The sequence below is a fragment of the Convolutriloba macropyga genome, chromosome 11 (genome assembly GCF_964194025.1).
Source record: "Convolutriloba macropyga chromosome 11, txConMacr16.3, whole genome shotgun sequence".
In the NCBI taxonomy this organism is placed as follows: Eukaryota; Metazoa; Xenacoelomorpha; order Acoela; family Convolutidae; genus Convolutriloba; species Convolutriloba macropyga.
Window position 1 is genome coordinate 11,924,255 of NC_134478.1, and position 144,179 is coordinate 12,068,433.

A 144,179-nucleotide genomic window follows, 5' to 3' on the forward strand; every position below is an offset into this window, starting at 1 on the left:
GGCCATGCTGGACCCATAAGAGCTGTTGAAAGAAATATGCTAGACGTTTTTATTCACCTCCAATTTTTTCGACCGAAAATTTAAGCTGAAGCTTTTGCTCGATCAGAATTGGGCGCTCAATTTTTCCATGGCCAATAAAATCAAGGCGTAAAAATTGCACCGATCAAAAGTCAAATCATAAGTCAAGAATACATTTTTTCATTGCACTTTTCTCCTCAAATGATTAATTGCAAAAGTTGGGTCGAACAAAAATTCTTCTCATGCGTCTTTCTGCATTTCTACCTCACAAAATTTACATGCAAAAATGTTCCTCGCCATTGCTTATAAGATAGTCAGCGCCTATGATCCTTCATCTCTTGCGATTCTGAAGAACATTAATCAATCAATTTTTGTAATTTTTTAAATCATAACTTACAGTAACTTACAACTTTGGAAGGGGAAAAATTGAATAACGCCACATTTTAAGCATATCTAATTTAAAAAGATCATTACTATCAAGGTACCTAATTTCAATCAATTAAGTAATGCGGCAATATAGTCTTACAGCTGTAGCTGCTTCACCATAAAATTTTTATTTTTGCTCGGACCTTTTTTATATTGCACTTCGATGATATAAGAGTAAGAGGAAAAACCTCAGTTATCTTCGAAATAGTTCACATTGCGGAAGATTCTGTTATAATAACTAACAATAAGGATTCAAATGATCTGAATGACAATCAAACCCAAATTATTGTGGTTAATTTGACAACAAATTCTTCCATAATATGAAGCTTAACATTTACAAAACAGAGTTACTGCAAATCAAAAAACTAAAGAATTTGTTGCTGAAATGAGCATCGATTCAAAAGTTGTAAATATATAGGTGAGTGCATCGATGATAAACTGAATGATAGTCCAAAGTTTTTTCAGTCACCACAGTTCAAAAAACCTTATTATAATTATGCTAAATTGAAGTTAGTGGCTAAAATTACTAAATTGTTGGTATATTTGATTAATAGCAGTAAAACAATTATTATTGGGTGAAATCTAGTTGCAAGTGTTCATATTTTTATTAGTTTTCTTTAAAATTAGAACATACAATTTCATTAAAGTTATCAATGAAGTTTGATTTGCTAAGTATAATGTCTTCGTTCACTGCTTTCGAAATTTTGCGTAGAGAAAACCTGCCAACTTTTTATTGGCCTAAACCACAGAAAAAGATCTGAATTAAAAGAACCACTTAAATAAATCATCAACTAAATATAGCTTGTTAAAACAAGATTTAAAATTTGACTATTCTGTACGGCCATTTCCAGAGGCCTATGGGATTTAATATAAAACTTCAAACCTAACAAAATGTAACAACCGAAGTTGTCTTAGACGTGCGTTTGTCGCTTATGAGTTTATTGCGTTTGTCAATCCAGTGAGGATTGAATTTTTTCTTGACCAACTAGTTGCCAAAATGTCTAATTGCAATTATTGGGCACTGTTTAATTCACAGAGTCCTTTTAAAAAAAAGCTTGTATTAGGTTGTTTGTTTGATGGACCTTATGGCTATGGATATTTGGAAAACACAAGATGTTGAATTTTCTGAAAGCATTTCGGTAGTTAAATACAACTAATAGAATTTCATGTTGTAGATGAGGAGGAAACACATTATTAAAAAATTTGCCTGCTTTTACTTTCCACCAAATCTTTTTAATTGGGAGCGTTGGTAGCATGTTTTAATAGCTTAACTAAATTGCTGTCCAGAGAAACTTCAAGATTTTCTTCTAAATTCTTCAACAACTTATGCATATTGGAATTCACTGATTACTCAGGAGTGGATCAGGAGATGATCAGAATTTTTCGGGAACACAATCCTACAAGTTAAACCAGCATTTGATAAATTGGTCTGATTCTGAAAAGATATGCCTCACTTCAGTTTGTAAGCATGACACAATATATAAAACTACAGCCACCTATTTCGCTGTGTTATTTGCTTGGATTCGTGTTTGACCATGTTTTTTTCAAGGTTTTTTATATACTCAATTTGTCAGCACTTAAATTGTGAGAATGTAGTGTAAAATATCTAATCTTTTTTTATTTTAAGATTGAAGATGTGCTAAATTAAAAGGGGCAGAGTGCGATGGATAATTTTTTTCAGCGCTTTACAACGCCTTTCTTCGAAAATCTGTGCACTTTTTTCAGTATACTTATATAATTTCAGAACTTGCCAAAACCCAAATTTAGCACTTTCACTACATTTTTTACATCAATTCGGCACATTTCTTTTTTAAAATGTGACACGTCTTTCAACAAATTCCTTGCATAACTTCAAGGCTTCAAAATTTCAGAAAAAATCTTACATAATTTAAACATTTCAGAAAAAGAGAGATTTTCACAACTTTCAACACATTTCTTACTTAAAAATTTTACGAGCAATTTATTGCCCACAATTAACGTAATCAGTATGTACGCTCCTTCATATTTTTAGCTCTGAAGAGCCATTTATCAATCAAAAATCTGCGTCGTTTTCTTTTATATGATAATTCATATTTTTGAAAAAGAGAACCACTGAAATGCGTCAGATTTCTGTCAGGGCTAACGGAAGGAAGACAATTGCACTTAAGCTAACTGGACTCATTTAATTAGGTTTTGTTGCAGTACACTCCAGCTGCGATACTTAATCCGATACAAGCAAAATTGTATTAAGAGTTGATAAAGTTCTGAAGTCTTTTGGAATTGTTTCAACTGTTTTTTTAAGTTGGACTACTCCAGTGCAATTCCCTCCAGTCTTGCTCCGGCGCTGCCGATGTACAGAAGCAGAAAAAAATTCAAAATTGTCCGAAATTGCCATTTTCCAAATTGTGTAAGCAGAGCGCTAAAAATGCCTAAGATAAGTATTAAAATTGTGTAAGAAAAGTGGTGAAAGTATTGGGAGCATTTGTAAGAAATTCGCTGACAACCGCTGAAAAGAATATTTTTCAGCGGACAATTCTTACAATTATCCGCTTGATGTGCGGACAAGTGCTTAAATTATGTAAGAAATGTGTTTAATTTTGAACTCATTTAGCGTGTGATTTTGCAAGAACTATCCGCCGCAAAATATTTTTTTTCAGCGGTTGACAGCGCATTTCTTACATACTTTTCAGCGAAAACCTCGGCCTGGGTAGCACGTTGCAAAGTTTTGATTATGTTTGCTAAGATAAAAGTATCAATAGCTTACCTAATAGTTTCGCATTTTTGAACAACAATGTCAACTACGTACAGATTGCAGATAATGAACCAAGAACAGTAGCCCGTGGAACAACTTGACACAAATCAATCAAATCAGATGTTTAATCATTAAAAATTGTTATTTGTACTCAATCCCTAATCATTACATATCTTTAAGACATTGTAATAAAGGCATAATGACATGAGCAACAAAGGCGCCTTATATACTGGCTAGAGTCCTAGACAATATCACGGTTTCGTACACAGAAACTTATCAAGATTTTTTTTCATTTGGTTTCAATGGTCACAATCTAGTTTCTTTTAATTTTTTTCAGAAATGCTCCGATCTCTCAACTTCCATATTTGGTCACTCCGAGACCTGTTTTGGCTCAGCTAAGAATGCAGATGACGTCACGAAATTGAACGACTATTTTTACTGGTCGTGGGTGTGTGCCTCGGCAGCCACAGTGGGTGCAGTGTCTCTAATTGGGCTAATCACCCTCAGGGTTTGTCTGGGTACAAAGTGGGTTTTCGTCCTCATCAGCGTTGCACACCTGTTGTCGGGTAAGTTAATGTTGATGATGCTTATTCATGTGCTACGAATGTGCTCAAAAAATTACCAATTTATGTGATCAGAGAGCTGAATGTGCTGAATTCCAAATTTTCAGAAGCGCCAAAATTATATAAAGAATGTGTTGAACTTTTATTCGAAAAATGAGTTGAGAAAAATAAATGAGCTGAGAAGTGGTCAAAATATTTATAACTCGCCACTAAACATACAGCAGGTCGTTTTAGGCTTCAACTTAAGTTATGGCCTTTCACGATCCAAATAGTCCATACTGGACTATGGCTGGACCCACTTTTTAATTCTGGACTTTTCCTTGACCTGGATGTCATGCTCGACTTTTTTCACTTCAAATTTCCCACGCTGGAATTTTGATTGACCCTATTCCGCAAATCAAAATCCTGAATAGGAATTGGGTCGAGCTATTGTCACACAATTATTTGAGCAATATTTTTCAGCTAGACTTTAGCAGGACCCAAGTTAAGCAAGCTCGCTGTTTGCTTGTCGGAAACCGCAACACTCAGATTTTCCTGACTCAAGTTCTTCACGCTGGACTAGTGCTCCACCTGTTTTTTTTACACCGGACTTTTGCCTGACCTTTGCTCTCGACTTCTACTAAGCAAGAAAAAATTGAATTAGAATCAATTCGAGCTGTTGTCAAAATTCTTTTCATGAGCCTGTTTTTACCCGCAAAAATTTTACGGGCTCTTGTTTTCCTCTTTAATGATTAAAATGCTGTAACCAATTATGTTCCTTAATCCGTCGCAGCTCTGATGCAAAATTTTTGTATGAAAAAATGTATGTCGTAGTTTTTTTAAGGGAAAAAGACTAAAAATATACAAGGAGGCGCGGTGATGTGCGATCGCATATAAGGTTCCAACCCCGCTCATCATTTTTCGGCATAATTGTCTACCAAATGATGAACTGATAGAAAAACCCAAAAAATATTTTCGGGAATCCCAAAAAACCCAAAAAAAACCCACAAAAAAACAAGTACTTTTCAAAAAAATGGTTTAAGAACGAAAAGATAGCCTCCAAAGCAAATAACTCAGTGGAGTAAAAAAAATGATGCACTAGATTGATGGGATATGCCAATATTAAGAAAGCGAATTAAGACGAACAGCAAAATCAAACAACAACAACAACAACAACAACAAACAATAATTTCATCAAAAGCTTTATGTCGGTTTTAAAAAGAAAACTTAATAACAAAGTCAACATACCGTCAGATAAAAATAAACTAAACAAAATAACTTATAAATTACCAGAAGATGATATGGGACCAGTCCATAAAAAGGATTGGTAACAATTAGACAAAAAGAACAAAAACAGTAAAGTTAAAAAGATCGCTAATTTTTTCTTAAAACAATCAACATCAAAGTAATGAAAACCATTAGAAATCAAGTGAAATATCCTCAAGTTTACAATTACCAATGTTTCAATAGAAGGGCATTAGGACTTGTCCTTATTCAATTTATTTGGCTAAAAAGAACAACAAAACGACAACGAACAAAAAATTCAATAAAAACTCAATTAAAACTTTCAAGAAAAGGCTGTCAAAGCTGTAAAGCCATATTTTGGCCCTCAAATCGCGTTAGATTGCGCTTTCTTCAACAACTCGAAATGCAGTAAGTGGCCTATTTTTTTCCAAAACAAAATTACCTCAAAAAAAGCCGTTAATTACAAAATGAAATCTTTAAATAGGTTCATTTATTCTTCCATAAGAAGCCCTTGAGACCTGCAGTTAGCCAGAGTTTATGATACGTCTACAAAATGAACGTAAAATGTGTCAAAAATCGCAAACTAAATTGATTTTTTTGTTGAACACCTTGTCGAAGCCAGACATAATGAACGTAAAAATATTGGATTTTGTGACAGCGCTCTCTTTTGAAATCTACCATTGAAATCAATAATGTCACATTTGACCTGCAATTAACGAGACTAGATAACGAAAAGACATTAAAAAGAACAAAATTGCGAAGTTAAATAGTTTTTTTTTGTTTCGGTAAACAATTGATTTCAAAGTAATGAAAGCCATGAGCTATAGTCTAATATCAGAATATCAGCTCATCTATTTTCCATAAACGCCAATAAAACATGCCGTTATACAGGAAATTTCTTACGACTAAAACGACAATTCTCAACGACAAAACCGAATTCTTTTTGGATTGTGGCAGTCAAAGATTGGCCCGAAATTAGACCTGCTAATTTGTTCATTAGGAACACCTAATTTTTCGAATGTTATAGACATAGATAAATTGTTAGCTATAAACTCAAAAATAATCAACGAAATAATCAACGTTTTTGATAATCAACGAAAAGTTAGCAAAGCGGCAAAGTTTTAATTACAGAGCACTCTCAGCAGAAGTTGAAGTAGGAATAGCCCCCTTTTTGAGTCTACAAAGGTTGTATTTGTATTGTTGGAGGGTGTACTTCCTGAAAATTGAACTAAAGTGGACTGAAGTAGCTTATTTCGTTCTGTTTTTGATGAAAAAGGCTGAATTTTGAAACATTTTCCCAAAACTTTGGACAAAAAAACTAAATCAAAATAATCAACAATACCTTTTTGTCTTTATAAAAAAAACAACACTATTTTTATGAACTTTGACAAATTTTAGCAAAATTGACGAAAATTTAGGCAAAAATTCCGGAAAATGGGAATAAAAACAACGGAATTCACTCTACTTTTCTCAAAAATTTAAACCTCGATAACTCCCTGTTAGAAACGAAAATTAAAAAAAAAAATTAATTCCATATTCTCTGCTGGACGAGCTTTCTAATGATACCAGTCTCAACTCTCTACGATGATTATATCGATCGACGAAAATTGAGTTTATAGTCCCCCCCCCCCCTCAAGAGGGGTCGGAACAACAAAAACGACATAATAATTTAGGCTCCATAACTTTTCCAATCAGGTAAAATCAGATAATATAAATACCTAGAATATTATACCTAGAAAAATTATTTATAATCAGTCCAAGTGCGGCAGGTTCGATCCAAAATTCCTATAGACCATCATGCAAAATTCTCAGTTCCAAAGTGATATTGTAAACAGTCTTGGCAAAAGGAAGTCGCATTGAAATCCTAGACCATTGATCATGTACATCTTTGATTATAGATGGAAAAAAGTCTTTGCTCGAAAATTGAAGATCCCCGGAGTATGATGGCAGAGCAAATCAGCGCTTAGTCACTCCAGAGACCTTCCGTTTCTTAGGATGCTCTCTACTCTGTTCATGTCACAATTTACACCGGCCAGTCTTGGTTTTTGAATGTTTTGCGCTGTGTTTATAGATTATATCAACTTGCGATATATATATAGTAAACTTCAATTTTTTCGACTTTCTAATAGCAGATGGCTCAAACTTTTGCAATAACAGATTCTCATCACTGTCTTATGACGATAGTTCTCACTCTAATAATAATTTTTCAACGAAAGTAGTTTCAGTTATAAGTTCGGTTTACAAAATGGATATACCTGCAAGTTCTTACTTTTGTTCTAATGTACTGTTTGAAAATGCAGAAGAGTAAAATTTCAGAGAGAAAATCATCTCAGAATCAGAATGTTTGTCATAGGCTAATCTACTGACTCAGTGTCTGTTCATAACTTAATTTACTTTGATATGCTCTGATTCCGGGAACAAATCAGGAAAAATCACGATCTAATCGAAATCATAATCATTATCTGAATTGTTCTGAAACCTGCTCTGAAGTAAACTGAATTTGATCGAATTATCATACAACTGTCCGAAAATACTCAAGTCGAGTTAAAAACTGATTTTTGATGCCCTTCCACTGAGAAAAGAATGCGTAAATTAATGAACAATTGCAGCAAAAATTTCAATAATGCGCTTAAAACTAACTGCTACAATACAAACAGTTTCAACTGAGCTCAGTTTAATATTTACAAATGCCTATATATTCTTGTCGTCTTCTGAATTTCTTCTAGGCTCAACAGTGAGGGGACTCTGTCGCCCATAAGATCGATCAAAAAAATAAACCAAAGGTTTGGAATTGGTGAAGCAAGGGTTACTTTGTTATTCTGCAATTTCACCTCTTCCACTCATGTATGCTGTTGCAAATTAGATTGCCTTGAAATAAGTAAATTCACAATAGGGCTCATAATATCAATTCTATTTATATTGATAACAAAGGTATGAGAATTGCACATCAATGGAAAAGACAAACTCAAGACAATTTATATAAGTAATTAAATTAACAATACCAAAATCTGTGGTTCACTTCCCAAATGAACTAAATCAAAAACGCTCACAGTAGCCCAACTGGTCTTGCGATTACAAACTTCCAGAGTTCAGTCTCAATCCCAATCTCTTCCTTGCTTTTCACACCATCTTTTAAAGTTTAGTCTCACTAAACCAACTGCTTTTTCTCACTTGTGCGAATCCAAACTTCTGAATTTCTCCCAAAATCTCCAACGTCTCTCTCTCTCTCTCTAAATGTCTGTTTCACTTCAATTTATACTAAACCAATACGCTCTTATCTTATAAAAAAACAAACATTAATCTCTTAAGTAAACATTGCAACTTTAATTTAAATCTACTACATTTTGTAGGAGATTTAAATTAAAGTTGCAATGTTGCTGCAATCAATCCCTGTCAAAAAAATTGCGTTGAATAAATAACTAAATTCAACCCTAAACCAAAGATCAATTGTAATTTTTCAATTTTGAAACTATTTCATGCAATTCACAAGTTAAAAACCGCCAAAAAGTGTAATATTCCTGAAAGCCCAAAATTTCACCTCCAGGGGTCAATCAGGGGTCATTCCTCCAAAATGAGGGGTCAAGTTGATAAAACTATTTAGTGTCCCGGAAAATCCTCTCATAGTTGCACCTACTCACAACATTTCATGGCCTAACTCCCACTAGAACACCAGCAATGACTGCGCACTCTTTTCGTTGACCTACTGGATGACCCCAAATTTCACAACTTAATAACTCGGGAAGTAGTGGTCAAAACGTCTTCGGTTAAAAACTTCTAGTAAATATAGGGTGCCACCAATTTGACTGTCAAGTTTCATGACCAACGGATCAGCCATTTCGAGTCGTTCGCAGTTTGAAAATTTTTAACGAGTCGTGGGTGCCGAAAACTGAAAAATCCGAGTTCGTCAAAATTGACCGGGGTGGTTATTTTTTGTCACTAACTGTCTCAGGTTATCATATTAATACCATTTCAAAGTCATTCGGCCGCTCAAACAGGCCAATTTTTGGTTTTCGGGACTCGGGTCGCCCCGAAGCACCGACTTCCGGTCTGAATCTGCGGTTAAAAATATCACCAATCGAAAACGCTTAAAAAGTTACACTAACACTCCAAAAATCATAAGGCTACTACCAATACTCCACCAGCAACTCAAATTTTACGTTCCGCAGCACCGGCGTGCGCTAGTTCCGTGAAGGTTGGTGTGGATCTAATCCGACCTCAAAATTGGATTCCTCGTACCCAAATTAGTCTATCCCCCAAATTTCAGGTCAATCCGACTTCAACTTTTCGAGAAACCGCTATTTCAATTTAAGTGCTAACTGTCTTCCGGTAAAAACGGCCTAATTACCGCAAAAGACACCAAAGTTTTCCTAACCCTTTTCCATGATAATCTCATACATAACTTTAAACATAAAACACATTGCAACCTTTAGTCAGCCGTATATCGCACTCAAACCGTCAGTTTTCCATTCAAAATATCGAAAACCTTCAAACCGCACCATTTCCGGTGCTAATAACTCGGAGTTGGGTTGTTGGATCGGACCAAAATGTATACCAGCCTGAGCAGACCATTGGGTGTACATGCCATTAATATTTGTTAAACGTCCACTTAATATAACCTCCATGGGGGAGGGCGGCCAAGCTCTGCTTGGTGGTGTTTCGAAAAACTGATAAATTGCCTTTTTATTTCCTCTAAATCAACAGAACTCTACTTAAACAACTCAGATCAAAAAGGTGTGACCTGCCACGCATCCCTATTATATATGGACAATAATCAGGGGAACATCCTCACCAATTTTCAGATTCCAATGATGAACATATTTTAAAAACCGAGGGTAACAGGTTTGCGAATGCCCATTATTTATTTCAAATTCTTACTTCAAATTGAAATTCCAATTCTGTTCAAAGTGTCTAGTTCACTTCAAATCTTAGCTCTAGTTTTCTTTTAAATTTAAATCACTCATTTGGACTTTGGCCTGATGCACAAATACAACTTTGCTAATTAATCGAAACATATCGACATTTCAATATCATTTTGTTCATCAATTTGTCTGTTTAAGATATATCACTCAACTCTCCTACCTGGCGCCTTCGAAATAATAAGCCTTTAATAACAAAAAAGCTAAACTCAAATACCTAACTTAACTTAACTTAACCAACTTGACCTAAATTATCTAATTTACTCTCTCTCACCCATGTCATTTTAATACATTCTACACTCCTCCCTCCTAGATTATTGTTCTCCCGAATAATTGCAAGCCGTTATCCTGTGACCTATCCGATTGACCTACTCCTAGGTAGTTTAACAATAGTCATTCTAGTGAAGTGAACAACTTAGCTTTAGCTCCGGTTTAATGTAAACTAATTGCACAAAATTTTGAATAGCGGTTTATTAAATCAGATTTGAGAACACTGTCGCATTTTCACATTTTAACATCTTCTACCTAATTCATAAACATTGATTTCTGATCAAACTCTATTGCCTCTGACATACATCTACCCAGGGAACCCAAAAATCAATAAAGTAAAAAAAATCTAAGAATAGATCTACCAGAACTATACATTTCCCTAAATCATCTTATTTCTTGAAAAAAAAATTGTAAGGCTATAGTGCTTGATCAACTTGTCCTAACAAGTCAATTTAAAACAATATAGGTAAAAATTGGTTAAAAAGGCTTGAATAACTTAGCTGTCAACGTCCCTCTCATCATACGTCGTGCACTTGTACACGAAAATCTTCTTCCTCTGATGCCTGAATGGATGTCCACCTCTTATTCCACTCTAGCTACCATTTCTCCTGTAATCCTACCATAACTGCTGTCTTGATGCTTCCAAACGGCTCCACCTCTCCTTGCGGCTGGACGATCGGTTCTTCAGCAACAGCTTCGCAATCTCCGGAAATCTCGAAGCAATCCCTTTATCCACTTTCTGCTCAACTGCCAGCGAAAACCCGCTAGAGTACTCCCTCCTAGGCTGCTGGTCGTCATGAACCCAACTGTGCAACACGGTAGTCATTTAATTGTGATCGGATTTTCCTGTTCTGTCAACTCCAGCACTGTCCTCTTGATGCTCATCCGTTGGTTCGACCGAAACACTACCATTAAGCTGACTTTCAATCAATTGCGATTGCACCCATTCCTCCAACTCCATTCCCAACTGTGCAAAATTAGTTCGGTCAATAGCTGCAATATTGCTTAGACCCTTCTGTGTTTCAGATACCAGCTGAAGATTAATTCCTCTCTGACTTGTCCAATTCTCCAAAGTGTCCACAGTTCACTCACTTCTACGCATTTGTGTCTCGTCAGCCTCCTGTGTTGCATTGCAGAACTTCTGGTCTAGACCTCCGGTCTTCAACTGCATCATGGCCCAGGCTCCCAAAATATCGTTTCTGTTAGCTTTGACACCACCACCAAAATCGCTCGCTATTGCAGTTATGTTGTCGCACGCTACTGAGTTCAAACTCGCGGCAAAACCTTTCTCGCTTCTCGCATCGTTGACACCAAATTCCTCTACATCCGAAAAATCTGTATCCAAAATGTCTTCAAACAAATTGTCATCATCCAACTGTTCATCGCTTAGCTCCCCAGACTCTGCTGACAGTACACAATCCTTCTTCATGGCATGAAGCTCATCTGGTCTACAAGACTCAACACTGCGCTCAATGACCTTTTCTTCTGCCGGATTTTTTCTGAAGCCACAGTTTTCATATTCGCTTAGCGCTGCTCCATAAATTTTCTGATTTATTTGACCACAAATTTCCTCCGTAATTTCTACCTCAGTTCCAGTTTGCACTTCATCGCTGTAGCCTGGAATTCTTGTTCTACTACCACTCTCAGCAATTCTCGTATCTTCCACTTCTCCAGACAGATCTTTACCGAAAGCTCCTCTTCTTGGCAAACCACAGCTGGACCCGATGCCAAACCCTTCAGAACTTCTGCCAGGTTGCCGAAATTGATCAATTAAAGAAATGCAAACGCTACTTCTTGTATCAATCACCTGCCTTTGAGAACACTGCTGTCGCGTTCTCTGATCTGAAGTATTACTGGTTTCACTGAATTCCACCCTACTTGCCGCTTTTCCTCTAACAAACAAATTGTAGCTTCGCTCGTAAAAATTTGGATTGTCAGACAATCGTATGTCAAACTGATACAGCGTCTCGGTCAGTGTCCATGCTTGCTTCCCTAGAGTCGACCGCCAATAACCTCTTGGCAAATCACTTACTGCATTCAAGGCCCACCCACACAACTTTGTAGGCAACCACTTCATCATCTCTTCTTCCGTCCATCCCAGTTTCATGCCAGTGCTCAAATAATGTTCACGCCAATCTTCCCAAACTTCGTACCCTGGCGAAGGAAAACAATTCACCAACTGATAACCAAACATAATCAAACTATTGGTAACCAAATCACAAATGTAAGTAAACTTCCGATGTGCTCTCAGCAGTTTCTCTGACGAGAAATAATGCACGCTCTCCAACTTATTGGAAGTTAAATCACAGCAAAAGGTAACAAAGAAACGAAGCCCACCCAGGAGCGCCAAAGTCGTCTTCTGAATTTCTGCTAGGCTCAACAGTGAGGGGACTCTGTCACTCAGAAGATCGCTCAAATAAAATAAACCAAAGGTTTGGAATTAGTGGAGCAAGCGTTACTTTGTTTTTCTGCAATTTCCCCTCTTCCGTTCTTGAACGCTGTTGCAAATTAGATTGCCTTGAAATAAGTAAATTCACAATAGGGCTCGTAATATCAATTCTATTTATATTGATAACAAAGGTAAGAGAATTGCACATCAATGGAAAAGACAAACTCAAGACAATTTATAATAGTAATTGAATTAATAATACCAATAACTGTGCTTCACTTCCCAAATGAACCAATCAAAAACGCTCATAGTATCACAACTGGTCTTGCGATTACAAACTTCCAGTGTTCAGTCTCAATCTCAATCTCTTCCTTGCTTTTCACACAATCTTTTAAAGTTTAGTCCTACTAAACCAACTGCTTTTTCTCACTTGTGTGAATCCAAACTTCTGAATTTCTCCCAAAATCTCCAAAGTCTCTCTCTCTCTCTCTCCCTCTAATTTTTTTTTCTGTTTACTTTCAATTTACACTCAACCCATACGCTCTTATCTTAAGCAAACAAAACTTAATCTCTTTAGTAAACATTGCAAATTTAATTTTAAATCTATTACATTCATTAGGAGGGCATTGTTTGCTATGCAAACAAACCAAAATCAAATTATGCTCTGTCATTCAACTGATACCAACCATTGTTCAACCTTCTCCTTTTCTTGAGTAACCGACCTTTGGACTCTTATGTAAACAAATCCACTCCACTTTATCTCATATTTGCACTTGACATGTCAATCAGTGTTTGCTTAGTAAACATTGAAAGTCGCTCTGAAAAGTTCTTATACCTCTATTTCCGCTGTTAAATTAACTAGCTGCAATCAATCCCTGTCAAAAAAATTGTGTTGAATAAATAACTAAATTCAACGCTAAACCAAAGATCAATTGTAATTTTTCAATTTTGAAACTATTTCATGCAATTCACAAGTTAAAAACCGCCAAAAAGTCTAACATTCCTAAAAGCCCAAAATTTCACCTCCAGGGGTCAGTCAGGGGTCATTCGTCCAAAATGAGGGTCAAGTTGATAAAACTAATTACTCTCACGGAAAATCCTCTCATTGTTCCACCTACACACAAAATTCCATGGCCTAACCCCCACTAGAAAGCCAGAACTGACTGCGCACTCTTTTGATTGACCTCCCGGATTACCCCCAAATTTAACAACTTAATAACTCGTGAATTAGTGGTCAAAACGTCTCGGGGTAAAAACTTCTAGTAAATATAGGGTGCCACCAATTTGCCTGCCAAGTTTCAAGACCAACGGATCAGCTATTTCGAGTCGTTTGCAGTTTGAATATTTTTAACGAGTCGTGGATGCCGAAAACTGAAAAATCCGAGTTCGTCAAAATTGACCGGGGAGGTTATTTTTTGTCACTAACTGTCTCAGGTTATCATAATAATACCATTTCAAAGTCATTCGGCCACTCAAAAAGGCCAATCTCCGGTTTCCGGCACTCGGGTCGCCCCGAACCACCGACTTTGCGTTCCGCAGCACCGGCGTGCGCTATTCCCGTGAAGGTTGGTGTGGGGTCAAATCGGACCTCAAAATTGGATTCCTCGTACCCAAATTAGTCTATCCCCCAAATTTCAGGTCAATCCGACTTCAACTTTTCGAGAAACCGCTATTTCGATTTAAGTGCTAACTGTCTTCCGGTAGAAACGGCCTAATTACCGCAAAAGACACCAAAAGTTTTCCTAACCCTTTTCCATGATAATCTCATACATAACTTTAAACATAAAACACATTGCAACCTTTAGTCAGCCGTATATCGCACTCAAACCGTCAGTTTTCCATTCAAAATATCGAAAACCTTCAAATCGCACCATTTCCGGTGCTAATAACTCGGAGTTGGGTTGTTGGATCGGACCAAAAGGTATACCAGCCTGAGCGGACCATTGGGTGTACATGCCATTAAAATTTGTTAAACGTCCACTTAATATAACCTCCATCGGGGAGGGCGGCCAAGATCTGCTTGGTGGTGTTTCGAAAAACTGATAAATTGCCTTTTTATTTACTCTAAATCAACAGAACTCTACTTAAATAACTCAGATCAAAAAGGTTTAACCTACCGCGCATCCCTATTTTATATGGACAATCATCAGGGGTACAACCTCACAAATTTTCAGTTTCCAATGATGAACATAACATAAATGTCGAGGGTAACACGTTTGCGAATGCCCATTATTTATTTCAAATTTTTACTTCAAATTGAAATTCCAATTCTGTTCAAAGTATCTAGTTCACTTCAAATCTTAGCTCTCTAGTTTTCTTCTAAATTTAAATCACTCATTTGGACTTTGGCCTGATGCACAAATACAACTTTTCTAATTAATCGAAACATATCGACAGCTCAATATGCTTTTTTTCATCAATTTGTTTGTTTAAGATATATCACTCAATTCTCCTACCTGGCGCCTTCGAAATAATAAGCCTTTAATAACAGAAAGCTAAACTCAAATACCTAACTTAACTTAATTAACTTGACCTAAATTATCTAACTTACTCTCCCTCTCCCATGTCATTTTACTACATTCTACAATTCTATAAGGGATATAACTTTGCCTTTATAGTTTTTTTAAACCGTTTTACGGACATAAAAACTCCATATAAAGAAATTCTTCTTTTTCAGCTCTTTGCTTTGCGGCTACTGTCGTGTTGTATCTGATTGGCTACACGAAAGGCCGAGAAGAGCACCCACACGACTTCTACTCGCTTTTCGGCTACTGCAGTGCGCTTGATTCAACATTTCCTTTTATGGAAGAAACCGACTTTGAACGAGATCGGTGCAGTGTCTCGTGGGCTTTCGTAATTGAGGCGTTTCTGTGTTTGGGCAATTTTGGGCTTTTTGTAGTGGCGATGATTAACGCTGTAGCGCAACGAAAAGAAGTTTCATTGAGCGATTACAAGAAACAATATGCTGAGAAATTGAGTTTTTCTTCGATTTCTTCAGGCAAGTTGTCATCAAAAACTAATTCGTAGGAAAATTTTTGTTGTTTATACACTATGAAGTTCAATTCCGTATCAACTAACATATTTTATTCGGTCAAAAGTGCATACCTTGGAATTTTATATTGGCAATTAATATTTGAACAAATTAAATTGGTGAGTTTGCGTGTCAAACTATGCCTGTTAACATCGTAACTGAATTTATAGTTTTGGGACTTTTTTGCCCTCACCCCCAGCAGGTGCTTGTTAGCATACAAATAGTGCGCTATATACATCAGTGGTAGTCGATCACCAAAATTATTTCTATTATCGATGTTAGCTTAAGTCAACCGCATGAAAAATATATTACTCATTATATATACGGTCTACTAAGTTCAATATAGAGCCGAGATCTATAGCGATCTATAACAATCTGTAATCTCATCATTTTCTCCATCCACAATATGGTAAATAATGCTGTTTAGGTTTCAATCGTAAATCTCTCTCCCTTGATCGTGACCTGATTTCTCAGAAGAAACCCAAAAAACCTCTCTGGAAAACAACGTCAATAAAATTAGGCAAACTTAAACGCGGTTCCAGCATGTCATTTAAACCAAACTTCGCAAACCAGCCAGACAAGCCAGAAACCCGACAGGAAACGTTCGACATTCCAGACATATCAATAACGGGAGTTTCCAACAACCGCGGGAAATTCCGATTACGCAACCGCAGTCCTCTCGTTTCCGTTTCGCAAGAGTTTGATGACGCAATGCTTGAAACTAATGAACAAATTGAGAATTACGTAATAGACAGCAATAAAGTCGTGAACAGAGAAACGAAGAAGCAAAATTCTTTCGGATCTGAGAAGAGCGAAAGTCGAAGAAGTCAAATGAATGTCCAAATTGAAGAATTTTGAACAAATAACTATCAGTTCATTTGTCCTATTATGTATTTTTTGTAAAAATGACCAATTTTTGAGCAATTATCATTATTCTGTTAAATTTGAACGCTTTTCGGGGTAACATACAAGTTATATCATAGTTCTAAAACTAAAGATTTTCGAAATTTACTATTTTTGGTATCAAGGTATGATCATCTGTTATGAGCGGCTTTTACACTTTTTTTCCTTATTCAAGGTGAAACGGAACTGAATGATATGTAGTTGTAATAAACGGATGTTAGTTATGAAGATCTCACTCAACACGATGAGATTATAACTAATTTATGGAGAATTTTGAAGCTATCAAAACTATCCTTTTGCTTCTGAGACATCAAATGATTCTTTATTTGGCATACTATTACATATTGAGTTTCTAGTATCGCCTTATGGTATTTTAGACTGTACCACGTAGTTAGGCATTTCAACAGCAACTTGTTATTATTAAAAAAAATGCGGAACAAATGGAAAAATTAAACCAGTGTTGTTTTTCCGTAATAGCTCATTCTCAGGCACATGAGTACGTTTATTCATTTTTGTCTAGTTTTAATAATTTTTCCAATAAGTCGTTTTTTAAAAAACAATATTAGAATTCTGCGAGTTTAAACAATATTTTAGGTAATTTTTGTTGTGGGAAAACTAATTACTGATCCATTTCTAATGCAATTGCTGCAAAAGAAATGTTTGCGTTCATACTTATCAGACATATATAACACCTAGACGCTTGTGTTTACATTTCGGATTCGAGTATGAATATCATCTGTAGATTAATAAGCGAAAAGGAGAAAATAGGTTTTGAAAATGTGAAAAGGGAATTGAAGTGAAAATTGAGCATTTATTATCAGGAGGAAATTTAATATTTTTTAGGTTTGTGTGTTAAAAAGAATTCGGATTGAGCAGATGTTTTACAGTTTTGATGTTCAGAGCAGCAGAATTGGAATTGTAAGCATTTGTTTAAAAAAGATCCCTGTTGCACGTGACGTGTTTGAAATAAGAATGGTATCATTTTTTGTTTGATTTATGTAATCAGATAAAAAAAACAATCAGAGGCAAAGACCAATATCAAATTCGGACCCTTCCTGGATCTAAACAGTTCTGTTCAGGATAATTTCACCTGGGAAAATCAATCAGTTCTAGGGTCTACTGGTATCAAAACAAAACTTGTTTCAGAGAACATCTTCTGACGCCCAATGTAGAAAACGCTTAATTTATGTATAAATTTTTGGATCTTTTCCGTTTGTGCCCCCCCAGTACGTTATGCGCCCCCAGTTACAAAGCACGGGCCATTACATAGTAAATCATTATGTAAATATATTGCACGTGCGTCTGGGGGGTGCAAATAATATCCGCCCACTAAGCTGGGGGGGGGGGGGCACAAACGGAAAAGATCCAAATTTTTTTACACAATGAAAATAAATAGTCTAAAAAAGAAAACACCTCCAAAGGAGTGCGATTAGTAGTTACGTTTGTCGGTAAGGGATTTTCACAAAGTTTTCATTGTTTGAAGTGAAGCGAATTTGGACAATTAAGAAAAACCCACCAACATTTTTTAGAGTATTTTTTTGCGAGAAGAGCATGAAATACTAATTTCATCAACACCTCTTGCGATAATAGCAGTTAAATAAACTGACAGTGTAATAAACTGCAATGCCCGATTGACACTGGAAAAACAATTCAGCATTAGACTACGAGTTTATCACACTCTTTCATCGTCACTGTTGCTAAGTAAACAGTGGCGATAAAAGAGTAGAAATAAACTCGTAGTCTAATGTCAGAAACAGTTTGACAAATTTGTAATCTAAAGAAACTTGTGTCGTGGTGTGTGGACCTGTGGTGTGTCTTGTCTGTGTGTGGTGTGTGGTGTGGGTGGTGCGTGTGTGCGGTGTGTGTATAGTGTGTGCGATGTGTGTGCATTGTGTGTGTGGTGTGTATGTGTGTGTTTGTGTTTGCGCGAGTGTGTCGTGTGTGTGTGGTGGGTGTGGGGTGTTTATGTGTGTGTAAGTGTGTGCGTGCGTGTGTGTGTGGAGTGTGTGGTGTATGTGTGTTTGGTGTGTGGTGAGTGTGTGGTGTGTGTGTTGTGTGCGTGTGTTGTGTGTGTGTGTTGTGTATGGTGTGTGTTTGTGTTTGGTGTGTGTGCGTGCGTTCGTGTGTGTGTGTGTGTGTGTGTGTGTTTTTGTTTAGGAGTGTATGTTTGTGGGTCTGTGTGTGTGTGCGAGTGTGCGTGCGTGTGTGTGTGTGTGTGCGAGTGCGTGTGTGTGTCTGTTTGTGTATTTGTGAATGTGTAGGTGTGGGTGTGTGCGCATGTGTGTGTGTGTGTGTGTGCATGTTTGTTTGCGAGGTGGGAGGGAGGAGATGGGCGGAAGAGGACAAAACGAAGAACAGATTCAACGATATATCACTTATCCATTGAAATTGTAATTGTCCACAAAATATAAAAATGAAAAACCAATAAAACTGCGTTTAAATGATGGCAAAAGGCGCTGATTAAAAAAATTAACACACGGTTGTTATCGCCCTCGAAGTTTTCATAACACCTCGGCTTCGCCTCGGAGTTTTATGACTTCTCGGTGGCGATAACAACCGTGTGGTATTCTTTGGCTTTCTTGTACACATAATAAAGTACCCTTAATTTTCCACGTTTACAAAATCAATTTCAATTTCATCTGAATACTGTGTTTATATATCAAACAGTAATAAGACACTAGTAACTTATATGACTAGGACATTTTTTATCAATATAAATTACTAAAATGAGGAGTTATACTGCAGTTAAATGCTACATTGTGAAATCTTGTATTATTTTGAGCCAACTCACTTAAACGCGAATTTTGGGCTTTTCAAAAGTGAGGTTGGCTTCCAGTCCTTCAAAAACGCAATACACGATACCAAATTAGGTAAAATCTATATACGGCAATTTTTGCGGAATGGGCTTCCACAAAAAGAATTTGCGAAGGAAAGTATATCCCCCTTTTGAACTTTGAGTTTAAAAGTGAAAAACACTTATTGGAATTTCTATTTAGAGCACCGCTTCATCATCCGCAAAATTTGTAAGTACGGTTCACACTTCCAACGTATTAAGATATGAAAAGTGAAATGTGGTCATAAAAGTGAGTAAATTTGAATTAACTGGCAAAATTCGGTACCGGCTGACGCTTGTAATTACCCTCACCTTGGAGATTGTTGGAACTTAAATTTAAACCCGGCAATTCCCTGGTCGAGACCCGATGTTAATCTTGCAAGATCTTGAAAGATTCTTGCAAAAGGATGTTAATCTTGCAAGATCTTGCAAGACGATGTTAATCTTGCAAGATCTTGCAAGATGATGTTAATCTTGCAAGATCTTGCAAGATTCTTGCAAGATTAACATCCGAATTTAAAACCCCAGAAAAAAAATAAAAATGATTCAATCGGCAAAATTTCTAATCCAAATGATCATACGTTTTGTGTGGTGGGTGAAAATAACGTTTTTTGCTGATAAAATAGGTACTTGGTATAATTCGCAAATTGTCTTTATTCTTGGCCTTCCAATCCTTTTGAAAATCGTTTCACAGCTTCACTCTAAAAAATGTCTAGGTAATTTTACATGCAACGTTTGCAGGTAAGCAAAATTGCAGGTAACAATACGTGCAAAATTACCTGCAAAAATTTGATGCGTGCAATTTACCTAGAATACGTTACCTAGAATTTATCTGCATCAACACCAAAATTATATTAAGTATGTAGCTATAAGTGAAAAAAAAAAATTAAAAAATCTTATTCAGGTTTAGATAATATTCCTCAATGGAAGATTAGAAGGAAGCAAAGTCAGTCCGAACAGAAAACTAGAAAAAATCAGCAGAAATTAATATGCCCTATCTCATCTATAATCCTTGCTGTCGGTAACTAGTTTTTGGCGTGCTCCTCTTGAATTTTAATTTTGTGTTTACATGGCTAAAACTTGCTGTTCTGATGATAAGGGGCGGGAAAGTATTGTATGAAATTGTGAGCACAGATTCAATATTTTCTCTTGCGGTTTTAAAAAAGACCATTTTGCGATCTTCAAAAAGCTATCCATCGCCCCAAAAACATCTCTGTCACAACCAACAAAAATATTAGTAGCTATCGGTAACCTCTCAGACTAAGTGAAGAACCATCAGATATTGTCCACCGACTCCACAACCAAACTTTTTATGTTCAATGTCGAGAATCGTTATTCAAAGCAATCTGATTTGCAAAACGCAAAAATAAATGTTTATAAGCACAAAATCAAAAAACAAAACACTCATATGAGAAACAAGAGACAGTTTTGGGCCATGAAACGAGTTCTGAAATGCATAGAATGTATTCGCTTAGCAAAACTTTGTCGAAGCAGAAAATTGGTTTTTGGGGTAATTTGGATCATTTAGGTAAAAGTCTAATCTCTAATGCGTTAAATAGGGATAACTTGCCACGTAAACAAAACTGATATCGCGTTTAAAACTTTCGTTCGTTGAACTTAAGGTTTGTAAAGGTGTGAAACCACAGAAAACGTTGAAAAATAAAGTCATTCTGATTGAAATCTACGAACAGTTTCAATTATATTCTTTAAAGAGAAGTGCGCATGGTTGCCAGTGGAAGTTGAATTTGGTAATCATATCATAAACTTGACACTGTACTTCTTCAGCAGTGAAATTATTATAGCCATAAAAGTGGAAGGAAAATGATTTAGAAAGTTGTGACAACAGATCCATTATTTTCTTCTGTATTTTCTCTTGCGGTTTTAAAAAAGACCATTTTGCGATCTTCAGAAAGATAACAATCGACCCAAAAACATCTCTGTCATAATTGACAACAATGTTAGTAGCTATCAGTAACCTATCAGACTAAGTGAAGGATCATCAGATAATGTCCACCGACTCCACAACCAAACTTTTTATGTTCAATGTCGAGAATCGTTATTCAAAGCAATCTGATTTGCAAAACGCAAAAATAAGTGTTTATAATCACAAAATCAAAAAACAAAAACACTCATATGAGAAACAAGAGACAGTTTTGGGCCATGAAACGATTTTTGAGATGCATAGAATGTATTCGCTTAGCAAAACTTTGTCGAAGCAGAAAATTGGTTTTTGGGGTAATTTGGATCATTTAGGTAAAAGTCTAACCTCTTACGTGTTAAATAGGGATACCTTGCCACCTAAACAAAATTGATAATGCGTTTAAGACTCTCGTTCTTTGAATTTGAGGTTTGAAAAGGTGTGAAAGCACAAAAAAGGTTGAAAAATAAAGTCAGTCTGATTGAAATCTACGAACAGTTTCAATAATATTCTATGAACAGCAGTGTGCATGGTTGCCAGTGGAAGTTGATTTTGGTGATCATATCAAAAACTTGACACTATACATCTTCTACAAAGAAATTATTATTGCCAAAAAAGTGGAAGGAAAATGATGTAGAAAGTTGTGACCACAGATCCATTATTTTCCTCTGTATTTTCTCTTGTGGTTTTAAAAAAGATGCATAGAATATATTCGCTTAGCAAAACTTTGTCGAAGCAGAAAATTGGTTTTCAGGGTAATTTGGATCATTTAGGTAAAAGTCTGCTCTCTCATGCGTTAAATGGGGATAACTTGCCAGGTAAACAAAACTGGACTGGTAATGCGTTTAAGGCTTTCGTAGTTTGAATTTGAGGTTTGGAAAGGTGTGAAACCACAGAAAACGTTGAAAAATAAAGTCATTCTGATTGAAATCTATGAACAGTTTCAATTATATTCTTTAAAGAGAAGTGCGAATGTTTGCCAGTGGAAGTTGAATTTGATGATCATCTCAAAAACTTGACATTGTACTTCTTCCGCAAAGAAATTATTATTGCCAAAAAAGTGGAAGGAAAATGATGCAGAAAGTTGTGACCACAGATCCATTATTTTCCTCTGTATTTTCTCTTGTGGTTTTAGAAAAGACCATTTTGCGATCTTCAAAAAAATAACTATCGACTCAAAAATCTCTGCCATAATTGAAAGCAATGTTAGTAGCTATCGGTAACCTGTCGGACTAAATGAAGGACCATCAGATATTGTCCAACGACTCCAAAACCAAACTTTATATGTTCAATCTCGAGAATCGTTATTCAAATCAATCTGATTTGCAAAACGCAAAAATAAATGTTTATAAGCACAAAATCAAAAAACAAAACACTTATATGAGAAACAAGAGACAGTTTTGGGCCATTAAACGAGTTTTGAGATGCAAAGAATGTATTCGCTTAGCAAAAATTTGTCGAAGCAGAAAATTGGTTTTTTGGGGTAATTTGGATGATTCAGTTAAAAGTTTGCTCTCTAATGCGTTAAATAGGGATATCATGCCAAGTACCAAGAACTTATAATGTTCTTAAGACACTTGTTGGATGAAATTGAGGTTTCAAGAAAAATCAAACCGTAAAATCATTAAGAAATTAAGTCAGTTTGATTAAAATTTCTGAACAATTTCAATCGAAATCTACAAATAGAAGTGTGAAAGGTCGCCATTGGTGATTATATAAGGTTATCCACTTTGTTGGTATTGTTTATAACTGGCCAAAGTCATTTTGTTAATCGAAAGAAAGATAGGAAGGTGATGAAGAAGTTTTTGTTCACAGAGCAAATTTTTTCCTATTTGTTATCTCTTGCAGTTTTGAAGAACGCTCTAACATGAGAAAGAATAATCAAAAAGCTCTCACATGACTTAATAACAACGGACTTTGAGTTGAAAATGATTCTATTTGCAGCAGTAAGATTTTTGAATAAATGAAGGACCATCCGAATTCGTTCAACAACTCCAAAACTAAGGCAACCACAAATGAGGTGTGACTCAAATGTTTGATCAATTCTTCAAAACTACTGTACCAAATTGAACAAGCATGAAAGTGTTTTGTTGGCAATTATATCTGATTGCTTGTTCCCGTGATCGGTTTTTATAACCGGGACAGTAAAAAAGTTAATCAAGGTCAATTCTCAAAAAAAGCTGAAATTTTAGTTCATGTTGGTATCACACAAAATTCGGTACCTAAAATAACAAAGTATGCCTACCTATATAAGTTTATTAGGTTCGTCTGATAATGAAAAGTATCCCAGTTACCAATTTTGTATGTTTTTGTGGAGTTTAATGGGCTATTTTTATCTGTAAACGGCCGAACCACGGAAAAACAAATCTTTTCTGAAATTTAAGTGTTGAGTGGTGTTTTTTGTAATTGAACACGTTTTCCGGCTGGCTTTGAATGTTTTCTGGACAATATTTAAGATCGAGAAGCCAATTGTGTCAATTAATGGGGTCAACTCAACAATTTTTCTTTTTCACGGTTTCATCAAATTTCTGTGGATGTTGTTTTATGTCAAAACACACAAAACATGATAGCCTTCATGGTGAGGTGGGAAATTTTTTCCCACCTCACCATGAAAGTTTGCCGTGACCATAACGTCAGAGTGGACCGGATTAACACCCACAAATACGCCTCGAACGCTGGTTCACGTTGTCTTACGTCGGTTCGTGGGATTTTGGGCTGCGCTGATGGCCCAAAAAATGGGGTTTAGAATAGTATTTTGTTAATAACTTCTAAAGTATTGAACCAAATTAAACAGGAGTGGTCGCATTTTGTTGGCAATTGATTCTTCTTGCTTACAGTGTGTAGTTGGTTTCTTAAATCGGCGTAATCAAAAAGTTATTATTGTTTAAAATTGAAAAATGCCGAAAAGTTGGACCATTCGGGATGACCCAAATTTCGGTACAACAAAACAGCTGATTTGCGGAATAAAGGTTAGTTTTCTAGAATCCTCAGTTAGTGTGTAGTATGCCCATATTTTTTTTCCGTAGCATTTTACGGACTTGAGATACTCAAATTTGGCTCTGCAGTCAGGTCACCACGCTTTTCGGTCATTTGGTACGGTACCTTATAATTGCTGTAACTCCTCGAAGAATGTACCGATTGGGCTCATTTTTTGATATGATGCGTATCTCAAGCAGTGCTACAAACTAAAGGGTTTGTACTAAGGGGGTTTATTTTTGTTTGGCCGTTTCAGAGATATTGACCAGTATATTTGCCCCTGATTTTACCTCTCGAAGAGTTTGACAGGACTGGGTCCGGGTCTGGTCACTTTGAATTTCGTCACTTCTGGTATAAATTAAACTGTTTTGAAAAGCCCGTTTAACGCAGAATCCGAATATACATACTTTACATATCATTTTCTGTGGTTTAGGTGTTCAATTTTAGCTCTGGAGGTGGTGTATCTCTCCTCCATGGCGATTTGGTACGGTACCTTCTTTTTGCTATAACTCCTTGAATAGTGCACCGATTAGGCTTATTTTTTGATATAATGCGTGTCCCAACCAGTGCTACAATTGATATCAAGGGCGTTTGTTTTTGTTCAGCCGTTTTTGAGAAATTAGCCAGGGAACTTGGCCCCGATTTGACCTCCTGAAAAGGTTGACACCAACCGATTGACACCTTGAACCTTTGAACTGTGCGACAAAAATTAGTGTTTTGAATAGCACGTCTAACGCAGATTCCGAATATGTAAACTTTATATGGCGTTTTCAGATGTTGAGGTGTTCAATTTCAGCTCTGCAGGTGGTGTATCTCTGCTACAGGTGCATTTGGTACGGTGCCTTATTTTTGCTATAACTTCTTGAAAAATGCACCGATTAGGCTTATCTTTTGATATAATGCGTGTCCCAACCAGTGCTACAATTGATATCAAGGGCGTTTGTTTTTGTTCGGCCGTTTTTGAGAAATTGACCAGGAAAGTTGACCCCAGGTTGACCTCCTGTAGAGAGAAACACCACCTTGAGTACGATATTAAACCTTGTTGTGGGTTCAATCCACGGTGAAATTTAGTGTGTTAGATTCGCCCGTTAGTGGGGAGTCTCCCCATATATTTTTTACAGGTGGTTAAAATGAGTGTTTATGTTTTAGTATGCAGAAACAGGACCCGAAATGGGTCATTTTGGTCGTTTGGTACGGTACCTTTATATTGAAATATCTCGTCGTAGAGTGAACCGATTTTTGATCTGTTTCTTGACTTGAACTCAGCTTGAGTCGTACTTGAGTCCCTTTAAGTGGCGTTTCTTTTCTTTCAGTCGTTTTCGAGAAATTAGCCTGGATAGATACCCCTATTTTGACATTTGGGCGTCCGGTGTGTTTCACGTTTCTGTTTAGGAAAGTGTGAATATAGTGAATTTGGCTGTATGCATTGGTGCATTGAACTCCATTTGTGATAGGGAAACTCCTCATATATACTTTGTACAGCGTTTTCAGGGTTGCAGGGGTTCAATTTTGACTCTACAGGTGACCCCCCCCCCCCCCCCCTCCCAACCCCCTGAAAATATGCCAAAAATTGAGTAATCTCATTTGGAATTTTGTTAAAATTGTGTTTATACAGTTGATTGTGAGCTCCCTAGATGCCATATTATGTGTAGATACTAGTGCGCCGGGGTTGTAGCTAGGTTTTTTGGTCTTTTGGATGGTGTATTTTAGCTCTGCAGACCTCCTATGGCGCACCCCCATATGGAGCATGGCGCCACCTGTGGTGACCATAAAAATGTGTTCATGACGTTGTTATACTGTATATATACGGTCATATAGACTCCAACTAAGGCACTGAATATTATGTCAAAGTTTCATTTTCGAGGGTCAAAGATTGAGTGTCACATATGTGTAATTTTGACACGTGTCATTTTGGGCCCTATATGGGCCTGTATGGGTGTGAATATTCTGCTGAAAATGTCTTTATAAGAGTGTATAAACATAAAACTCTTGCTCGACAGGCTAGTTATGATGTCTCAAGGGTCACTTTAAAGTTTGAGCTTCATGTGTGAAGGTTTCGTGATGACACTTATATGAAATTGTCCTATCCGGGTGTTGTTAGTCATTTAGGGTGGGTAGTACCCCCCAATGCGTGTTTAGCGTGCGTTTGGAATCCAGTACCCCACTCATCTCACTACAGGGCGCCTTTAGACAACATCTGGCTGTATAGGTGCACGTTTTGCGCTTTTGGGTTAATATGGGACTGATAGATTCATGTCACACCGCTCTAATGAAATTTATAACTGACCTTCATACTTAAATACTTTGCTTAAACCTCTTGAGTAGTTGTTGATACATTCTGTTCATCATTGGAGTGTTATTGGGTCATGCACTGTAGTGTACTTTCGTGCTCCTTAGCCTTGCTCACAATAAATGTATGGCTTAAAGATGTACAATGCAATTTTTCAATCGTCTTTCCGCCATCAAATGATTTTTCGTTTTTAATCGCCTTATAAAAGTATCTGTCGACTAACCTACAGACCAGGGTGGCTCATGGTTTTTAAACTATAGACCATTTAGTTTGGTTGACCCTTGTGGCACCAGAGCTTGTAGAGAAATGCTGTCAAACTTCAAATAATTTTGCGAAAATGTGAGGTTGCAGAGATCTCCTTTTAGTATATCGTGCTTGAGTAACCATAATAGAGATTCACCTATTGTGACTGATCGCTCATGGGCTGTGGTTTGTGCAGTAAAACTTGAGTTGGAGTGTGTTGCTTGAAAACTGGCAGAAACTTTGGGTTTGGGAGAACTTTGGGTTTTTTTCGCAGCAAATTTTTTTGACGCCAAACATTCTTTTATGAATTTGTTGTAGATAGATCATAGGCGCAATTACTCTAACATCTGCCTCCCGTCTCTATGCAAGCTTGGGCTGTATATCACAGCTTTGCATTACTTAATAATTGTTTGGTCTGAAAATTCTGGGAGTTTGAGAAAATTTTGAAAAACTTTCACACAAAAAATTTGCAAATATTTTTCTCAAATAATCAAAAAGACACCTTGTGCTTTACACTGCTAGACTATGAAATACGGCCCAAGCTTGCATAGAGACGGACGCAAATGTTAGAGTAATTGCGCCTAAGGTCTATCTACAACAATTTCATAAAAGAATGTTTGGCGTCAAAAAAATTGCTTCGAAAAAAACCCAAAGTTCTCCCAAACTCAAAGATTCTGCCAGTTTTCAAGCAACACACTCCAACCCAAGTTTTACTGCACAAAATCACTGCCCAGGAGCAATCAGTAACAATAGGTGAATCTCTATTATGGTTACTCAAGCACGATATACTAAAAGGAGCGTTCTGCAACATCACATTTTTGCAAAATTATTTGAAGTTTGACAGCATTTCTCTCCAAGCTCTGGTACCACAAGGGTCAACCAAGCTAAATGGTCTATAGTTTCCAAACCATGAGCTACCCTGGACTGTAGGTTAGTCGACAGATACTTTTATAAGGCGATTAAAAACGAAAAATCATTTGATCGCGGAAAGATGATTGAAAAATTGCATTGTACATCTTTAAGCCATACGATTATTGTGAGCAAGGCTAAGGAGCACGAAAGTACACTACAGTGCATGACCCAATAACGCTCCAATGATGCACAGAAGGTATCAACAACTACTCAAGAGGTTTAAGCAAAGTACTTTAAGTATGAAGGTCAGTTATAAATTTCATTAGAGCGGTGTGACATGAATCTATCAACCCCATATTAACCCAAAAGCGCAAAACGAGCACCTATACAGCCAGATGTTGTCTACAGGCGCCCTCTAGTGAGATGAGTGGGGTACTGGATTCCAAGCGCACGCTAAACACGCATTGGGGGGTACTACCCGCCCTAAATGACTACCAACACCCGGATAGAACAATTTCATATGTGTCATCACGAAACCTTCACACATGAAGCTGAAACTTTAATGTGACCCCTGAGACATCATAACTAGCCTGTCGAGCAATAGTTGTTTGTTTATACAGGCCCAAAGACATTTTCAGCAGAATATTCACACCCATACAGGCCCATATTGGGCCCAAAATGACACGTGTCAAAATTACACACATGTGACACTCAATCTTTGACCCTCGAAAATGACACTTTGACAAAATATTCAGTGCCTTAGTTGGAGTCTACATGACCGCATATATACAGTATAACAACGTCATGAACACATTTTTATGATCACCACAGGTGGCGCCATGCTCCATATGGGGGTGCGCCATAGGAGGTCTGCAGAGCCAAAATCCACCATCCAAAAGACCAAAAACCTAGCTACAACCCCGGCGCACTAGTATCTACACATAATATGGCATCTAGGGAGCTTACAACCAACTGTATAAACACAATTTTAACAAAATTCCAAATGAGATTACTGAATTTTGGGCATATTTCAGGGGGTTGGGGGGGTCACCTGTAGAGTCAAAATTGAACCCCTGCAACCCTGAAAACGCTATACAAATTATATATGAGGAGTTTCCCCATCACAAATGGAGTTCAATGCACCAATGCATACAGCCAAATTCACTATATTCACACTTTCCTAAACAGAAACGTGAAACACACCGGACGCCCAAATGTTAAAATAGAGGTATCTATCCAGGCTAATTTCTCGATAACGACTGAAAGAAAAGAAACGCCACTTACAGGGACTCAAGTACGGCTCAAGCTGAGTTCAAATCAAGAAACAGATCATAAATCGGTTCACTCTACGACGAGATATTTCAATATAAATGTACCGTACCAAATGACCAAAATGACCCATGGGGTTAAGGGGGTTACCTGCAGATTCAAAATTGAACACCTGTTAGTCTGGCATTTTTCAATATCCATGAAAAAACTTTTCTCTATTTCAGATTCTTTGCTCTTAAATATCACTGAAAAAGTGCTACTTCGTCTTCACTCTCTAAAAGTCTTTCGGTGAGTTGCAACTTTTTCTTAATGAATTTACTATTATTAATTCATAAATTTACCTCCAATTTCCCTTGGTAACTCTTAAAATCTGCGCGATCTGCCAGGGACGTGCAAAAATGTTTCAATAACTTGAAATCGAATATTGTTTAGCTCGTGATGAGGTAAGAAGTTTTTTCTATTTTTAAGCTATGTGTCAACGCAAGTTTTTTTTGTCTAGTCATGAGAAAGCCCTCTTTTTTGAATGTGTTCCATCGGAAATTTGTATTGTAGAAATGAGTGAGCAACCACAGTTTAATCTTCTGATGCAAACCGCCAGTCAAGAAGAAGGGGAGGTCTCTAATGTTTCTCTGGAAACGGTTGAAATTCCTGATGACTGGGTGTTCATCTTCGTCTTTGAGTCTGATGAAGCGTTTGCTCGCGTAGATGCATATTCAGCACGATGGCCTCTTAATATGAGCAATGCCGCGAAGCTTGCTTTAGCTGAAGGGGATTTAGTTAACATCAGGTGTGGGGATCAGGCGAGTTGTATGCAACCGGAAAGCTGAAGTGGCAGGGGCCCAGGTCAATGAGTGTGCGCATTCTTAGCAACTTGTGCAGAGAATTTGCAAAGCAGAAAGGGCTAGAAAGCGACGAAAGCGACTCTGATGATTTGGAATACTTTTACTGAGAATAATAAGAGCTTGTTGTCTGACAGGGACATAAGCGTAGTAAAAAAAACCCGATCAAATAGCTGAATATGTTATTTTCGATCTAGTTGTTGATCATATTATTAACTGATCTCAAGGTCTGTTTAAGGTAAAATTTCACTAATGTTTGTTTGATATATTTTGTTCTTGTCCTCAATTAAATTTTTGCTTGTTTTTTTTTCCAACCGGGAAAAATACAATCGCCACCTCAAGATGAGACAAAACAAAGTTTTTGAGCGTTCAAAATCATTTAGTTAATGGCGTTTATTTTGCATCATCAGTGAGCTACTAAGAAAACTTTTTAAAAACTGCAATGGCTAACGATCACTCAACTCTCGTTTCTGTGTTCAATATTCAAATTCGAATTGTACGCACATTCTGTTTTTTGACAAGATTGTTCCATGCTCAGTTACTCAAATTTCTTCGATTTCAGATAATTTGAAACTTCTTCATACCCTCATTCTTTGCACTCTCACGATATCAAACTTCTCCATCATTTCTTCGGTGAGTGTGTTACCTAACTTAAGTTTGGTACATTAAGTAAGTTCTAACATTTCATAATTGTTTACAAAAAAGTGCGATCTGTCAGGTACGCGCAAACTTTTTATTTATAAATTGCTTTCTAACGCCGCTAATGAAATTTTTGGAAATTGTTTTGGCGAATGATTTTTGTTGCAGTAATGAGTCAAACCGATAAGCAAAGTCTTAAGCGATCCGCCAGAGTGCAGGAGAAATCCAATGCAGCAGCGAACGTGTCGACGGAATCTATTGATGTGCCGGATCAATGGGTGTACATATTCTACTTTGATTGCTATGACACGTATATCCGAATCGAAGCGAATTCGCTGAGGTGGCCTGAGAAAATGAGAAATTCCAAAAAACTAAGTTTGTCCGAGGGTGATATTGTTGAAATTAAGTGTGGGCAACGCAGGGAAAAGAAAGAACAAGGAAAGTTCAAATGGCAAGGCACCAGGAAAGAGAGTACGCGAATACTTAGGGAAATGTGCAAAATGAGAAGAGCTGGCGTTAATGTGAGTCAGATTAAAGGCAGAGATTTTGAGCCGAACACGCAAGAAGTGCAATCGCAATACGCCAGTGATTCAGAAACGGAAACTGAGTGCGAAAAACCGAGTCCGGAATACAACCGTAAGGTTCGGAAAACTGTACCGGAGGAAGATGATCAGGCCGATTCTCCTGATGAACCCCAATTGGAGCTAAACGAATTTAATGAGTACCTAAATTTCGTGCGAGCTAAGGAAAACAGGACTGGACAGGGTACTTCAAGTCAAGTTCCGCAAGGTGTTGGAGCAGAGATGAACACTCAAATTAAAGATGACAATCTTGAGGTTAATATGTTAAAATTTAATAGTAAAGAATATTCTAAATGTAGGTAGACGATCTGTCAGGGACGTTCTGCCTTACACTTCCTCCAAATCAATTTTCTGCTAGAACAGTAAATGCATTGTTAGACTAAAAACAGTTAGGCTATTTTTTGAGTATTGAGATTTTTTTAAGGATTTCTCACCTGAAACATTCCGTCATCTCAGGGAGCGAATTGAGGCCAGGATTGAGGCGAGCGCGGAAGTAAAAAGGCAGTTCATGAGCTCTGCAAGAAAAGCAATGGAGGAAATTAACAGGCTGCATGAGAACGCCCTGCGAAATAGAGATGACGTCGACGACGAAAATGGCGAGGAATTACCTGATGAAACTGAAGTTCTATTATTTAATGAGAAAAATCTGGGCGGCAACACGTATCAAGAGAGGGCAATAATCATTGCCAACGAAATCTGGAGCGAAGACGAACCGACAAAAGCTCTCTCTGGTGATCGAAAAGCTGCTGACGTCGAACGTGCAGATATTTTGCGAAAGGAGATGGGAATGATCATGAAAGAGGATTTTTCGGAAGCGCGGTATCGCAATATCCTTAGATATGTCAACCAGCAGGGAGTAGATCTCCAGAAGAAGAAGAAGAAGAAATCCGAACAGGAGAATATACCGTATTTTGTTGTGATCTGACAGGGGCGCAACGTCAAAGCTTCTCTCATTTTTTAATGTATTTTGTGTATCAGGATCTATTGAGTAAATGTCTCAATTGCCAAAATTGTTTTAAATTTGTAACACTCCTTTGCTTTTCACTCCTCTTCTTTCTCTTAGGCAAAATTGCTCTGTTCATTTGATAGTTTTTATAACGTTTTTGTCAATATGGAAATGCATTTTCAGAGTCAAACTTGGTCGGTTGCAAATTGGGAAATTGTAAACAGAAGGTAATTTTCCATTTTTTTAGAGACAAATCAGCAGAAGTTAAAATATAGGGGCATGTAAATATATAAATACGTTAAGTTTTCAGCACGTCAGATTTTTTCCATTTTTCACTTGTTTTTATTTGTGATAGAAATGAAGAGCACGAGAGTTAAAAATACTACCAGCTCGAATTCACATCCTTGGCGCCCTACAGCGACCACAATTCTTTGCTTGAAGTCGATTGAAGAAGCTCTTAGAAGGCACAATGTTGTCCAAGTTGAAGCGAGAAATCAAATGTTTCAGATTTCAAGATGTTTGAGAAAAATTGTAAGTCTGGTTTCCCAAATTAGAAGAAAAAGTTTTTGACTTGCTTTCAATTTTGTTTAAGTTAAACGATTGTAGACAACGTTTTTTAACGTTTTCGTGAGTTAGTAATTCTAGAAACTGTGCAATAATTTTTTAGAATGCAAGAGAAATGGATTGAAAACGAAGGGAGTGTAGCTCTGGTTTGATTTACAACGGCAAAAACTTGCTCGCGTTCAGGGGATCTCGAGATGACTATGCGGGCTTCGGAAGATTTCTTGCGAGATCAATGCTAACAAGAGAGGAAAGGGAGAAAACGTGTTGGTTTGCTCAGCGAGCGACACGAGAAGGGCGCTTACCAGCCTCTGAAGATGAGCAGAAGGTTTTCAGAGGTATAATAAGTGATTTATCACGTCTGTGAAAATGTGAAGGTAATTTAAATAGAAGTTTTTTAGAGGCGGTGAGAAGATTTTGTGGAGACAGCCTGTACGCTCTGCGAAGAGTTAAAGATGCTGCGAACTCTGTTGGCATTCATGAGTGGAACGAAAAAATTGGCTTAAAATGAAGTATTCTGTTGTGATCTGATAGGGACGCAACGTCAAATCATCTCCTAATATATGTTTTGTATTTTGTAACGATTTTGCTGTGAACCTAATCTTTTGTCTTAAGTTTATCTGACCCTTCTGGAAAAAAGTTGTTTCGAGCAACAGAATTTTTTAACTTAGAATTTCTGTTTAGAATTGTTTCAAAAGGCTGTCAATTTCTATCATTCATTTCAGCGGGCTTTGTCAATCCTAACCTTAGATTGGATCTCTGAGATGTCTACAACATTCTTAATTAGGTGCGATCTTAGAAGTAATTGTTTTTGACTTGCTTTCACAAATGTTCAATACAAACGGTTTTAGACGTTTTTTTGTAACGTTTTCCTGAGTGGAACGAGAAAATAGCATTAAAATAAAGTAACGCTTTTTTTATTGTAACGGTTTTGTTATTGAACCTAATGTTTTTTTAACGTTCCTACACAGACAGTACAAAAGTCCAAATTTTATCAAATCCCTCGTGAAAAATTTGGTTAAATTTAAAAATTTTTTAGAAATATGTCTCAAAAAGCTGTCGATTTCTATCAGTCATCTGGTCGGGCTTTATCAAACTTAACATTAAAATGGAAGGATCTGGCAAAAATTGATTCTTCACTGACTTCAAAATGGGTTGACTCAGCTGGTTTGTCATCACACAAGATAGTCGTAGAGGGATGCTTGTTTGGAAACGAGGACAAAAATTTTGTGCATGGGTTTCTAGATGGTGAGTATGGGAAAAGCATGATGTCTGTTGACTACAAACCATTAAGTTATCTGCCCAGTGGTTCTTTTGATCAGATAGGTTTATTCGCAAAATCGGAGATAGAGAAAGGTGCGGTTGTTGATGGAATAATTGGTGTGTTGGCCAAACTTGTTGAAAGTGAGATTATTGCCGGTTTCAATGATGTTTCTGTGTTGTACAGTAAGCTAAGGAATGTTCAGTGGTTGATGTTGGGACCCATCTCCTTTGTTAACGCGTCTTGCAGACCAAATATTAAATACCGCCAGAAATATAAAGTTGTTTACTGTGTTGCTTTAAAAAATATAGCTATTGGAGAAGAACTTTCTGTTTTCTATAATCGACGATTCTTCGGCCGGTTTAACGTAGATTGCCTGTGTCCGTTCAAAAAAATGAATGGAGATCCTTGCCCAAGTGATCCAGAGCCACTTAGAAAACGTAGAAAGATTGCAGATGCTGCCGATAGTTCTACACCTGTTAACCTTAAGCAAGATAGCCTACATGGAAAACCAATAAGAAAAATTTTTATCGAAAAACTCCCTCCTAGGCGTATGCTGTACGCAAATTTTGAATCAACACCTATCGTTAGCGAAGAAATTGAGGAATACTTACGTTACGATTCTTTTTTTGGTGAAATAGAATTGACCCCTAGTCCGAATAAAGATAATAATTCTCCTGCAATACTTACCAATTCATCAATAATAAGCACCCAAAACTCCGATTTGAGTGAAAATGTTTAATTAGACAATGTTGTCTGCTCAACGCCATTGAGGCTTGATGTGTTTGAAGAAGAGGAAGTTCACGAAACGATAGAATCCCCGCCGCCTACTTTTCTTCACTTGTTTCAAGATGAAGGAACTTCATTGTTTGACGGCATTCCAACATCTACAGAAAGTTTCATGAAAGAGTTTGAGTTGCTTTCAGATAAGCATAGGTTGTCAAAAGTTGCGCGAGATGATTTTCTGAAGCTGTTTGCTAAAAGTTTGCCAGTACTAAATAATGTGTTTTCTAAATTAGCGATTCCTTTTCTATCGACAAATTCTACCGAACGTTTTGAATCTGCAAAATTCTGTTCTGTCGATATAAAGACCAAATTAGAATTAATTTTAAGTAAAAATGTGGCTTATATTAATAGTTCCTGGAGTACAGAATATTCATGGAACAATAGTTGGAACTTCTGCTCAGCTCCTGAGATACAGCTTGTTTTAAACATTGATGGAGCCCCTCTATTTAAGTCCTCTAAGATCTCTGTCTGGCCGGTGTGGGTGCAAATTTTTGACTCACCGCCTAAGTTGAGAGGCTCTTTTGCAAATGTGTCGCTTTTAGGTCTTTGGCATGGCAAAAGTAAACCTGCGTTTTCTAAAATGCTACCGCTCATTCTATTTGAGTTGGAGTCTTTGAATGAAGCAAAAATGAGTTTGAATGATCTAGGTGCGCTTAAGTTTCGAATAAGGTCAATTGTAGCCGATATGCCTGCTAAAGCTTGTGTTCTTTGCATGATTCAATTCAACGGTTACTCATCGTGTCCTCATTGATATATGAAAGGCTTCGCTCAAAATCATAGAATGCGGTTTCCTGTTAATAAGAGTTTTAAGCTCGTGAAAACGCCGACTTTCAAGCTTGTGGTTACATTGCTGAAAAAACGAAAACAACTAAGTGCGGTGTCAAGTCCTCTACTCCCTTAAACAGCGTTTTACGTTTACCATGGGAATGCCCTGTTGATCCCATGCATCAAATTTTTCTCGGTACAGGTAAAGTTCTTACTAAATTAATGGTTTCCTTGAACAAAGGTGTTATGCTAAGAGATGCTGAAAAGTTATTGAAGAGTGTTAAGATACCTTTTGACATCCAACATAGATTGAATTCGTTGTCTGATATTAAGTTTTGGAAGGCATTTGATTTTAAAATTTTCTTCTTTCATGTTGGACCCCTTGTCTATAGAAAAATAAGCGTTCCAGGAAAATACTACAAAAGTTTTCGCCTTCTTTCATTAGCGATCAGGCTTTTGTCAGAGGTAGAACCCAAATCAGACGAAATTGAATCTGCAGGATCTTTAATTGAAGAATTTTTTGATCATTTTCTAGAGCTTTACGGAGAAGATTCACAGTCTTTCAACTTTCACACCATGCGACATCCTTGTGAACAAATAAAACGAAACGGACCTCTTTGGTTTTTTTTCGGCGTTCTGCTGTGAGTCAGCTAATCATCATTTTTTAAGCGCTGTACAGGGCACTGTTGAAGAACCTGAAGCCATAGTCGACCAGTTTATTAAACACCAAGCAGCCGTGGAGAAAATTGAAAAATCAGACACCTATAAATGCTTAAAAGGGTTGACTTTGGTGGATACTGAAACAGTTCAAATTTGTCAAGAGTTTAATGTAGATTTCTTTTTTTTCGAGGTACATCAATGGCCGCGGTCTGTGTTTTGGCTCACTTTCTTACACCAGATTAGGAAAAAATTTAAGTGACTATCTTTCAGCTGTCGGACGGCCGTTTCTTTTTTGTTAGAACTTACTTCTCTGGCCCAGAGGGAATTTTTGCAGTAGGGAGATACAGCAAATATGTGAATGAAGTCGATGTGACGCATTCAAAAAAGCTTTGGGTTCTTCTTTGAACTGTTTGGACTTGATTCTTGGGCGAAGATCATGGTTTATGATATAAAGTATAAAACTGTGGTTTTTTTTGCGAAGGCTCCTTGACTCTCGTGAGCGTTATCAAAGAAGGCTTTGAACATAACTAGACAGAAAAACTTTGCTGTTTTGTGGCTGCTCTTGTGATTGTTTGAAAACTGAAATAATTGAAAAAAAAAACAGACTGAGCTGACAGGGCCGGTTTGTACTGAAATTTATTATTGATATAATCACTAAGTTAGATTTTTTTTAGTTGGTCCATCGTAATAATTGGCGACAACAATCTGGTGTGGTTGGAGGATCAACTGTTCGCTGATAACTTACTGGCTCCATACCCCATCACTCTTCATTGTAGACCTGGTTTGCGTGCAGTGCACATGGATTCAGAGGATCTTGTATACTGCGCTACGTTTACGCATTGCATTATCAACCTAGGAAACAATGATATCTCTAACCATCCCACAAAATCATGGATAGTTGCCGAAACCCCACTCAAAACTGCGGCTAGATTAGGTGGTTTTGCTCAACAACTCAAATCCAAAAATGTTGATGTTAAAGTGATTGGCTTGTTTCCAAGGCCTGATGTGCATATCAAGTTGGTATCTGAGACAAATCAATATCTCTCTGGTTACTTTGGTGTTGACTACGTTGGTCCGAGATATATTCATGAAAATCATTTTTTCACACCCAACAGACCATATGACCTGGCACATCTAAATGACGATGGACAAAAAAAAAGTTCTATCACTCTATCTAAGAATTGTGCGTGACAGGTTCAAATTCCAGCCTTCGGAATAAGTTAGGTTAGGTTGCTGTCACTGGCAAAGATAATCAAAGATTGAAAAAAAATGGTTCAGATAAAAAATGTCTCTGAGAAAAGCAAAGAAAACTGAAAGGTGAAAAAATCTTTAAAAAAAATTTAAAATTACTTCAAACAAACAAAAAAAACTTTATCTTATTGCTTGGTATGTTAATGCTGCTTCAAATATCTGAAATGACCTAATAAAATTTGAAAAATACTTAAAACGAAAAAAATAAGTTGAAAACAACAAAAACGAAAAAAAATGAAAATGACAAAAAAACCAAAAAAAAATTAATACCTTTCTTCAGCTTGCTTGTTACTTTAAACTTTTGCTTCAATTGTTTGAATTCCTATAACAATTTTTGAAAAATATTTCAAAAAAACAACTTAAACGACAAAAACCAAAAAAAAAACTAAGAACTTCCATCTGCTTGCTTATTATGTTAATGCTGCTTCAATTATCTGAAATATCCTAATAGAATTTGAAAAATACTTTAAAACGAAAAAAAATTGAAAACTACAAAACCGGAAAAAAATAGAAAACGACAAAAACAACAAAAAAACTAAGCACTTCCATTTGCTTGCTTGCTATGTTAATGCTGCTTCATTTATCTGAAATAACGTCATAGAATTTGAAAAATACCTCAAAACAAAAAAAATGAAATCTACAAAAACGAAAAAAAAAATTAAAACGACAAAAACACTAAAAAAAAATAAAGACCTTTCATCTGCTTGCTTGTTACGTTAAACTTTCGCTTCAACTGTCTGAATTCCTATAACAATTTTGATAAATATTTCAAGAAAATAATTAAAACGACAAAAACAAAAAAAACTAAGAACTTCTATCTGCTTGCTTATTGTGTTAATGCTGCTTCAATTATCTGAAATAACCTAATAAAATTTGAAAAATACTTCGAAACGAAAAAATACATTGAAAACTACGAAAAAAATAATTAAAACGACAAAAACAAAAAACACTAAGAACTTCCATCTGCTTGCTTATTATGTCAATGCTGCTTCAATTATCTGAAATACCCTAATAGAATTTGAAAAATACTTCAAAACAAAAAAAAATTGAAAACTACAAAAACGAAAAAATTGAAAACGACAAAAACACCAAAAAAAACTAAGAATTCCATTTGCTTGCTTCTTATTTTAATGCTGCTTCAATTATCTGAAATAACCTAATAAAATTTTAAAAATACTTCGAAACGAAAAAATAAATTGAACACTACGAAACGAAAAATTGAAAACAACAAAAACACCAAATAAAATAAAAACTTCCATCTGCTTGCTTATTATGTTAATGCTGCGTCAATTATCTGAAATATCCTAATAGAATTTGAAAAATACTTTAAAACGAAAAAAAATTGAAAACTACAAATCCGAAAAAAAAATAGAAAATGACAAAAACAACAAAAAAACTAAGAACTTCCATTTGCTTGCTTGCTATGTGAATGCTGCTTCAATTATCTGAAATAACCTCATAGAATTTGAAAAATACCTCAAAACAAAAAAAAATTGAAAACTACAAAAACGAAAAAAAAATTAAAACGACAAATACACTAAAAAAAATAAAGACCTTTCATCTGCTTGCTTGTTACGTTAAACTTTCGCTTCAACTGTCTGAATTCCTATAACAATTTTGAAAAATATTTCAAGAAAATAATTAAAACGACAAAAACAAAATAAAACTAAGAACTTCTATCTGCTTGCTTATCGTGTTAATGCTGCTTCAATTATCTGAAATAACCTAATAAAATTTTAAGAATACTTCGAAACGAAAAAATAAATTGAAAACTACGAAACGAAAAATTGAAAACAACAAAAACACCAAAAAAAATAAAAACTTCCATCTGCTTGCTTATTATGTTAATGCTGCTTCAATTATCTGAAATATCCTAATAGAATTTGAAAAATACTTTAAAACGAAAAAAAATTGAAAACTACAGAACCGAAAAAAAATAGAAAACGACAAAAACAACAAAAAAACTAAGAACTTCCATTTGCTTGCTTGCTATGTTAATGCTGCTTCAATTATCTGAAATAACCTCATAGAATTTGAAAAATACCTCAAAACAAAAAAAATTGAAAACTACAAAAACGAAAAAAAAATTAAAACGACAAAAACACTAAAAAAACAAAGACCTTTCATCTGCTTGCTTGTTACGTTAAACTTTCGCTTCAACTGTCTGAATTCCTATAACAATTTTGAAAAATATTTCACGAAAATAATTAAAACGACAAAAACAAAAAAAACTAAGAAATTCTATCTGCTTGCTTATTGTGTTAATGCTGCGTCAATTATCTGAAATATCCTAATAGAATTTGAAAAATACTTTAAAACGAAAAAAAATTGAAAACTACAAATCCGAAAAAAAATAGAAAACGACAAAAACAACAAAAAAACTAAGAACTTCCATTTGCTTGCTTGCTATGTTAATGCTGCTTCAATTATCTGAAATAACCTCATAGAATTTGAAAAATACCTCAAAACAAAAAAAAATTGAAAACTACAAAAACGAAAAAAAAAATTAAAACGACAAATACACTAAAAAAAATAAAGACCTTTCATCTGCTTGCTTGTTACGTTAAACTTTCGCTTCAACTGTCTGAATTCCTATAACAATTTTGAAAAATATTTCAAGAAAATAATTAAAACGACAAAAACAAAAAAAACTAAGAACTTCTATCTGCTTGCTTATCGTGTTAATGCTGCTTCAATTATCTGAAATAACCAAAAAAAATTTTAAAAATACTTCGAAACGAAAAAATAAATTGAAAACTACGAAACGAAAAATTGAAAACAACAAAAACACCAAAAAAAATAAAAACTTCCATCTGCTTGCTTATTATGTTAATGCTGCTTCAATTATCTGAAATATCCTAATAGAATTTGAAAAATACTTTAAAACGAAAAAAAAATTGAAAACTACAAAACCGAAAAAAAAATAGAAAACGACAAAAACAACAAAAAAACTAAGAACTTCCATTTGCTTGCTTGCTATGTTAATGCTGCTTCAATTATCTGAAATAACCTCATAGAATTTGAAAAATACCTCATAACAAAAAAATTGAAAACTACAAAAACGAAAAAAAAATTAAAACGACAAAAACACTAAAAAAAATAAAGACCTTTCATCTGCTTGCTTGTTACGTTAAACTTTCGCTTCAACTGTCTGAATTCCTATAACAATTTTGATAAATATTTCAAGAAAATAATTAAAACGACAAAAACAAAAAAAAACTAAGAACTTCTATCTGCTTGCTTATTGTGTTAATGCTGCTTCAATTATCTGAAATAACCTAATAAAATTTGAAAAATACTTCGAAACGAAATAATAAATTGAAAACTAGGAAAAAAAATAATTAAAACGACAAAAACAAAAAAACTAAGAACTTCCATCTGCTTGCTTATTATGTCAATGCTGCTTCAATTATCTGAAATACTCTAATAGAATTTGAAAAATACTTCAATACAAAAAAAATGAAAACTACAAAAACGAAAAAATTGAAAACGACAAAAACACCAAAAAAAAACTAAGAACTTCCATTTGCTTGCTTGCTATGTTAATGCTGCTTCAATTATCTGAAATAACCACATAGAATTTAAAAATTCCTCAAAACAAAAAAAATTTGAAAACTACAAAAACGAAAAAAAAATTAAAACGACAAAAACATTAAAAAAATAAAGACCTTTCATCTGCTTGCTTGTTACGTTAAACTTTCGCTTCAACTGTTTGAATTCCTATAACATTTTTGAAAAATATTTTAAGAAAATAATTAAAACGACAATAACAAAAAACACTAATAACTTCTATCTGCTTGCTTATTGTGTTAATGCTGCTTCAATTATCTGAAATAACCTATTTAAGTTTGAAAAATACTTCGAAACGAAAAAATAAATTTAAAACTACGAAAAAAAATAATTAAAACGACAAAAACAAAAAAACTAAGAACTTCCATCTGCTTGCTTATAATGTCAATGCTGCTTCAATTATCTGAAATACCCTAATAGAATTTGAAAAATACTTCAAACCAAAAAAAAAATGAAAACTACAAAAACGAAAAAATTGAAAACGACAAAAACACCAAAAAAAACTAATAATTCCATTTGCTTGCTTCTTATGTTAATGCTGCTTCAATTATCTGAAATAACCTAATAAAGTTTTAAAAATACTTCGAAACGAAAAAACAAATTGAAAACTATGAAACAAAAAATTGAAAACAACAAAAACACCAAAAAAATAAAAACTTCCATCTGCTTGCTTGTTATGTTAATGGTGCTTCAATTATCTGAAATACCCTAATAGATTATGAAAAATAAAAAATACTTCAAAACGAAAAAAAATTCAAAAACTACAAAAACAAAAAAAACAAACGACAAAAACAGCAAAAAAACTAGTGAGAAAAAACAGCTTGAAAAAAGCTCTATGCGATCTGTTAGGGACGTATAGAACAGCTTCAGTCAAACAAAATAAGGTTTGTTTGAAGTTTCTTTGTGCTGCTGGTTGTTTTTTCCAGGATCTGACGACACCCGATCTTGGTCGAGTGACATGGATGACTGGAGGGTCTCCTGGCTTCTTCAACCCGGTCAAGTTGTTCTGTTTTGGCGCCTTTTTTGCGCCTTTTTTCTTAGGTGTTTTGTTTGGGCTTTTGCTTTGCCCACGTGTTTGCCTGCGCCTTCTTAGGACTAGGTCTTTGAGCGCTTTTGCGCTATCCCCCCACTAGGTTTTTGGCGCAGGCCCTAGGTGTTGTTTTGCTTGGCTTTGCTCTTGGCTTTGGGTGTTTAGGTTATGGGTGCGAGGGATCTTTCTGCCTGTGCCGGTTTTTTTTGCCCCCTTGTGTTCCCCCTGCCCCCTTAGGTGTTCGGCACAGGCATTAGGTTTTGTTTTTTTGGGCTTTGTTTTTGCCCTGGTGTGCTTTGGCTTGGTGTGGGGGGTGACCATGCACTTTTGTGCATGGTTTTTTGCTTCTGTTTTCTGGTTGTGTTCAGTTTTCTTTTCTTTTCAGGATCCGACGACAGCCGAGGACGAGGAGAGGACACCTGGATCTGGAGCGGCTCAGTGGCGGGGCCGGCTGGAGGGTCTCCTGGTTTCTTCAACCAAGTGAGGTTGGTCTGTTTTGGCGCCTTTTTTGCGCCTTTTTTCTTAGGTGTTTTGTTTGGGCTTTTGCTTTGCCCACGTATTTGCCTGCGCATTCTTAGGACTAGGTCTTTGAGCGCTTTTTGCGCTATCCCTCTCCACTAGGTTTTTGGCGCAGGCCCTAGGTGTTGCTTTGCTCTTGGCTTTGGGTGCTGAGGTTATGGGTGGGAGGGCTTATTCTGCCTGTGCCGTTTTTTTTGCCCCCTTTTGTTCCCCCTGCCCCTTAGGTGTTCGGCACAGGCATTAGGTTTTGTTTTTTTGGGCTTTGCTTTTGCCCTGGTGTGCTTTGGCTTGGTGTGGGGGGTGACCATGCACTTTTGTGCATGGTTTTTTTGCTTCTGTTCTGTTGTTGTGTTCAGTTTTCTTTTCTTTTCAGGATCTTACGACAGCCGAGGACGAGGAGAGGACACCTGGATCTGGAGCGGCTCAGTGGTGGGGCTTGCTGGAGGGTCTCCTGGCTTCTTCAATCCAGTGAGGTGGGTCTGTTTTTGGTGCCTTTTTTGCGCCTTTTTTTTCTTAGGTGTTTTGTTTGGGCTTTTGCTTTGCCCACCTGTTTGCTTGCGCCTTCTTAGGACTTGGTCTTTGAGCGCTTTTTGCGCTATCTCCTCCACTAGGCTTTTGGCGCAGGCCCTAGGGGTTGCTTTGCTTGGCTTTGCTCTTGGCTTTGGGCGCTTAGGTTATGGGTGGGAGGGCTCTTTCTGCCTGTGCCGGTTTTTTTGCCTCCTTTTGTTCCCCCTGCCCCCTTAGGTGTTCGGCACAGGCGTTAGGTTTTGTTTTTTTGGGCTTTGCTTTTGCCCTGGTGTGCTTTGGCTCGGTGTGGGGGATAACCATGCACTTTCGTGCATGGTTTTTTTTGCTTCTGTTCTGTTGTTGTGTTCAGTTTTCTTTTCTTTTCAGGATCAGACGACAGCCGAGGACGAGGAGAGGACACCTGGATCTGGAGCGGCTCAGTGGCGGGGCTGGCTGGAGGGTCTCCTGGCTTCTTCAACCCAGTGAGTTTGGTCTGTTTTGGCGCCTTTTTTGCGCCTTCTTTCTTAGGTGTCTTGTTTGGGCTTTTGCGTTGCCCAAGTGTTTGCCTGCGCCTTCTTAGGACTAGGTCTTTGAGCGCTTTTTGCGCTATCCCCCTCCACTAGGTTTTTGGCGCAGCCCCTAGGTGTTGCTTTGCTTGGCTTTGCTCTTGGCTTTGGGTGCTTAGGTTATGGGTGGGAGGGCTCTTTCTGCCGGTGCCGGTTTTTTTGCCCCCTTTTGTTCCCCCTGCCCCCTTAGGTGTTCGGCACAGGCGTTAGGTTTTGTTTTTTTGGGCTTTGCTTTTGCCCTGGTGAGCTTTGGCTCGGTGTGGGGGGTGACCATGCACTTTTGTGCATGGTTTTTTTGCTTCTGTTCTGTTGTTGTGTTAAGTTTTCTTTTCTTTTCAGGATCCGACGACAGCCGAGGACGAGGAGAGGACACCTGGATCTGGAACGGCTCAGAGGCGGGGCTGGCTGGAGGGTCTCCTGGCTTCTTGAACCCAGTGAGTTTGGTCTGTTTTGGCGCCTTTTTTGCGCCTTTTTTTCTTAGGTGTTTTGTTTGGGCTTTTGCTTCGCCCACGTTTTTGCCTGCGCCTTCTTAGGTCTAGGTCTTTGAGCGCTTTTTGCACTAGCCCCCCACTAGGTTTTTGGCGCAGGCGCTAGGTGTTGCTTTGCTTGGCTTTGCTCTTGGCTTTGGGTGCATAGGTTATGGGTGGGAGGGCTCTTTTGCCTGTGCAGGTTTTTTGCCCCCTTTTGTTCCCCCTGCCCCCTTAGGTCTTCGGCACAGCATTAGGTTTTGGTTTTTTTGGGCTTTGCTTTTGCCCTGGTGTGCTTTGGCTCGGTGTGGGGGGTTGACCATGCACTTTTGTGCATGGTTTTTTTGCTTCTGTTCTGTTGTTGTGTTCAGTTTTCTTTTCTTTTCAGGATCTGACGACAGCCGAGGACGAGGAGAGGACACCTGGATCTGGAGTGGCTCAGTGGCGGGGCTCGCTGGAGGGTCTCCTGGCTTCTTCAACCCGGTGAGGTTGGTCTGTTTTGGCGCCTTTTTTGCGCCTTTTTTTCTTAGGTGTTTTGTTTGGGCTTTTGCTTTGCCCACGTTTTTGCCTGCGCCGTCTTAGGTCTAGGTCTTTGAGCGCTTTTTGCGCTAGCCCTCCACTAGGTTTTTGGCGCAGGCCCTAGTTGTTGCTTTGCTTGGCTTTGCTCTTGGCTTTGGGTGCTTAGGTTATGGGTGGGAGGGCTCTTTTTGCCTGTGCCGGTTTCTTGCCCTGTTTTGTTCCCCCTGCCCCCTAAGGTGTTCGGCACAGGCATTAGATTTTGGTTTTTTGGGCTTTGCTTTTGCCCTGGTGTGCTTTGGCTCGGTGTTGGGGGTGACCATGCACTTTTGTGCATGGTTTTTTTTTGCTGCTGTTCTGTTGTGTTCAGTTTTCTTTTTCCTTCAGGATCTGACGACAGGCGAGGACGAGGAGAGGACAGCTGGATCTGGAGGGGCTCAGTGACGGGGCTGGCTGGAGGGTCTCCTGGCTTCTTCAACTCGGTGAGGTTGGTCTGTTTTGGCGCCTTTTTTGCGCCTTTTTTTCTTAGGTGTTTTGTTGGGGCTTTTGCTTTGCCCACGTGTTTGCCTGCGCCGTCTTAGGACTAGGTCTTTGAGCGCTTTTTGCGCTATCCCCCCTCTAGGATTTTGGCGCAGGCCCTAGGTGTTGCTTTGCTTGGCTTTGCTCTTGGCTTTGGGTGCTTAGGTTATGGGTGGGAGGGCTCTTTTTGCCTGTGCCGGTTTTTTGCCTCGTTTTGTTCCCCCTGCCCCCTTAGGTGTTTGGCACAGGCATTAGGTTTTGGTTTTTTTTGGGCTTTGTTTTTGCCCTGGTGTGCTTTAGCTCGGTGTGGGGGGTGACCATGCACTTTTGTGCATGGTTTTTTTTTGCTGCTGTTCTGTTGTGTTCAGTTTTCTTTTTTCTTCAGGATCTGACGACAGCCGAGGACGAGGAGAGGACACCTGGATCTGGAGCGGCTCTGTGGCGGGGCTGGCTGGAGGGTCTCCTGGCTTCTTCAAGCCGGTGAGGTTGGTCTGTTTTGGCGCCTTTTTTGCGCCTATTTTTCTTAGGTGTTTTGTTTGGGCTTTTGCTTCGCCCACGTGTTTGCCTGCGCCTTTTTAGGACTAGGTCTTTGAGCGCTTTTTGCGTTATCCCCCCACTAGGCTTTTGGCGCAGGCCCTAGGTGTTGCTTTGCTTGGCTTTGCTCTTGGCTTTGGCTGGTTAGGTTATGGGTGGGAGGGCTCTTTTTGCCTGTGCCGGTTTTTTGCCTCGTTTTGTTCCCCCTGCCCCCTTAGGTGTTTGGCACAGGCATTAGGTTTTGGTTTTTTTTGGGCTTTGTTTTTGCCCTGGTGTGCTTTAGCTCGGTGTGGGGGGTGACCATGCACTTTTGTGCATGGTTTTTTTTTGCTGCTGTTCTGTTGTGTTCAGTTTTCTTTTTTCTTCAGGATCTGACGACAGCCGAGGACGAGGAGAGGACACCTGGATCTGGAGCGGCTCTGTGGCGGGGCTGGCTGGAGGGTCTCCTGGCTTCTTCAACCCGGTGAGGTTGGTCTGTTTTGGCGCCTTTTTTGCGCCTATTTTTCTTAGGTGTTTTGTTTGGGCTTTTGCTTCGCCCACGTGTTTGCCTGCGCCTTTTTAGGACTAGGTCTTTGAGCGCTTTTTGCGTTATCCCCCCACTAGGCTTTTGGCGCAGGCCCTAGGTGTTGCTTTGCTTGGCTTTGCTCTTGGCTTTGGCTGGTTAGGTTATGGGTGGGAGGGCTCTTTTTGCCTGTGCCGGTTTTTTGCCCCGTTTTGTTACCCCTGCCACCTTAGGTGTTCGGCACAGGCATTAGGTTTTGGTTTTTTTTGGGCTTTGCTTTTGACCTGGTGTGCTTTGGCTCGGTGTGAGGGGTGACCATGCACTTTTGTGCATGGTTTTTTTTTTGCTGCTGTTCTGTTGTGTTCAGTTTTCTTTTTTCTTCAGGTTCTGACGACAGCCGAGGACGAGGAGAGGACACCTGGATCTGGAGCGGCTCAGTGGCGGGGCTGGCTGGAGGGTCTCCTGGCTTCTTCAACCCGGTGAGGTTGGCCAGTTTTGGCGCCTTTTTTGCGCCTTTTTTTCTTAGGTGTTTTGTTTGGGCTTTTGCTTTGCCCACGTGTTTGCCTGCGCCTTTTTAGGACTAGGTCTTTGAGCGCTTTTTGCGCTATCCCCCCACTATGCTTTTGGCGCAGGCCCTAGGTGTTGCTTTGCTTGGCTTTGTTCTTGGCTTTGGCTGCTTAGGTTATGGGTGGGAGGGCTCTTTTTGCCTGTGCCGGTTTTTTGCCCCGTTTTGTTCCCCCTGCCACCTTACGTGTTCGGCACAGGCGTTAGGTTTTGGTTTTTTTGGGCTTTGCTTTTGACCTGGTGTGCTTTGGCTTGGTGTGGGTGGTGACTATGCACTTTTGTGCATGGTTTTTTTTGCTGCTGTTCTGTTGTGTTCAGTTTTCTTTTTTCTTCAGGATCTGACGACAGGCGAGGACGAGGATAGGACACCTGGATCTGGAGCGGCTCAGTGGCGGGGCTGGCTGGAGGGTCTCCTGGCTTCTTCAACCCGGTGAGGTTGGTCTGTTTTGGCGCCTTTTTTGCGCCTTCTTTTTCTTAGGTGTTTTGTTTGGGCTTTTGCTTTGCCCACGCGTTTGCCTGCGCCTTTTTAGGACTAGGTCTTTGAGCGCTTTTTGCGCTATCCCCCCACTAGGCTTTTGGCGCAGGCCCTAGGTGTTGCTTTGCTTGGGTTTGCTCTTGGCTTTGGGTGCTTAGGTTATGGGTGGGAGGGCTCTTTTTGCCTGTGCCGGTTTTTTGCCCCGTTTTGTTCCCCCTGCCCCCTTAGGTGTTTGGCACAGGCATCAGGTTTTGGTTTTTTTGGGCTTTGTTTTTGCCCTGGTGTGCTTTAGCTCGGTGTGGGTGGTGACCATGCACTTTTGTGCATGGTTTTTTTTGTTGCTGTTCTGTTGTGTTCAGTTTTCTTTTTTTTTCAGGATCTGACGACAGCCGAGGACGAGGAGAGGACACCTGGATCTGGAGCGGCTCTGTGGCGGGGCTGGCTGGAGGGTCTCCTGGCTTCTTCAACCCGGTGAGGTTGGTCTGTTTTGGCGCCTTTTTTGCGCCTTTTTTTTCTTATGTGTTTTGTTTTGGCTTTTGCTTTGCCCACGTGTTTGCCTGCGCCTTCTTAGGACTAGGTTTATGAGCGCTTTTTGCGCTATCCCCCCACTAGACTTTTGGCGCAGCCCCTAGGTGTTGCTTTGCTTGGCTTCGCTCTTGGCTTTGGGTGCTTAGGTTATGGGTGGGAGCGCTCTTTTTGCCTGTGCCGGTTTTTTGCCCCGTTTTGTTCCCCCTGCCCCCTTAGTTTTTCGGCACAGGCATTAGGTTTTTGTTTTTTGGGCTTTGCTTTTGCCCTGGTGTGCTTTGGCTCGGTGTGGGGGGTGACCATGCACTTTTGTGCATGGTTTTTTTGCTGCTGTTCTGTTGTGTTCAGTTTTTTTTCTTCAGGATCTGACGACAGCCGAGGACGATGAGAGGACACCCGTAAACGACACCGAAAACGATCAGGAAACGAAACCAGTCAACAGAGAGAGAAGAATGAAAATGTTTGAAAAAAAATGAAAAAAAAAACGGAAGAAGAAGAAGAACAGCTTTTCTGATGCTATAGATTGATAACTCTGATGCCTTTTTATTGCTCTTCTTGTGATGCTCTTTTATTTTTCTTTGTATATTCAAAATTTTTGAGCCTTTTTTTTTCTTGCATAGGATAGGTATCTAGGCTTTATAAGATAGGTTTCTAGGCTCTATTGCGGTTTTTTGGAGTCTCAACGGCTATTATTTGTCGCTTTTTTTAACGTTTCTTAAATTTTTTAGACGTTTTCTTTGGCTTTTTTTGAATGGTGTTTGGATGTTAATCTTGCAAGAATCTAGCAAGTTTTGGATGTTAATCTTGCAAGAATCTTGCAAGACGGATGTTAATCTTGCAAGAATCTTGCAAGCCGATGTTAATCTTGCAAGATCTTGCAAGATTCTTGCAAGATTAACATCCGATTCCGACTCGGGTTGTTAAATTTGTTTAGCACACAGCGGCCTAAAAAGAGCAATGAAGCTGACAAAGAACAGTCGGAGAAGATTGCGCAATATTAACCGGGCCGTTAATGACAGACTGACGCTTGCCTATTACGGTTCCCCTCACGAAATCAGAAAGAATTTAATATTATCAACATCATTATTGTTGTGTATTGTGAAATTAAGAAGTGCCTTATGAAGAAAAAAGTCAAGTTCTAAAAATATCCGAATATTGCGACAAATTCTGTTCTCTAACATAGGATTCGTTATCACTTCTCTGATAACTGTATCTGAAAAAATTATCTTCTGGTAAATTGGGGTATTGAATACTTACTACTAGTAACTTTATCTTGTTTTCGAGAGTTCATTTATTGCCTAGAGTGGAAAACTTTGATTTGCATTAGATCTGAAAAACGGGAGAAAAAACTATTTATATTTTAATCGACCATTTTGCCGTCTGATTAGATTACATGTTCGCATAACAAAGGCTCATTTTATCTGGCTTTGACTTGAAAATCCAGGTAGGAACAAATACTTCCTAATGAAATTGAATGGATTAAAATGAATTATGGAGTTGTTGAGCAGCGGATTTGAGACAGGGAAAGTAGAATTTTCCCAATTTTGGTCTAGACAACACGGCCGGCTTTAATCTCCTACAGCACATTTTACATACAATACATAACCCTATAGTAGATATGTATCTTTATCTGCTATTTATTGTAGAAACTGAAACTGAAAAACTCAAGTTATCTTTTTTCTGCTTTTAGAATATATCTTGCTAAAATTTTATCATTTTCCTACTCTTCGTCCGTCACTTATATCCTGTTTTATCTTTTATTTTAACCAGAGAGGTGGGGCAATATAGCGAAAGGATACGAAACCCATTCCTTTCCCCTCCCCACCCAGAGACCTTCCTCGATAATTTTCCCCACTCCTCCCCCCCCCCCCGCACCGAAATATTTCCCTCTATTCTAACCACCCTTTCTTTCTCCTTTCAAAACGCTCCGAAACCTTTACGAGCCCACTTATTAATACCCGCTAATTCACACCCTAATTTTGTTCACGCGGCTGAGTATAAAGGTACTTTTTCTTTTGAGTTATATAGCTCTTTTGTCACGTTTTTTTTCTACTCTTTTTGGTGAATAGATAAATTAAAGCCCGCGTATAAACGTCTGAACAGATTTAAAAACTCCCTGCGTGACATAAATGAACTGAAAATGGCTGCCTGGTATCTTTGTTTCATCTCGTGCAAAATGAATTACTATTGGTAATATCGTATTGCGTATCAATTTTCCCCCCACGCTCTCTATTCCTATCGTGCGCCTGATTAATTTGACGTCAAAATATTTAATAAATCCAGCCAAACATTTCCTTTTGTAATTTTAAGTCTTTCCTGCGAAAACTAATTTTCACCCACTTTCTTTGCTGCTGGTAATTTTAATTCTAATGCAAACAAGGCGGCTCGGTAATGTGCGATCGCACATAAGGTTCCGACCCCGCTCATCCACAATTTTGGCATAATTGTCTACCAAATGAGGAACAGATAGAAAAACACAAAAAGTTCAAGTATTTTTCAAAAAAAAAATTGGTGTATGAACGAAAAGATAGCCTCCAAAGCAAATAAGTCAGTGAAGTAAAAAGTGATGCATTAGATTGATGAGATATGCCGATATTAAGAAAGCGAGCGAACACGAACGGCAAAATCAAACAACAACAACAAACATTAATTACATCAAAAAATTTATGTCCGTTTTAAAAAATAAAACTTAATAAAAAAGTCAAAACAGCGTCAGATAACACTGAAAATAAACGAAATAAATTGTAATTCACCAGAAAAAAATGGTTATTCACCAGTTAATAATAAAGCTTGGTAACAATTTGACAATAAAGAACAGAAACTTTAAAGTTAGAAAATTCGCTGAATTTTTAGAAAAAAACAACTAATTTCAAAGTAATGAAAACCATCAGGAATCAACTAAAATTTCCCATAGGTTTAGAGTTACCAATACTTCTATAGAAGGGAATTAAGTACTCTTGGTATTCAATTTTTTATGCAATTACAAAAAAAAACAGCAAATAGACAACAAAATAAAAATCAATTAAAACTTGTCAGAAAATGCTTTGGAAGCCATAAAGCCATACTTTTGCCCCCAAAGTATGTTCGATTGCACCTTCGTCAAACACCGATAATGTATTATGTGGCCGCTCATTAATTAAAATAAGCAACAATTAGACAAAAAGGAAAAAAAGAATGCAAACTTATGTAATACTTGTTTTTTTTTTTCAAAAAAAATTTATTTCCAAAAACATGAAAGCCATAAATTACAAAATGAAAACTTTGAATAGGTTCATCCATTGTTCCAAAGGAAGCCCTTGAGATCTGCAATTATCCAGAATTTGTCTTAAGTCTACAAAAAGAACGCCAAATATGACAAAAACCAATTAATAATTTACTTTTTTTTGTGAAAAACCCGTGTCGAAGCCAGTAAAATCATAACGAATTCTTTAGAAACATTAGATTTTGTGACAACAATCGCTTTGACACCTTCCCCTGACAAAAATAATGTCATCTTTGACCTTTAATTAACGAGACCAGGTAACAAACAGACAATAAAAGAACAAAATTGCGAAGTTGAAATAATTTTCTTTTTCATTTTGGAAAACAATTGTTTTCAAAGTCATGAAAGCCATTATCTATCTTCTAATATCAGAACATCGGCTCATCTACTCTTTCAGGAAAAGCCAATCAAATCGGTCATTGTACAGGAAATTAAATACGACTAAAAAACAAAGTAAAACGACAGTTAAAGACAAATTTAAAAATTTCAATTAAATTCTTCGAGAAAGTATTGTCGAAGCGGTAAAGAACCACAATCTATATCTTTAAGAATTTAAATAGTATCAATTTTGAGTTATTTTGAACAAGAAAAATGTGATATATGGATAAACAAAAACGTGATAATTTGACAAAATTTGAAAACTTGAAAAATGGCCAAATGCCCTAAGAAAATAAAAAAATTGTTAAATCTAGTAGTATTAAAGCCAGAACACAATACCTTAAGGCGTAAAACCGGAATAAAGACTAAATTTTATTTCAGCAGAAAGAAAAAGCACTCTTTGATTGCTGACCATAAGCTACAAGTTGACCAAAATAAGAGAAAAATGGAGGCAAAGTTTAATAAGCTATTTTATATTTAAAAATCAAATATTTTAAAAAGTCAAAACGACCATAAGCTTTTAAGCAATCAACTAGATAAACTAATTGCAAGCTATTTAGGAAGCCAATAAGACCAATCACTAGTGAGCTTTGATTTGAAATGTTCTGCTATTTAATTAGTATAAAATGATCGAATTTTTTTAAATAAAAAACCGACTGATGACAATCCGAATTATTTTTGGATAGTAACGGTCCAAGATTGGTACAGAATCAGCTAATGTTGATTGTGCATCAAGAGTGTTTAATTGTTGGGATGTCATTGATATAGATATTTTGTTTGTTAAAAATCATAAGTAAATGCTGCGTTTTTGATAATCAACGAATAAAGTTAGCAAAAAACGGCAAAGTTTTATTTACAGAGCACCCTCAACGGAAGTTAAAGTGGAAATAGCCCCCTTTTAATTCTACAAAGATTGTGTTTGTGGTGTTTGGATGTGCTCTTCCTGCAAATTTAATCAGAAGGGACTAAAGAAACTTATTTCGTGCTGTTTTTGATGAAAAAGTCTGAATTTTGTGAAATTTTTAGCCGGAATTTGTGACAAAAAATTCAATGAAAATAGCCGACAATGTATTTTGTCTTTAAACATAAAATCAACAACATTTTCTTGAAAAATTTTATTAAATTTTATCAAAATTGGCGAAATTTTAATCAAAAATGCCGAAAAAAGGTGAATGAAATCAACGGAATTCACTCTATTTTCTCGAAAGTTTAAACCCCGATATCTCCCTGTCAAAAACGAAAATCAAAAAAATCTTTTTAATTCCACATTCTACGCTGGACAAGCTTTCTAATGATACCAGTCTCATTTCTCTACGATGAATATATCGATCGGCCAAAATTGACTGAACAAAAAAAAAAAAACCCAGTTGAGTATATAGTTCCTCCCCCCCCCCCCCTCAAGAGGGGTCGGAACAATTATTTGGAAAATATTTTGACTTTTATATTTGAAAAAACTAAAAAAAATTACCTTATTCTGGCATTACCGTTGAGTTATGTCAAGTTTAATATGTTCCCTGATTTTGCATTAAAACAAAACAGAGAGTTACTTTTAAAATTTTTCCTTTTTTCTAAAGTGTTCTAAATGAAAAAAGCCTTATTGCCGGTTAGAAAAGAATTGTTCCAGCCTACTGCGGCAATTTATTCGCAGTTTTTCTACAGTTAAATTCTTTTCTCGTGGGATTGTAGAAATGTCCAACATTTTAAGCACATTAGTTCACACACATTTAAGCTCCTTCTATTCGAGTCTGAATTTGTGGACGTTAACCTATAATTTTCCTTGTGTTTTTTTCGAACTGTGTTCTGAAGATAGTCATTAGAGAGTATTTACTGTACATCCCGACTATTGTTCTATAATTTATCGGATCTTTTCCGTTTGTGCACCCCGAAACTATTATGTGCAAATTTTTGGCACCACCCCGACGCACGTGCCTTTATTTTACATAATATTATTAATAGTATCAATTGTTTATGGTTGGTACAGCAACAACCACATTTAGAATGCATACCAATTACAAAAGAGAAGAGTTTTTGCACAAATAAACGTACAAATTCAAACCGGATCAACCAAGCGAACACTATTAGGTCTGGCTGAATTGTTTTCAATTTTCTCTAGTGGAGGAGAGGTTGCATTTTAAGAGGACTAATAGACATACAACGCAACTAGATAAAAAGCAAAAAGAAAACCTAAGCAAATTTTTGGAGTTAATTTACGTGTCTCGTGCTCGTTGAGACTGTCTGCATTGTCTAAAAATTCAAACTTGATATTTTAAACTACGTAAGAAAGTTTTTGTTAATATCTTATTGAAACAATTTTTCGTACTCGGTTGCTTGTTGAAACTTTTTTAGGTCTACTATTTGAAGCATTTTTTTAGCTGCAGATGAGCAAACTAGACAATGTTCCAATTTCACATTTTTCGGGAAGGGCACAAACAAGTGTTTTAAAAAATTTCGTATGTATTCAGTTCCTTAACTGTGTAATGTTCCTCTGCGATTCAAATTATAGTCTGTGGAAGATAATATTCAGAAAGCGTTTCAATAGTTTTTCAATTTTTTAATAAGTTTTCAAGTTTTTAGAAATTGTCTCATAGATAAGATCTCCAAATTTTAAAATTGGCCTAATAAAACTCTCGAAAGTTATTATTAACTGACCGGATTTTAGAACTTTTCTTAGCCTGTAAAAAATGCCACCAATTTTCACAATGCGTTTTTCAATCAAAAATACATATCGTCGAGAATTTAACCGAATATCAATAACAAAACCTAAAGTATTTGAAATCTTCCAAAGATTCAATCATCTGATTTCGAAAAACGAAAATTACGTTGACGATTATAAGGATTATTTTTCGTTTCTTTGCGCTCAGAAGTATCCTATTCCCTTTTATCCAGTCACTTGTTTGTTCCAGTGTTAATTGGTGATTTTTGCACAATCCATTGTTCTTGATTCCCGTTACAATTGTTGTGTCATCAGCATAGAGAATCAGGTCTGTGTCCTCATGCTTTGAATTGAATTCATTAATATAGATTAGAGAAAAATTGGTCGAAGAAGAGATTCTTGAGGTACACATGAATATACTACTTGCAACGATGACTGTTTGGTACCGATTTCGGTGTACTGTTTAAGGTTTCTGAGAAAATTTCAGAGTTTGTTCGTTACCTTGTAACAATAAAATTTTTGCAAAAAAAAAATTTATGGCCGAGAGTGTCAGATACTTTCCTTAATTCAAAGAACTTGCGACAAGGCGTAATAGTTCTGTTTGTCCGATGACGGATTTTATCAATCCAAGAAGCAATGTTGTCAACCATGCAACGTTTGTTCGAAAAACCGAACTGATTATTGCTCAATATCCGAAAGCGATCAAGGAACTGCACTATTCTGTTACGTTATTCTCAATTATGATGAGTTTCTGTAGACATTGACGCAACTGATGCAATTGCAGTATCATTACTCGCAACAGTGGACTGATTTGTTGGTATTTTTTCGGACAGTTTAAAAAAAAGACGTCTAGGCAGGTTTATGTGGAAACTGTTTCCCTAGTTGGCAATAAAAATTTTGAAATATCAAGATTGCTCCCGTTCATTAAATTTATCAGTCTTTTTGCCTAGATTATTTTAGAATTATATTAGCGTTAAATTCACCGTAGAAAATTTTCTCCATGTGTCTTCGTTTTACAGGTTTTAACGTTTGTATGAATGTATACAAAGTATACCAATAATTTGTTTATCTTCATATATACCGGAGTACTAAGAATCTGTTGATTATTTGTTATTAGTTTCCTTTCAAGATGAAAATTTTAATTTTTCTCACGTAAAGGCCGACAGTTCCTCTACATTTTTTTCTTTAACTGGTGAACAAGGAATTGTAACCATAATAGGATGGTTAATAGCGAATGGAGTTTTTCCTCAGAAAGCCACTCAGTTTTTCGTGGCAGTAAATTTTTAGTTTTGTAGCAACGAAAAAGACGTTTTTGGCTCGGAAGTGTTTCCTAGAAGAAAAAAGCAGTTTGATCTGCGTACCAAGTGCAAAAACAAAAATAATAGTGAAAATAATAATAATATCAATAATAATAATAATAATAATAATAATAATAATAATAATAATGATAATAATAATAATAATAATAATAATAATAATAATAATAATAACAATAATAATAATAATAATAATAATAATAATAATAATAATAATAATAACAATAATAATAATAATAATAATAATAATAATAATAAAAATAATAATAATAATAATAATAATAATAATAATAATAATAATAATAATAATAATATTAATATTGTTTGAAACGATTTTCGATCCCTATATTTTCATGTTTGATTTTTCTCTTGATTAATTGAACACCTTGAACGGTCTCTTCAGAATTCACCGTATTCTAATTCGTGAAGCCGAAGCAATTTGGAAGAAATTAATCAGCTCTAAGCAACCAAACATGGTTCGCGAAATTCAAAAAACAGGTTAAATTTTCTCGTTGTTGAACGTTGAAGACACGTTGAAGCTGAACACGCAAGAGCCAATCATTCAGGGATTCTCATCATAATTAATTTTTTAATCCTATCCTAAGGTCTTAAATCATAGTTGTCGGCGCTATGCTCCGCTGTGAGCAATTATATTTAATGCAGCAGAAAGTTTTGTCATCACACGGAAAAATCAAATGCGTAATTCGATAACTTCAAGTTTTGCCGTAGTTAAATTCAAAGTGAGTCTTAAACAACTTAGGTGTCTCTGTTGCAAGAGCGTTTTGCATTTGGCATCTCTCTATCACTTGCCAAAAAATTTTATCAAATGGTTGTTTTCGTTTAACAAGATTCAGTGTGTCAGGGTCATCAATTGCGTTTATTCTGACAACTTTTGATTTGGCCGAGTTATCTTCTTCCACCATAACGGAAACAATGCAATTGCGGGTAGACGTGATAAAACTTCGTTGATTGCCTCTTGTTTAATTTGCGCTTCCTGATAAAGCCGCGGTTTTGCTTTATAAATAATTAGTCCTTTAGCTTTGTTTTTAACACTTCTCAGTATACGTTTTTTGGACCAGACCGTATTCTTATCTACAAAAAGAATGATTGAAAAAAAAAGATAAGCAACGTGTTCCCTTTCAAAGTTCAGAGTAAGATGTGGCAGTCTTTTAAATCAAAATATGGAAGTCTTACTTGCAAAATTTTTTCAAAGAACATTAGCGTGTCGCTTGTCACGTCTTTCGCTGTTTTATCGTTGATGGAGATTTAAAAGTTAGCAAACTGATTGATCTCGTATAGCGTTTTTGAGCTCTATAAGGTCATTGATTTTAACCTGTTTTTCCTCCAAAGCTTCATTTTTTTTATTAATGCTCCTCTACGGTTTTTTGGAGGCTATCAAATGCCTTTGTTAGGAGATCTAATATGTCTGTTTCAAGTGTAATCAGGATTTTATGCCCCAAGTTGCAGCTCGTTGCATCCATACTGCGCATCTTTGATAACGAATTGAGGTGTCAATGCAAGATAAAAACTAAATCAATTACTAAATCAAGTCTAAGTTAAGTGAAAGAAACGGTTTAGAGAAAAACAATCGGTCCGTAAAAGCGGTATTTAGAAAAAAAAGCGAAAACATCAAGGTCAATCGTATCTTGCAAACACTACCTTGGCATAGTGATTTACTTTGTAACGACTTGTTCTCTGTTTTGGGTGTGTATAACGTATTGGGGCACAAACAACAAAGATCCAATTTATCAGATCAAGTTCACTATAGCCATGAAGGTCGTCAAAAACTGTTAAATATTGTAGTTTCTTAAGAACTGTGTTAAATTTAGGTCCTGAGGGACTGTGAGTTTATTTTTCTTAAATAAGTAAAAAATACATTAACTGGACATAGTCCAAAATTCAAATTTCAATAAGTTTTGGATTATGTGGAAACAAAACCATTTTGTGCATGCAATTATTTCAAAACCTTTCTGCCCAAATTTTGTTAGCAAATACTGACACCAGGTTCAATGACTTAATTTCTCTTGCGATCAGTGCTATGGGAAAATTCATCAAAGCCGCTAACTGTCATCCTAATCCATAATTATTATCGAGGGGGACATTTTTGAAATTAATCCGAATCAATTAGGCTTTCTTTAATTTCGATTATTAGATGCTGTGTCTATGGGAAACGGATAACTCTAAGCAAATTTCAACTGAAACAGTCTAGTGTTGTCTGTTTTCAAGCAAGCCTACAACTCCAATCTTAGAACATGGGTCGAAAAAGCCCGACAAAATAATGGATGTTTGGGACATTGGTTACGTAATATGGACGTACATTTCTCATCGTTCAATTGGCCGTATAAAAAGCACACTGCAAAATCGAGCGCATTTCGGAACATAAATTTGATTTATTTTGGGAAATGGGACGATGTCAAATTTAAAAACGAATCCTGAAATCTTTCATCACAGAATTAAGATCAATTTTTTATGATACGTGTTCAAACTTGAGTTAAAGTCTCTAATGACTTGCAAATTGATTGGCAAAGTTCTGAGAAACAAAATGTCAAATTTTCCTTTAATTTTATTTGCAATTGTCCACATTTAGCATTTATTTTGCTAATATTTTTTTAACTTTGCAATTTAGTTGCAGCTTTGACCTTAATTTAACCATAATTTGGCATTGGATTTGCCTATAGAAAGTTAGCCCGAAAAAGCTTTAAAAGTATTATGAATAAGCATGGCAAAATTTCAATCTAAGACATCAACAATGTGTTCCTTCCGTCTTCAGTTTTTAAGTAATCTTAAGATTTTTTTTGTAATTCTTGTCGAAGTCGTGATCTTTTTCGAAAGGGGCGTCCTTGTAAATATAACCAAAAAAGGCCGATTAAAATCTGTGTAAAAGTAATGCCATTTCGTGTGTTTCATCTGTAGGAAGCCAACGATTCAAGACAATGAAATCAGTCACAAAAGGTCTAAAAAGACATAAAATTAGTGACAAAGCTGAAATTTGGACTATAATTGAATTTTGCTAAAAAATTTTATCGAGATATATCTTGGGAACTATTATCAAGCGAAAAAAAATCTGAATCCTCCAATTTTTGCTATTTCTTGAAAATAAATTCATTTGTTGAATTTTTTTCGGAGTGTGCTAGCGGTTTTTGAAGTCAAGCTTGATTAGAATTGGATGCAATCAAAATGCTATAAAGCCATTTCTTTAAATTTCTTCAATTTTACTTGTGTGGGTGAGGGAAGGACCATCAAGTTCAAATTTGAGCACCTGGTTTTTAGAGACTTCAATTTTTGACGTCCTAAATTGTAATGTACTGCGCTAAAATTGTTTTAAATATTTTGATCATTTAACAAATTGTATTAGAAGTCATAAGTAATTTGTTCACTGGTAAGCTGGTGAAAACAGATTTTTATTCATTCGAGAGTTCAATTATATGATTTTATAATTTTTATAAATTTTTTTTCCTCATTTTTGAAGGAGCATCATAATTAGTCAGTTTTTTATTCGAATTTTTTTAAAAAAAAAGTTGATTGGTTGACCATGTTTGCTGCGCTTTTTAGTTGAGCTCCTCTGCCAAACGAGATAGCTATTTTTGATTGTATACCCGATGTATAACTTCTAATATTCTATTGTTGTCGATGTAAATTTTAATTCTGAACTTTTTTTCTTTTTCATTGTTTTCAGTTATAATTCTTTATTTAGTTGAGGTCTAATTATCAGCAGTCGCACAATCAATGCAGAATTCTTAACAATCTGGCGAGTAAAATTTTTTTTTTGAAAATAATTTTAATTCTTGCAAGATGATCTTTGTGTGCAGGACTTGCAATATCTGGCAGGATAGGCTTTTGGTCTCAACTTTTGAATGAAGAAGCTGAAAAAGTGAATTTGGTAATCGTTTTTAGTTTGAAATAGCTAAATTTATTGGTCAATGATATCTCTCAACTCATTTACAAATGTATGTATTATTCAAAAATTTTTAGTGTTCTGACCCCCATTATGGGGGAGGAACTATATGCTCAACTAGGGTTTCTCATTGTACAGTCATCCTTGGCCGATAGATATATTCATGGTGGAGAATTGTGGGTGATATCATTAGAAAGTTTGTAAAGCGTGGAAGATAGAATTAATAAGATTTTTTAATACGTTTTTTGCGGGCAACCATCCGGGTTTGAAATTTTGTGAACTAAAGACTGATATACGTTTTTTTCACGTGTTTCGGAGTTTATACCCACTTTTTCTTCATTATTATTGAAAATTGTTGAATTTGCCATCAATGGCTATCTTTCAAATTTTTGAAAAGGGTCATGGCCTGTGGCTTTTTGTTGTATTTTCGCAATGTCCCTCTAGATTGACGGCCGACTAACGTTAAAATGTGACTAAAAAAACGCTTATAGTCTTATAGTCTTTCCAGATGGTAGCCTATAGTTTTAATGGCAGTATTACAAGGTCTTTTTGTAAAATTGATTATAGAATTATGAGTTCTGCCTGTATTCGTTGATATTTTGTGAGCTCAAGACTTAGTTTCCATTATTGAGATGCAAAATTGGCTTCCTATGAAGTTAAAATTAAACATATCTGATTTATATCTGATGCTGTTTAATTTTATGGTTGCAATAACTTTAATGATATTTGTTTGAAAATAAATGCTAAAAAGCATTGAATTTTTGTTCTATGCCATTTTAATCAATTTATTCAAATCAATTTCTAGCATAGTCGCAGTACAATTTTCCTTCTGAAAAGAAAATAATCTGTTTAAATTTTTTTACTATAAATTCTTTATGGTTCTGATGCTTCGAGATTTCCAGCAAAATTTTTGTGACTACTGGATATTTGCCAACTCTTGAGATTCTTTATTAATTTTCTTCTTATATCAACATTAATGGCGGTTTTCGTCTGACTAGGAGAGTTGTTGAAAACATCTGTTGGTTTCAAAAAACAGCTTATGATTTTAACAGACACCATTATTCCGACGTTTTATCTGACAGTTTTGCCTGGTTTCTTGATTTTTGGACCTAATTGCCGCTTTTTAGTCATTTTCTGGGTAATGATATGTCTCAATGCCTCCTATGGCACTATAAACGCACCTATCTAATTTTTTCTGCTTATGTTTTTTTTTAATTGGGAAGTAAATTTTTTCAACATGCAAACGTACTTTCAATTGTTGCCCTGTTGTGCTTTTTTGTACACTTTTTACCCAGTCACTTTATTGACCGGTCCCATTTTTTCTGCCGCTGTACCGGCAATTGTTTTATGTTACTTAATTTTTCATCTGATGCTTTAACTGATGCCGCTTAGAATTTGATCTGGCTTTATCGGATGTCATTTTGACTGTGTTAATAAGTGTTTGCACAAAATTGATCTTGATTTTTGGTTGTAAATAACGTTTGCTTTTGTTAGTTGATTTTGTTGTTTATCTGGTCTCCTGATTTCATCAATGGAAGGTCTCATTAACTCTTTGATTATTATTTGTTTTTATTTATTTATTATTAATTATTTATTATTTTTGACTATTATTTATTATTATTTGTTTCATTTTCGCACTACTGACGGGTTACATAGAAGTCTTTTTAGAATTTTTAGATGAAATCAGTTGGTTGGTCAACTTTACCGTTTTTTATTCTTGTTTTTGTAGAATCGACGCCGGATCTCGTTACGCACAATTTCATCTCCTTTGAAGTGAAGTACATGATGATTTTTTCAATTTTGGCTTCCATATGAAGCTATTTTGAGATTAATACTGATTTTTTTAACTTGGATTTTTAGTTTGACCGTAGTTAAAGTTTTTGATATTTTGTCCTTTGTCTTTTCTCGTAGTCTTATCAATGGCGTACTTCATCGGCATTCTAATGCGGTATTATCTATTTCGTTTAATGGTTTCCAATTGAAACAGTTTTTAACTCATTAACCAATTAATTTCGAACAGTTTCTTTTCCGAACTGTGAATTTCTGGTTTCATTCTCTTCACGATTTGGTAGAAAATTCAGTTTAAAAATGTGGATGAGCGGGGTCGGAACATTGTGCCAAAGCATAATGCGGAGACTCCTGGTTTCGTATTGCAGTGCAGTTTCCTTGGGGTTGTGCTATCTGTCGAGAGGGTAATTTGTCAAAGAGGGTTCTCTGTCGAAGAGAGTTTCCCTGCAACAATGGTTTTGTTTTTCTGTAACTCAGAAACCAGAAAAAAAAGAAAAACGTGGGAAGGGATGAAGCAAAAACGAATAGAATGGCACACGGCCTGGTTATTTAGACGAACGACAAACACAAACCGAAAAGAAAAGGTATGCTCCAAAAACTAAGAGGGCTGTTTCAATATAAATAATGGTTTCCTTGAAGTTAGTTATTCCTGATATAACTCTAGATTTTACAAGAAAACTGCTAGCTAAATTTCTGTCTTCCAAAACCTAGCAAATTAAATTTTTTTGCAAGTTTTTGTCAGATAAACTTCTGTCTTACAAGATCTTGCGAGATAAATTTCTTTCGTGCAATTTGAACTTCTTGTGCACGAATCTTGAAATATATGACAGGATAACCTTTTGATCTCAACTTTGTTACGCAGTACCAGAGTTATGAAGAGAAATTTGGATATGGTAATCTTTTTTAGTATGAAAACAGTTATATTTACTCGCAGTTGATATCTTTTCTATCACTCAACTCATTTACAAATATATGTATCTTCTTCTCAATATATTATTTTTGTTTACTCTTCTTATATAAATTTTCACTATAAATCTTTCAGAGCATCAGGATATTAAATCACCTGGCATGTCAGTAGTAAAAAGAACTGACTAGAGGAACAACGGGGAGGGGGGGGGCACTTTTTGCAACGCGACAACGGGATGGGACAATAACCTAAAAGGAAAAAATATGACTCATTACCAAAATTGTAAACTTGCAAAAAAAATTGCGTTGCAAAAAGTGTCCCCCCCCCCCCCCAGTTCCTCTGGTCAGTTCTTTTCACTACTCATGTCTCAAGGAAGCAATGATGGACACACTTTGCTTAACTTATTTGCTACTTTTTTGAGAAATTGTTTTACATCACATGGCGCGTGAACAATATCTTGATAAGCTAAATTTATCCTAAAATGCAGATTTACGCCAATCGTTTTTGGCAGAGATCTTTACAAACAACAAGTTAATTCCAGTTTTTTACCTGCAAATACCTGCAAAATTGTACCTTTTTTTCAAGTTAACTCGTTTGAACTTGAATTATATCTACTTCAAAACCCATTCAGGAGCCCAGAAAATTAGCCCTTAATTGGTCTACCCCTGATTTCAAAAGGGTATTTTTTTCTTGAAAGAGACCTTATTATTTTCTGTGGTGGTTTATGTACTAATGATAACAGTGTACACGCGAACGTTAGCTTCAAAAATCCAAATTAATTGTTCTCTGACGATGATCGAGAATTTACAAAGGCTGCTTTTATTGGGGAAAAATAGCCCAGGAACGGACGGATACACGTTGACTACCACGGCCGTGCGTTCTGCTTTCCGTTGTTTTTTTTATATCTGGATTAATTTTGTATCTGCAGTGATGCACGCTTCAAGCGTTGTATTGATTCCCCCACAAAATAAGTCTTTAATCTTTTGTTGATTTGTATCCGCGAGGCCTTTCAAATAGAAGTTACATTTAGAGCTTTATTCAATCCATACATTTTTGGAGCTGAAGTAAAAAAAAATTGATCACGATCAATTCTAGTGGCATATACATATATAGTCATACTTGTTCATAAGACACATTTTTTGACTTATTTGCTTGAGGCAAATAAGAAGCCATAGCATCTGAAATTTTATTTTATTCAACTTTTAATTCACCCTTAAATGACCCCCCTATTCTTTGGCAAATATAATTTATTCCTATCGCATCTTCTCAAGTTTGTCTGGCATATTCTAATCAAATTTTCGTCCAGTAAATCGATTTCAAGTGGCCGAAATTCCAGTCCCATTCAATCAAATATTGAATTATTCAAGGTCGAGTATATCAATTCAAGATATTTTATTGATATTTTTTGTATTTTTCAAAACAAAGCTTTCGTAGAAAAACAAGTATTTTATCTACTTGCAAGGTAAGAAATTTGATAGGTTTAATTTTTTAATTTTGATTCCGTTTATTTCATCTGTTCATTTAGTTATCTGTTATAGATTCAAAAATATATTAGGTCCCAGAATATATTATTCCCAGCACCTCACCCGTAGCCCAGAACTGTCAGTAATCGAACTATCTAATTATTTGAATATTTGCCTCCCCCCCCCCCGCCCAACCATCTCCCCGCCTGCTATAACCCTCGAACTTTCACGAATCGCGGACCGTACTAATGAATAATTCATATTTTTGTTCCCTATTGCGTAAAATAGTCTTTCTTTTACGCGTAAATACTCGTTTTGTTTTCCAACAAAGCGCTATTAAAATTGAACAAAACGTGCCAAAAGGAGTTTGCGCTAGTTTTGAAATTAACAAAAAAAAACTGTAAAGTGTACAGTGTAAAAAAGAAAACAACTGTCTTGTCTGTAAGAGGCGAAAGTTTAAAAATCCGAAATACTTTTGTAGTTACTTATTCTTATTACCTTCTTATCATTTACCAGCGTTTGATATAATTGACTAAGTAAACAGCAGAGGAAAAATTTTACTATCTAATTATTTTTGATTGCGCTAATACTAATATACTGAAACTTGGTTTTAACATTATAGTTTTCGAGTTCATAATTTATAAATTTGTGTCCGGACTAAACAGTCTCAGACAAAACAGTCCCACACAAAATGGACCCAAATTGCAAAATAATCCCAGACAAAACAGTCCCAGACAAAATAGTCCCGAATGAATATCAAATCAATCACCAGCCTCCGTGAAGCCGTCTGTGTAAGGATGAGCTCTTACTTAACCATAGCTCCAGGTCGACCATAGCCTGACCCATGTTGGCTGCAATAATGGTATCACGTGAAAGTCTCAGACGCAAAAAAAGTGGCCATAGTCACCAAAAAAGAGCGTTCAAGCTAACCAAATAAACAGTCTGAGATGTGAGGAATAATTGAAAAAGGAGACGAGCTCAGAATAGGTTACTGTTAATACACTGCAGACTGAAAGCCTATTGCTGCTCCGCTGCGATTACGCAGAAACACATTTATTTATATGAACGATGATTATACCAAAAAGTTGTTTAAGAAAACACATTTTGGCTAAAACTATGTTGTAATGAGCTTAATATTTGTTCAATGAATTACAATTATATGAATAACCTATGTGGTTCCTTTGTTAATTGGTGTGTATATGTTTAACTCTATGTTTAGTTCAAACTATTTTGTCTGGGACTCTTTTGTCCTGGACTCTTTTGTCCGAGGCTGTTTTGTCCGGGACTTTTTTGTCTGGAGCTGTTTTGTCTGTTCACCTAGAAATTATATACTCATATATATGGAAAAATATTTGGTATAATAATAAATTATATTGATAGTGTTCAGTTCTTTACTTGCTAAATTTTGATAAGCTTTAGACCTTTACAACAAAAAATGTTGAAAAATGTCTGTTAAGGAGCTGAATGGAGCAATGCGATCATATTAAACGTTATAAGGCAAACATTGATCACCATATTTCAAAAAATTCTTGGCTCAAGGACGCCATTTTATTAGTTTTCTCATTCTCTCTGACTTAATGTATTTTTGTTGCGATTGCTTTTTGTCTCCCAGAAGAAAAATAAGCTTCCGCGAAAAATGATATCTCAGTTGTTAATTGCAGCTTATTATAGAGTCTAACAACAATTATTTCAAAACTGTTATTGCCGTTCCCAATATTTTCAAAAGAAATGTGGCAACTTTATGTTTATCCTACTTGTCAGTTCACAAAAATATACAAAGTTCCGAGGTTCTCCAACAACAACCAGAAGTGTTGATTTTCAGTGGAACTTTTTATGAAACATAATTTCGAATGTTAACTAATTTACCGAAAATACGAATCTGTAACCTTTGCTAAAATGCTGGCCTCTTTGACTAAAATTTGGCATTTTTTCTCATATAAAATGAGAGTATTTTGTTGCTGAGCCTGCATCTTGAGAAGGATTAAGGAAAAAATACGGTTGTTGGGTATTTAATAAAAACTTCTGTTTGAAAATCGATAAAATTTATACACATTTTATAACAAGTCATTTCACTCGTCCAATCTGCAAAACTAACAAAATTTCATTAAATACAAAAAAATGTTTTTAGTTGACCGTTTCTGTTTTTCACAATCTGTGTATTAAAATTCGAAGTTTTTTGCAGCAAGAAATCTGAATAGTTAGTAAAAATATAGCCCTTAATTCTATCGGGGCCAAACGAAATATATTCACTTTTACTTAAAAATATGTCCTATGATTCTGATTTCTGGAATAAATCTCTTCAAAGCCGTCCGTACTAAATTTTTTAAAAATGTAATATTGACTCTTAGATTTTTTGAGAAAACGCAGTTGATTTAAAAATAGTTTTCGCCAAAATCTTATGAAAGATGTTTTTCCATGCTAAGAGATTCTTCGTTGCTATCTGTGCTTTGGTGCTCGTTTTCTTTTTACTGCTCTTATTAATAAGGAAGAAAGAAGTTACCACAGGTAATGCTTCAAAATTTCGGGAAAAGTGAAGAGCTAGGGAAAATTTTGGTTCATCTCAAGCAAAAAATTTACGCTACGCAGTTTGACCATAAAAACGTTTTTGCTTTTTGTTGATACTTCGCACAAAAATTAATGGAGCTTGTAAAATTTTTGTTGGTCTGTAACTTAAAATTTCACTAAAAGAATGGTTTTGAACACTACAACAAAACTGAACAACTGGAGGTTGGTGACAGTGCAAATCATCGTTGAATCAGTCTAATGACATTCAATTTTCAATATATGCAGGCTAGTCTTGATTTTTTTTTATTAAAACTCACTGCACGAAAAAAGTATGTTCAGCTTGATTCCAGCCAACAAGGTTTTCTTCAAAAGGAATTCGCTTTTAACATTTACTTTGCGTAGCAAGTTTTAACCACTTAGCTAGGTGCGGTTTGTGCTAATTACCTACAATCTAGCTTAAGAATGAAAAGCGTGTATACTACTACAGTAATTAATCGTTGTAAGCAATTAAAGTATGAGTTTATGTTGCTCAGACTTAACTTCGGTGCATGTGTAATTTTCAGACTGTACATGATTAATTTAGCATGGGTGAACACTATGACTGCGACATAATCATGAAGAAAAATGGCACATAAAGAAACTTAAAACATTCTGGAGATGCAATGTTTCAGAACTGAGATAGGTAGGTTTTTAACTCTTGAAATCTGATAGTGAAGAGCTGAAATGATATTAGACTCCGCGGGCACATTTTTTGTATTAGTTTGAATTTTTCTTAGATTTTACTGATTTTAAAACGGTGCCAGAATTGACTTGTCAAAATCTTTCTATGTACAGTTTGGTCTTTCAATTCGAAAAAAATAGGAGGAGCCGCGATCATAAAATATATATTAAAGTCTGAAAATATTCAATTGCAGGCTAGAATATGGTAACAGTCGTTTTGTTGATTTCAGTTCTTTGAAAAACAAAAGGAGATCTATTAGGTCTTTTTTGACAATTTTTATGTTTCAATTTTCAAGTAGCAGAAATAGTTTGAAATACAGTTCAAATCACCTTGCTGTGGTTCCTTTCTTTCGTAAATTGTTAAAAGTGAAAAATAAGGACAGAAATAATTAACGAAGCGCAGTCGCTACCATCTATTACAAAATAGTATTCAACGCTTATCTGATTTTGCTATCGAGGCATTCATCCCAGTTTGCACACGTTGTGACAAATAAAACTAAATAAGCCATAACTCTCATAGTAAACAAAAATGGAGGTTATCTGAGCGGTTATGACAGACTTCTAAAAACTTGCATCTTGTCTATTTTTGCGTCCACAATTTAAAGATTACAGGCCGTAAGGAATTTGTTTTTTTTTGCTGACCACCAAAAATTTTGTTTCGACTGCAATCGTTTTTGCAAAAGCTTGACCACTGCTCTCGTATCATGCACTATTTACTGTGTAAAAGGAATATGGGAAGATATGGGCGTGCCATCACAGGGGATCATATGAGAAATCTTAAATAACTCAGTAATCATTTTGGATATTGAAAATCTTTCACAGCGAGAACTCTTATGTAACTCGCAACAATAAATAACTAAATATTTAGAAATAACTTAATATGCCCCTATCTCTTAAAAACAAACAAATTTTAACCCAGGTTGAGGTGCCATCCGGAAGTGACCTCTGATCAGACCGTGCCAGACGAAAGTAACCTCTGATCAGACCATTCCAGACGAAACTGACCTCTGATCAGACTAATGTGCGCTCAAAACACCGTGTGCGCTGAATGTGCGCTCAAAATGGTCTCTGATCATACCAATCCCATCCGGAACTGATCTTTGATCAGACCCAAATCAGACCATTGCCAGACGATTGTGCGGCCATGACCCAGACGAAACCCAGACCATTGTCCAGACGATTGTGCGCGTCAGATGACCTCTGATCATACCAATCTCATCCGAAAGTGACCCCTGATCAGAACATTCCCATCCGGAACTGACCTCTGATCAGACCATTCCCATCCGAAAGTGACCCCTGATCAGACTATTCCCATCCGGACTTGACCCCTGATCAGACTATTCCCATCCGGAACCAAAACCCAGACCCTGTAATTATGGTCTGGGAACACACCGTGTGTGTTGGACTTCGGATGATCAGAGGTCACTTCCGGATGGCACCTCAACCTGGGAACGCTTAAAGTGATTATTGATCAGTAAACATTTGAAGTGTTAAAAATTTAGTTTCGGATAAAAAACTTTTTGTTTTGATGACTTTTGGTCTGAGCCATAACCTTGGAAGCTCATATGATTCTTTGCCATTGTAGAAATTAAGTATTAAAAATCGCTAGCAACTGCCTCATTAGAAAATTAGTATGAAAAGAAATATTTTTCCGATAGCGGGCGGACCTTGTTCAAGCCGAAATTGACTGCAAGAATTGCCGCCTACTTAATTAATTTGCTTCAAACAAAACTAAGATCATTTATGAACGATGAAAACCTTACTGATAGCTGAAAAAAGTGATTAGATTAGCAAAACGGGTGGGGTGGGGTGGGTTGGGGTGGGGGGAGTGTGCACTTTGGTATTGGGTCATTACATTTCTCGTGTAACCATTCCCCAACCAACAACATACGGGCTAATATTTACTTTTTCACCGGCACATTTCATACCCACGTGAAATAATACCTACATCACTGTGAGTAGAATTCATCCCATGCATTAAGGGATTGTCTCTAAAAGGCCACGCCCATTTTGATGTTTATACGCCCCAGTAATGGACGCGGTTCTCCCAAAAGTCGGGCGAATATTCTTCTTTCTTTAAATCCCACAGGAATAGAGCTATCTGCTTAAATTTGCAACAAATTTGACCTTGGAGAGTTTTCTCACCTTTGGTGAAATTTATAGTTGAACATCTAAGGCCTTGATCAAAAGAAATTTGGAGATCTTGTTAAAATATAAATTAGACAGATTTTATAACCATTTATTTTTTTGATACCTTATACTTCTGCCGGCGAAACAAACAAAAATAAAGTGAGTAAAAAGTGCAGATTGTATATTACCGGTATTGATTTTCACAACCAAAGCTTTGCTTACAACATTCAAGACTTGGTCCCAAAAATTAATGAAAACAGCAAAGTTAATTTGCCCCATTTTTACCACTTTTGACCAAACTTCACTTTGATATAGATAGAGACAATGATTTATGAAAAATTTCAAAGATTAAATAGCAAATAGTAACTTTCGAAAATTTAAAAAAATGTCTGTATTATCAGCCTTCCTTAGCTAAATTTATAGATATTTCGTTTACCTTCTCCATTATCGTTGATCAACATTCCGCTGGGGTTATCTTGATTTTAAATAACAAGCAAGCAATTGTTAAAAAATAATTAAAAACCACAATTGGTCAGAGATTTACATATATTGAGTGAGATCTTATAATACGTCTTATCGAAAATGTATGAGAAGTCAAACAAGGAGGCTCGGTAATGTGCGTACGCACATAATGATCCGACCAAACTCACCAACATTTTTGGCATATTTGGCTACCAAATGATGAAGAGATGGAAAACTTTCAAAGACAGAAATATCGTTCAATAACCAATGGACTATAATGATGCCACGCTGGACTACTGGAAAATGGGACTACTAGAATAGTAGTAGTCGAAAGACAATAATAAAAGTTTAAAACTAAATATTAACTACGACAAAAACTCGATTTCTGTATTTTAAAAAAACGATAATACAATCAAACTCGCGTCAGACAAAAACTGAACAAAACAAACTAAAAAAACAGAAAAAGTTCTGGGACCGGTCCTCAATGCGACTTGGTAACATGCCAACAAAAATCAAAAATGTGCGAAGTACAACAGTAAACATCGATTTTTGAAAACATTTAGTTTTAACTGATTAATATCATTAGATATTGACTGAAGTGACTAAAATGTTCATTATTATCTCCATAAGAAGTAATTCAGACCCGTAGAAATCAATTGTACGCCATACCACTACTAAGAAAAGGACAAATAAGGGAAAAATTAAAAAGTTCAATTAAATTTTGCGCGAAAATGGAAGTGAAACCTTTTGAGTCATAAACTTGTTACTAAGAGAATTTAAAAAAGTTATAATGGGAAGCATCTGGAAAGCCAATGGGGCCTGCGATTAATTTTCTGTTTTAAAACAAAAGTTCTTTGAAAAGTAAAAATCTCAAACACTTTTTAAAATCTCGTAGTAACATTAGAAGCTAAGTCGAAAAACAAACGGTTTAAACTAAAACTGTTAAAATGATTAAACTATAGCTGATGGGGAACTGGTTTTGGCCTGTTTTTAAAGGGAATAAACTCAAATCCATTCATATACGATTATAAAAAACGGCGAAGCTGAAGATCCCAAATGATGAACACAAATAATAGACAAATGACATTTCAGCAAAAAGAGATGGTTTAAGTTGCATTACAATTAAACAAAAAGAGATGGATTAAGTTGCAACACTTCAGAAAGCCAATTGGGCCAGTTATTGATACCACTAAGTCGAGAGACTACAAAATAACAACAAACACAGGCAGAAGAGAAAACTTCATAAACAGGTTTTCGATACCACAGTATTCAAGGTACTATATATATAAGATATTAACTGCAAGAACTCACTTGCATTTCTTCTGAACATCAACAAGTCTTCTTTCTAAAAAGACTGCGTAGAAATGAAATCAAAAACCCAAAAATTGAACAGTTTTGAAATCTTAATCGTTTTTTTTTGTAAACCCAATTTGTCGAAGCCATCAGTCAAAACATATAACCAATATAGAAAATATTGTTTGAACCAACAAAAGTAATTCAGACTTCTTAATAGTGAGATTGAGTTACTTTGTGTCAAAAATGAAAGCAAAATAATAGAATAATCCTATTTTTTTAAACTAATTTGAAAGTCATTTAAAAAGACAGATATAAACTTGATTCTTTAAATAAGATCAGTCATTTGTCCTGGCGAAGCAATTGAGACCTATCTTAATCAGGTTTATGTCGTGCAACAACAAAGAAAGACAGACATAGAGGTCAGATGCATATTTGTTCAACGTCGTGTAATTTCCCAAAAATGCTTTCCTTTGTTTGGACTTGCAATATTGTGATAATTTGACAAGGAAACAAAATGAGCTTATAAAAAATTCAATTTTGCTAAAAAATGAGCACTCGTAGTATCATAAACAAAGATCCATTAGATATATACATATATATATATATATATATATATATATATATATATATTTATATATATATATATATATATATTTATATATGAAACCATTACAAACATAAATTTAAGTATCACGGGAAATGTGTTTTTGAATGCTTTTACTCTGATACCACGCCAGAAATTTAGAGAAATGAGGTAAAATGTGGCAAAGTTTAAAAATCAACCACATTTTCTTAAAACATTTATATTCAAAGTCATAGGGGACATTAGATAACAATTTAAAGCACTATCTAGGTTCATTTATGCCTCATAAAGAAGCCAGACGGATCTTTGATTGGGAGACTAAGTTATTGGACTACAAAAAATTTAGCAAATAAAAAAAAACTTTTACAATAGGAATTTGTCAGAGCCATAAAAACCGAGAACTTAACTCTGAAAACACAATATTAGGATATTTGCATTTATCTCACAACTTGTAATTGTCATCCGCCAATAATTGAGCTCTTGTTTGAAATGCTTGTCAGTAATTTACATAGCAAACTATAAGTGCTGAAATGTTATGCAAAAAAGGCCGTGCTCCATTATAGTCTAAGAATTTTTTTCACTATGGGGATCCATTTGGAGATCATACTGCACGTCTAAAAATAAACTCATTTGTTCAATGGTTGCGATCTAGAATATTTTTCGAGCAAACATTTTTCAATATATCAAAAATAAAGAAAGCATTTTGTAAAATTGTCGAGTTTATATTTTCCAAATTATTGATTCAACGTGTCAGTTTTACCGGGTCTGATCCCAGGTTGCTGCGGTAACAATAGCAATCTACCGTTGACAATTTTAACATATTTTAAATAATATTAGCATAACTGTGCCAAAATTTCGCAAAAAATACTGAAAATGTTAATTAAACTGTCAAATATTTCGCAAATCTTTTTATTTCCATATTCTAGGATGTACGTGCTGTATGCTTTTTAATGATACCACTCTCATTTCTCTATGATTAATATGTCGATCGGCCAAAATTGACTGAACAAAAAAACCTATTTGAGTAGATAGTTCTTCACCCCACTGAAATGGGTTGGAACAACTATTGCAAAATATCTACTGAAATACTTTTCAAAATCACAGTGACCCAATGAGTTACTTGATAAGTGCTTATACGTTAACTTGCATAGAATTATTTTTTAGATCATAGGTGGAAAAATCCAAAATCCCTTGGGTATTTTTCCGAACGATGCAAAACTTTTTAAATAAGGTAAAGCTCAAAAACTTTAAATTCGGCAACTATTTTTGGGGAACAAGATATCAAAAAGTTCAGAAAAACTGGACAAATACTGAACTCCAAAAACAAATCAGAACGGTTCAGTTTTTCCAATTACGCCGCAGAATTTTTACGCCGTCTGTTCTTTGTCCAGGCAACAGTCGACACTTTTTCGTCAAATTTTTGAAAAACGCGAAAAAAATGGTTTTTAAAGCGCATGATCGGCAGTTTTTGAATCTATGACAAAAGTTTAGTAACTAGAAATTTTATTGCCATTGCTTTATAAGCATTTTTCATGCTGAAAGAAAAGAGTTAAGCTCCTCAAACTGTCCTTTTTCTGGTAGTTTGCTTCATATTATGATTCAAGTAAATGCAATTCTTGAGTTAACTAATATAAACACAAAATATGTGAATTTGTCTTCTAGTCAATTCATTTCATGTCTTAAGTATTTTTTTTAAATCAGAAACAAAAAATGGTTTTCATTTTCTAGAAAAGGAAGATGCTTCAGAAATCTTAAACAAAAAATTTTAAGTTATTTTTATTTCTGCGTTTTTTTGTTCGGAACTAACAATCTGATCTGTTTCTTAATCAGTAGACCAAAATGTTCTTTCAATTTGGCAAATTTTTATGAATAAGGTTGCCATAAATTAAAATTTTGACTTTTTTTCCAATAATGACTTTTTCTTGGGACGTTTTTTGATCAGCTTTACTTAGTTTTTCTTTTGCCGTAACTATGCTTTTAATGACCATAGTGATGTTTTATTGACATTTCTGTTCACTGTCTTTGCATTTGTCAACAATTTTTGTGTTCTGCGTTCCTCTTCAGATTTTTGTCATCAGAGAAAAGAAGTTTTCATATAGAGCATAGTGGTTAAATCGTTAAAAAAAATTGTTCCGCTTGTACTCCAATTTTCCGAATACTTTTAAATTTCAGAAAAAATTTATATCGGTGTTAATTGTTATTTTTTCTGGTGGAATAGTTGACATGGGGTAATTGCAAACCCATTGAATTATTTTGAATGCTGGGTTTGTCATAAACACGTAATAAAAAATCCGCCTAAAAATTGCAGTAAGCAATGGAAAATGTTTTATACTATGCTGCAAATAAACTAAGACTATAAATACAGAATTCCCTGACTCTGTAAAACATTTTACGACGTCTGCGTCATATAATTTAAGTTCTGATTTTCGGTTGACATTCTACGCTTTGAACTTTGAATTTTAGTTCTGTTCAAGTTACCGTTATTACGCTTCATATAACTTTCTCAAGTTCGGTATAAAAACACAATAATTATTTTAGTTATATTATAATTAAACCCTTTGGCTCTGTTGATCAAGGAACGCAACCAAAAAAATAGCAAGGCAATTTTAGTAACTAAGTTGTTAATATCACAAAACTTTTTACCAGTTGAGTTTTTACCCGCGTAAAGCAATCGAACCAAACGAAATTATGTTTTAAACCTCTTGGTTGAGGCAATCTTTAGTTACTAATTTGTGGATTTTCTAGGTGGAATAATATGAAATTATATACTTTTTTGATCGAAAATGCAATTTTTCAATATTGTTTCCATCAATTTTCAGTTTTTAACAATAATCATAAATAACTCCCGCAAATCAGAAGATATGACATTTCGAACAAAAAAATCAATCATTTGAATATCAGCCACTCTCTAAAATTTTAAAGTTTTTTATAACTGAAACCAAAAACACGGACTTGAGTGGCAAAGCTTTTAAGCGCTGAACCAGCACATTTCAAGAAAAAAAACTTAATTCAGTTCCGAAACATTGTATCTCCAGAATATTTTAAGTTTCTTTATGTGCAGTATTATTGTCGTGGTCAATAAAACGGGTCAAAAGATTTCAATATGTTGAACTTAAAATTAAAATTGGAACTGAAAATATATTTAAAAAAATTAGCTTGTTTTTATAGTAATTGTCTATGACAAAATATACAGAGAAATTTTAGATTAGCTAAAAATATTTTACATGATTGACATGTGAATAGATCTTAGCTCCGAATCCCGGATGTGATTTTCTATTTTTATCAACATTTCATGAACACCATATATGGCCTAAGTACAATCGAGTTCATTGGTTGGTGGTGGGTGGATGTTAGAATCAGGTTTCTGTTAGTGGGAGTAATTACATCTGACATATGATTTATAGGTCAATAAGATAATGACAGCACCGAGACAAAATTAAAAATTAGAATTGAGTTTAATTTTGCGACCATAACTTATCAACATACCCTCTGGTGGTTGAAGTTGTTGATGCTCTGCAGATGATGTGGCTGCAGAAGCTTCATCTTGATGTCAGGGTCCCACATCTGTGTTCTGAAGTTGTGATTCTGGTTGAGATATAGTCTCCTCCACTCCTAGTTCAGTTTTCACATTGTCCTCGTTTGGTCTTGGAATTTGGTTGTCGCTCACTAGAATAGTTCTTGTTGAGTTTTCGGGCTGTATGAAAGATTTGTTTAAGCCCTTCTTGATGATGAAGGTAGCAGGAACTGCCTTTGTCTTTTCATTGGCCTAGAAATGGTTCGCACAAATCGAATTCTGCTATTGCTGGTAGTCTCACTCTGAGTCCCAACAGTAGTTCAACTGGAGTTTTGCTCCTCGTCTTTGAAGTGTTGCGGTGTGTCATCAGTGCCGTTTGAAGGAATGCTCCAAATGATACACTAAGATTGGGACTCCATGCTTGAAGTGCCCGCTTCACTGTCTGAACTGCTCTTTCAGCTAGTCCATTAGCTCTTGGATCATAGACGAGTGATTTCATTTTCCTACTTCCCAGTGATTCACACCAATCTTTAAGGTCACCACTTACAAATTCAGGACCAATATCAGATACTAAAGTTTTTTGTATTCCGAATCTTGCAAAGATTTGACTAAGATATATTTTAACTGTTTCTGATGTTCTATTTCCCGTGGGAAAAACTTCTATCGAGTCAGAACCCGCGTCAACAATTACTAAAAAATTGCCTTGAACCTTAACATGAGCCATGTGGAGCCGTTACCAAACGTCGGCGTCTTCCATGTACAGACTGTTTTTCCTAGGTTAGGGCTGTCCATCTAACAATTCTTACATTTACTAACAAAACGCTGAACCTCTTGGGTAATGCGAGGCCACCATGCTGTCATCTTGACTGATGCCTCGGTTGAATTATTCCAAGGATGAGTCTCTTGCGCTTTTGCCAAAACCAAGTGTCGTAGTTTGGGTGGAATGAAAGGAACAACACCTCTGAAGATTATTCCATTGTGTATAGTCAGTGCATCTTTCTGTTGCTCAAATGCTTTTTCCGCTTCTGAACATTGCCTCCAATTGCCGCTTTTGATTCGTTTCATTATGATCTAGAAGAGTCAGTTTGTTCCAAGTTTGGTTTTGATTTCTGCTTGGGTCACAAATCACTCTGAGCAAAGTATATGTTATTGATTTCGGAGCACACTCGAGCATTGTCGGATTCGTTTTCGTCAAAATCCGTTCTGCTCAAAGCATCTGCATGGGGTATCTGCTCTCCTGGTGTGCATTTCAACTCATATTCGAAGCCCATCAGAGCTATTGCCTATCTTGTGATTCTGGCTGATGCTGTCTTCGGGATCTCCTCGTCTGATGCAAAGAGGTATTTGAGTGGTTTGTGGCCCGTTTGTAGGGTAAATCTTCTTCCAAGAAAAAAATGCTTCAGTCTTGTGACCACAAACGCAACTGCCAGTGATTCCCGCTCTATGTTCAAGTAGTTTTTCTCCGCTGGAGTCTAATTTCTCGATACATATATCACTGAATGTCTTTCTTGCAAAAAAAGTCGCCAATGACTTTTTCAGAGGCGTCAGTATTAACTGTTGCTTCTTTTTGTAAACTATATGGCTTTACAAGTGGGTTAGCACATATTTCTTTTTTATGTCTCCAAAAACCTTTTGTTTTATTTTGCCCCATGAGAAATCCTTATTTCTCATGTTATTTAAAGATAGCATTTTTGTTGCGAAATCAGGAATCAATCTTCCGTATAAATTTGCTAGCCTGAAAAGCAATTCAAATTGCTTGTTTTTAGTTGGTGCTTTTACATTTCTTATTTTTTCATTATTTTTGAGAGCTGGCGATATTCTGCCTTTTGCTATGGAGTATCCCAAAAAACTAGATAATTCTTAGATTTTTCTCATTTATATTAAATTTTTCTCACGTGGTCGACTCTTGACTGCAAGCATCCTCTTGTAGAACTGCTCCTTGGTAGTTACATACACCAACACATTGTCTTAAAAACACGCCCCTGATTCCTTGGAGTATTGATTCGATGCAGTTTTGAAAGATTGAGGAAGAGTTTTACAATCCTTGAGGTAGTCGGCGCATCTTTAACAGTCCCTGAGATGTGTTGATTATGCATATATCTTTTGCCTCTTCGTCAATTTCAATTTAATATCAGACATCTGTGAGGTCAGTTTCACCAAAGTATCAGGCCCCATGTAGGTTGAGGAAGATCGTCTCCGGGTTTGGTAGGGGGTAGTCCTCATCCCTGTCCTTGCAATTGATATGAACTTTCAAGTCCACACAAAGTCTCAGTTCTCCACTCTTTTTCCCTGCCACAACACTGGAGATGCATTAGTGACTACTCCTGGCTGTACTGGCTCAGGGATGCCCTGTCAGACCATCTTTTCCAGCTTCTCTGTGACCTTGTCTTGAAGAGGTAGAGATATTTTTCTGGCTTTGCAGAACATTGGCTGTGATCCTTTTATCAGTTTCACCTGAACTTTGTAACCCTTCAAAGCAGGTAGGTGCTAGGCTTTGATGTTGTTCACGCCGTGCTTGGCTAGGAGGTCTCTACCAAGCAGTCCAATTTTTTTAGACTGCACAGCTGCTAGTTGTTTTTGTGTGAGCCTGCTTCAGTTCATCTCAACGTCACATGTAAGTGATCCCAGAAGCGTTGATTGATGACCATCATAAGCTTTGAGATGTCTTATTTTAGCATCCAACTTAAACTTACCAAGCTCAGCCCATATAATTGATAATATCACTGTGCTATCTGCACCTGTGTCTACCTGCATCTTCAATTAGCAGTTATTTATTGATATTTTCCCATGTCGCAGACACGCTAAAGCTTTGTTCTTCAGTATAAAAAATTCACATCTCCGATTGTGGAGTTGCTTGCACTGAAGAAAAACTTTCTTCTTCGCAAAAGTTATCTGTTTAATGTTTTTACCTAAATTTGTTTGGACTCTGCTTCTAAACATTTTTGAGAAGTGACCCACCTTTTCACAGGTTTTGCAATTTTTTTAACGTTGGACATGGTCTACTAGAGTGTGGCTTACCTCCACACCTAGTGCACATGTTGTTGCTTTTATTAGCCGTATATTTTTCATTTGGTTTTCAAAAGGTTTTTTTGAAGTTGAACCCAACGGCTTCTTTCACAGTAAAAAGCTTATTACCTGATGACGAACTTGCGAAAGCCATTGCCAGACTTCTGAACTGTAAATTTTCCTTTATTTCCGTAAACGACATTGATGATTTTGCTTTAATACTATCTAGTTGTCTAAGTTTTGCTTCAGGGTCCCTCAAATCTGAGATAAACTTTATTTTTACCAACTCCTCTTCAAGATTGGCCGCTGTTTTGAGTTTTTCAAAGACAAAATAGCGTGCTTTCTCCCTAAGACGCGCTACGAAATCGTCGTCCGAACCCCCTAAACCTTGTATTACGAACAGAAATTGAGCTCTTTCTGCCATTACTACTCTCTCTTTATAAATGTATTTCTGTATGGCCAATCTGATGTCTTTATAGGGAGTGGCTAACAAACTCCTATGACTCCTTGGGCTCCTAAGTTTAATAAATGCATCTTGCCCGCATATACTAAGACAGAGATTGGTTACCTGTAGGTCTTGGACAATACCATTGGTGTTGGTCTTGTACTCCTTCTTCTCTGCGCAAAAGACATAATAAACGCTGAAGCTGATAGGAACTTTGCTTAAATTTGGGTCTCTTTGCCTAACATTTGGCGTCGTGGTCGATAACACGGGTCAAAAGAATTCAATAGATTGAATTTTAAATTAAAATTGGAACTGAAAATGTACAAAATTACCTTGTATTTGTAGTACTTATCTATACGAAAATATACAGAGAAATTTTATATTAGCTAAAAATATTTTACATGATTGACGCGTGAAAAAAATCTTAGTTCCTAATCCCGGATTGGATTTTCTGTTTTCATCAACATTTCATGAGAAGCATATATGGCTTAGGTACAATAGAGTTCACTGTTTTGAGGTCGATGGTTGTTAGAATCAGGTTTCTGTTGGTAAGAGTCGTTACTTCTGACATATGATCGATAGGTCCATAATGTATTCATAGCGCCGAAACAACATTAGAATTGAGTTTAGTTTTCTGGTCATTGCTTATCGAGAGGTTAGTTCTTCTTTTGTTCTTTGATACTTTGATAAAGAAAACTTCTAATTTTCTTGATGTTTCTTCGAAACCATTACAATTTTTTCTTCATTATGATTGTATTGAGGTCAGAGAGTTCGCCCAAGATAATTTTATCCTGTATAGTCTGAAAATTACTCACACTCCATAATTAAGTCTGAGCAGAGTATTGTCATACTTTGTAGCTTATAACTAGTCGTTACTGTAGTGTTATACACACTATTTATATTTAAGCCTGTTTTTAGGCACTTACAACAAAGATCATTTAGCTCAGTGATTATGACTTGGTACGCAAATTAAATGTTACAATTACACACGCGGAAGTTCGAATAACATATAAAGCAAACCTTTGTGGGAGTTCAGCTGAGCATAAAATTTTTCATGGGGTAAATTTTACTCAAAAATCAGACTGGCCATTTTAAATAGTGATATGAACAGAAAACTGGCCATCCTAAAATACAGAATGTATTTAAACTGATTCAGCGTTGATTTGCTCTGCCACCAAACTCCGGGAAACAAACGATTTTTGTTCTTGAATTTTTTAGTATAGTTGTTCACTCTGTGATTTTATGTCAGCTTTCTCATTTTGAGTGCTTTGTCTCAATCGCATTCCTGTTTGGGTCTTGAACAGCAAACATTTCTTCCAACCAATTCTTTATAAATTTTTGATTAAATTTTTTAAATCAAATTTAAGCATTATCAGTTTTTTTGCGTCTCTGAGACTCGCATAACCCGTTTCGGTATTTTTCGATTGAATTTTAGCTTGAGAATTTTTTCAAAGATTAAAATAAAACAAATCGAAAGACTGATTGTCAGCTGGCGCTGTAATAGAGAGTTTGTGATGTGTTTCATAACTCATTGAATTGGTATCAGCCCCTACGTAACCGTCATTCTGAATTTTAATTGGTCCAGTTTTATAAGGCCCCTTTTAAAATTGAACCAACTAATATGCAAAATTACGTTCAAAATAACAGTCAAAATTGACGAGCAATGATCAAGAGATGAATTATTTTTGTTGAAATTGAGATTGAATGATAAGTGTTGAAATAATAAGGACAAAATTTGACGACAAAGGACAGAGACATTGAATAATTATCAGTTAGTGTCATTGATCTTTTGTCGCCAAATCCCACATTTTATGGCCCTTTTCACTTGTATTAATTTTTTTTTCGAATTAGAGAAATAAAATGGGCCAAATGATACACGTTTTTTGTTGGAAGCGCTGGCTTGTAATGCTTAAGCTAAGGCTTGGTTTTGTCTCTAACGTAGACTGTACTGAATGCTTAGATAACTGTAGGCGTTTGAATGATCAGTACTTCAGAGTAGAAAACCAAAGTTGGTTTTCTCTTAAATAAATTCACTGTTGCTCATCAATAAATGTTGTCTGAATCATATGTTTTGGCCCGTTTTGCCAAAGTCTTCTGCGTCACCCTTCTTACGCATCAGATATGATACAAACACCTGCTAGAAAGCAGCAAAAGTATCCCAGTTATTTTGGTGCGAGCGGATTTTGTTGTTTACTTATACGCATGAGCAATAATGTTTCAAAACGGACCCGTCTTACAAATTTATTTTTTACTGCTTTGGAGTAATTTTTTACCAAATAAAGGAAATGATTTTGTTGCCGTATAATATATGAAAGGAAATGTTGAGCTATGTATGGGTGAAAACAAATTATAATTAAAAGCCATTTTGGTTAGTAATATCCATTACCCCTAAATGTAGCAATTAATACATCAATTGTCCATAGTTTCCCCAATCGCGTCATTTTTTTCTATTTCATTTACATAAATGGGAAGATATAAATTGCTTGAAAATGAAAAAAGCCTTCCTTACCTTACGGAGGCGAGGCACAGTTTTTCTATATAACTTTTTAATATCGTGCTAATTTTTGATATCGCGCCAAGCCATAAACACTTTAGCTGAAAAGTTCAGTGCCGCGGTTGCTCTAATTTCTTTAATCACATAAGCGGTCGTTTCCTTCCATAGATTTTAACAGGTTATTCGACTCCTGTTTAGTTCAAATAACGATTAAATTGCATTTATTTCAGATAGATAAGGGGGGGGGGGGAGTTGATTGCTTTCCTTTTTCTAAGTTGTTTGTAATACGAATTCAACATGCAATTTGTAGCAACGGAAATGTAATTTTGCACCATTTTTCAACATAATTTGACGTATGACCGTTTATCTTTAATTTATTCCTAATTTTACCAACCTTATGTCGTTTTTATTCCTCTCATATCATCTTAACCCAAAATTTCACCCTCTTAAAATCATCCAAATTTCATTTCAGCGCTCGTCCAGATTACAATATATCCGCGTGTTTTTTGTAAGAATAAATTAACTTATTCCAGCTCAGCAAAAAGTGAGAGAGGGGAGAAATTTATTACAGACCAAATCAACCCTACAGCAATCAATCTTATACTGGTACGCCGTCATCGTAGCCCTAGTCGCACGCTGATTAGATGCGGTTCCCTTATTTATATGCAAAGTATTTCCATGGCTATATTCGCTGTGACTGTGGTTATTTTCTTCACCTTGAACTGCTTTGTTTATGCAAAATTTTTCACTGTTTGTTCACTGTTTTCCGCAGTTGTTCATTGTTTATTTACCTTTTTATGCACACAACAGGCGTGAACTTCTGCTCAATCAAAGCCAAAATTCGAGTTTTCATTCAGCTTTTAAATTCGCAAAATGAACAGAAAATGAGCGAAATAAAAAAGCACTTAAATGAACACTTTTTTTGCTTTTAATGACAATTTTACGCGCTTTCATACAAAATTAAACACAAAAATCATTCCACTTTTCAATGTGACTTATTAATGAAAATTTTATGACGATTATTTTTCGTTCTTATTTATTTCGAACCCTGGCTAGATTTTACTCCACTAAAGCGTATTTCTTGCTTTCAATTTGCTTTGTTTATCAAAAAAGTGAGCTATATGGCGCTTTAAAATTTGCTTTAGTTCATACCTTTTATTATTGATGATTTTTGTGGCAGATTTATAATTAATTTTTGTCAACTGTTACACTCCTGTCGCCTTTACCATTATCAGCTATATTCAAAATACCGATCGAAGTTTCAACGATACCTCGCCACTTAACCCCAAAAAGTGGGATAAATAAAAACCTGACCAGCTAGTTAACGGACCTTCTTACGGGTTGGTTTCAAAAACAATCCTAATTCTCCCATATCACATTACGTGTCATTACCGGCGTTGAGTTAGCATTTATTAGAGGCTAATAAGTTCACCCGGATTAGTCGATGAATTCTACTAGCAATCTTAAATACTAGATTAATTTCAAACGTAAGTTGGAGCCCATAATTTTAATAAGTAATATATCATTCGACGCAATATGACTCAAACTGCCAAATGATAATTAAAAAACAAGTTCCAAAACTCTAATTGATAGGTAAAAAACATTGCTCCCCCAAGCTAGTGGTCTTGTCTGTCTATGAAAAACAGATAATACGAAATGGTAACTTCGTATCATCTGTTTTTCATAGAGATCCCCAATGTAAAGGTTACGAACTCCACTCAAGTTTCGAAGTAAAAAATATTGTCGTTAATTATAACATGCTTTCTCGTTTGTCCAACTATGATTGATTTTGCATTTGGGTTGTCCTTCAGAGAGGAGAAATTAACTTGTTGGCAATTGAAGCACAAGCTAGAAAGTTTTTCCCCGACGATTTTATTATTTGCAGGCTTTCTAGTCCCGAAAAAGAACCGGAGAATAAATAGTGTGGCAACTCATTAGTGTAATAGTGTGGCAACTCAATAAATAGTGTAATCATTAGAGGTACCTATTTAGTATTTTTTTTAATTTCTAAAACGTGACTTTTTATCAATGGTTCAAAAATCGTTCATTTTTTGCAAACTCTAACTTGAGAGATGGTGACCAGTGAGCTCCAATTATTGGCCAGTGGGCTCAACGATATACATAAGTCGATTAATAGAATAAACAAAAAGCATTATAAGTTAAAGACAAAGCAACAAAAATAAGCAGAAACACCAAAAATTTAATTTTGTCTGTCTTTTCACTTCTGGAGTATCCGTATTAGAATAAAATTCTAGGCTCAAGAATTTCAAGATAATTTAGAAACGGTTGGTGAGAACAAATTCCCAGCAGTTTTAGAGTGTCCAAAAACTGGTTACCATTGGGTGTAAGAAAATAAATGAGAGAAAGTTGTTTATAAAAATTTGAAAATTTTTAGCTGGTAAAATTAATTTTTAAGCAGTGAGAACATCACATGTTTTAATTACGCAGAAACCACCAGAAAACATTTTTTCACTATTTTCTCTTCAAAAATAACTTTTAAGAAGTTTTGCCGAATTTTTAGAAGTTTTGTGGATCAATTTGTGGAATAATTGACGAAAAAAATCGATTCATTTCCTCCTTGTATTCCTCATAGCGATGAATCGGTGAAAAGTAATTTTGGGTAATGAATAGTGAAAATATCTTGCTTTGGGGTGATAAATGTTATCCCCCCAATGTATATTAAAGAAACAATTTTTTAAGTGACAATGCTGTGATCTTTACTTTCAATTAGCAACAAAAAGTTGGTCCTAAATCGTTTGATTTGGAAATAATTTTTCTTAAAAAAACCTTGACGATGGGAAAATAATAAGCGGCCCAAATGGGGAGAATTTGGCTATTGTTGTTCTCATTTTACCTCTATTCCTCTAGTTCATAGCTCTATTAACAAAAATTGCCATAATGGTTTCAGGATTGCTCTTTTTTGAAAAATATCGACTTTGTAAAATTTTAAAAAGTACTGACAAAAAGAATAACTAGAATTTTTTTTAGGTCATCAAATTATTGGAATTATTCCGAATATGGTCAGATGAATCTAATTTGAATCAGTGTGGTTTCAAAAAAAGAATCTATCTAACTTTTTGGTGGAAGGGGGTAAGATTTGGCAAAAATAATCAATTTTGTGCGTATTTCTTTTAAGTGAATACGCATACCCTCAAATTTTTTGCCTCAAAATTGTAATTTCAAAAAAATGCAAATTGCAACTTCAAAAAAATGCAAAGAACAGAATGCCTCCCAGATCGTTGAACATTTACTTGGCAATAGATTGCCTACAATTTTTGAAACAGCGGAAAAATTTGAGCGTTCTCAGCGCTGTTATTTTGATTGTTATTCTCTTATTCACTTACCCGCAACCACCAAAACACTAGGTCTTTTAGTGACGGAGTTGATCAATTTCACATTGGAGAATTACGTGAGTAACTATTGCGTTTTATCTGATTTTCACAGGCAAGAATTATCTGAGATCTGATTTTCCTACTTGGGTTTGCAAAAAAGTACCAAATTATTGTTGTAAATGGCTTCTTTTGTGAGAGCTATTTTGTCCAAAATTAAGCTGTCATTTTGCAAGATCAAGCAATGTTAACTATGGGAATAAGATACACGGAAATATGGCAGTTAAAACGGAACTAAAATTCAGTTTGCTAAATAAAACCATTCAGATCTAGAGATGGTACATAAAACAAAGTAAATTACTGAAGCTGAACTCTATCATGGTTTCTTCACATGCGACTTTTTGACATTCATTTTCAGTTTTTTTCTAATTTTTTATCTTATTTTTCTTGAAATGGTTTTCCCATTTCACTCATAGTCCGTTCTACGTCTAGTTTTTTTGTTTAGTCCATGAAAATTCGTTGATTTGTACGTTCGGACTTGTCCTGCTATGTTTTTTACTTCACCTAACTAATATTTTCCGCTTTACCTTAGTTCACAGCTTGTTCGATATTTTGCGTCAAAATCTTGTTGACTTGTCTAGGCTAGTGTCACTCGCCTCTCATTCTGCTTAAATTCTTTTTAGACATCAATAGCTCAGCAAAGCAATTCAAAATGAACAGAGCCAGTATCAAAAACGAAATCAGAAAAAGATAAAGGGTAAACCGATGAAGCCTAGTTTTAGATGCCCGTTGATTGAACTTTGTTCTTTTAAGTCTTAGTTACCATCTCTAATGCTTATTGGTATTGATACTAGCCCTTTTATTGTCTCACTATGAAACAGGAGTATGGTCAACTACAAAATGACATCAAAATAGTTCGTACTTTACAATTTTTTGTTTCATTCTTTTCTCTTCTTTCAATCCCAATCGTGGCTATGGGAATCAACGGCAAATATTTTCCGGCAATTCCGGCTAACATTTTATGTTTAACGTAATTAAAATCTGACCTTCGGTTTTCTTGCCATATGAGATTTGAATTCAGACTGAAAAAAGAATGCTGAGAATTATCATCCATTACTATGCTCAGCTCAGCCTTAAATTTTTAGATTAAGTTGCTCTGAGCAGTATATTTCTGTCAAAAAAGACCATGCATGAACTAGTCAAATTTTATCTCTAAAACTGAGATATTTTGGAGTAAAATATGCATACATTGATCCAAAACACATTTTCTATGAAGCAGAAAAACAAAAATGGTTGTTAATGGCATTATTTAGAACAATTAGTTCTTTTTCTTTAAAAAAAGTATCTAATAATTGTTTGCATTGATTGTTAGGCTGAAATTGACTTTTTTCACGCATATTTTTCTTATTAATATCTAGTAAGATTTTCAAATTTGAACAAAATAACTTAATTGAAAAATGCTCTCTGATGACCAATAATTCTTCAACTATTGCTATAAATCATCAATAAATGAAAAGCAAACCAAGTTAATCAGTACTTTCGCGTCATGAAATCAGAACAAAATGTTTGAATTTGAAGAAAATGTTTGTTCAACTCTTCAGTGACTTCCATCGTTCAGCAATTAAACATGTGCACGGAATTTCAAAATTTTACTCTTTAGTGTAATTTTTGGGTTGAAGATACCACTTTTGATCTTAATTGGCTCACGTTTTTCTATGGAATGACCCACCACGCTCAACTTCTTCTGCTTACTTTGTTATGTGATTCAGATTTCAATTGGCCGCCAAGTAATTGCAATCAATCCATAAAAATATTTAGGAAATGGTTTCAAAAAATCTTCTGTTTTTGATCGAAATTCAAATTTTATTCTTCAAATAATATTTCTTAACCATAGCTCCAACCATAGGTATTACAATATATCTATTTAGCGGCGGCTATAATAATTTTGGCTTTCTTAAATAGTTGTTATGATCGCATTTCGTCCTCGCTCGATCAGTAAACTTTTGTTCACCTTGCTCACATTGCTGAAAACCGAAAAACGTTTTCTTTTGTCTTTAAACTGCAAAATTTGGGAAATATATTTTGCCTCTTGTGACTGCATCCGTTGCAGACCCGATTAAAAAAACTATGGCTAGAACGCCTGAAAAGAAAGCCCTACTAATATTTTTTAAGCCGTTGCAATAATAGGCAATACCCCAGCCGACATCGAATGGTTATCTTAGAAGTTCTTGCAAGATAGCCATTTGACTTGCAAGAATCGTGCAAGATAACCATTCCACTTGAAGATCTTGCAAGGTAGCCATTTTAGCGTGAAAAACGTCCTACATCCTAGTGACCTAGTCTTAGACTGAAAACTATTAAAAGGTCGCAATATTTCGATGTGCATATATTCTGGGCATCGACATAAATGATAGGAAACAAAACAGAAAGATATTACTATAAGGCACCAAGAAAAAAGTCCTTCCAACTTCGATAGTCGTTTTTCCGAAGATCTTCTCTCAAAATTTTTTTCTCGATTTGCTGTCCTGATTTTTTTCTTGATTTTTGGTCTTTTTCACCAGTTTTCGTTACCTGAATTTCGTTTCCTGGTGCCCAGATGTTAGTGAAGTCCATGTCCTCTCAACTCATCTCCTTTGGTTTTCTAGAAAACCATTGCAAGATAACCGTTTTTGCAAGATTCTTACAAGGTCTTGTAGGATAACCATCCGGTCTCGACTGGAGTAGTCCATTCATCAATCTGTGAAACTTGTAATTGTTTGCGTCAAATTGACAATCAGAAAATTATAACCAAAAGACAAACATAAACTACCTCATTTTGTTACCATGCCAGCAAATTAAGATCGTGACATTTTAGGCAATAAAAATGTTAAATAAACAACATTGTCTTACTAAAATAACTATTGTGGCATCTTCTAGAAAAAGTTAATAATGTGAACATAATGAAAAAATTTCGTTGGTTTATTCTCGCATTTCTGCAATTTGTGTGAATTATAATTATATTTTTCTTCCATATAAGAAAAAATAATCAATTCATCCCATTCTATCTGGCATAAAATTTTTGAGGCAATTTTCTAGAGGAATGATCTGCTACAAGCCTCATCAGCTCTTTGTAGCCTTATAAAAAATGAAAACAGAGAAAGAATCAAACGTTTGAACTTAACAATTTATAATTGGCTTACGTTGTTGAAATTTTATAACAACGATTAGATCAAAAAACGTTTCTTAGAAAATTTTTGTTCGTATTTAAGACGAATTAATTTCTCAACTACAAAATAAATTTGATTATTTACCATGTACTGATACGTGATCTATAATTGCGCGGAGCATAACATACTGGGGGCACAAACCGAAAAGATCCGATGTAAGATATGAACATAATTTTAGGGGCGTAAAACGATGTGAATGAAGGGGAGTTATGAGGGTTATTTTTAAATTTTAACCCCATACCCCTCCCCTCAAAACAAACGACTTTCAAGAAGATGTAAGTTTACTGGGCTAACTTCAGGGGAGATGTAAAACAAATGTAGAAAGATGTAATATAAAGGGGTTAAGGGGGTAATGGGAAATAGATTCATATAGATGGACTGTCAGGAATTGGGCAAGCAATTATGGTTTAGATGCTAAGCAGAACCAGCGGTTGGTACAGAAGTTGCCGGGTTCAAGACTGTCAATCTTCGAGTATGGGAGCTAAAACAACGTAAAATTTGTGCCTCCGAGCGGGACATTTACCCTACTCTTGCATAATTTCATCCCCTTATAATTACCCGCAACTTTTGCACCATTTTACCCCTCAAAATAACCCCCATTACCCCCTATCTTGCATCGATTTGCCGCAGTACCCCCAAAATTATGTAAGAGGTAAGAGGGGAATTGGCTAAAAATTTCGCCGATTGCGCTCTTAATGTTACGTCATTTTGGTGTAAAAATTCGACACGAGACAAGAAACATGTATAAGCAATATATTGTCTTTTCTATGGCAAGCAAGGTACGAAATATGGTACCATCTACAGTCAATCCGATAACTCCTTATTGTACAAAAAAAATCAAATTTTGATATCGATTTTTCTTCTTACGTATGAAAAACAATGCTTGAAAAATAAGGCAATTCATTTTTCCCAGCTCTAAGTAAGCTGCGTTTTTTCAGTAATAGGTCGCTAAACATTTTTCAACAGGAACGTTTGATGAAAACTGGAACGAAGTTGTTATCTGACTTCATTCATCAGCATGCGTTCTATATCTTCAACTAGTTCAATCTCCATTTACGCAAGATTATTTCTTAAATTATTCGCTTTCAGGATGTTTGGAGTACCAATGTCAATAAACCTAATTTTACTTGTAACATAGTTATTGCAAAACAGATGTTACTCGAACCATTGAGAACTAATGAAAAACATACGTTTTTGTGGTAACTTAACTACCATAGAATGAACCATATATGGAAACTTACGTACCATAAAAGTATCATATATGGTACCTCACTTAACCTAGAACAAAATATATATGGTCAATAACAGCCTTTCAACGAACAATTTATGTTCAGTATTCAAATGTAAACTTAGGCAACTTGAAAAATACCCTAGATGGGACCTCTCTAACCATAGTGAGAACATAAACTTAGATGAGAAAAAAATATTGTCTGTACTATGGTATGCAATGTACCACATATGGTACTTTCTACGGTACTTAAGTTTGGTCAATCCGGTAACTCCTTATTGTACAAAAAATCACCTTTTAATATCAGCATTCCTTATTACTTATGAAAAACACGGCATGAAAGTTAAGGCCATTCAATTTTTATTTCCCACTTTTCAATAAAATGTTTTCATTTGAAACATCTGACAAAAATTGGAACGAAAATGTTCCTGACAAAAGTCTGAAACAAATTCGGAAAATAATCTAGAACATTTTCCTTACTCCTTTGCCTGACTGGCCTGTTCGAAACGTTCCAATAAATTAGCATTCGGCTACTTGGTGATACTTTTGTATTTTTTAAAATATAGCTTTAATTTCATGGAAAAGCTTAGTTTAACTTTAAAGAACTCATCTTCTTAATTTTTGCCAGAAAATTTTCGAATGTAAACTTTTGTTTTACTGTATTAACACGGTTTTATAACGTTTTTGTGAGAGAAAACATCGGTTTGATTCAGGAAGCATTATTCAATTGTTATCTGATTTGAATCATCCCCATGCGTTCTATATCTTCCTATTGTTCAATCTCCATTTAGGCAAGATATTTTTTGTAAATTTGTCGCTTCCAGACTGTTTGAAGGGCTACTCTCTACTGAAAATTTTTGCATGTTTTGCAAAAATTAGTGAATATATCATCAAGTCCAATTTTTTAAATGTCAAAATCTCCCGCTTTGTTAATTCATTGAATAGAGAATGAACAATATTGCTTCCCGGTTCCAAAAACCTTGATTAAAAGCAACGCTTTGATAATATAACGGAAGAATGGAAAACTTAGAACTTAAGAAAGGATCACTGCGGGAGAGCATGATTCAAAGAACATTTTCATTTTTACTACCTGAACTATCTACTTGTCGTTGAAAAATCAATTTCCAGTTTATAAGCGGCTTTACATAGCAAAGACTAAAATATTTCAACAAAAATAGTAGGAAGTTTTTTCAATGTTGTTTTTCGATGTATAGACGGATGCATAATTTACAATTTAGTTTGATTTGAAATCTGAAAAAAAAAACAGAAGTCATAACTTTTTAGACAATGACGAGATTTTTAGAAAATTGATCATTTCAATAGTTTTGCCATATGGTCCTCTTTTATCCTCTTTTACTTGAAACAATGACTCTCATGGAATAACGAATGGTTAATTGGTTAATTCACTGTAAACGCATAAGCTAGACACTCTCAAAGAGAAAACATAGGACACATTACAGTGTTTTAGAAGGTAATAAAAAAAATGAAGAGAAGTGGAAAATTTATCACTTAGTTCTGTTTTCTCTGATTTCTGTAAACAAAATCAAAAGATTATAATTATAGAGATCTGTTCTTCTCAAACTGTCGATAGTGCGTGCGCAAAATATGCAATAATTAGATCGATAGAACAAGAACAAAATGCTTATAACAACAGCAGAGCGAAACTAACGCAATTCTGTAGATTCTCTCTCTACAAGCGTTTATTGACTAAGTTGCACAGTAACCAATTATTTGAATTATTTTGAAATATTTCGTTCTATTAGGAAAAACAAGAAATGCTGAAAAAAAGGAGGCAAACTATACTTCTGTACAAATAACGAAAAAATTGGATCCCTACTACGAGACGAATTAAACTTTTGCTCAAAAATGGAAAAAAACTCTACTATTTCTCTACTACTTTCTCCGATGTAGCAATTTTTATGAATTTAGCTGACGCTCTCAGCTGAGCTAGTTGTGGCTTTTGCTCTGCTGCGGGGCTTGAATGGCCAGCTATGCAGAGAGATTGTAGCCTCGCAGAGATGGAAAGTGCTTCTTTTACAAATTCGCTGATTTTTATAGTGCTGATTTAAGCTTCTTGTCAACTGGCGTAGCTTGATTGGTTAAATCACAATGTTGATACATACTAAAGCCATAGCTCAGTAGGATTGCATCAAGATTGCAACCAAAATGTTTGGGTTCGGTTGTCGTCACCAGCAAGGCAGTTGCTGTATTCGCAGAATTCGCAACGCAGAGCCCAGTTTTGTGCGTTAGATTTTGGTGATTGATTTTGCGGAGCGAAATCGCTTATTATTTTACTGTGGAGTTTTTTTCCAATTTAATACAAAACTTAGCTTGATTTTGCCGAGCGAAATCAAGTATTAGCTGATCAGCTGTAAATTGCTTAGCAATTTGCAATTTTTTATATGTCTGAACTTTAACTAAGATTTCCCTTTGCAAAACTGAAGAACATTTAGAATTGTCAAATTTTCAAAGACTTAGATCTGAAAATTGCATTCAAATTTAGGGAAGTAATATTGGTTTGATCTGACAAGAAATAAACAATGAACTAAAAAATTTCATATTAAGTATGAACAAGAATGAAAACAAATTTATTTTTGATGAACAAATTTTAAAAGTAATTTCCGCCCCAGATAGTTAATCGGCTCTCAGGATGCCAATTTTGGTCAACCAATAAAACTACATAAATGATCAATTTTAAGAGGCAAACTGAAGAGCAAATGATGAACTAAAAGTTTGCTTTGAAGTGGGCATTTTGCCCCTTTTCATTAACAGAAAATTTCACAATTTTTATAACAAGTAAGAAAGAAATTAAGCACTGGTTTTCGTATCTAATAATTTAACAGTAATTTTAGATATGAGTGTTTTAGTTCCTTGGGTTCAAAAAAGATTATCTGAATCAGACACCTTCTCGGCATCAGACACCTTTTCTACTTCTTCATAAATAGGCAAAACACGAGTAATGAGAAACGGGGCTGGGTTGTGTGGGTGAGCAAGTGCCCATAGTTGCATCTGCATCCGAAGTGGGGGAATTTTGCGCCGCCGTTGCCGTTTTGTTCTAATTGATACTCTTGTTGGCCTTTTTGTTTAGTGGACAGTTTTTGTTGAGTCATTGGTTGTCTTTTTTTGGTTTGGTTGGTGATCGGGGTACAGTTTGCGGCACATTGTCAGTAGTTAAATCTGTTGTTCGGGTTTGCGGCGCTAAGTTAGGTTTGGTCGGCATTGAGGCCATTCGCACTTTCAATGCTCTAAGGATGTTTGAATGAATTGACGATACTCAGCAAGCATCGTTTTGGGATTTCTTGTGTTTGATCTTCTCTCCTCCCTGAAGTTTCTTTTGTGCATCTCTAGCATGTTTTTCAAATGTCCCCAGTTGTCTTGCCTGTTAATGTAGTGGGACATCTATTTGCATTTTCGGCCAGTGAAGTGTTGCCCTCTTGCTAAATTCTAAGTTTAGTAATATCAAAAATGCAGATAGTAACTTCTTTCTGTCCTGCTTCTTTAATTAAGGAAGTGTGTTTTTTTGTCCTGATTAATGTTAAACCACGAGCCAGTACTTCACAGAGTCCATCAAGATTCTTTTTGGATCTCATTTTCGGGGTTTCTTTTTCTGCCAGTTTCAACGCAAATTCATTACTCCTCGAATGTGTCCAGCCAATGAGGGTGTTCTTTATCACTCGCGATTTGCCAGGCCAATCATCATCCTTTCTCTTGTTGGCTTTTTGCGTTTCCCTGACTCATTTCTGTTCCACTTCCACGTAATGTCACCTCGTTCTGCGTCCTCCAATTTTTTCCGGAATGAGGTTGTCCCACGTGACTGTTTCAAGATCTAAATGTTCAGCTATGAGACTTTTTTGGGTTATTATTGTATACTGCTTCGTTTCGCACCACCAATTCCGCTCTATTTCCGTCCTTAAAGTTCGCATCTCTTTATTTAAGTTCGCATCTCTTTTACGCTGATTAAGCGGTGCGAAATCCGTGTAATTCTTTGCGTCAAGTAGATAGCGTTTAGCGTCGAATTTGATTGTATCTAATTTAGATACAGTAAGTTGAAATTTGAGCAGCGTTTTGTGGCAATTCACGAGAATTGTAGTCTACCAATCCCATTTCTGAGCCAGTAGAGGATTATTTTTGAAGTCAAAGGGTAACAACCAATCAATCCAGCGTGTCAATCAGCTTAATAACATTTGAATGATCGGTGATGGCGCATTATTGATAGTAGTGCTCTCTTGTCTGGGATAACTTGACATGGTCTGCGATCAAGATGGTATTTTAGATGTTTGAGTGCCCAAACAACTCCTAACAGTTCCAGTTTTCCAGTGCTATACCGTTCTTCTTATTTATTGAGAAATTGCGACGCGAATGCTATAGTTTGCTAAATTTCATGTGTTCAGTGTTCTAATACTGATCCTAGACATTGCCGTGATGCATTGTTTTTGAGTCTCCAGATCCGGATTGAAATGTCTGTTTTCGGTGGTTTTCGCAATTTTAGTTTCAGTTTCTTTAAAATGTTCTGCTTGAATTTCTGTCCAATCAAAATTGAGGTTTTTCTTTAAAAGATGTCTAAGTTGATTACATACTTGTTATAGATTTGGTATGAACTTTCCAAGGTGATAAACAGATCTAAGAAACGAACTTAATTTTTTCAGATTCCTAGTGATTTTAATTCTTGAATTGCTTCTACTTTATTGCAGAGAGGTGTCATTCCTGATGAGTTGATTTTGTGACCTAACCAATTAGTTTTTTGTTTTGCAAAAAATGATATTTTCCCAAATGAATTTGCAAATTTTCTTCATCAATTCTTTGAAAAATCTTTCTCAATAAAATTGTATGATCGCCATATGTTCTTTTTCTGATTATGAGAATATCGTCGAGGAAGCAGAATGTTTCGTCTAGTCCTATCAATGTGTAATCAATGGCTTTCAGAAATGCTACAGGCATATCAGTTTATTCGTAATAACCCGTTTTAAAGCGGCACGTGCCTGTTATATTATCGGTTACAATATTGAAGTTGCAATGGCGGGCCGTATCTGGGTGTAAATTGAGTTGGCTGTAAGCGTATTGCAGATCCACTGTTGTAAAATAGGCCAAGTTTTTTTGAGCGTTAGAACTAACTTATTGGGAAATGGTTTGTATTAGCAAGTCAATATTAGGTATATGATTTTTATTCCTTTAAATTGATTTACTCCGAACTTGTGAGTTGAGAGCTAGTTTTATTGATTGATCGTTTTTAAGTGGAATGACAATTGGAGATAAGAAAATGTGGTCCAAGCAATGTGAAAGTTTTTTACATGACCCTCTTTTAACAGTTGATCTTGGTTTTTTTCGAGTTTTTTTGTATATGCAATGGAACTTTTTGCCCTTTATGATGGTGTGCTTTTATTGATCTTGTGGAATTTTAAATTTACAAAATAATTTTTTGATTTTCGAATGCCGCTTGTTAGTCGTGGAAATTCTTCGGCTATTGCTTTTTTATTGGGCATTGATTAATGACACAATGCTTTATTCTGCATTCGTGGTTGTTGCGTGATACATATTCCAAGTTCATCAAAAAGCACTCTTCCAAAGATTGGAAGGTTACCATCTCCTATAACCAAAAATTTTGGCCTTTTCAATAGATCATCTAGTATCTGTCCAGTGTTTTAAAGCATTCGAGCTTGTGGACTATTTTGTTTGAAAAGTTCGTAATTTGCTTTTTTGTTTCTCAGACCATTTTGCCGTAATACAGTTGTACATGTTTTGCTTTGCTAATGTCAAATTGAAAATTGAACAAGTGCTGCGTGAATTTAATAGTAGTGAATAATCAGCGTTTCCGATGGTCAAACTTAAGTCCATTGTTTTTATTTTGTTCGGAAGTTTGTTGGAACTCTTTTCAATATAATTATCTTCAGACGAATTATATTTTGATGTGTACAATTCATTGAAATGTTCGACGTTGTTCACTGTATTTTCAGTGTCATTTTCTGTTTCAACATTTTTTACTTGTCTTATTTTCGACATACCTTTGCAAAATGATTCTCCCTCCCATGAACATTGCATTTCACACCAATTGCTGCGCAACTCTGTCTATGTGTAGCGTTCCAATTCTGGCCAAATAAATTTTGGCCGCGATTGTTGGTTTTTGTCTACGTCGATTCTGGTTAGGATGGGGGCCACGAAATTGCTGTTGCTGTTGAAGTGTGTTCATGGTCTGCCAATTGTTTGCTGCTTTCTCGAGAGCTGCGAATTGTTTGAATTGTGAGCTCTCACGGGAGCTTTGAGTAGTTCGCGTTGTATGTTGAAATCAGCCATATTAGTGATGAAAACGTCATGCATTGGTTCGTTTCCACAATGGGGCTCAAAATTGCAGTTTTTCGCCAACTCTTTTAGAATGCTACAAAGTAGTTCTGCGGTCTGTCCTTTTTTTGTTTTCTTGAGAACAAAATTTACCTGTCATAGCTAATATTTCGAAGACGACTGACGACGTGTTCCATCATTTTTGATAGTCGTCTAAATGAGATATCGTAGATGTCCTCCTGGGGAAGTTTTTGTGTTAGTATATGTTTCCCTTCTGTCCCTATAATTAAGTATAAGATCGAGACACATTTTTGGCCGCACATTGTCCATGGTCGTTCGCCGCACAAAACTCAAGCCTCGATCACTTTCTGACATTTTGTGTCCCATTTGGAACGTAATTGGCAGATGCGTGTTTGGCAGTCGCGTTTGGATTGCTCTGTACGGTCCGCTATTGGCTCTTTGTATTTTGGTTGTTTCGGCAAAGTTACTTTTTTGGGCTTTTCGCCTAGTAGCGTGTCTATTGCAATGTTACCTGATGTAAAAATGGAGAGCTGTAGTTGAATCTTCCACTTTTCTTGTCTGATTGGGGGCTTCGAAGTAGATCTTTCCCAAAAAAGTTTGATGGAGAGACGCGTTTTTCCTGACCAATCTCTGTGTGCCGACTGCGCCGTGTTTTCAAGTGAAAGACTCTTGCTGTATTTGCTGAATTCGCACAGCGGACAAAAATTTTGTGCATTAGCATTTGTTGATTAATTTCGCCGGATGAATTCGCTTATTATTTTAGTGTGGAGTTTATTTCTTATTTAATATAGAATTTAGCTTAATTTTGCCGAGTGTAATCAAGTATTGACTGATCAGTTGTAAATTGCTTAGCAATTTGCAATTCATTATCTGGTTGAACTTTAACTAAGGTTTTCCTTTGCCAAACTGAAGAAGATTTGGATTTGCCAAATTGAAGAAGATTTAATTCTGAAAATTGAATTCAAAGTTAGAGAATTGGTTTTGATCGACAACAAAGAGGGAATGAAATAATTCATATTAAGTATCAACCAGAATGTAAACAATATTATCAATTGACGAACAAAAATTGATTTCCGCCTCAGACAGTGATTAAGCTGAATGGATACCAATTATGGTCAACAACTGTAACTACACAAGTTTAGCAGGTAAAATGAAGGGCAAATGATGAACATAACAAATGGTTTTACTTGGTTATGACATTGGTATTGCATGTAGTAGTACTGCTACAAAGTTCGTGAAACGACGTCAAATTCCGCCAAGATCTTTGCCATTTGTTGTGAAACGTTCCATGATCTTGGAAGGGTTGTTATATGTGTGCGCAATTGTGTAAACTAAATACTTTTCAAAAAAATGCGTGAACTGATATCATAAGCGCGTGGTTCAATCATAACTAATACATTACAATTGGACAAAAAATGAAGTAGTGTATTTGGATTTCGATATCTGATTTCAGTTCTCATCATCAGTCCGCAGTAATGGTTTTTATACTTTTTTTCAATCATTGCTTGACAAATTATCTAAAGCTCAGTTCTTCTAACTTTTTGAACAGAACAGCACATCTGCTCAATAAATCAAAAACAAATGAATCCATTTTCAAGAAGATTTTGATCAAGAATAGAACTATGGCACATGCTCTATGGTTTCATAAGCATTAGATCATTCACTTTAATATTTTGAAGTCTTTAATTGATTTTCTTACGTCAAAAACACGTAACAAAAATTGCTCCCCGAAAATTGCCCCCACACGAAAAGAACAGCAGCACCAGTGTTAACAGGAGTATAACAATCCTTAAGGCGATATGTTGATTACCTTATTCAAATTTCTAGACGTTTTTTTATAATAAGTTTTCGATTTCAGTTCATTACCATTGAAATGATTCAAAATCACTTTAGATTTATTCATTTTTCTCTCGGCAGAAAAATTTTTACAACAATTATCTAAACAGCCATTAAAAGCCTCCAAATTATATCTAGTTAAAATTTACATTACGTTTTATTACATAAAATTGTGTGATTTTCTTACTCCAATTCCATTGAATTATTCAAAAATGTTGACAAATTCTTCAAATATATTTTTGCAGTGTGTTCAATATAGCACTGACACTTTTGAAGAAGCTTTTCAAATTAGAAGTGCTCCCAACACGCCATTTAAACATTCCTGTTCGTCAGATTCAAAAATTTACGAAAATTTATCCATTAGCGGAGATATTAAAACCATCATCGATAATTCATCAGCCGACAATTTAGCGTCATCAGCTTTCGACGTTAATAATCACCTCGTACAAAATTCAAACTATACCCACTATTCATTATCGGAGACAAAATTAAGCCATGGAAACAAAAGCGGTTTTTATAGCGACGAAAACGGGGAACAAGCCAATAATTATGAAAACTACAACAACAGCGACAACAACAATAACAAAAACAACGGTTTACAATTTCATGACAAAAGCGACTCAGAAAGCTTGAAACCTAGCGATGCGGAAAACGTTGATAAGTCGAACAAAAGCGGTAAATGCAATAAAAACGCATCTTTTTTCGAAAAACCAAATGCTAAATCTTTGTTCAAACTTACAAGCGTTGAAAAACTAATTGCGTCACAAAAATTTATTGGCTCGGCTGAAAAAGGAGCATCTTTAGCTGAGCAATTTTGTAAAGCTGCCAAGCGGAGAACCGGAAAATTTCGCTCCGAGTCGGAACCGAGGCCAGCCTCGACTACACCAAATGAACAAACCGCAGAAAGCCTTACTTGTTCACATAATTGTGAAACAATTTCACCGTCAAATGTTGAACAACAGCCATCTTTGAGTGATTTGAAATATTCAACTTTACCCCCTAATTTCCGAAACCCATCAAACAAAAAACAATCGTCACCGTCATCATCATCATCATCATCAAAAGGCAAGGGGCAATCAAAGGTTGGCAAAGTTTTTACACCTGGCTTGGGCAAACAGAAATCAGGCATCAAACAAAGTCAATTGCCGCCTCATCGGGCAAATTTGTCCCAAAATTTATCCCTGCAAAATGGGAACTTACGAAGGCTTAACCATTCCGCCGCTCTTAGTGGAAGTCCGAAGTCCGTTCAGTTCAATCTACACGCCAACACTGTGAAATCAATTGAAGACGTCGACAACAAAAATAAACAACAACAAAACCAACAAAAACAACAACAACAACAACATCGCCAAGATGGTGTTAATTTGCCAATAGAAGCTGGGGTAGCTAATGAAACAACCGGAAAGTTGGTAAGTCAATTATTTTATTTACTCGCCCAGAGCAACTAGTTCTTAAAATTATTGTTCCAACCTCAATGAAATGTATAGGTTTAGGAGCTTTATGCCAGCTTGAAAATTTTTGTTTTGTGAGCCATTTTTGGGCGATTAACATACTTTGCCGAGATATGCGAAAGTCGCACAATAAGATACCTATAAAACTGTTTTGATCATTGAAGTGACATTTTCTTTTTTTCGGAATTTTTGAGGTAAAAATGAGTTTTACTCTTTTCAAAAAGTCCTGAAATTTCTTACTTCGTTTATCTCTGTTATAAATTGGTGATCAAAATTTAGCTTTTGAGGATTTAAAAATATTTTGATTTCTTAATTGTTCCGGGGGAGGAACTATATACTCGAATGGGTTTTTTGTTCAGTCAATTTTGGCCGATTGATTTCTTCATCGTAGAGAAATGAGAGTGGTATCATTAAAAAACTTGTCCAGCGTAGAATTTGAAATAAAAAAAAATGAATTTCGTTTTTTTCGAGGAATTCTCGAGGCTTAATGTTTGTGAACACGGGATATTTGGCATGATTTTAACTTTTAGCGTTATTTCTGTTTAAATTGAGATTTCTATCTAATTTTTCTATAATTTTTATATCAAAATTACTTATCCAGCCACAAAATGGGTCAATTCTGTGTTCTTAATAGACGAAAGGCGATATAAAGGCTAGTTCTGGTTTCATAGGGAAGTTTACTATCAAAAAAATTCGAGTTCTGTTTGAGAGCTGTTTTTTAGAAAACTTCTCATATTTTTTGTTCTTTTAAGTCACATAGATACTAGTCTTTTTTTATATCGAGGTTCCGAATATCCTGAAAATATTTGTCATGTTCCCAGTTCATTGATCTTTGTTAGCAATTTAAACTTTTTGACGCTTCAATATGGGTTACCGAATAGCCTCTGGAGACGGCGAAAATGTTCTGAAGAAACTAAATTCACACATTTTAGCAATATTTTATAAAATAACTGTTTGTAACTGTTCAATTTTATAAAACTTTATTTGTAATTTTCGAAGTTTATCAATCTTTAACGGCCATTGATCCATTGATCTTGTTTTGCAGATGGATTACTTGACCGATTCCAGAGATTTCTAGCTGGCGTTGTTCAATTGATCTTCTGGTCAGGTATTTTAGTTCTAAATTTTTCATTAAATTCGTTGGATTGCTTTTCAGGATTTGTACCGCTATGTTTTTTTCACTTCGTTTTAGCAAAATTTTGTTTTGTTGTGCATCAATTTGCCGCTTTTTTGACAATTTTCCGAAATCTTTTTGACTTCCTTGGGCTAGTTTCCCTCACATTCTGCTAAAAAGTCCTTTTAAACAGCAGTTCTTCAGGGGCCATATAACCCATGAGGAGCTGCTATTTACTGCATTAGGGGTCATATAACCTCCTCAAATGTCTAATAAAAAAGTTACTACGTAGCTTTAAGTCGCAATGGAATTGTTTTCAATGTTTTAATATCACAAATTTTTGCAATTTTTTCCACATAATTTGCAAAGTTCTTCTTGGCCTAGTGGCCACGTAACCTCCTCGAGGGATTTTTAACTATGCCACTGCATAATTGCTAGGGGCAAGGGAAAGGTTTTAAAAATTTTACTGTTATGAAATCTTGCCGTTTTTAAAAAATAAAATTCGATTTTTTTTCAAATCTTCTGTAAATTACTGTCATGTTTCTAGTTTAACGATCTTTATGAGCCAATGATTTTAAAGACCTAGGTTACTGGATAAACGCTGGAGACAATGAAATGGTTTTGAAGAAATTTACAATTTGAGGAATCTTTAAAATTTGCAATGGAAAGGTTTTCAGCATTTTAACATCACAAATTTTTCAATTTTTTGATAAAATGTTAAACTTTTTTCAAACTTTCTGAAAATTTTTGTCATGTTCCCGGTTAATCAATCCTTAATAGCCAAATAAACTCTTTGGAGCTTCAATTTGGGTTGCTGGATAGCTTCTGGAGACAGTGAAGTGTTTCTGGAGAAATAAAGATCACAAATTTTAGCAACATTTCTTTAAAGGTTGCATTTTTTTTTCAAATTTTTAATTTTCTATGTTTACCGAACTTTAAGGGCCGATGACAGTTTTTCTGGACTTGCAGTTTGGTTACTTGACCAATTGCAGAGAGGCGTGGTTGAATTGATCTTCTTTTCAGGTATTAAGGTTCTAAGTTTTTCATTCTATTCGTTGGATTGATCTTCAGAACTTGACCTGCTATGTTCTTTTACTTCGTCGAACAAAAAATTGTTTCGCTTTACCTCATTATGCTGCTTTGTCGACATTTTGCCTGAAATCATTTTGCCTTCTGTTGGCTAGTTTCACCCATCTCGAATTCTTCTCAAAATCAGCAGTTCCTCAACAAAAGAAATCAAAATGAATAGAGTCAATATAAAAAAGTAATCAGAAATGGAAACAAGATGAACCCATAAAGTCAAATTTTAGATGCCCGTTAATTGAGTTTGTTCTTGTAAGTCTTAATTACCATCTCTAAAGCTTATTGGTAGTGATACTAGCCCCTGTATTCTAAGAAACAGGAGTATGTTGAACTTCGAAATGGCATCAAAATAGTTCGCACTTTAAAAATATTTTTGTACAAAATTCAATTCTTTAATTATTATCCTCTATTCTTTCAATCCCAATCGTGGTTATGGGAATCAATGGCGGCTATTTTCCGGCAATCTGCCGGGTTTGTTTAAATTATTTTTAAACTAATTTTTGCACAGAATTTAAAAAATATATTTAAAATTCTATCTCCTTTTTATATAATATCTCCTTTTTATCATGAAACTGATTTATTGTGCTCTGTGAAATTGACGCCAAATTTCAAATTTGAAAATTATAGTTTGAAAACATATTGTCAATGCTCACAGTTAAAAAATCCACAAATGTAAACAAGTTCAGTTAGCGTGCTTCCAAAGTCAAAGAAAAATTGTTAAATTTGAAACAAAAATCATGCTTTGGAATGACAAAGATCAATCCTTCAGTTTTTGTAATCTGAGTTATTTATGTACCAAAATCATTGGAATCTTGCAAACTATTTTTTGATTGGTTGAACCGCTTTTGTGTTAGCATGAAAGAGTTACTCTAGTGAAATCTCGACATATGCGTCTGGGTTAAATCTCTGACATATCTTGGGTTGGAATATCTTGTGCAAAATTACATCAACGATCTTTCTTGTATCATTGGAACACGCTGTAATTTTCTAACAGAATCATAGACTTAGACTCAATTAGGGTTTACTGCAAACATCACTGCAACGCGAGTAGCTGAAATTGACTGTTTTTTATACGCTAATCCAATTCGTTCAGAACTTTCCAGTATAGTCTTTTCGTTGCTAAAAAACGCAGTGAGGTCCTTTAATTGAATTGCTATTAAAAACGCATAAATTAAGAGAAAAATAAACAAAAATGAGTTTGTCATTTCTTTATAAAGCATGTTTTTCGGCATTGGTTCGAACTGAGTGCTGAGACATTTTTTCAAAGAATCACCCGGATTTAATTCTGTTTTGTACTATTCTGCATTTGGAATCAATGCCTTTTGTATTTTAAGTTTTATTTGAGAGCTGTAAGAACAATCATTCAGTTCTGGAAACAGTTTGAGTCATGAGTCAAGTGAATTTGACCAAAACATGTTGAGAAGAAAGGAGTTTTTTGACGATTTCATTCGTTTTTTGACATAAATTGGATTCTGTTCAAAAATTACATTAGAAGGCCAGCCTTATGATACGCCTAGCACAAGCCGTTCTAATGTTCTGCTTCGAAGACATTTAAAGTATAAATTTTCTATTCTAGAAAGAAACAGCAAGAATGGTTTTCTAGTATGTCAGGAATGCAAACAATTTCAATGAGAAACTCTTAGTACAATCAAATTTTTTGAAAACTGAATCAGCAACAAAAGTTTTTGGCAACTTCGAACTTCGCATTTTCTTTGGTAAATAAAAAAATGAAAAAAAATGAACGATTGCTGTTAATTGTACTGCTTTATTATTTGTGCAATATTTATCTCTCGGGAAAAGACAATGATCTGCTTAAATTGGCTTCAAAAAGACAAAGTAAGTTTGTCATGAAGTTTTGGCTTTCCATGACATCATCTTTGAAAAACTGATTAAGCTTAGACTTTTTTTTGTGCAAAGAAAAACATTTTTTTCATGCCTCTTATTGCATATTATCAATAAATAAATAAAATTTAAAAAAGTATTATTTAGTTATTTGTTTTGAAGTGTTATTTGTCACAAAGAGTTCTCAACGGAACAAAAACAGTCATATGAAATTCTGCAAAAGGTAATAATTAAATTTATGTCATCAGTGTTTTTGTTCCGACCCCCACTTTAGTGTGGAGGGAGGGACTATATACTCAAATGGGTTTTTTTGTTCAGACAATTTTGGCCGATCGATATATTCATCTTAGAGCGTTGTGAGTGGTATCATTAAAAAGCACGTACATCCTAGAATATGGAATTTAAAAGATTTTTTTTTTTGAATTTTGGTTTAAATTTTCGTGAATATTCGACAGTTTTAATCACAATTCCAGTAATTGTTGCTAAAATTTGGCAATTTGGCACAATTATGCTAAATTTAATTAAAATATATTGAAAGTGTTAACGGTAGAGTGCTATTGTTACCGCAACGATAACGGGAGCGATAGAAGAGCGTTGCTGAATTGTTTGTTTGATGTTTCTTTGGTTTAAAATTTTGATAAATTTTTGAAAATTAAGATTTTTCTTCAAAAATTGCAAAAATTTGCTTTTTCGGTCCACTTCAAGTTTGCCAAAAGTGGAGACCTAAAAACTGCTAACAAAATCTCATGAAACTCCAAAAGAGAACTAGCTGAAACTTGGTGCCCTATGAAATTCTTTTGGAATTAAAATTTTGCCGTTTTTTACAAACTTAAACGTATTCCAATTTATTAATATTCGAAGTATTCCACTCAACAATTGGTCTAAGTCGTGAACATATGGAACACTGGAGCAGTTTATCGGATGCGCGAGGGAAAGGTTTGAGATTGTCATGGATTTTTACAGTCAGAAATTTTTTAATTTTCATTTTAGTGCTGCCTTTTTTTCAAAATATTTTGCTTTTGTTTTTTATGTTAAAGTCTAAATTGGAAAATCTTTAAAGTCGAATTTTGGTAAACTGTAACTAAAATCTTGTGTTTTGCCTCCAATTGTTATTTTGCAATCTGATTACAAAGTTTAACCTTTCAATGACCCAAATGGCTTCATCAAGAAATGTAAGTGAACCTCTTACGAGCGATCGGTTGTTACCTAATGCTTCTTACTCCATTGAATGTATTGATTTTAATGAAATTTCAGTGTTTTTTGAATTTGTAACTTTTTATAATAATTCTGTTAACTTTAAGATTGATATCATTAAATACCAGTCAAACTTATTTTCGTATAGAATAAAAACTAATTTCGAATTTTGTGGCGGATTGGTTTACAAGGATGATTCTTGGTTTTGGTACTACAAGTTTTCATACAAAACTTTGTGATTTTTGTGCTTAATTGGCCACTTTTGGTAATCTTTTGGGTAATTAAAGGTCTTAGTGGACAACCATGGATACATGAATTATTTTAAAAATTGATATCGGTGTATATCTAAAAGTTTTTTTAACTTTCAAATTAAATTTTTTCAAAAAAGTATTCTTCAACTTATCCCAATTCGTTTTGGTTTCCTTCTCGTTTTGCATTTTATAATGTTGTGTCATTTTCACAATTAGGCTCATTATTGCGAATTCTCTTTAATGTTCTATTGAACCGAACGAAACTTTTACCGTTGATTAAACGTTTTGACTGATGTCTTCAGGGCTTACCCGATTTGTTTCAGAAGAAATTTTGAAATATAGATACTTTTCAAATTATGTGGTTCTTTTCGCTGTCATTTTGAAATTGTTGTTTTACAAAAAGACGTTATGACGCTCAAATGAGAAGCATTTGAAGAGTTAATTCTTTCGCGCAAATGAAGATTTAATTCTCTTGCCATTACATTTTTTAAAATTTAAGCCTTCAACACTGTGGATTCGTAAAGTTGTTTGTGAAGTTCTTTTGATCGGCTTGTCTTTAATATTGTTTTAAGGTCTTATTTCTTAGTGCCACTAATGACAAGCCTAATTAGTGTCGAAACAGTTGCAATATAAACTGTCTACTCATTTAGTCGAAATCTTACGTCTGCTATGAATTTCGAAAAATTTTATCTTTTAAAAAAAGACAACTGATTTCTGAGATTTGCCAATCTATTTTCTGTTAATTTTTAGCTTAGCATCTCTGTAGAGAAGTCACATACCTTATACATTGAACTAAAGTTTGCTTTTAATAACGGTTATATTTTTGTCAACAGGTCTTTGTTCTTGGTACAACTAGTTTTCAAAAAATATTCGTGATTTTTGCATAGTTGCTCATTTTTGTAGATTCTTTTACAGTATCACAATAATGGGCGGTACCTGTTCAATTGAAAAAACCGAAACTAAAAATTTTATGTTTTTAGCAGAGAGATTAATGTTTAATTGGCTGGGACATCGTTTTCGTACAAATATTTTTTTTGAAAATTTCCTGCCTGTAGTTTTCGTTCTTTTTGTAGTCGTATTACATATCCTGAATAATGAAAAGTTCAAGTTGCTCTCTAAGGAGATTTAAAATAATCTCTCACTGATTTCATTTAATGCATAATGTTTCTAATCAATTTGACATTTATTCTTTTCAACAAAAAAGCAAGGTTTAGTTAAACTTTGCCCTTTTGCTCATTTCTTGTTGACTTGTTGCCAATTCGCATTGAGGACTAATCCCATGTTTTTTCTAATGAATTACAGATTAATCCTCTTTAGTATAAATTTTATCTGATGCCATTTTTATTTGGTTATCAATGGTTTTAAAAAAAATGGACAACGAACGAGTTTTGATCGTAATTAATATTTGTATTTATGTTTTTTAGCGCCGTATTTTCTGGTAGTCATGATAGTAGTCACGGTTCTCATCGGCCCTCTAATGTAGATTGTTTTGTTCATTTAGTAGTCTCTTCAACGATATGTTGATATGTCAATTTTGTTAATCTCTCTCAGCGAAAAATGTAGATGAGCGGGGTCGGAAATTTAGGTGGAAAGGCACATTATCGAGCCTCCTTGCTTTTAAAAAAACAAAACGGATCACTGCATTTGCTATAGAATTATGTGGGTGGTTTCCACTGATTTCATACAAAAAACACGCCGTCAATTTGAGACGCAATTAGGTAAGAAAGTTTCGTTGCGCTGCAGAAAAATTAATTTTTTTGTCCTCTTCTGAAAAACTTTAGCCTAGGAATAGCTTAGTAGAACAAAAGAAATTTCATGCTGTATAATTGCAATTGACCTTGACGGGGCATGGAACAGTGAAAGAAAAAAGATCACGAGCTACTATATTTAGAGCCCTTTTCTGTTTCCATCATTAAGAGAAGGAAGGGAAATTTATATACGTGTAATGATGTAAAACAATCGGAGCGAAAAACCAAAAATCTCATCAATTCTAAAAACATTAAAAGCATAAATAAACGTTCTTATTGTACGCGCTCTTATTATTCTTTGTACATTTTTTTTTATAATTTGCCGCTTTTCGCGTAACCTTTACCATTTCCAAGTTGAAATTTGTACCTAAAAGCTTGAAAAGAGCAAATCCACAGATATTATCGAGCACTTATTGTTAAGATGTGTTTTTATTTTTGATAAAATAAAATGTCTGCGCTCTTCCAATATTTTTGTAAGAAAGAGAGGAAATGTTTATAATTTTTCATCAGCATACAGACACGCTTGTTTGAATAGGATTGTGAAATTTTGAGACCATATTTAGTCTGATTAGTAGATTAAAAGTGCTTTTAATCTATAGAAAGATTATAACTTATTAAATGCAATTTTGTACTTGAAATTGATGGTAGTTTATGGACGATATGTAAGATTAATCTTGCGTGATATTGCTCTTTTTACAATCCTAAAGAACATCAGAATTATGATATCCATTTGACCTCAGATATTCTTCATAATTGAGTACAATTCATTTTTACTGATGGTACCGTGAGAAAAAAAGGAAAATAAATGATCCCTCAGGCTTAAAGAACAAGTCAGGGATCTCGTCTTATCTGCGGTAAGAATTTAACAATTTTATATTTCGTCACTCAAATTTTTTGAACAATTAACTGATCAATCACATATTAAAACAATTTTCTACCCAAAGAAGCATCGTACACAAAACTTATGAAAACAACTGTGCATCATGGGCATCTTTTTTGTTTGTGAACACCCCCCCCCCCCCTCCTCCGTTTAGTGAATACTAATTATTTCCCGGGTCGAGGTTTGGCGGTGAATTTTCGTAAGAAATGCGGTGAAATGCGGTGAACAAAAATAATTTTCACCGCGTATTTCTTACATCTTATTGCGGTGAATGCGGTGAATCCCGGTGAATTATTTATTTTCACCGCGTTCTCAGTATTCTTACAAAAAAGATTTGTCACCACATGGGTTCGCACCTCTGACCTCGTGCATGCCTTCCATTGCTTAGTCCACTGCGCCAACTTTCACTTTCATCTTCGAAATTTCTTGTGAATTTAAATCAGATTGAGTAAACTTTGGAAAACATATGCGGTGAATTTTTGTAAGAAATGCGGTGAATTCCGCGGTGAATATTTGTAAGAAATGCGGTGAAATGTTGTGAATTATTTTTTTCACCGCATTCAACGCTTTCACCGCATTTCTTACAAAAATTCACCGCATTCACCGCATTTCTTACAAAAAAAAATACCCTAAAACCTCGACCCGGGTTGCAAACCCCCACCCAACAGAACGTTTCATATTTTTAGATAATATGGTTCTCTATGTGACGACACCAAAACTACGTAATTAAGTGTGCTAAAACATACACACACACACACACACTCACACACGCACGCACACACACCTACACACACACACACACAGACATACATATACACACGCACACAAAGACATACATATACACACGCACGCTCGCACGTACCCCCACCCACACACACACACACACGCACACACACACACACACACACACACGCACTCACACACGCACGCACACACACACACAGACATACATATACACACGCACACACAGACATACATATACACACGCACGCTCGCACGCATCTACGCACACCCACACCCACCCACCCACCCACCCACCCACCCACACACACACACACACACACACACACACACACACACACACACACACGAACACACACTTAAAAAAAACAAAAATTAGAAAGTTTACCTTTGAATGAAAAATGTTTGTGACACCATACTCTTAGGTACGATCAAATATTTAAGAGTCAGATTGCAATGAGGAAAAAAAGTTCTCACATTCAATTTTTCAAGAGGAACAGCTGTAGATTTCGCAAAGATTGAACGACTGAACTAATTCAACGTTTCTTATCAACTTTACCGTTAACGTGATTGAAAACTGCCTAGCAAAAATATAAAAATTTTTGATCGTTGTTGTCATTAAACAAACCTACGTGCATTATTTTTAACTAGATTAGTCACCATTTAAAATGGTGCATTGAAAATCTTGAAACAAGTTGAATAACAGCTGATAATAAGAACCTAAAATCATATTGACCCGATTAAAAGATCGCTGAATTTGAAGATCATAAGTGGAATAAATTAATTTTTAATGTAAGAAAACAATACTATTCAAATTGTATTTAACAAAGAGAGTTTTTGCAATGTCAGCTTGAAAATATACCAACGGACAGAAAATTATGATAATTCCATTTCTCTTTTGATATTGTTTCAAATATATTTAAATTTAAAAAAACTAAAGTTTCAAATTTAAAATTATACTTTTAATTATTGTGAAGGTAAGCAAATTTTAACCCTTGAGTTATATTATTAAATTAATTGTTTGGAAGCAAAATTAGATTTTATGCGACTATTCAATCTTGAGTGGTTATGTTTTTGGGACTGGGTTTATATAGATAGAAACATCATTGGAATTCAACTGCAACAAAAATCAGCTTTTGAAGTTCATCAAGAACAAATTTTACGCGAGCAAGCTGAGTAGTTTTTTGCCAAAACAGTGGAGGATCAACAATAATCCTGCTAAACTCGTGCTTTTTGGACGGCTATATTGAATGACCTTGATCCGTCTGTAAATTGAAGAACCATTGCTAAGTGAAACCATTGGTTTCCTGTATTTAAAAAATTAAATGCAACTAAGTAAACCTCAAAAACGTTCGAAATACTATCCAAACTGTTTACTTAGAACTCATGAAAGTCTTGACTTTAGTGTTCAAATACAGCAGCCTTGAGGAGGTTTATAAGTAAAGTTTGAAGCAGAGAAATCATTCTAAAATTTCGTCACAGAAACTACATCCTATTTTTATCCGCTATTTATTTTGAAAATGACATTTTTGGAGCCGTTATTCATAGCAGCAAAAAACTGAGAACGTTATCGTCCAAGGTTTTTTTCATCTGAGATCAAATAAAATTAGTTTTTGATTTTTTATCAACGAACCATAATATTGTGAGGTTACCTATCAAATTATGCATTGGTGCTGTTTTGTAAGTTTCTTAAGAACCATTTTTGTAAACCTTACTATCTCAACCGTTCGGCGCTTGCACTCATGAATTATAAATAAAAATTAGCTCCTTTTTCAATTTAACTTTACTTACACCTTTTGTTGATTGAGGGAAAACTTTTTCATATTGACTCCTCCATATTTTTCGGGCCAATAAAGGTTTTCCATTCATTTATATCAACTCAAAATTGAGCTTGATGGGAGCTGGATAACTTTAATCTTCAAGAACAGCAAATTTTGTCGACTTAATAACGTCAATGGTTCAAAGCTCTTTTTCCGTTTCTAGTAAAAGACGCAACATCATTCTCTCAACCATCAGATATTTATCAACAATCAGAGATTTTTATATTACCAATTTCTGTTAGCATTTATGATTAATAAATTACGTCTATTTACTGAAATTTTTGAACTACGTTTTTTTTTACAAAAAATAGGTTCTCAGTTTTGATCATAACAAAATAAACGAACCGAGGCAATTGACTCCCGTTTTTGTAACACAATGAGCTGACAGGTAAATTTGATAAAAACTCGACAATTAGAAATTCCTTGATAGCACAAAAGATATAAAACACACAAAATCGAGAACTGCTATATGTCTTCAAATTATCGTATTTTTGTCAAGGTGATTTCTAAGAGCTGATATTTTCAGCTGAAACATATAAATTTAACTGTATTTTTTTCCTTTCCAACAAGTTTAGCGTCCTTTTTGCAACCGTCGGAAAATATCTAGTATCTTTTCTTAAATAATATGCACAGAAAACGTTGTGCTGGAAAGACTGACTGAAACTAGAAAATTAGCAAAATATATTAAAAATTTGCGCACAAAATGCAGATAACTTGACCCGGACTGAACATCAAGTCTTAACCAGTACTAACTCAATGAAAATGCATGTCTTGGAGCAGCACTCCGTCGAGTTTCTGATCATGTCACTTTTTAGACTCATCACGACTGAATCAGTCTAAAGATATTATGTTTTTAGAATGGCCAATACTTTGTTCATGTCTCAACTTACATTGGCCAGTCTTGATTTTTGTAGTAAGATTTACTTCAAAAAAATAATATATTCAGCTTAACTCCTGTCAACAAGGTTTGTTTTTTTTCGATTGGAAACTCCGCGTGTGTACTCGTAACATTTAATTTGCATAGCAAGTCCTAACCACTAAGCTAAATGAGCTTTGTGGTATTTGACTACAAAACTGCTTATGTAAAAAAGCGTGTATACTAATATAAAAAATACCAGTGATAAGCTACAAAAGTAATACATATTATTCTGTTCAGAGCATTTTTGGGGGCGTGAGTAATTTTCGGGCTATACAGGATGAGTTTAGACTGGGTGACCTCAATATAATCATAATGAAGAACAACTGTGCATATAAAAACTTAAAATGTTCTGGAGATGCAATGTGTCAGAACTGAATTACATTTTAACTGGTTCAGCGCTGAAATCCTCTGAGAATCAAGTCATGCATGTGAAGACAAATGTTTCCTAATTACGTGTGCATAAACAGAGAAAAAAGACTTGCAAATTTTAACCTTTAAGTTATAATATTATATTACTTGTTTGGAAGCAAAATTAGTTTTATGTGAGTATTCAATTTTGAGTGATTATGTTTTTGGGGCTGGAATTATATAGCAACATCAGTAGGCTTCAACTGCTATTAAAAACAGATCTTGAAGATGTCTAGAAAGATTTTTACAGAAACTGAAAGCTTAATTTGCAAAAATAGTGGAGGATCAACAACTTTCCCGCTAAACAACTTTCCCCCGAGTTTTTGGACGGCTATTTTAAAAAATAATATTGAGTCGGCAATTTTAAGAACCATCGCTAATTGAAACCATTGGTTTTAATGTCCTTTAAAAACTAGATGCAAAAAAGAAAAACCTCAAAACTGTTCCAAACACTATCCAAACTGTTAACTTAGAACGCTTGACAGTCTTGAATTTAGTTTTCAAATACAGCAGCCTTCAGCAAGTTTAAAAGTAAAGGTTTTAGAGCAGAGATATCAAGCTAATACTTTGTCACCAAAATTAGCTCTTTTGTCTGAAAAACTGCTATTTGCCTTGAAAATGACATTTTTCGGGAGCCGTTCTCCATGGCCGCAAATCTGAGAACGTTAACGTCCAACGTTTTTTCTTTTGTTCGAAGATCATGTGAGAAACATTATCAAAGAAACAAAAATTTGTTAGGTTAGCAATCAAGTTATGCATTGATGCTATTTTTACAAGTTTCTGGAGAACAATTTTTGCATACGTTAGAACTCAATACTTGTACGCTTGAACCCAGGCAATTTTTGTTCAATGAGGAAAATTTTTTTGTTACACTACAGGCCAATACACACACATATATATATATATATATATATATATATATTATATATATATATATATATATATATATGTATATATAAATATATATATATATATATATATATATATATATATATATAGGTCTGTTTAAATTTTTTAAAAAACTAGTCCAGATAATTTTGAAAATATTTTAAATATTTTTTTAAAGATTTCATGGAAAATCTAAACGAGAAATTGATTGCTTTTTGATGTCCAGACCAATGAAGCGGACCAAAGACCAAAGAGGTTCTTTTTAAACAGGATACCAAAAAATTTTGCACCTGTTAAAAATAAATTTGCCAGATATCAACTCATTGATGGAACCGTCAATGAAAAAACAATACTAGAGCTATCAAGCCGATGCTAATTCTTTCAAGTGAAAATTTGCTGCAATGAAGTCAAATGAACGAAGAGCGCTTGGGATCTATTCCAGTCTCTCCCCTTGTAAACAAAAGAAGTTCAAAGATGCTTTTACTGACTAATTGACATTCTTAAAATCATGACCATAAGCAAAAGTATGCAATAATTGTGCTAAAAATTGTAGTAATTGGCACTCAACTTTTCTGTTCTTTGATAGTTGTCCACGTTCTCGTGGAACTACTGTATGCTCAGAGTCTGATGAGATAATCTGCTCCAAACAATTTTGTTTGTGAATGTTTGCAAGTCATAGGTAATGCAAATTTGGTTAATTCACATGAAAAGGTGATCGGCGTGTCATATTCTACGTATTTCTCAAAAAATGAGCAATATAAGTGGAAAAAAAGGATAATAGGATTGAAAGCAAAAACTAACAAAAAAAATTTCCTAAACACCTTAAAGCTAAATAATTGTTGAAAAAGAGAAGATATAACAAAAAAATTTGCACTTGATGATGACGAAGAAACATGATTGCGTCATCATAAAAATATCATAACAACTTTTATTAGATTTCTTTTCTGTTAGGATGCAGACTGAAGGAGATTTTCCGGGGAAGGGCTACAAGAAAAAAAATTTTTTAATTAAAAACTGACTAGTACACCACAAACATATATTTTTTGTCATCTGGAGTATTTTGATCATCTGGAGGCGATTTCCCGCCAAAGAATGATGACGGAAAAGAAAACTTCAAATAATACTGCAATTGAGGTGAGATGAAAATCATCTGGTGAGCCGTCTTGAAGCGATAACAAAAGTTCCTCTTTATAAGTAATTAGAGTTATGAAAAAATACTATAGGATTTTTTCATATGCATTGGATCCTGCAGCTGACGAACTTGAGTGGCCGAGAGATGAACAATTATTGTCTACTACAAAACTTTTGACCTTTAGGAGCCAATGATAATGAATTATTGGTCTTTTTAAACTCTCAGATGTCAATTCCTGTGTTTGTTGTGTTAACTGAAATATGGCTAAAAAAATTGTCTAACGCAGCAATGTTTACCCGCCATAACCATGATCTAATAATAACACGCAATAGAGAGTTCAAGAGGGGATGGAGCAATGGAGTATTGACCTCCAATAAAAACCAATGTAAGTTAGCTAGAAAAACATCAAAGAAAGAGTTACAGTTACTGACTGTTGCTATGAAAATTTGAGAATCTCTAATAATAATAACAGCTTTATACAAAATTCCAAGTTTAAGTAATATTAGTATTAAAGAAGAGCTGATAGAACATATTTTCCGTGAAGCACATTCTATGATGCACATTCTATGTGGTGATTTCAGTATAGGCATGTCCAGACCGAAAAAAAACACCGCAGATCTTTAATCAGAACTTGGTGTTTATGACTTCAAATTTTTATCGGATGTGAAGAAAAATACTCGTGAAACAAGTAAACAAATTCAACTATTGATATAGTGTTTTCGAACACCAATTTACAGACAAAAGTACTGAACAGCCATCACTTATCACAACACCATAAAAATAGAGCTGATGGCGTACGCAGATAAAAAATTCCGTTTAAAATGGGGAACAATCAAATTACAAAAAGAAACTGGAAAAAATTTTCAAAGACGAAAAACAGATTGCTATTAAATCATTAATTGTTTTTTAAGTTGCAACATCAGTTGACAGAATACAAGACACTGAATTTAGACAAGGCATTCGAAATACTGGTTGAATCAATAATGGAAACACTCAATGAATATATACCTCTGAGAAAATAGAAGAAAATAGAACTAAGAAGATCAGGACAAGCAACGAAACCAAAAATGCAGCAAAAAAGCAATGCTTTTGGAGAAAAAGTTTGGAATCAAATAAAATAATTAAAAAACAAAGTAACAATGACATATTACTACAGTAAAAAAGATGATAAAGGAGGCAAAACTGACTACTATAATGAGTAATTTGGAAGAAAGACATAGGAGGAACATACATAAAACCTTAAGCTCATGAACGAAGCTAGCAGATAACACAATTTCAATCTTAATTGAACCAGAGGATTTGAACATTTTCTTTAATTCAATCGGACCTAATCTGGCAAGCAGGTTGCAGTATGTCAGGTGTTAAAAACACAATGTGTGCTTTTGTGATGGAAGAAATTACCAGCCTGGAAATATTCAGGGAAACGAAACGACCGAAGAAGAAAAAAGTTTTGATTAATTCTCTTTGTATAATTTCCTATTAAATGCAGTTAGTCCAGTACTCTGTGAAATACTCAGAAAAACTGTTCAACAGAACGATAGTAGAATGCAGTTTCCTTCATTGCCTTAGGGTGGCAAAGTCGTACCAGTCTATTAACCCGGCGAAAAGAGCGATCCAGACAACTACCGAACAATATATTTTTTGCCGGAAAATTGTTTGAAAAACTGATTCACAGACAATTATTGAGCTTCCTAAACAAGTGTAATGTTTTCTCAGACAAGCAACTAGGCCTTCTTAGTAAACGATCAACTGTAGATGCTCTAGCGGAGACACTGGACCATTTGCTAGATTTTTTCCGGTGACACTGGAACCAATCGAAAAAAATACCTGCCCACTGCACCTTGAAGGATTTATCTAAAGACATCGGCACAGTTTATCACGATATCCTACCAACCAAATGCTACTAGTACGCTCCTTGGGAACCTATATATAGTGTTCTAAAATCATATCTAAACAATGGAAAACAGTTTGTCGTTTTTTGTTCAAAAGAATCTGGCAATCAATAAAAAGAAAAATCTGTACCACAAGGATCAATTTTAGGTCACCGGCTTTTTTTCGTATCAATAAAAATGACCTCATATCGGCTTCAAAAACAATAGCAGTTGACATAAACATATAAGGTAGAATTGCACTGAGAGAAGTCAATGAGGACCTCAGATTGACAACTGAATGGATGGAGCACTACAAACTAACACAACAAGAATAAAACCAACCTCATTCTCTTTAATAGTATGCAAGACCAGACCCAAAATCAATAGAAAAAATAATTGAAAGTCAAAAGGCGATAAAGTATTTAAAAGCAGTAAAGGGCGGTAAAATCTTTCCACGATCATGTGCGATTTATAAAACAGAAGTGCAACAAATTCACATTCATTTTATATCAAAGTTGAAATTTGCTGAGCATAAATCTACTGCTGAAAAATGTAAACAGTTGATTCACACGTTGTATCAATATTGGATTCTGGTTCACGGAGTTGCTAGCAGATCAGTACTCAATATTTTGCAGAGACACAAAATTTTTTTCCTTAAAATTAATTTATTGTCTCCAAACAAACTGAAAAGGGAACAATTTGTAAAAAAAATTCGTTGAGTTCAAATTCTGAATTTTACTAAAAAATTTCTAAAAAGGTCTCTTGCCTCACAAACATTGAATAATAGTATAGCGCAATTGGCGATTGATAATTTAAGCTGTCACTAAAGAGAACAAAAACGCTGCCAATTCTAGAAAACCAAATACTTACAAATGGAAAGAAAATGTCAAACAGAGTTGGAATAAATTTCAACACTTTGCTAGATTGGACTCATCAATACTTACAACACTCTTTCACTTACCTGACAAGGACCTTGAATCTGATTTACAGAATCTAAAAAAATGTCTACACTATTAATTCCGATCATCTATCACAGTTACTTTGGAAGTAGACAAAAAATTAGGAGACCAAGTCTTTCTTTGTTCTGAATAAATAGCGGTCAATCTTCTTTATTGACAGGAACAACTCAGGCACATGCATTCAATTATAGGCGATGCTCCAAAAGATCCTATTAAATTGTGGAGTTTCAAAAATAGTCAGTGGCGTTTTAAAACACGCGATAAGCTCTAAGCAGCCGCTCGGTTTGTTGCTCCTCAAAATGGATTGAATAATTTGTAATGTAAACTGTAATTGAGTACTAACCGAAATCGAGTTTATTTTCATTAGTTTTTCGATTCTATATGTTTGTGCCACCTCTCTACGAAATTTTTCAACGCAAAGTATTCAAAATCTATTCGCAAGTGTTATGAATGATGATAGTGAGGTACAGATTAACGACACACAATCTGAACCTGAGGATGGAAATCTAAAGTTGTGGTTGTAGTGAAAATATTATCGAAAATTGTCTCTATTCTTCGTCAAAGTACGATTTGGGGTCAATAGTGATGGGTATTTTTTCAACGCAAAACTGATGCAAATTGAAATGCTAAATGTGGTAATTTCTTATTTCGTTTTTTTCCCGAATTGCGTTGAGCTTCTTAGCAAGCTTTGTGTTTTGATGGGTGGCATCTCGACTCGGGTTTTTCAGATATTTTCTGTACATTACACTGACAAAGATGTAGCAATCTCTTTATGCGTTCTTACCAGACAACATTATGACATATATGTGGCTTTTTGGGAAAAATTAAAGACAGTTTATCTCACCTCGAGACGAAACTGATGGATTTTTAATCTACCTCAGTAAACGCAGCAGCGGAAGCATCCCCAATACTGAATTTGTTGGGTGCCTTTTTCACTTTTGAATATCTCTTTTTAGAAAAATATTTAGGTGAACTTCTCTGTCAAATATCTGGAGGACAGAGATTTCAGTCTGAATATCCTTTGGGTTTTATCCGAAACTTTTTTAGTGTGCGCACAAAATGCACTGTACAATTTTATTTCTCAAATACTAATACAGATGCTCATTTTTTTGTGGAGGAAACGCTTTTAAATATTTACATTTTTTAAAATTTATTTAAAATGGATAATTAGTAATTGTATGATGAATCTGTTGAATAAATGCTGGCTGTTCGATTATTCTTTTATATATAAATAATTTTTAAAGGCTCCCAATTTTCTGATTAGGAGTCTTTTTTTCATATTGGCTGGCGAGGAACTTGTTTAGAATCTTGTTTAGATTTTGTTTACCGTTCAGAATCCTAATCTACGCAAAATCGGAACATTCTCTTGCGAGGTCTTAAAAAAACGTTATGTTATCTGCGATCAACTTTGATGAATGGCTTCCAGATTTTAAAAAAACTGCTTTTAAAAAAATTGAGACTTGCAAGAGTAGTCTTGCAAGATAAGCGTCCGGATCTTGCATCTTGCAATATAAACGTTATTTGCAAGAGTCTTGCAAGATAACCATTGGAGTTCGTCTGGGGTAACCTAGATTCAGAAATTTGTTATTCCAATTCGTTCTTTTTTTTGTGGAAGGAAAATTTTTCCCTTTTTCTGAAATTTTTTTTTGTTACGGTTTACAAAAATTGTCTGATAATAAAGTTTGTTAAACAACCCTCTCTAGTTTGGAACAATGTATTGGGTTGTGTTTTTAGCTTGTCATTTAAAAGCTATTGTCATGGCGGTACTTGAGTTAATGCGCGAAATTGTTCACATTGTTTAGCTTTTTACTCTGAACTGAATTGACAAAAAAATGAGTCTGGGTCTGAAAACGTGAACAAACTCGGTGGTCAGTCCCTGAAAATGTTCCCCATATTCGAGTGCTCTTCACCGCGTGATAATATGGAGCAACATCCGGGAGGTTTAGATTGAAAGGAGGAATGATTGAGTGCGCTCATCAATCGAGCGAGACACAAAATTGGGGGTAACTCTAGTAACGTGACTGGGTTGTCTCGGATGGTGGGTAGGGGGGGGGGGGGGTATTTTAGTTAGCTTCTTCCAGACAGACCAGTCTGGGCAAATCAGGGTTATTTATTCTTCTGTCTACTTTGTGGCAAATTTTGGCGTCCAGTTTTATTATATTTCAATGTTTGCCCCGTTCAAGATAAAAATAAATAGCACTAAAATTGGAAAAAAGAAAGAAATTTTACCCATAATTTACCTTTATGCTCTCGGTTTATGTGTGCGTTGATATAAGTTTGCGTGGGTGGGCATGTGTGTGTATGTGAGTGTGTGTGTGTGTGTGTGTGTGTGTGTGTGTGTGTTGGCGGGGGGGGGGGGGGGGGTTTCCGTATTTACATTGGATATTGGCCTGAATTTGTTTTGGGGAGGTCAAAATGATGAGTGATGAAGTATAGCTACCAGCTCCTTTTCAATTGGGGGTGGGGGGGGGGGTTGTTGTGTGGTGTGCTTTAATAAATTAATTGATTATGGAGTGAGCGAGTGAAAATAAGGAATGGAAGCTGAGATAGCGCAGCATGTGTATAAACGCACCTGTCATTTTAACTCAAGCGGGGATTATTGCACCCAGAATTTGTTCACCACAATCAATTTTTGAATGAATGAATTAAATGGTGACCATTACACAACTAAACACACCCACCACCAACATCACTCGCGCTCTAAAATATATATTTCACATCTCAAAATTATATACCACTATTTCCATTCACAATATCTTGACCGGCGTTGGAGATCTATCTATCTATTTAACTCTATCATTTTTCATCCCCCATAGAATTACAAATCAATTACAACCCTGTGGCTAACCTTATCTAGTTGTAACACCGGTTGTCGCTGGCATAGTCACGTGATTTAGACTACTTTGGGGAGATTTTGTTTACATGACCGGATCTGTATTACCTGTTATCTCTTTGTTCAAAGGCTGATCAAATTTGAAGCTAATTATATCAATTCTTAAAAGCAGCTGAGTTGTCGAATCGCATCTTTTAGTCATTTCCTTTCTTTTCCATTTGTAATATTTGATCTATAATCCAATTTTATTTTGGGTTTAACTACAACAATTCAACAAGGCAACATGGTTAGTTTTCTCAAAAATTAGCTCCATATTTCTGTATTTTTGGGAAACACAGATAATCCGTTTAATGAAACCAGATAGCGCAAAACTCAATGCTATATTTGCCAATAGTTTTTAACCTTGCAAATTGCAATAAAACTGTTCGTTGGAATCACTACAATTGAAAAATGGTTTATGTTTTCAAAATTTTAGCTTTATGAAAATAAGTTGCCGAAAATTTGTTGTTTTGTGAGAAAAAAAGAAAAAAATTTTTATTAGATTGCTCAAATTTAGCCAGAGCAATCGTTTGCAACCATTGCCTATGTCCCAAATATCAATCGATTTTAATAAAGAATTACAACAAGCTTGTAAATGAACAAGGCAACTCGGTAATGTTCAATTGCACATAAGGTTCCGACCACGCTCAACCACAATTTTGGTATGATTGTCTTCCAAATGAGGAACATAGAAAAACCCAAAAATTCAAGTATTTTTTTTTAAATTGGTGTATGAACGAAAAGATAGCCTCCAAAGCAAATAACTCAGTGATGGAGTAAATAATGGTGCTTTAGATTGATGATAAGTGCAAATATTAAGAAACCAAGTCAAGACAAACAGCAAAATCAAACAATAACAACAAAAATAAACTACATCAAAAACTTCATGTCCGTTTTAAAAAACAAAACTTAAAAACAAAGTCAAAATAGCGTCAGATAAAACTGAAACTAAACAAAATAACTTGTAATTCTACAAAAAAGATATGGGACCAGTCCATAATAAGTTTTGGTGACAATTAGACAAAAGAACAAAAACCGACCGTAAAATTGAAGAATTCTTTTTGAAAAATTGAAAATTTTTTTTGAAAAATTGAAAAAAATTTTTAAAAATAGAACAATTAGAAATCATTTAAAATAGCCCACAGGTTTAAAATTGCCAATGTTTCTATAGAAAAAAATAGGATCAGCCAGTGTTCAGTTTCTTTCGGTTACAAAAAAGAACCACAAATAGATAACAAACAAAAAATCAACTAAAACTTGGCAGAAAAGGCTTTCGAAACCGTAAAGACGTAATTACAAGCCTATCCATTTAACATATGGCCATCAAAATATGTTCGATTGCACTTTCTGTGAGCACCAAAAATGTATTATGTAACCGCTCATTAATGAAACTAGGTAACAAGTAGATAAAAATGAAAAAAAAGTGCAAAAATAATTAACACTTTAATATTTTTTCGAAAAAAATTATTTCCCAAGACATGAACTCCATTTACAGAATGAAGGGATTAAATAGGTTCGTTTATTCTTCCAAAGCAAGCCCATGAGAATTGAAATTATCCAGAATATGTCTTACGTCTACAAAAAGAACCTCAAACATGACGAAAATCAAAAATTAACTTTCTTGTTTTTCCGTGTCAAGCGAGTAAAGTCAACGAATTCTTTAGAAGCATTAGATTGTGTGATACCAATCCCTCTTCAAACCTTCATTTGAAAACAAAAACGTCATGTTTGGTTTGTGATTAACGTCACTAGATAACCAACAGACAATAAAAGGAGCAAAATTGCAAAGTTACAAAGTGTCTCCTTTTAATTTATAAAACAAATGTTTTCAGAGTCATGACAGCAAACAGCTATCTATTAATATCAGAATATCGGATCATCTATTCTCCCATGGAAAGCCAATGAAACTGGGTCATTGTACTGCAATTTTCATACGACTAAAAAGACAAAGTAAAAAGGACAGTTAAAGACAAAATTTTAAAAATTAAAGTAAATCCTTCGAGAAAGTAGTGTCGAAGCCGTTGAAATCATAATTTATGTCTTAAAGGGTTTTAATATTTTTAATATTATCAATTGTGCCTCATTTCGAAAGCCAATAATGTGATATACGAACTGTCAATAACGTGATAATGTGACAAAACTAAGTAAACGTGGGCAACTAACTGAAATTTTTTTTTTAAAAATGTGAATTCTAGTGATATCAAAGCCAAAAAACATAACTTAAGGCGTAAAACCGCAAAAAGATTGAATTTTATTTCAATAGAAAGACGAAGCATTCTTTCATTGCTGAATATAAGCTACAAGTTGACCAAATTAAGCGAAAAATAGAGGCAAATTTCAATAAGTCATTATTTATTTATAAACAAAATACTTTTAAAAGTCAAAACAACCATATCTGTCAAGTAATCAACTAGATACAACATTGTGGAGCTATTTAGAAATCCAATTGGATCTATCATTAGTGAGCTCTGGTTTGAAATGTTCTGTTATTTAATTAATGTAGAAAAGATCAATTTTTTATTAAAAAAGACCGACTGATTACAATCCAAACTATTTTTCGATTATACCAGTCCAAGTTTGGTCCAAAACTAGCCCCGCTAATGTTATTTGTCTATTGAGAACACTTAATTATTCGAATGTTCTAGATATTGATATTTTGTTAGTTAAAAACTCAAAAATAGATTCTGCCTTTTCGATAATCAACGAATAAATTTAGCAAAAAACGGCAAAGTGTTAATTACAGAGCACTCTCAACGGAATATTCAAACTCTAACTCTATATTCTACGCTGGACAAGCTTTCTAATGATACCAATCTCGACTCTCTGCGATGAATATATCGATCGGACAAAATTGACTGAACAAAAAAACCCATATGATTATATAGTTCCTTCCCCCTCAAGAGGTGTCGGAACAATTAATGTGCGCTTTCACCGACTTCCTAAAGTCTAATACAACACTAAACAACTAATTGCACTTGAGCATATAGTTTCCCAATTTAAACTTTTCACTTTCCCGCTAAAAAAACAGGCTCATAAATGAAAATCGGAAAATAAATTTTCAAAGATTTATATAATAAAATGGGAACAAATGCATAAAGTAGAGGGCAAAATTGAGATCTAAATTAAAAAAATATTACCTCATCTGCTTGAAAATTTGCGATAATTGAAATTTAAGAGCTCATTGTTTACAAAATTGCAGGAAAAACTGTTGTCTCTAATTATACCGTTTCAAAAGTTGAGTATTGTGTTGCAAACGGAGAGCCATTTCAAGTACCAATTAAGTTTTTCTTCCTTCTGATCATGTCTCTACCGTGAATATGTTAAAAATGTATTGTAACTGTTTTCTTCCCATTTGTCATTCCCCTTCATTAGAAAAAAGGTTGGGTTGGAAACTCTGACTCTCAGACTAATTGAGCTTTGTTTGTTGCTTAGAAAAGTGTTTAATGTTCCACTAAAAGCTGTGCTTACTTCAAGTTTTTGATAGATCTGATAGATCCATAGCAGTTTGGCGCTCAAGATTACAATAGATAAACTATTAATTTGCAAACTTTTAAAATGATTACTTTCAAATTTTTAATTGATGCGTTTTTTTGTCCTCGCAATGAACTTTCATTCATGGCAGTTTATTGAAATCGATATCATTATGTAGTATGAGGATATGTCCGTTACAGTGAATTTTTTAAACTCTCCGAGTGTTATATTAGTTGTTAGAAAATCATTTTTGTTCCGACCCCACTTGTGGGGGGGAGGAACTATATACTCAAATGGGTTTTTTTTTTCAGTCAATTTTGGCCGATCGATATATTCATCGCAGAGAAATGTGAGTGGTATCATTAAAAAGCTGGTCCAGCGTAGAATTCAAAATTAAAAAGATTTTTTTGATTTTCGTTTTTTTCGAGGAGTTATGGAGGATTGAAGTTTTGTGTGAACAACGGGATAATTGTTCACTTTTAGTGTGATTTTTCTTCAAATTAAGATATTTTCTATAAAAATAGTATTTCAAACTCAAATTTCTCGCCTAAAAATGTACCAATTTTGTGTTCCTAATTGACTAAAGGCGATAAAAAAGACTAGTTCTGGTCTCATATGGAGCTTCAATATCAAAAAAATTCGAATTTTTTTGAGAGCTCTTTTTTTTATAAAACTTTTCTACTTTTTTTGCTTTTTTAACTCACCTAGAGACAAGTCACTTTTCATATCGAGATTCCATTAATGAAAAACCTCCTGTATAGTCAAATGAAGCCCAGTGAACAAAAAACATCGTTTTCAAGCAATTGATCATGATTTTCTTAAATTCTAGTTTTCTCAATTTTAATTGAAATTTTGAATTTCTTTTTGAGGTTTTACTAATTTTTTTGGAATCTTATGGCGTGGACTCATTGACTAACAGTGCAATGTTCCGTAACGAGACTTAAGTGAACATAACTAGTGCTTTGAGTGGACAGCTAATGGCTGTTAGGACTTCAAACATAATTTTTCGAAAAGTTTTTCGAACATTAACCAACCATAAAAGTATTATCGTGAACTGTAAGTCAGTCTCTGTGATGACAGCACCCTCTTCTGTACTACTGTAACTAAATTTGTTCTAGCTGGCAGTTTTATCTTCTAGCTTTTTTGTAATATGACCTCAATGTCACAAGATTTCAAAAAATTTTAAACTTTTTTTTTGGATGTTTCCGTATTATTGGTTACTTTTGAAATCTTATCAAATTATCCTATTGACAATTCCTATTGGCTTCAAGAAGACGTTCAGTGGATTACAGATAAAAATTTCGGAGAAAAGCTTATATTTTCAAATGGCTTCGACGTTTTTTTCTTGCACATCTCTACCGAATTTTTGGTTTTTGCCTGATTTTGTTGTTGTTTTCATAGTCATAAGACTTATTAGTCTTTTTGTGATTTCTTATCGATCAACTATGCATGATAAACACCCCCTTACTCCTATTGAAGCATATTTGTGCGTAATTTATCGAATTTAATGGCTGTTAAGAATTTAAAAAATAATTTTTCGAAAAATTTTTTTGAACATTAACCAATCTTAAAATTTTGGCGAACTGTTAGTCACTCTCAACATTGACAGAAACCACTTGCTTTCTACAGAAACTAATAATTTCGTTGGCGTTTTTATCTTCTAACTATTGATTATATGGCTTCAATAACACAAGAATTCAAAATTTAAAAAAAAATTGGTTATTTTCGTATTATTGGTTACTTTTGAACTCTAATGACAACATCCAAATATTATACACATTATCCAGATTTTATTGTAATCCCATTGGCTTGGAAAAGACATTCAGTGGATCACAGACAAAGTATTCAGAGAAAAGCTAATGGTTTAAATGGCTTCGAAATTTTTTAGTGAAAAATTCATTTTTTATTGACTTCGAAACTTTTCTTGCTCAATTTTTTTCTTGAAATTGCTGTTTTTTCCTGTTTTTTGTTCTTTAGGTAGCCGTAAATTGCTGACAAGTCTCTGAGTCTTGTAACTGAGTCTTGAATTATTGATATTAGCCGAATCAGTAAGTCAGTTTATAGCGTTTAGTCTTAAAGTTTATGATATACATTTTCATACATTTTTAAAATTTTTCAGTTTTTCGTCAAATTGTAACTTATTTTCATCAATGAGAGGTCACATCCAATTTTTACTGATATTATTTGTCACCCATGCTTTATTTGTTTGACAATATGCGTTTTTATAAACGTTTTTTGAGTGGTCATTTTTGCGCTTCTTTTTCTCTTCTTTCAGAACAATCGCGTAGTACCAGATCCCAATGGTTTACAAATGTGGCCCAAATAAACATATCTAATCTCTCAGTATAATTCCTGCAGCTGAATTAGTTGATATAAGAATTGAAATAAAAATACATAATATTTAGATAATAGCTAGTGATTTTAATGGTAGCAATAGTTTGTGTTTTCGCAAATCCTTTCGAATTTTTTAGGTTTTTCTTTAGTTCGTTTCTAATGCTTAAACTACACAAAGACAAAGCCTTTGTCTTTTGTAGTAACTTTTTGGTAACTTATCTTGGATTATTTAGTTAAAAGATTTTTAAGACTTTTAAAATTTCTTGGTTTATAATGTTGATTAATTTTTGAATTTTGCCTCATTGATCGTAACATTAAGAAAACTTTCCGTCGGCTGTATTGTTAGGACAAATTAAATTTGAGTAGTTAAGGTTTTAACTGACTGCATTTTGCATCTTGGCGTTGTTACTATGAGTTTTTAAATTTAGATATTCAGTTTTTGCCGTGAAGTTTTTGTTTTTGCTATTTTTTTTGTTGTTTTCTTTGTCTCGTAGTCTCTTTAAGGTCAGATCTCATTGGCGCAGTAATAAGCCATGGCATTATTTAATTCAATTAATAGATAGGTTGTGTAACGATTGTTTTAAACTCAAGCATCTATTTTTGTTATTTCTTCATTTGGTTGACAATTCAGTCAAAAATGTAGATGAGCTCGGGTCGGAACATCATGTGCGAACGCACATCAGCGAGCCGCCTTGTTATTGTATAGAATGGCTATAGTTGAATTGTTAAATAGTTTCTACTCCGTTTCTGGTTCTGAGCCTACAAATAGCTCTGAGATTTAATTAGAGAAAGCAAACTTTAAAAATAATCTGTCAAAATTTCCTCGTGTTTCGAATTTTCAAGTTGTTCCCGCACTTTTTGTAGGCTTTGAGTTTTGTTCGATAAAAGGATTTAACTCGAGAAAAATTAAGATTTCAAATCATTGTTCAAGATAAAATCAGTGGACCGCAAGGGCCGGTTCAAGTCGATTAAAAAGAGTTATTGGTCAGCTGTTACAATAACTTGGATTCATTGTTGTTGATAAGGAATCTGAAATTTATCTCTCGTCAAGACCGACCCAAATAGAAGACAAGCATAATGTTATTTTCATAAAACGATTAAAAAGGTAAACTAGCTTTTGTGACAAATAATGTGACATCATAGCTTCATTTTTTTGTTAAATTTTATAAAATTTAAAACCTATTCATTACGTCTCCTCACATTTTTCAAATTGTATATTTATGCGCTTTAGTTTGCTTTCTGTCTTTTATTGTTCAATAGTTTCTACTCCGTTGAAATTTATCGAATTTAATGGCTGTTAAGAATTTAAAAAATAATTTTTCGAAAAATTTTTTCGAACATTAACCAATCTTAAAATTTTGGTGAACTGTTAGTCACTCTCAACATTGACAGAAACCACGTGCTTTCTACAGAAACTAATAATTTCGTTGGCGTTTTTATCTTCTAACTATTGATTATATGGCTTCAATAACACAAGAATTCAAAATTTAAAAAAAAAATTGTATATTTTCGTATCATTGGTTACTTTTGAACTCTAATGACACCATCCAAATATAATACACATTATCCAGATTTTATTGTAATCCCATTGGCTTGGAAAAGACATTCAGTGGATCACAGATAAAGTTTTCAGAAAAAAGCTAATGGTTGAAATGGCTTCGAAATTTTCTGCTCGCACTTTTCTACTGAATTTTGGTTTTCGCATGTTTTTGTTGTTGTTTTCATAGTCTTAAGACTTTTTGTAATCTATTGTTTACTATCTATGCATGACAAACATATTTTTGCTGCCATGGTGTTATTTCTGAGCGTAGTTATTGACCTCCGTTAAAAGCTTTTGACTTAAATGGCTGTTAAGACTTTTTAAAAAAATTTTCGAAAAATTTTTTGAAAATTAACCGATCCTAAACTTTTTTCGTGGACTCTTAGCCAGTCTTAGTACTTACAAGATCCCTTTTATTTCTAATGCGGCCAAAAATGCTCTGGTTAGTGATTTTATCTTCTACCTATTAATTTTAAAACTTCAATGCCACTTGTTTTCAATTTTTTTTTTAATTTTGGATTTTTTTTGATTTTTATTTTTGGATTCAACTGAAATCTTATCACATTATCCTAATACTGATAGTTCCTATTGGTTTAGGGAAGACGTACAACGGATCATGTATAAAGTTTTCAGAGAAGAATTTATGACTTAAATTCTTCCTGCACTTTTCTAATCAACTTTTGGTTGTTGCCTGTCTTTGTTGTTGTTTTCAAATTCAAAAACTTGTTGTAAGTTCTTATTGACCAAATATGGATGGCCAACAAACTTGTTGTCCCATGGAGGCATAGTTTAGCGTGTTTATTGGTTTTCGTTGAAAGCTAATGAAACTAATGGCGTTGATACTACGAGTTTTGTTCTCAAAAATTTCGTGGTACTAATGTATTTGTTCATATTTGACTTTTTGAAAATATATTGATAATAAAAAAAGAATTCCATTGCTGTTAAAACATTAATTGAACATAGAAAATTTTTTAGTGAAAAATTCATTTTTTATTGCCTTCGAAACTTTTCTCGCTCAATTTTTTTGTTGAAATTGCTCTTTTTGCCTGTTTTTTGTTCTTTAGGTAGCCGTAAATTGCTGACAAGTCTCTGAGTCTTGTAACTGAGTCTTGAATTATTGATATTAGCCGAATCAGTAAGTCAGTTTATAGCGTTTAGTCTTAAAGTTTATGATATACATTTTCATACATTTTTAAAACTTTTCAGTTTTTCGTCAAATTGTAACTTATTTTCATCAATGAGAGGTCACATCCAATTTTTACTGATTTTATTTGTCATCCATGCTTTATTTGTTTGACAATATGCGTTTTTATAAACGTTTTTTGAGTGGTCATTTTTGCGCTTCTTTTTCTCTTCTTTCAGAACAATCGCGTAGTACCAGATCCCAATGGTTTACAAATGTGGCCCAAATAAACATATCTAATCTCTCAGTATAATTCCTGCAGCTGAATTAGTTGATATAAGAATTGAAATAAAAATACATAATATTTAGATAATAGCTAGTGATTTTAATGGTAGCAATAGTTTGTGTTTTCGCAAATCCTTTCGAATTTTTTAGGTTTTTCTTTAGTTCGTTTCTAATGCTTAAACTACACAAAGACAAAGCCTTTGTGTTTTGTAGTAACTTTTTGGTAACTTATCTTGGATTATTTAGTTAAAAGATTTTTAAGACTTTTAAAATTTCTTGGTTTATAATGTTGATTAATTTTTGAATTTTGCCTCATTGATCGTAACATTAAGAAAACTTTCCGTCCGCTGTATTGTTAGGACAAATTAAATTTGAGTAGTTAAGGTTTTATCTGACTGCATTTTGCATCTTGGCGTTGTTACTATGAGTTTTTAAATTTAGATATTCAGTTTTTGCCGTGAAGTTTTTGTTTTTGCTATTTTTTTTTTGTTGTTTTTTTGTCTCGTAGTCTCTTTAAGGTCAGATCTCATTGGCGCAGTAATAAGCCATGGCATTATTTAATTCAATTAGTAGATAGGTTGTGTAACGATTGTTTTAAACTCAAGCATCTATTTTTGTTATTTCTTCATTTGGTTGACAATTCAGTCAAAAATGTAGATGAGCTCGGGTCGGAACATCATGTGCGAACGCACATCAGCGAGCCGCTTTGTTATTGTATAGAATGGCTATAGTTGAATTGTTAAATAGTTTCTACTCCGTTTCTGGTTCTGAGCCTACAAATAGCTCTGAGATTTAATTAGAGAAAGCAAACTTTAAAAATAATCTGTCAAAATTTCCTCGTGTTTCGAATTTGCAAGTTGTTCCCGCACTTTTTGTAGGCTTTGAGTTTTGTTCGATAAAAGGATTTAACTCGAGAAAAATTAAGATTTCAAATCATTGTTCAAGATAAAATCAGTGGACCGCAAGGGCCGGTTCAAGTCGATTAAAAAGAGTTATTGGTCAGCTGTTACAATAACTTGGATTCATTGTTGTTGATAAGGAATCTGAAATTTATCTCTCGTCAAGACCGACCCAAATAGAAGACAAGCATAATGTTATTTTCATAAAACGATTAAAAAAGTAAACTAGCTTTTGTGACAAATAATGTGACATCATAGCTTCATTTTTTTTGTTAAATATTATAAAATTTAAAACCTATTCATTACGTCTCCTCACATTTTTCAAATTGTATATTTATGCGCTTTAGTTTGCCTTCTGTCTTTTATTCAATAACTTTTTGAAGGATAGGGCTGATATCTCGATCCGGGTGTTGAATCTGAACAATTTAGATTTAGTTTCTCCTTCTAGAAATTCTAAAAAGAATTGCACTTAGCAGTTTGCATTTGAAACGTTTAAAAGCAGATGCCATTTAGCATCCTTAGTAAAAGGTGGGTCACATTCATCTGGTCAAAGTGTCGCCCTGGGAGCCAAAGAGACCCCAGTGGTGGGGACATTTTTGACAAGTACTAACAATCCCCTCACCCCCATCAATTATCCCCCACCCTTTCAGTGTATGTCTCTTGACCTACTGGCCTGAAAGCCCAAAAAGCTCTTAAATTGGCATTCGTAACACCCAATAACTGGAATTTTGAATTGAAAAGGGGTCAATTGTCCTTTTTAACCCTCTTTTCTTCACATTTATCAAAGTATTTCATATTTTTTCAAAGTACTTCATAATTTTGTAATTCTGTTAACGTTTTTCTTTAATATTTTCAACTTTTATTTCAAAATAGCCTAATGTCAAAGTTTCGCGTGATCAAAAACTGGACAGAGTGAAAGTACTCTGAAATTCCCTTTTTCAGAGTACTAACAAGAGTTTTTACTATGATCAGGGTTCAATATATTCTCTAACATAATCTGTGTGCATGTTTGTTCACTTTTGACAGAATACAATTAAGCTAAGTTGCTCAGCTATTTCAACTTCTGCGAAAACCACAACGAGTTCAAATTCATTCACAAAATGCTTGAATAAATATTGAGCTGTAGCAATTATATATATATATATATATATATATATATGTGTGTGTGTATATATGTATATATATATATATATATATATATATATATATATATATATATATATATATATATATGCGCATCAATTATAATGGTTGATCGTGCTACATATAGCCACAGATCATTAGCTATTAAATGTAAAAAGAGCAATATCGTAAAAGAAATACTTCGAAAATTTTCTAGGACAATATTCAAAAATTTTCAGTTACAAAGAAAAATGATATGCTATTTTGTAGATCAAAGAATTTCTTGGCCGAAATTCGGCTCCAACATGCGGCTGCTATATGGTCAGAATAAAAAAGCCAGCTAACAAATAAATCCGGCTTTGATTTACCCAAAAATGGATAATTTGGTTGACTACCTTTAACTGGCTAATCGCAAGATAAAAACATCACTTTTTCTCTCGAGAGAAATGCTGCCTTTTGCTTGCTTTTAGCCCGTTTCACTTTACCCGGGGCCTTCTCTCGCACTTTTAGTCTAGATTGAAGCCATAAACTTAATGCATTCCCGTCTTTTTCCCTAACTACAAAATGTCGAATTAATTTTCCTTCGTTTCCTTTTATAGATATATACATTAGAGTTTCACATTGACATACAGTTGCAATGAAAACGGAAAATGCATAGTTTATCACAGGTAATACTTTCAAAATTATAAAAACCTCTTTTAAGAATTATTGAAAGCAAATATGGCAAGTTTGGTCTTTCTCCTTATATCCCTCCCCTCCACCTCCACCAGCCTTTTGCCCCCCCCCCCCCCCCCCCGCCTCCCATACCGTAAAAATACCATAATGGAGGGGGCATAATTTTATAGGGGGTTATAAATGTGAAAAACCAGGCACATTTTTAAATTCAACCTTGCATTTGTGATCGAGTTCACCTTTTTTCTATGCAAATTTGGAATAACATTAGCGCTTTACTAGTTTTCACCTTTTTAGTTGTAATCTTAATTTATTAAAATTTTGACCTAAAAAGAATGTTTTATCATCAGTTTTACTCTCACGGGAATTTGAACTACTTCATCAACAGACCTGTCATCTGCTTTTTTTAACAAGATAAGTGAAATTCACTTGCAAAAATTTTGCGAACTTACAAACAGCCTTTCATGCATTAGTTCCTAACCACTTCAAAGCTTCAAAGAGTTTACCACGGAAATTGGGTTAAAAAACTGGTGGATTGTATTATAAAACAAACTGCAAATATTTTTGAAGATTATCTCGACCTGGTCATTCTTTTTTTATAGTATTTACATCTTTTTGCCCCGAAATGACGCAATTTTTGGGCTGTTTCGGTCATTCTCATGCAGATGATCAGTTGAATTTTCCAACTGAATGCAGTTACGGATCATTATTTCATTATGTTTCCTTACTAAGCCGGAAATAGTGTTCTCTAAATGTCCATTAAAATCGCGTGATTTATTTTGAGGTTTGTTCAGCACCAAAAATTCGTTTGTTCATACTTCAATATTAAACTTTTGCGGTGTAATAGCGCATTATCTACTACCAAAATACCCAATGTGCCAAAAGAACAAAAAGTGTTATCAAGTAACCAATACGTTTCCCTTTGCAATGATTTTGCTTTTCAAAATCAGTGTATCAAAAAAATTTACCCTGAATTGTTCCCACCCGTCTTGAGGGGGGTGGGAACTATATACTCAAATGGGTTTTTTTGTTCAGACAATTTTGTCCGATCGATATATTCATCGTAGAGAGTTGAGACTGGTATCATTAGAAAGCTTGTCCATCGTAGAATATGGAATTAAGAAGATTATGTCTATTTTCGTTTTTTACAGGGAGTTATCGAAGTTTAAACTCTTAGAGAAAATAGAGTGAATTCCGTTGATTTTAATCACATTTTTTTGGAATTTTTTACTAAAACTTTGCCAATTTTGCTGAAATTTGTTAAATTTTGTAAGAAAGTGGTGTTGATTTTAATTTTAAAGACAAAAAAACTTTTGTTGGCTATTTTTTCATCAAAAATAGCTTGAAATAAGTTTCTTTAGTCCACTTTGATTACATTTGCAGGAATTGCACACCCAAACACCACTAACACAACCTTTTTTGACTCAAAAGGGGCTATTTCTACTTCAACTGCCGTTGAGAGTGCTCTGTAATTAAAACTTTGCCGTTTTTTGCTAACTTTACTCGTTGAGTATGAGAAGACGCAGCATTTTGTTTTTGATTTTTTAACTACCAAAAAATCTATTTCTATGACATTGGAAAAAATAAGTGTTTTTATTGGAAGAACACCATTAACATGGCTGGTTTTGGCCGGTTTCGATGGTTACAATCCAAAAATAATTCGGATTGTAATCAATAGGTCTGTTTTTTTTATAAAAAATTCAGTTTTTTTTTATATTTATTAAATAACAGAACATTTCAAATCAAAGCTCACTAGTGATAAGTACAATTCGTTTCCTAATTATCTCCAAATTGATGTATCTAGTTTACTACTTGAAAGCTTATGGTCAATTTGACTTTTATAAATATTTGACTTTTAATTGAAAAAGGGCTTATTGAACTTTGCCTCCAACTTTCTCTTAATTTGGTCAAGTTGTAGCTTAGTGTCAGCAATGAAAGAATGCTTTTTCTGTTTACTGAATTTAAAATTAATCTTTATTGTGTTTTTACGCCGTAAGTTATTGTTTTCTGGCTTTGATATTATTAGATCTTTAATTCTTTTTTAGTTTGAGCAATTTGCCCTTTTTTCATGTGTATTAGTTTTGTCACATTATCACGTGATTGAGAGCTCATATATCACATTATTGGTTTTCAAAATAATACAAAATTAATAATTTGAAAATCCTGAAAGATATAGATTATGGTTTTATGGTTTACACTACTTTCTCGAAGAATTTAATTCTCCCGAATTTAATTCGTGTTAATTGGATGTTATTGGAAGAACGGATGGCCCAACATTCTGATAGTAGAAGATAGCTGACGTTTTTCATGACTTTGAAAACAAATGTTTTCCAAGAACACCTTAATTTTGCAACTTTGTTGCTTTTATTGTCTGTTTGTTACCTAATCGCGTTAATAAAAAGCTAAAAATGACATTATTGTAGTCGTGGGAAGGTCTCAAAAGGGATTGGTGCCACAAATTTAAATGATTTCAAAGAATTCATTATGACTTTACTGGCTTCTAATTTTCAGTTTGACGTTGTTTTTGTAGACGTACAACACACTCTGGATAATTGCAGATCTCAAAGGCTTCCTTTGGAAGAATAAACGAACTTATTTAAGTATTTCATTTTGTAATATCAGGCTTTCATGTCTTTGGAATTTTTTTTTCAAAAAAAGGTATTACCTAATTTTGATTTTTTTTCTTTTTGTGAACTTGTTACCTAGTTTCATTAATGAGAGGTCACGTAATACATTTTCGGTGTTCGAGGAGGGTGCAACCGAACATATTTTGAGGGCTAATGTATGGCTAGTTTTAATTGGTTTTTTGTTTATTGTCTATTTGTTGTTCTTTTTAAAACCGCATAAAAAATTGAACACCGACAGTTCTCTATTCTTTCCTATAGAAGCATTGATATTTGAAAAACCTATGGGGTATTTTGAATGATTTCTAATTGTTCTTTTTTAAAAAAAAAAATAAGCGAATTTTTCAACTTTACGGTTTTTATTCTTTATTGTCTAATTTTCACCAAAACTGATTATGGACTGGTCCAATATCTTTTTTGTTGAACTACAAGTTATTTTGTTTAGTTTCAGTTTTATCTGAAGCTATTTTGACTTTGTTTTTAAGTTTTAATTTTTAAAACGGTTATAAAGTTTTTGATGTAATTAATGTTTGTTGTTATTTTTTGATTTTGCTGTTCGTCTTGACTCACTTTCCTAATTTTGGCATATCTCATCAATCCAATGCATCAATTTTTACTCTACTGAGTTATTTGCTTCGGAGGCTATTTTTTTGTTCATACACCATTTTTTTGAAAAATTATTTGAATTTTTGGGTTTTTCCATCTGTTTCTCATTTGGTAGACAATTATGCCAAAAATGTGGATGAGCGGGGTCGGAAACTTCTATACGATTGCACATTACCGAGCCTCCTTGTTATGCTTAAGTTCTCATATAGTCCGCATTTTACTTCTTTTTTTCATTTCAGTGAATCAAAAAACATATGGTTTTTAATGATAAATATTAATTGCTTTCGAGGGAATTCTGATTCAATTATTTTAGTCGTCTATATGTTTTTAATGCAAAAATTTTGCTTGTATACTTTGAATATTTTGAAAATTTTGTCAGGTTTGGAGTCTTCGTCATTGCGTGATCTAATTCACCTTCCTTATTTACGGTTTTTAATAGCGGAACTCATGTGACAAGAACTTACAACCAACATGCAAACGAAAAGCGTGTCCAAAGTGGTTTCAGTTTCAATTTAAACCTTACCAGTTACCTATCAAAGCTCTGATTTAAAAAAAAAACATTTTAATTCCCTTAGTACCCAAGGCTGTGCACAAAAGAAATGAGCCCTCGCTTATTGACGTTTTACCTTCTGCATTGCCAAGTGGCATATGAGTTTGTATTTATTGGCTTTTTTGCTTCTGCGTGATTAATTTTTTAACTTGTAAGCAAGTAAAAGTCATTTACTTTTTAGTAACATTTAAGCATTCAGGTAATAGAGCTTAAAAAGATAAATGATTAGGACTTTGTGAGCTATCAGTGATTTCAATTCTATGATTTTTCCAAATTAATTTACTGAGTCCTCCATTCATACTTAAAAGGGAGACAAAATTGAATATAAGCTTAAATGTAGTACTTTTTTCGGTTGCAGGTATTGTTTTCCCCTTTTTCAACTTCGTCAGTTATTTGCAGAAAAATTTTCTACTTGAAAACTAAGGCACACTACACAAAACTAAGTTCTTTCCTTATATTCTCAATTTTTTGGTTTATTTCTCAAAAAAAGTTATACCTTTTATTTTTTCAATTTATTTTTTAAGTTTGTATGCAACAATTAGAACTGTATTCGGAAATTTGAATAAAAATGGTTTGCCCATTTAGTGCTTCAGTTGCCATTGAATAACAATTGAAGATTTATTTGATAATTATTTTGTTTTGAAAACTTTTTGCTAATTTAGCTCTCTTCAAAGCTTGCAAATCACTGCTTCTGTGCAATTTATTTTACAACAATTAGGTGGCAAAATTTTTGTTTTAGCTCCGCAATTTCAATTATTAAGCTTCAGTACAAAGGTCACGATAATCGAGATATTAAAAAAATTCCTGATTTATTTGCTCAAGCTCAAATTGTTCTCAATTCTACTGATCTTCTCATAAGAACAATATTTAATAACACTTTTTAAGAGAAGGAGCAAATCAGAAAATAGGGTTCACTTATCAATCCTTGTTTCCCGATGCTTCCCAATAATTTTCAAAAAATGAAATGAAGAATTTCCAAAATAGAAATAAAAACTGTTAAAGAGAAAGAAAGAGAAAAGTTTGTCATCAAAAAATCAAACTGAGATAAATTAAACCAAAATAAAGATGATTTTCGAAAAGCTATAACATTTACCCTCAACATTTAATTTGGTTGGTTAAAATTATTACTGAGAGATCAAAAAAATGTTCCTTGCAAAGTGCCTTTGTATAAACCTGAAACCTCCACAGAAGAAATCAACTTTGAGTTTTACTTTTAATTTTTAAAATTTTTATCTTTCTGCCAAAATATTTTTAAAAATATAGAGCAAAATGTAATATCTTTTTTGAGTAACTTCTCTTAACGAAGTAATGATTTGCCAGGTGAACACACTTTTTCTATGAAAAAAATACAGATATTTGATTAGTGAAAAACAAGGAAATTTTGACATTTCTCCTGCTTTTCAGAATTTAAATATATCTTCACAATTTATTTGATTGTTTTTGCAGTGATATTTTGACAAGGAGGCTCGTTAATGTGCGTTCGCACGTGATGTTCCGACCCGCTCATCTACATTTTTGACTTAACTGTCTTTTGACTTACATTTTTGACAAAGAGATAATAGATGTTTGAGTTTTAAAAAGTCGTTACACAACCAAACTAATAATTGAATTAAATAAAGCCATGCCTCATTACAACACGATCTGCCATTAAAAAGACTAAAATAAAGCACAACAACAACAAAAAAAGCAAAACCAAAAACTTCATGGCAAAAACTCAATATCTTAATTTAAAAGCACCTAGTAGCAACGTCAAATTACAATCAGACCAAACCCTAACTACACAAGTTTAATTTTCCTAACTACACATCAGATGGGATTTTCCCTCAATGGGACTAGGTAACAAGTCGACGAGAAGAAGAAATAATGAGGCGAAATTCAAAAGCAATCAAAATTTTTTAAACTAATAAATTTCAAAAGTCTTAAAAATAATGAGCTCTTAACGAAATTATTCTCGATAAATTTACTAAACAGTCGCAATGAAACCAAAAGGACCTGTCTCTGGCTACACTAAGCCACAGAAAAGGACTAAAGATGCAAAAGAACTCAAAAAATACGAATAACAATTTACAAATCTTGCGAAAACACAAATTAGTGAAGCTCTTAAAATCATTAGCTATTAATTGATTTTTATGTATTTTTATTTCAATTTCTATTTATACTCATTAAGCTGAAACTATACTGACTGAAAAAATAAGTTCAATTGGGCCGCATTTGAAAACCATTGGGATCTGTTATTACGCGATTGTGCTAAAGGACGAGAAAAAGAAACAGAAATACACCCCTCACATTTTAACAAAACGCATATTATCCAACAAACAAAACATCAATTACCTCATAATGTCAGTAAAAATCTTAATTTTTAAAATACAAGAGACAGTTTGGTACCTCGCAATGATGAGAATACGTTACAAGTTATGAAAAGAACAACAAAAATGAAAATATAGAAAAATCAATAAAAATCTTAAAAAGGTATAATATGATAATCTCTAAATCTACTCGCAATAAACTGAATGCTTAGGGTTAAATCATTCAATCAATCTTCAGTTACAAGCTTATCGGGCCGGTTAGCATTTAACTGCTATCTAAAGAATAAAAAAGTAGCAAAAATAGCAAAATAAAAAAATGAGCGAGAAAAGTGTCGAAGCCCTTAAAAAATGAACTTTTCAGTGAAATTTTTTTCTGATTTCAATTAATTTTTTTTACAGCAATGGGATTTTTTTAACAAATTGACTCCAATAAACCAACAAACATGAACAAATACATTAAAACAACTAAATTTTATCCCTAAGTCATCAATAAGACTTTACAACAAATCATTGACTATGAAAACAACAACAAATATAGGCAAAATCCAAAAATAATTGAAAAAAAGTGCAAGAAGAAAACGTCGAAGCCATTTAAAACAAATGTTTTTCTCTGAAAACTTTACTTATGATCTAATGAACGTCTTTTCAGAGCCAATTCAACTATCAATATTAGGAAAGTATGATAATACAAAACAAAAAAATAAAAAAAAATTATGAAAACTCTAGCATCGAAGTCATAACACCAATAGTTTGAAGATAAAACTTTTTTTCAAAATTTTTTTTCACAACTTTAACAGCCATAAAATTCAAAAGCTTTCAACGGAAGTCAGTAAATAAGCTCAAATGGAGCATATATCTCAATTGAAGGACCAGAATATTTGTTATGCATAGGTAATTAGTAAGACATCACAATAAGTCTTATGACTCTGGAAACAACAACATATACAGGCAAATACAGGCAGAAATGAATTTTTCTCTGAAGCCTTTATCCATGATCCACTGAACATCTTTCCTAAGCCAATGAGAGTTATCAATTTCAGGATAATGTGATAAGATTACAAGAGGAAACAATAATAAAAAATATCAAAAAAATTTTGAAAATATTTGAGATCTTGTGGCGTTGAAGTCATATAATTTTGATTGCAGTAGAAAGAAGGGGTTCCTTGCATTACTGAGAATGACTTACAATTCACAAAAATAAGTATATGATCCATTAATGTTAAAAAAATTTCTCAAAGAAAAATTTTTTTGAACTCGTAACAGCAATTATCTGTCCACTGAAAGCTCTAGATAGGTTCACTTAATGCTCATTACGAAACCTATTGCAATTTTATTCAACGAGACTATGCCATGGGACTCCAAAAAATTAGAAAAACCTCAAAAAAATCAAATTATCATTTAAAATTACGAAAACTGAGAGTCGAAGCAAAAAACATGAGTAATTCATTGAAAACGATTTTTTTTTGTTCTTTGGGCTTCATTTCACTGTAAAGGAAGTTTTTCATTAACGGAAAATCGAAATGAAAAGTGACTTGTCTCTAGTGACTTAAAAAACCAAAAGAAACTAGAAAATTTTTATAAAAAAAGAGCTCTCAAACAGAATTCGAATTTTTTGATATTAAACTTCACTATGAGACCAGTACTAGTCGTTTTTTATCGCCTTTCGTCTAATAGGAACTCAAAATTGATTCATTTTGTGGCGAGAAGTGTAAATTTGAATTATTATTTTAATAAAAAATCTTAATTTGATGGAAAATTACACTAAAAGTGAAAAAAATCACGCCAAATATCCCGTGTTCACACAAAATTTCTATCCTCGATATCTTCTGAAAAAAGAACGAAATTTAAGAACATCATTGCTCAAAATTGGTCAAAACAGACCACTGATGCTTGAAAAGAACAATTGTTTCAACTAACATCAAAAATCTGTGACATAACATCTGTTTTTCCATGTATATGATGTATATGCATTCGGGGGGGGGGGGGGGGGGAATGTATGAGAATTTAGGGCAAAAGTGGAACGCTTTCTTAATACCTATAACATTTCCGAAATTCCTATAACTTAGTTCTACAGCGATATATTTCAAATTTTAGATTCTTTTATGCTGTTTGCGGATCATTGTCTTTGTATAAGCCTCGCATGATGAAAAAAATGTTTTCCAAGAATCTTTAAGGATTAACGTCTTTTCACAATCTTTTTCGATTAACTCTTCTCAATAATTTTGCAAAATTGAAGTTCTGACACGAATATTGCAAGATTAACATACTTTCACACGAATATTGGTAGATGAATAATTCATTGAAAAAATCTTACGATAATATGACATCCGGTCTCGGCTGTGTGTCTTTAAATTCCAGTCAGTTACGTAATCATCCAGTGATCAGGGTTGGGAAATCTAGGAAATAATCTAGCGCGTTTAGGGTTCTAACTTAGACAGTTGCGCGCGTTAAGAAAATTGAGTTAGACTACCTTTAATTCAATTACCATTATCACAACTTCCTTGACCCCCTGGGGTATTTAAGTGATCAGTTATCTTATTACCATTCATAGTAAAATCAGGAATTGCTATGCAGGTGCGAAAGTAACAAAATGATAACGATAACTCTTCTAAATATCTTGATTTTAACCTTGGCGTAGAACATGAAATTTATCCATGTTTACAAATGTTAGTGCTATTTTTCCAAAATAATTCAATGCGTCGAATATAAATCAAGAATTTTTAAAATATGTTAAACTTGATTTTTAGAGCAATTTTATATTGAGATGCATTGACTATAAAGCTCTAAGTAGTATCATTAGAGAACCCGTCAAGCGTAAAATATTTTAATTATGGAGGTTGTTTCAAGTTTCGTTTTTGTGGAGAAGTTAGTAGATTCTAGATTGTTGTGACCATGAGGCCTTTATCTTTATTTTGCTTAGTTTCGGTGTCATTTTAGATTTTGGTCAATTTTATGTATTTTTGCCCAATGATAAAATATAAATAATAATTATTAATAATATTAAAATATGAAAAAAGATCTTTGTTTTTCTCGCTTTTAAAATTCCTTAATTCTTTTGATTTCAACATGTTGCATCACAATAGTGTGATTTCTCATCAAATTTGATTTTTATGATAAATTTTTTGCTTAATTTACCGTAAACTGTTGACATTTTTCTTTAAAATAGTCATGGCGGAAAAAGTGCGGATTAATTGGTCAGAAGTAGTATTTGGATTACTTGGCTTGAAAACATATTTGATTTTTTTTGTTACTGTTAGCAATGTTGTTTCAATTTTCAGCCAACTTTTAAAAAATAAATTTTGATTCGACTTGTGAGTTGTTGAGTTTCCAATTAGCAATTGATTTTTGAAATTTAGAGAACAATTATTAGAGAACATAACCCTAAAAACTACAAATTTGTTTTGTTATTATTATTATTAATCAATTCATATTCGTAGAAAAGAAAAGTACTGTATGCGCTAAGTTTTGTCTGAGCTGTGTTAATATTTGAAAATAAACAGTTCTTGAAGTGCACTCTTTAGCTGCTATTATCATTTGCGGGCACTCAACTTTTTATGAACATTCAATGAATAAAACAGAAATTAAAAAAAGTGAAATTTCATTATATTTTTATCGAGTTTTTTTGTTATTTTCCATTCTATTTTTTGTTTCATCAATGTTACCGTCCTTTTTGTCGTTTTCACACAACCAAAAAGTTCTGTTGATGATTGTTATCTCAGAGTTGTGGTCAGTTATTTCACATGGAAAATTGCAAAATTGAACAGGGTAAATTCAATTGAGAACAAAATATTGTAACAGCCCTACCCCATTATTATTCCTTAGGCAGTATAATGTTCCAGCTATTAATCTATTAATCTTATAGCGCCTTTCCGCTCAAGCTTTGTTTTACTTTCGTGCCACTGGACCATAGTGTATTTTTATTGATAACACAATTTGGCACGCAATTTATTTAGCTTTTGCGTGTTTCAAGAGCTAATTGAGAATTTGTTCCGTTGGCCATGTTCCTTCGCCCAAACGACACTTGATACTTTTCTGCTTACAATCCAGTTAGTTGAGCTTTTTCTCAACAAGCTTTTATAAATAACCTATTCAGTTTAATTCAATATTCTGAAAACTTACTTTGTCGATTTTCCAAAGAAAAAGATAGAGCACAGAAAACAAGGTAAGATCAATTAAATTGAAGTTGTTAATTTCAACAAAAAAAACTAAAACAACCCAATCTCGAATCCCGCATTCGCAATTCAAACGTTCGTTTTTTTTAATACCTACCGGGTTGTTATATTGGTGACAGGAGTGGGATTCGAACCCACGCATCCGAAGATACTGCGATACTAGGTCTCTTTTCTTATCAGAACTTGAGGCAGAGCGCAAAGGCTCGGGTTCTAAAATACTCGCGCCGAACAATTTCGGGACGAGAAGTATATCTTGGTCCTCGCAGCCAATATTCTCATCCTGGTTTAATGCATTTTAATCCAAGCGTTTCCGAAGAACTAGAAAATTTGGCGGCTTGGAAATATTTGATTGATTTGCAATCTGTTGCGAGTGGTGGTTGGTACTACGCCGAGAGGTGCACTGTAATTACGCTAACAACTTTAGCGCTTCTAGGGCTCTTTATCTATATATTGAAACTTGTATTTGCGCTTAGGCTCCTTTCTCATGGAGTTCCTTTCTGGACAGTTTTCCGGCTTCTTAACCCCCTTGCGCCTTTTACGCAGATGCTTCAAAATCACATAAATAATATACACGCATCTGCGCCTGTCAATCATGACCAACTTGTCAATGAAACTGATGGGAACCCTGATAATCGCACTGTAATAGTTGATTCAATTTATCCGTCAGCACAATTAAATTCTGCCCGCTACACAACAAAAATTTAAGCACAGGTTGACTCTTTATCGCCTATAGTGTTCTGTCTTAGAAAAAAAAAAAAAAAAAAAAAAAAACTGCCGCTTTCTGATTTTTGTCTTTTGCTTCATTCAAAATTTTTTTCTTTTCGTTCATCAATCACTAGCAGCCCTGATGCACTTCTGTACACAAATGATTGACATTGCTTGTTTTAGATGTCGACAAGCTCAGAGTCAATCAACACTATGCCTGCTTCTCCAGGCCCTGATATTCTTCTGGACACAGATCTTCTTTCAGGTGCTTCTTCGCCTGCAATTCCGTTGCTGGACGATAGTATGGACTCTCAAGCAGATACAGGAATAACTGGCAACTGGGCAAGTGATCAGTCGCTTGAGTTCCGTCAAAACCTCTCGCAAAATCGGGATCCTCAGCCGCATACGGATGTCTGCTCATCTGCTTCTTCGGATGAAATGACAATCATCTTTTGTCCGCCTTCCAAAAACATTCCAGTCGTTCAGACTGCTTCTGCAACAGCAGCTTCGGGTTCGAGAAGCAGCCCGCTCGAAGGAAGCAATTCACGCCAGGCTATGGGTCCACCTCGCAACGGTCCCTTACGCCTCAACGGTTTGGTGTATTCAGCAAATTTGCATGCCGTGTTGCGGGTTGTTGAATTTTACCGCAATGGGAAAGTTCGCCTTCAGGATCCTTACAATGCAAGGCGAAGGCCTCTGCTGGACCCTGCGGATCTAGTCGCTATCCCTGTTGACAACTCGGCTGAAAATCGCGACCTTCGAGATCAACTTATTCGACTTCGTCGATCTCGTGAGGCTCACGAGCGTGACCTTTACCAGGCTACCATTGAGATCGACAAACTAAAAGCTCGCATTTCCGAGCTGAATCAAATGCTAGATGATTCTCGGATGGCAAATCGTCTGCTCTCCGCGAAGGTTGTTACGCTGGAGAAAAAACAACCTAAAAAGCCAAAATCCTCTAAGGTCCGCAATGCAGGGGTGAATACGGACACTATGTCTGCCTCTGAGTCCTGTTCAACGACCTGTCGTCACCTCAGAGGTCTCCAAAACGAATTCCGCTCCCTGCGTTCTCAATTACTTCGGGGAAATCATAATCCACAAAACAAGAAAATAAAAAGGAAGCCTCGCTCGCGTTCTTCGAGCTCATCGTCCTCATCGGGTTCGGAGACAGAATAGTGGGACATGAGGACATGTCCTTCCTAAGCGGGGTGATGTAACAGCCCTACCCCATTATTATTCCTTAGGCAGTATAATGTTCCAGCTATTAATCTATTAATCTTATAGCGCCTTTCCGCTCAAGCTTTGTTTTACTTTCGTGCCACTGGACCATAGTGTATTTATTATTGATAACACAATTTGGCACGCAATTTATTTAGCTTTTGCGTGTTTCAAGAGCTAATTGAGAATTTGTTCCGTTGGCCATGTTCCTTCGCCCAAACGACACTTGATACTTTTCTGCTTACAATCCAGTTAGTTGAGCTTTTTCTCAACAAGCTTTTATAAATAACCTATTCAGTTTAATTCAATATTCTGAAAACTTACTTTGTCGATTTTCCAAAGAAAAAGATAGAGCACAGAAAACAAGGTAAGATCAATTAAATTGAGGTTGTTAATTTCAACAAAAAAAACTAAAACAACCCAATCTCGAATCCCGCATTCGCAATTCAAACGTTCGTTTTTTTTAATACCTACCGGGTTGTTATAATATGAACCAGGAGATTTAGTAAATAGTTTCAATCAATTATATTAAATAGTCGACGAGATCATGTTACACAAAACTTTCAAAATAATTCCACAAACTCTGTTTTCTTAACAGATAATAAAAACACGGGCAGATAAAAAAAAACATAACAGACATTAAAACCATATCAAGTTTTTGTGAATAACTTTTAGCTAATCGAGTCAAAACCTTCGACACATTTGAATCCAAAGTTTAAAATTTGGACATAGTCACATTTTTCTTCAAAAAAAGTTTGGAAAAAAAAATTATTTTTGGCAAAATTCTAAAACTTTTCAAAAAAGCATCTGCTGTTCCTGTGTGTTTGCTTAGATACACATTTTTTAAGTTAATACAGTGTGGTGCATGTTAGTATCTGTTCATTAAAGAATCTAATGGATATTTTGACTAGTGGTTTTTTCCTACAGAGAAAAAGAAAATAGTTAATACCAAAAATTTCAAAATAAATTACTGTTTTTGTTGCCTACTTTTATAATCAGTGGAACGTTTCCGAGAAATTGAACTCCAGCTGCGTTTAACATAGTCATTGATTAAAATTTGATTATCGCCTTCTTAGGAAGCTTTGACCAGTAGTTTTTGTTTCTAATGAGGACAGACGATGCTTGATCCTCACTTTTGAAATAAATTTCTGTCCGTTCTTTTTTCCGCAGCCATTTGATGCGATATTTTTTCCGCGATCTCGTTATAAAAAAGTTGAATGTTTCAGGAAAAAATGCAATCCAGCCGCATTGACCATTGTCTTTGATTAAATTACGACTGTATCTTTCGTAGGAAGTTTTTACTAAGGGTCATTTTACTTTTTTGCCATGAATTTTGAAATTCCTCCTTTGACATTTGTTTGAAGGACAAAAACTGTTTCATAGCCGAAGTAGCTACTAATGTAGATTAAGTACTCTTAAAATAGTTATTTTTTATAATGTCAGTCATCAAATTTGATTTTTCAGAAGAATTCCTGGAAGTCATTCAACTTCCTTTGAATCAGAATGCTGTCTATTACGGTTCCGGTTTTATGGCAATATGTTGGAAATGAGTTGAGTCAGACATAACCATTCAATATTTTATAGAAAGCTAGCTCTTTTTTTCCGGTAAATTAGTATTAGCTTCGTATTAATGTACGTTTCGCCTTTCAAATTTGTGAACTCAGCGGTTTAAATTTATCGCGTGTTAGTGAAGAGAATTTGCGGCACACATAATTTGGAAACCATTTCGCCGGTTAGTATTTGAACAAAATTTTTCTCATCAAGGTCTGATTTTTTCTTTTCTTGGTTTTTTCTTGTCTTCAAACGTCTATGATTCTGTTAATATAATTTTTCATAATATGTAAATCTTATGTGATTCATTTTTCAAGTAATTTTTCAATAATTTTTATTATGGGACAGGTAAGCGTCTCAAAGGTAGACTCAAAATGGTTAATCAATCGTTTTTTCTCACTAATTGTTTTTTAAAAAAAAACATTCAGTAGTTCTAGCGTGGCTAAAATTTTATGTGCTTCTAAGAATATGAAACGGATTTTTCAGAAGATCTTGATAAAATTTTGTTGATAAAACGACAAGATATGCGTGAAAATTGTGCAATTTCGTTCAAAAGCCAGCGCAAAAAAGTTTAATTTGTGCATGCCCGGCATGGAAAAAAACCTATCGAAAAATTCAAAGTTAAAAAAAAGAGCAATTGATGAGATCCGAAACAATTGCCAATAAAACTTTTCCTTAAAACCAACAACTCAAACAGTGACGCCAGACAACTGGGAGGAAACAGTGACACCAGACAACTGGTTCAGTCTTCCGAGACCACGGCATTGGCAAAAATTTAGACTTAATGAGATAAAAAAAATTGATGAAAAGAAAACAAATTCACGGAGAAGAATATTTTTGGTATTTAGCACTATACACTTGCAAACATATATCTTCAAAGATCTCTAAACAATTTGATGCCTTTGTTTTGAAATTTTTGTTCTTTTTCGTGGTATCGCACAAAACTGCGTAAAAAATCAACACTTTCCTTTTATTTATTTCCTTTATTTAATGTAAGAAAAAAACTTTTTAAACCGAGCTGCAGTATCACACATCAATCGTAAGTAACATAACAAATCCGAAATATATGAGGAAAGTTCTTCTGCTACTAGCTATGAAAACATTATTGTTGCTGTCCCCGCTTTTCAAAATCTTCCAAAACTTTGTACTTTGGGCAAAAAATTCTTTAAAATTTTTTAAGTAATTTTTTGAATGATTTGATCTAAATTCAATCTCAACAATCTTCAGGATCGCAGTTTTTCTTAACATTAAAACGTTACTTTCAACAAATTTCTCTTTGTCCGCTAGAACAATTATCGCCCTTTGAAACGAAATAGTTTGTTCTCTGCTGCGCTTTTATCCTATAAACAGGTTTTTTTTGGCTAAAGTTCGTTACGGAAAAATTATATTGAACTAAAGACAAATGGAATTGATTTTTTTCAAGATCAGTATGGAAAATCTTCATGCAATTGCTTACACCTGAACACTTTTTCATTAAAAATGGCAAGTTTGACCCATGCGGTCATCCAGTCACTTTACAAAACTTGACGCAATATCTGTAAAATTTGAATTTTTTTTCTAATTTAGAAAGGCGTATTTTTCTCTGCTTTTTCCGTCTATAACATTAAACTCCAAGACTGATAAAAAATGCTTTGGCTGAAATAATTGATTTTAAAAAATTCCTTGATTTAATACTCACCATCG

General features: G+C 34.7%; 2 protein-coding genes across 8 annotated transcripts in view; both read left to right on the plus strand.

Annotated features, from left to right (window-relative positions):
• LOC142349429 (uncharacterized) overlaps positions 1 to 16,595 on the plus strand; it is a 24,301-nt gene extending 7,706 nt beyond the window's left edge. Inside the window, exons 2-4 of the mRNA XM_075400975.1 lie at positions 3,513 to 3,741; positions 15,215 to 15,535; positions 15,996 to 16,595. Coding sequence (XP_075257090.1) covers positions 3,513 to 3,741; positions 15,215 to 15,535; positions 15,996 to 16,426 — 981 coding nt within the window. The 3' untranslated portion in view covers positions 16,427 to 16,595. The remainder of the gene's footprint in view (positions 1 to 3,512; positions 3,742 to 15,214; positions 15,536 to 15,995) is intronic.
• Positions 16,596 to 49,370: 32,775 nt separating this feature from the next.
• Positions 49,371 to 97,652, plus strand: LOC142349955 (uncharacterized). 7 transcript variants are annotated; one of them, XM_075401820.1, is made up of 3 exons: positions 62,725 to 63,001; positions 80,786 to 81,592; positions 96,168 to 97,652. In XM_075401820.1, exon 3 carries the CDS (start codon positions 96,358 to 96,360, stop codon positions 97,591 to 97,593), a length of 1,236 nt encoding a protein of 411 aa, XP_075257935.1. In that variant the 5' UTR covers positions 62,725 to 63,001; positions 80,786 to 81,592; positions 96,168 to 96,357; the 3' UTR covers positions 97,594 to 97,652. The 7 variants fall into 7 exon arrangements, with proteins under 7 accessions (XP_075257938.1, XP_075257935.1, XP_075257934.1 ...); XM_075401819.1 differs by lacking the exon at positions 62,725 to 63,001 and adding an exon at positions 63,021 to 63,096 and having other exon boundaries at positions 80,725 to 81,592; XM_075401817.1 differs by lacking the exon at positions 62,725 to 63,001 and adding an exon at positions 68,988 to 69,005 and having other exon boundaries at positions 80,528 to 81,592.
• Positions 97,653 to 144,179: the final 46,527 nt, after the last annotated feature.

Excerpts from the sequence above, each read along its gene's own strand:
- LOC142349955 (XM_075401823.1), top strand. The coding sequence starts at position 96,358 with ATGTTGACAAATTCTTCAAATATATTTTTGCAGTGTGTTCAATATAGC.